The 116,657-nt window shown below is 44.5% G+C and overlaps 4 protein-coding genes and 1 long non-coding RNA gene across 11 annotated transcripts; 1 reads left to right on the top strand and 4 right to left on the bottom strand.

Moving 5' to 3' along the window:
• Positions 1–9,675: 9,675 nt before the first annotated feature.
• On the bottom strand, positions 9,676–15,617 carry LOC120027737. The gene is made up of 3 exons (XR_005473338.1): positions 15,205–15,617; positions 14,662–14,705; positions 9,676–9,780 (listed from the first exon to the last, which is right to left on the bottom strand). It is a non-coding gene; the product is annotated as an uncharacterized LOC120027737 (long non-coding RNA).
• On the top strand, positions 15,217–28,076 carry LOC120027736 (cullin-1-like). Of its 5 annotated transcripts, none has more exons than XM_038972737.1 (22): positions 15,217–15,382; positions 19,373–19,700; positions 20,017–20,191; positions 20,403–20,570; positions 20,711–20,761; positions 20,969–21,059; positions 21,209–21,372; positions 21,478–21,640; positions 21,810–21,940; positions 22,026–22,133; positions 22,244–22,350; positions 22,430–22,478; positions 22,596–22,727; positions 22,868–22,985; positions 23,090–23,166; positions 25,337–25,455; positions 25,537–25,642; positions 25,780–25,827; positions 26,371–26,453; positions 26,560–26,665; positions 26,757–27,050; positions 27,096–28,076. In XM_038972737.1, the coding sequence occupies exons 2-22, from the start codon at positions 19,561–19,563 to the stop codon at positions 27,234–27,236; spliced, it is 2,571 nt and encodes an 856-aa protein (XP_038828665.1). In that variant the 5' UTR covers positions 15,217–15,382; positions 19,373–19,560; the 3' UTR covers positions 27,237–28,076. The 5 variants fall into 5 exon arrangements, with proteins under 5 accessions (XP_038828665.1, XP_038828668.1, XP_038828666.1 ...); XM_038972740.1 differs by having other exon boundaries at positions 26,757–26,960; XM_038972738.1 differs by having other exon boundaries at positions 26,757–26,870; positions 26,916–28,076.
• A 1,061-nt stretch (positions 28,077–29,137) lies between these two features.
• Positions 29,138–39,445, bottom strand: ezh2 (enhancer of zeste 2 polycomb repressive complex 2 subunit). 2 transcript variants are annotated; one of them, XM_038972775.1, is made up of 20 exons: positions 39,071–39,445; positions 36,132–36,255; positions 35,896–36,024; positions 35,622–35,741; positions 34,877–34,997; positions 34,582–34,767; positions 34,255–34,360; positions 33,537–33,700; positions 33,321–33,418; positions 33,010–33,241; positions 32,757–32,923; positions 32,538–32,632; positions 32,373–32,413; positions 32,111–32,236; positions 31,837–32,015; positions 31,667–31,762; positions 31,461–31,542; positions 31,290–31,370; positions 30,962–31,046; positions 29,138–30,782 (listed from the first exon to the last, which is right to left on the bottom strand). In XM_038972775.1, exons 2-20 carry the CDS (start codon positions 36,246–36,248, stop codon positions 30,722–30,724), a joined length of 2,286 nt encoding a protein of 761 aa, XP_038828703.1. In that variant the 5' UTR covers positions 36,249–36,255; positions 39,071–39,445; the 3' UTR covers positions 29,138–30,721. The 2 variants fall into 2 exon arrangements, with proteins under 2 accessions (XP_038828703.1, XP_038828702.1); XM_038972774.1 differs by having other exon boundaries at positions 33,531–33,700.
• Positions 39,446–56,026: 16,581 nt separating this feature from the next.
• On the bottom strand, positions 56,027–65,439 carry pdia4 (protein disulfide isomerase family A, member 4). 2 transcript variants are annotated; one of them, XM_038973234.1, is made up of 10 exons: positions 65,172–65,439; positions 63,472–63,631; positions 63,053–63,258; positions 62,630–62,768; positions 62,190–62,395; positions 61,896–62,054; positions 57,804–57,955; positions 57,492–57,648; positions 57,046–57,279; positions 56,027–56,836 (listed from the first exon to the last, which is right to left on the bottom strand). In XM_038973234.1, the coding sequence occupies exons 1-10, from the start codon at positions 65,248–65,250 to the stop codon at positions 56,421–56,423; spliced, it is 1,908 nt and encodes a 635-aa protein (XP_038829162.1). In that variant the 5' UTR covers positions 65,251–65,439; the 3' UTR covers positions 56,027–56,420. The 2 variants fall into 2 exon arrangements, with proteins under 2 accessions (XP_038829162.1, XP_038829161.1); XM_038973233.1 differs by having other exon boundaries at positions 63,472–63,634.
• Positions 65,440–65,681: 242 nt separating this feature from the next.
• Positions 65,682–110,044, bottom strand: LOC120027686 (polycystic kidney disease 1 like 1). The gene is made up of 62 exons (XM_038972678.1): positions 109,935–110,044; positions 107,639–107,776; positions 107,231–107,412; positions 106,920–107,081; positions 106,492–106,829; positions 104,916–106,143; positions 100,910–101,102; positions 100,358–100,713; positions 99,990–100,214; positions 99,519–99,638; positions 99,237–99,405; positions 98,843–99,082; positions 98,546–98,678; positions 98,228–98,431; positions 97,898–98,079; positions 97,519–97,722; positions 92,683–92,846; positions 91,917–92,441; positions 91,609–91,812; positions 91,466–91,528; positions 91,262–91,345; positions 89,985–90,050; positions 89,690–89,875; positions 89,445–89,522; positions 89,126–89,268; positions 88,920–89,040; positions 88,336–88,459; positions 87,937–88,129; positions 87,795–87,851; positions 87,317–87,595; positions 86,946–87,206; positions 86,744–86,857; positions 86,491–86,642; positions 86,291–86,391; positions 85,969–86,029; positions 83,946–84,083; positions 83,193–83,279; positions 82,804–83,011; positions 80,220–80,326; positions 79,789–80,008; positions 79,119–79,292; positions 78,857–79,043; positions 78,544–78,638; positions 78,028–78,401; positions 77,790–77,874; positions 77,426–77,614; positions 77,205–77,323; positions 76,892–77,002; positions 74,071–74,250; positions 73,474–73,708; positions 71,881–71,985; positions 69,874–70,178; positions 69,670–69,684; positions 69,548–69,562; positions 69,380–69,394; positions 69,010–69,169; positions 68,792–68,926; positions 68,294–68,548; positions 67,463–67,624; positions 67,167–67,307; positions 66,838–66,956; positions 65,682–66,633 (listed from the first exon to the last, which is right to left on the bottom strand). Exons 1-62 carry the CDS (start codon positions 110,042–110,044, stop codon positions 66,075–66,077), a joined length of 11,655 nt encoding a protein of 3,884 aa, XP_038828606.1. The 3' UTR covers positions 65,682–66,074.
• Between the last annotated feature and the right edge of the window lie 6,613 nt (positions 110,045–116,657).

Raw genomic sequence — 116,657 nt, forward strand, 5'->3', positions numbered from 1 at the left:
CAAAGTTGTATAGCGGCAGAATAAGATACAGGGTAGGGAGTGGGCTATTTAATTAAGTTTTTCACTTCGAAAAATGTCTGTCCTCACTCTGGTAGACAAACATTAAGAATAAGCTACGTGATGAGTTGATGCCTATTCGGCAGCTAGTTAGCTAGGTGTATTGATCATCCTACTTTGTATGCGTTGTTTGTTGATGACCTTGTACTTTACAAAGTTTTTGGAACAGATTCCTGTTGGAACGTTCCACAAATTATAGCCACCCCTGTAGCAGCTTTGCACAGATCCATACAATGTGTGTGCCTCCACTTAACAAACTACAGTCAGCTTACACACAGGTGTTCGACGCAAGCTAGACAGCTAATTAGCACAGGTGGCGGCTATGTCTTCCTTAAACAAGCGTTGTAACATCGAGATATGTCCGTGTGGAAACACTAACCGTAACGCTATAAAGGTGTGTAGTAATTTACCCTTTTTTATTATTATTTTTCACTGATATGAAAGACACGTTCCTTATGTTTCCAATGCAATACAGCAAGCGATGCGTGCTGATGTTTAGGGGTGTCACGTCTCCCGCTCCTCCCCTCTAACCATAATCCTCTCCTTTCCCAGATCAAGCTATAAAGGCACAAGGCATGACCCAGATGTAGACACGGGAGGCAGATGGTTTGAGTCTTAATATTTATTAAACAATCCAAAAGGGTTAGGCAAGAGAATGGTCGTGGACAGGCAAAAGGTCAAAATCAGTTCAGAGTCCAGGAGGTACAGAGTGGAAGCAGGCTCGAGGTCAGGGCAGGCAGAATGGTCAGGCAGGCGGGTACGGAGTCCAGAAAACAGGCAAGGGTCAAAAACCGGGAGGACTAGTAAAAGAGAATAGAAGCAGGAGTACGGGGAAAACACTGGTTGACTTGAAAAGCATACAAGACGAACTGGCACAGAGAGACAGGAAACACAGGAATATATATACACCAGGGATAATAAGCGACACCTAGAGGGGGTGGAGACAATCACAAGACAGGTGAAACAGATCAGGGTGTGACACAAGCCCTTGATAGTTGGCCATTAGGATACGGAACCATCACCCACATCACCCAACCACTCACCCTCACAGTGAAGTCCATTCATCAGGAGAACGTCCGCTTCTTCATTACCAATGCACCAGTTCACAAGATTATCCTCGGCCTCCCGTGGCTTCACCGCCATAACCCTACCATCTCATGGTTGAGGATGAGAATCACAGACTGGTCACCCGAATGCCGGAAGACCTGCTTCCCCGTCCCCTGTGGCTCCACATCGGTTGAGAGTCCTGTGGTTGCCCTTCAGCCCAACATCCTGGAGGTATACCAGGACCTGCAGGAGGTATTCTCCAAGACTCACGCCACCTGTCTTCCTCCTCACCGCCCCTGGGACTGTGTCATCGACCTGCTTGCAGGTTCAACACCTCCACGCAAATGCATCTACCCTCTGTCGGTGGCTGAGACCCAGGCCATGGAGGATTACATCCAAGAGGCGCTCCAACAAGGGTTCATCCGCACGTCCACTTCTCCTGCATCGGCTGGTTTCTTCTTCGTGGCCAAGAAGGATGGAGGGTTACGTCCATGCGTTGACTACAGAGGACTCAATGAGATTACCACAAAGTATCGGTACCGTCTCCCGTTTTGTGCCGGCAGCCATCGAACAGCTCCGCGGGGCCCGGTTCTTTACCAAATTGAACCTGTGGAGTGCTTACAATCTCATCTGCATCCGGGAGGGGGATGAGTGGAAGACTGAGTTTAGCACGATGTCTGGTCACTACGAGTACTTGGTGATGCCATTTGGCTTAGCCAATGCTTCGTCAGTGTTCCAGTGTTCCAGGCATTCGTTGCTCGGATGCCAGGTGGTCGTGTATATCGATGACATCTTGATCTACTCGGCTATCCTGGAGGATCACATCACTCACATTCGAGCAGTCCTGGAACGCCTCCTGGCTAACCACCTGTTCGTCAAGGCTGAGAAGGGCCAATTTTATCAGAGGGCAGTCTCCTTCTTAGGCTACTAAAATCAGCCCGCAGGGAGTGAAAATGGACAACAAGAAGGTAGATGCGGTCAGGTCATGGCCAGTCCCAACCACCATAAAGGGGTTACAATGGTATTTGGGTTTTGCCAATTTCTACCGCCGTTTCATCAGGAACTTCCGCTCCTCTCACCTCTCTCCTTAAGGGAGGGCCCCGTAGGTTGTTTTGGAGCCCAACAGCCGACTGGGCCTTCTGTCCACTCAAGGGACATTTCACCTCCGCCCCATTGCTCAGACACCCAGATAGCACGATATCCTTTGTGGTGGAGGTGGACGCTTCAGAGGTAGGCGTGGGGGCAATTCTGTCTCAACGACAGGGTAATCCACGGAAGTTGTACCCATGTGTGTTTTACTATAAGAAACTGTCCCCTGCAGAGAGGAATTATGACATTGGTGATTGTGAGCTCCTGACGGTTAAGTTGGCATTAGAGGAGTGGAGACACTGGCTGGAGGGCACCAAGGAACCATTCGTCATTCTCACCAACCATCAGAACCTGGAGTACATACGGACAGCGAGGAGGCTGAATCCACGCCAAGCAAGGTGGGCCCTTCACAAGGTTTGACTTCACACTGTCGCCCAGGTTCTAAGAACAGTAAGGCCGATGCCCTGACACGTCTCTACGATTCGAGAGAGGGTCCATTCCAGAATGTGCCTATAATCCCATCCTCCCGAGTCATAGATCCTGTGGTCTGGGATGTAGATTTGGACATCTGCCAAGCTCTGGAGAGGGAGCCCACACTCACTAACTTTCCTCCCGAGCGCATCTATGTTCCTACAGGGAAAAGGCCCGACTGTTTACCTGGGCACACACAGCTATCGTCGTTGGACATCCAGGTATTTCTCGTACTACTCAATCCATATCTGATAAATACTGGTGGCCCACCTTGGCGCAGGATGTCCCTCACTATGTCAAGTCCTGTTCCGTATGTGCACAAACCAAATCCCCCCGGAATGCTCCAGCAGGGAAGCTCCTTCCCGGGCCTCAGTGTCCCTGGTCCCATCTATCCATTGACTTTGTTACTGATCTCCCCTCCTTTGACGGTTTCACCACCATTTTGGTGGTTGTGGATAGATTTTCAAAATCCTGTCATTGAATCCCCCTTTCTGGTCCCCCATAATGCTCTCCAGGTCGCTGAGGCACTCTTCCAGCAGGTCTTCATTAGGTTAGGTGTTACGGATACAAGTATTCTGTGTGTATCCTGTGTGTATTTCTTTTCTCTCCTTCTCCCCTACTCACAGGTGACAATCATCATTCCCCAATCAGTCATCAATCAGTCGCTAATCAGAAGACACCTGCTCCTTTTCTCCTACCCAATCACATTCCCTTTCCCTTGGTTTAAAAACCCTGTCAGTTGTTTTCTCTGGAGCTCGATCTCTTTGTCTAGAGCAATCTCTCTGTACATGCCATATGTTTGTAGACCTCTTGTGTGGTTTATGATACATGTCACTTTGTCCCCACGGTAAATTTAAGTTGTCGTGGTTATTTCGTTCTCACCGTTACTTTGTATTACACTTTGCATGAGTTATGTTACGGGTCCCATTACCATCCCCCCTAGACTGTCGGGCCAAAGGGATTCGTAACATAAGGCATTATGGCCTTCTGGAAGACATCGTCTCCGACCGTGGCCCCCAATTCACATCACGAGTATGGAAAGCCTTTATGGAGAAGCTCGGGGTCACGGTCAGCCTCACTTCCGGGTACCGGCCTCAGTCCAACAGGCAGGTGGAGAGAATGAACCAGGAGCTGGGGAGGTTCCTGAGGAGTCAGGACCGGCAGGGAGAAGGGGCTCATTTCCTTACATGGGCAGAGTACACCCAGAACTCGCTACGTCATTCCTCCACTGGGCTGATCCCCTTCCAGTGTGTTCTGGGTTTTCAGCCGGCCATGGTTCCGTGGACCCCGGGCCAGATCGAAGCTCCTGCGGATGATGAGTGGTTCCGGCGCACAGAAGTGTGGAGCGATGCTCACATGAGACTCCAACGTGCCGTCCACCGAGTTGGCGACGAGTTGGCGTATAGGTTACAGTTTCCCAGTCACTACCATATCTCACCTTCTTTTCATGTCTCAAGGCCGGTGGTTCCTGGTCCCCTATCTGATGCTGTCCCCCACGACACTCCTCCACCTCCCCTGGACATCAAGGGGAGTCCGGCATATGCTGTCAGATCCCTACTGGACTCCCTACGTTGTGGGGGTCGGCTCCAGTACCTGGTGGACTGGGCGGGGTATGGCCCAGAGGAGCGGTGTTGGGTTTCGGTGGAGGACATTCTGGATCCCAACATCATCCGTGATTTCCACCTTCGCCACCCGGACCGGCCTGCTCCTCGGGGTCGTCCCTCTGGCTGGTGTCGTCCTGCGGCGGGAGCTGCGCGTCAGAGCGGGGGAACTGTCACGTCTACTCTCAATCCTCCCCCCGGCGTTCGACGTCGCCGGTATACTAACCACCGGTCCTGGGATCCATCATTACAAATACATGGCTTCCATCATTAAGTGCAGCTGCAGATCATCATTATACCCACCTGGTTTCTCCTGCACCTGCTTCTCGACTCACAGTGTCATCGTTACAAGGGGCTCTTAACAAAACCCCCCGGTATGAAGATACCTTCATCAATAGGCGCTAAAGTAGTTAGCGTCTATGAATGAAGTAACGCTCCCTATACTTTCAATGCATTTTTCTGCAAAAGGTGGTTAAACTGTTGGGCAAAAAAAGTGTAAACTCCACTGAGAAAAGTACTTGAAAAATATCACTCCTGTAAAACAGATCTATCCGGATCTAACCACACACACGTGACACACCTACTGTACACTCACATAACCTGACTTAAACACAGAGGAGAGCAGTCTATTCACCTTTCTTCCATGTAGATAAACTCTAATGAAAAAAGGAAGGAACATTTCTCTTCAATAAAACATCCTCTCATTCCAGGAGGACCTACAGACTTTCCTGAAGCCCTTACAGGAAAAACTTTAATAAAGTTAAACAAACCTGTGACCAAACATTCAAGCACATTAACGTGAGGATGACTAGTAATAAGAGAACAGAGAATTGTATGTATTTGGATCACAGTATTTTGTGGGTAAACTGTGACAATTCAATTAACATAATTTAGTGTAAAGCAGTGTCAATGACAGTTGTACACAACTATTATTAACTTGACATGTTCTTCTTGGCTTCCAAATACATCACCAACTACAAATCACCCACAGTTCTAATCTACACTGAACAAAAATATAAATGGAACGTGCAACAATTTCAAAGATTTTACTGAGTTACAGTTCAAATAAGGAAATCCGTCAATTGAAATACAAATAAGCATTTGCTGGTCACAGATACTGTACCTTTAAAAAAAAGGTAGGGGTGTGGATCAGAAAACCAGTCAGTATCTGGTTTGACCATTTGCCTCATGCAGCGCGACACATTTCCTTCACATAGAGTTGATCAGGCTGTTGATTGTGGCCTGTGGAATGTTGTCACACTCCTCTTCAAATGGCTGTGCGAAGTTGCTGGATATTGGCGGGAAATGGAACACGCTGTCATACACATCGATCCAGAGCATCCCAAACATGCTCAATGGGTGACATGTCTGGTGAGTATGCAGGCCATGGAAGAACTGGGACATTTTCAGCTTCCAGGAATTGTGTACAGATCCATGCAACATGGGGCTGTGCATTGTCATGCTGAAACATGAGTTGATGGTGGCGGATGAATGCTACGACAATGGGCCTCAGGATCTCATCACAGTATCTCTATGCAATCAAATTGCAATCAATAAAATGCAATTATGTGTCTTGTCCGTAGCTTATGCCTGCCCATACCATAACCCCACGCCACCATGGGGCATTCTGTTCACAATGTTGACATCAACAAACCACTCGCCCACACAACGCCACACACTCTGTCTGCCATCTATCTGCCCGGTACAGTTAAAACTGGGATTTGTATTTGTAGAGTACACTTCTCCAGCGTGCCAGTGGCCATCGAAGGTGAACATTTTCCCACAGAAGTCAGTTACGACGCCAAACTGCAGTCAGGTCAAGACCCTGGTAAGGACGTATGCACGCAGATGAGCTTTCCTAAGACGGTTTCTGACAGTTTGTGCAGAAATTCTTTGGTTGTGCAAACCCACAGTTTCATCAATTGTCCAGGTGGCTGGTCTCCAACTATCCCGCAGGTGAAGAAGCCAGATGTGGAGGTCCTGGGCTGGTGTGGTTACACATGGTCTTGGGTTGTGAGGCTGGTTGGACGTACGGTCAAATTGTCTAAAACGAAGTTGGAGGTGGCTTATGAAAGAGAAATGTACATTTAATTATCTGGCAACCGCTCTGGTGGAAATTCCTGCAGTCAGCATGCCAATTACACGCTCTCTCAAAACTTGAGACATCTGTGGCATTGTGTTGTGTGAAAGAACTGCACATTTTAGAGTGGCCTTTTATTGTCCCCAGCTCAAGGTGCACCTGTGTAATGATCATGTTGTTTAATCAGCTTGTTGATATGCCACACCTGTCAGGTGAATGGATTATCTTGGCAAAGGAGAAATGCTCACTAACAGGGATGTAAACAAATTTGTGCACAAAATTTGAGAGAAATAAGGTTTTTGTCCATATGGAAAATTTGTAGGATATTTTATTTCAGCTCATGAAACATGGGACCGACACTCAGCTCCTGTCACTCTGGACCCAAACACTGCCTACCCAGATCTCTGGATGTCTGAGGATCTGACCAGTGTGAAACGCAGGAATGAGACACTGTAGCTTCCTGATAACCCAGAGAGGTTTGATGACTATGTATGGATCTGGATCTTGTGTTCTGAGGGCTTTAACTCAGGAACACAGCTGGGACGTTGAGGTTGGGAACAATACATTCTGGCCACTGGGTGTGATAGAAAAGTCTGTTGAGAGGAAGGCAGCAGTTAAAGTGGACACTGGCGATTCTGGCACTTCAAACATAAATACAGTGTATTTTCCCCACCAGAATCAACCAGTGTACTCCCAGTGGCAAAGAAACCCCAGACGATCAGAGTGCAGCTGGACTGGGACAAAGGAAAGCTGTCATTCTCTGACCCTGATAAGAACACATGTTTACACACTATTACACACACCTTCACTGAGAAAGTCTTTCCATATTCTTGGTAGTTATTGCAAGCTCTCCCCTCTGAGAATCTTTCCAGGGATGGTCTCTGTAAAAGGACAAAATAGTTAGTCTGGCTGTAGTGGGACAGCCCTGGTGGTGATGTTGTGATTATGGTACAGTATGTCAAGGCTTTATCTCGGGAACAAGATGGTACTGTTGAGTGTGTTAGTGGATTTTAGGGGAAAACCAATTGTCTTAATAAAAAATAAAAAAGACATCTTTGAAATCAACTCAATTATACTTAGTAATAAAACGTAAATAAATTGTTGTTGTTTTTTACAGTGATATATTTTGTATTGCATGTTTAAGGTAATTGTGCTGTATGAGTGTGAAACTCTTTTTCTTGATCAACCTTGTCACAGTGTACTACCATTTCCCTACCCCAACATGTTTCTGAAAATTAATTGTACAATTATTTGGGAAGCTGAGTCATTGGAGGCTTCTAATTAGGCAGACTGGGGTCATGTTTGGTCCAGGGCACCCTCAGCGGCGCCAAATGCAACCAGTGTTCAGGGGAAATGGAAAGGGAGCCTGTGACGCAACTTCCAATTTTGGACATTGAGACAACTCCTCCACATATACTGAATTGGTTCAACACTGCAGAAGAGAACCTCCTCTGACAGGTAGATTGTTTTCACATTAGGGCCACTCAGGCTATGTTAAATTATTGGTGCTTTCAAGACAACTGGGAACTCTGGAAAAAAACAAGGTCAAATATTGAAATTAGTGATCTTCGGGTTGGAAAGTCGGAGCTCTAGAAAGATACCGGAGTAATTCCGAGTTGGATGACCATTTAAAACTATTTTACCCAGTTGGAGCTAGTTTTTTTCCCCGAGTTCCCAGTTGTCTTGAATGCACTGAAGTCTGAGATTTCCGAATTCCTAGTTGTTTTGAACACGTCATTAGTACAGGGTAATCTGGGACAAAGAACCATAAAGAATAGAATAGCGCCATTTAGAGGTGAGAGGTGTCTGATTTACAACAACTGACCCAGGTCCTAGGTTCTGTCGATCTATTGGTCGGTGGGATGGGTTACAGAGTGTTGATGAGGGAGTAGGGTGAAGTTGCCCCTTGAGATGCTGATTTTGAGTCAGTTTAGCATTTTCCAACCTAATGGTTAAGGTTAGGATTGGGGAAGGGGAAGTTGATCCTAGATCTATACCTAGGGCAAACTTCAACCCAGAGCGTTGATGGGCGAGTGAGGTAACCCCAATGCCTGGTCAGTAAGGACTGGCCATGTATAAAGTGTCCTGGAACCCCTTTGGCTGCCACGGCTCCTGGTGGTCTGACCTGTTCGGAGACTAGGGAAGACCAATCCCCTTGTAGGGTTTGAACCTCAGCAGAGCAGGCTGAGGGGGAGTTGTTATACTTAACAAGAGGTATTCTATCCATCCTCAGTATTGTAAATTAATTGTAAAATTGTTTAAATGCCTGTTGTACGTATTTTTTATTACCAGTAGTTCTATATAATAAAGTCTGACAAAAACATGGTGTTCTTAGTATGAGCGTTTAGAATAGCCTGAGTGCCAGTCTGTTTGCGCTATCATGCCAAGTCCTGTCACTCATTGCCATGCCAATGGCTTGAAAATGAGCAATGGGGTTGGCAAGAGCATGAGCACAGATCTGGGTCCAGGCTAGGTTTAGAACACTAAGGAGAGCAATAACAGTATGTGCAGAGTTCCAGTTGACTCAAATATCCACCCCTCATCAATCTATCAATCAAATGTATTTATAAAGCCCTTTTTACATCAGCCGATGTCACAAAGTGCTACAGAGAAACCCAGCCTAAAACAACAACCAGCAAGCAATGCAGATGTAGAAGTACGGTGGCTTGGAAAAATTCCCTAGAAAGGCAGGAACCTAGGAATAAACCTGGAGAGGAACCAGGCTCTGAGGGGTGGCCAGTCCTCTTCTGGCTATGCCGGGTTGAGATTATAACAGTTCATGGCCAAGATGTTCAAACGTTCGTAGATGACCAGCAGGGCCAAATAATAATAATAATCACAGTGGTTGTAGAGGGTGTAACAGGTCAGCACTTCATGAGTAAATGTCAGTTGGCTTTTCATTGCCGAGCATTCAGAGTTAGAGACAGCAGGTGCGGTAGAGAGAGAAAGTCGTAAACAGCAGGTCCGGGACAAGGTAGCACGTCTGGTGAACAGGTCAGGGTTCCATAGCCGCATCCATCAGCCCCTCACCTGACATTAACCTGCTCGTGGTAATATACTGTACAATCCCATAAAACTTAAAGATCCACCCCTCACACACCAAGTCCATGATACTCACCTGCTCACGGTAATGTACAACCCTCTCAGCTCTCTTAGGACATAAAACAGGACTTCTGCAAAAAGCAAGTTCAAACTGAACCATTGAATATTCCACCTAAAGTGTAACTTTCATGCCCTGCTAACCAAACAAGGGTGAGTCTTGGAAGTGAACTGTTGCCTCCAGAAGCCATTCCAGAGAAAGGAATGTGACTATGAGAGAAAATGGCTTACAAATTGTTGCGCATATCTCCTGTCCATTGTGGCATGACATCTTCAAGAATCCAATCCTACTTTATTGTGTAGCCACAGCTTCTGTAAATCCTGTCTGCAGGAACACTGGGGAGAGAAGGAAGAAAAGAAATGTCCTGAATGCAAGAGAAAATCTTCAACAGAGATTTTCCTTAACATGGCTCTGAAGGACATATGTGAGGCCTTCTTACAGGAGAGAGCTTCAACAAACTCCAAAAGTGCTATGCAGTCTGCACAGGGAGAAATTCAAGCTCTTCTGTCAGGAGGATAAACAGCCAATCTCTGTGAAATACCAGACCTCAATAAAACATGAACACTGGATCAGATCCATAGATGAGGCTTCACAGGTTTATAAGGTATAGGAAAACATTGATTAAATTCAATCAAATCAAATCAAGTTTATTTTATATAGCCCTTCGTACATCAGCTAATATCTCGAAGTGCTGTACAGAAACCCAGCCTAAAACCCCAAACAGCAAGCAATGCAGGTGTAGAAGCACGGTGGCTAGGAAAAACTCCCTAGAAAGGCCAAAACCTAGGAAGAAACCTAGAGAGGAACCAGGCTATGAGGGGTGGCCAGTCCTCTTCTGGCTGTGCCGGGTGGAGATTATAACAGAACATGGCCAAGATGTTCAAATGTTCATAAATGACAAGCATGGTCAAATAATAATCAGGAATAAATGTCAGTTGGCTTTTCATAGCCGATCATTAAGAGTTGAAAACAATAAACAATAAAGATTATTTGTATTTACTATTCATAAAACAAGCAAAACATGGATAGACGCTTTAAACAGTTTTTTCCTGATGGTTGTCAGTCTGTAGGGCAACGAAATGTTTAAATTGTGCAAGGGGGTGTATATTTTCTATAGTCACTTTACAGACATTTACCAAGTTTCCCTGTCTGATGTCATACATATTTTAGTTTAGCCACACCGATCACTTATAATTTGAATACAGTGCTCTGTTCTCTCTGTTAAGCTCCTGTGATTCTAGATACTGCCCACCCAGATCTCATCCTGTCTAAGTCAGTGAGACACAGCAGCTTCCTGACAACCCAGAGAGGTTTGATAGCTACAAATGGCTCCTGGGCTCTGAGGGCTTTCACTCAGGCACACACAGCTGGGACATTGAGGTTGGGCCAGTTATTGTCAATGGGTGTGATACAGGAGGGTGTCTGAACGAAGGGTGTAGTTAAGAGTGGGTACTGGTCATTGAAGCAGTTTGATGCAAAATACACAGCACAGTTGCCACCAGGACCATCCATTGACCGTAGCACAGAAACCCCAGAGGATCAGAGTACTCCTGGACTGGGACAAAGGAATGCTGTCCTTCTCTGACCCTGTTAACAACACACACATACACACATTCACACACACTTTCACTGAGAGAGTCTTTCCATTAATTGGTGATTACGGCAAACACCAGTGTCTAAGCATCTTGGCAGAGGAGGCCTTTTTAACAGTGGAATAGCCCTGCAATGATATTTACTCACAGCCAAATACAGCTGAGGTTAAACACTCCACAATGCTTCGGTATTTTTATTTTGAATTAGTCAGCAATGTTCAATAATAAAAAATAAAAAACTGCTCCTTGCACCACCATGTATTATTAGGCCTGTTCTTTGAGTGGTGGGTGACCAGTGGGGATCAGCCAGGATGGGGATGATGTGTGATGACTTTTTTAGTTTTTGTTAAAATCCTTGTGGAACTGTTTTGGATGAGCTGTAATCTGTTGTTTGCAAGTACAAGTAGGCCTACAACCACTGTGTTTACATAATCAATTCTGAAGAGAATATAACCAATTAAATTATTGTTTTATATGATTGTTGTAGAGAATATTGTTTTGTATAGACCAACAGATTGTTTTGTACTACAAACAATTGTTTTGTATAAGCCTACAGATAATTGTTTTGTATAAGCCTACAGATAATTGTTTTGTATAAGCCTACAGATAATTGTTTTGTATAGGCATACAGATAATACTGATTTTAGTTTTGTTGCCTCTTACTTGAGGAATAATCTCAGAAACTCTCTAAAATGTGATGTTTTGGTGCCTCTAGGCTAGGGAAATTCAGATGGCTGATTGTTGGCCTTTTACTGACTGTTGTTTTTTATGATTGTGTTATGTATCACTCTGGTTTTCATAGTGTATTGATGTGTATATTTTTGTAATTTTTGAAATTACAGGGCTCTTGTGAAAAACCTTGTTCTCAGCATGATCAAAATAAAGGTTAAATAAAAGACTGTGGCTAAACAGCATTGAAACACAAGTTTCAACAATACAGAATGGGAAAGGAGGAAATAGGCTCTCTTCATATAATGAATTAAAATGGCTTTATTTGTATGGCATGTTCAACGGAAACAAAGTTTAAAAACTACGATGTGTTTCGGCTGCATGGACGTCAGGGAGTACAAAGATATGATAATAGTCCTCTTTTGAACATATTTTTCCAATCAACCCTGATTTGAAGAGGGAGTGGTTACAGAATTCATTGGACAACACCTAGTAAGCAATACTATACATATTCAAAAGTGAAATACTGTAGATATGTTATCAAAAATGCAACTCAAGGCTAGAAGCATCAGGACCCATAGAAAGGTAGTTCTAACCTTGAATATGACTGGGCAAAGTGCTAAGAATAGGAGAGACATCTATTTTATAGTACACTAGAACACAGCAAACATGGACCACAGCAGTCTAAACATAGCTGAGGACAATAGAGCAAAATGTCCACTAGATGACAGCAAATGGCCCTATCACGACCCTACAGGAAAGGTGAGAAATCCATATTTTCATTTAAACCAGGGTACTTAGTGGCCTGTAGTTTGTAAATCCATATCTTCATTTAAACCAGGGTACTTAGCGGCCTGTAGTTTGTAAATCCATATCTTCATTTAAACCAGGCTTGGGCAAGTTGCTGTGGGGTGTGCAGGGCTGTTGACCAGGGTAGGGGTAGCCAGGTGGAAAGCATGGCCAGCTGTAGAAAAATGCTTATTGAAATTCTCAATTATCGTGGATTTATCGGTAGTGACAGTGTTTCCTAGCCTCAGTGCAGTGGGCAGCTGGGAGGAGGTGCTCTTATTCTCCATGGACTTTAGTGTCCCAGAACTTTTTGGAGATTGTGCTACAAGATGCAAATTTCTGTTTGAAAAAGCTAGCCTTTGCTTTCCTAACTGCCTGTGTATATTGGTTCCTAACTTCCCTGAAAAGTTGCATATCGCGGGAGCTATTCGATGCTAATGCAGTACGCCACAGGATGTTTTTGTGCTGATCAAGGGCAGTCAGGTCTGGAGTGAAACAAGGGCTATAGCTGTTCCTGGTTCTACATTTTTTGAATGGGGCATGCTTATTTAAGATGGTGAGGAAAGCATTTTTAAAGAATAACCAGGCATCCTCTACTGACGGAATGAGGTCAATATCCTTCCAGGATACCCGGGCCAGGTCGATTAGAAAGGCCTGCTCGCTGAAGTGTTTGAGGCAGTGCCACTGCCAATGAGGCAGTGATCACTGAGATCCTGGTTAAAGACAACAGAGGGGTATTTGGAGGGCAGGTTGATTAGGATATCTATGAGGGTGCCCGTGTTTACGGATTTGGGGTTGTATCTGGTAGGTTCATTGATAATTTGTGTGAGATTGAGGGCATCAAGCTTAGATTGTAGGATGGCCGGGGTGTTAAGCATGTCACAGTTTAGGTCACCTAACAGCACAAGCTCTGAAGATAGATGGGGGGCAATCAATTCACATATGGTGTCCAGGGCACAGCTGGGGGCAGAGGGTGGTCTATAGAAAGCGGCAACGGTGAGAGACTTGTTTCTGGAAAGGTGGATTTTTAAAAGGAGAAGCTCAAATTGTTTGGGCACAGACCTGGATAGTAAGACAGAATTCTGCAGGCTAACTCCGCCCCCTTTGGCAGTTCTATCTTGTCGGAAAATGTTGTAGTTAGGGATGGAAATTTCAGGGTTTTTGGTGGTCTTCCTAAGCCAGGATTCAGACACGGCTAGGACATCCGGGTTGGCAGAGTGTGCTAAAGCAGTGAATAAAACAAACTTAGGGAGGAGGCTTCTAATGTTAACATGCATGAAACCAAGGCTTTTACGGTTACAGAAGTCAACAAATGAGAGCGCCTGGGGAATGGGAGTGGAGCTAGGCACTGCAGGGCCTGGATTAACCTCTACATCACCAGAGGAACAGAGAAGGAGTAGGATAAGGGTACGACTAAAGGCTAGAAGAACTGGTCGTCTAGTACGTTCGGAACAGAGAGTAAAAGGAGCACGTTTCTGGGCACGGTAGAATAGATTCAAGGCATAATGCACAGACAAAGGTATGGTAGGATGTGAATACAGTGGAGATAAACCTATGCATTGAGTGACGATGAGAGAGATATTGTTTCTGGAAACATCAGAGGAAGGAAATAATTGAGTAGATATATTTTATTGTCAGAAGAGGAGCTTACATTTACATTTTAGTAATTTAGCAGACACTCTTACCCAGAGCAACTTACAGTAGTGAGTGCATATATTTTCATACTGTTTTCGTACTGGTCCTCGGCGGGAATCCTACCCACAACCCTGGCATTGAAAGCGCCATGCTCTACCAACTGAGCTACACGAGACGGGCTCATTGTAATGGCTGGAATGGAATTAATGGAAGGGGGTCAAACATGTGGCTTCCATTAGTTTGATGTGTTGGATACTGTTCCATTTAAGCCATTACAACGAGCCCGTCCTCCTACAGCCCCTCCCACTAGCCTCCTCTGATTATTGTATATCAGTCTGAAGATAAACATGTAGCACAGTCCCCACTGGGGTCGTCCCCTGACCTCACAGTGGCACAGAAATCCCAGAGGATCAGGTGCAGTCATTCTCTGACCATGGCCTGTTAACAACAACACATCTTCAAACCGACTTTCATTGAGAGTCTTTACACATCTAAACAATGGAAGAATAAACACCCTAATGAGAATCTTACCAATGAAGACCTCTGTAGTGGAACAGCACAGTTGGAGCCTCTTTCTGTGACAGTGAAAAAGCACAGCTGGTTAAGTGGAGTGTTTAAAATTGTTAAATGCTGTATGTTTGGGGTGTTGAGTGGCTCTACAGTATTTACCATAATTGAGTTATGGTATATAAAGCATATTTGTTTACCATTTGATTTCTTGGCTTAGTTTATAAACTAACGTAATTGTAATAAATCCGGTTGTGTCAATTAAATAAAAGTAATGTCAAGTGAATCATTGGTTGGTTGTGTTTCTTCTTCAAACAAATATCCACAATTTAATTTATTTTATATTTGTCTGATACGCATGTGTTTGGATTTGCCATTTTAGTTGTCACCAGTTACCACAGCCACAATGTAATAAACCCCCCCTATTTCTACCAATTTAAACCTAACTACATTACTAACCTTATGCCTAACTCGAACATTACATTTAGACCAAAAATCGTATTTTTGTTTTTATACATTTTTACGATATAGACCATTTTGACGTTGACGCTGTGGTAACCCACTCACCGTGTCATCATCATCATTTCATTTCACTAGGAGATCTTAGCGCTGCTACATCATCTTGAGACAACTGCGAAACGAAGGAAATCCATCTCAGTCAAGAACCGAGTAAAGGAGGCGCCGATAGCTAGATTCCTGAACCTGTATTTCTCTATTGCTGGGGCAAATAAACGGTTCAGAAATGGTAAGAATAGCTTATTATTCTATTGTCTAAGTGCCATGAAGCTTTTATTTGAGCTAGTTAGTTAGCTATCCTCTAGCTAGCGAGGCAGCAGCTCGTTGTGGTTAGCCGCGCAAGCAGGAGATGTTTTGGCGAATAATCCTGACTCATTGAACAGGGTGCCATTTTAATTTTCATCGGAAATTATGGTTTTAACCTCATATTTAGTTAAGAAAATATTGTCTGGCTCGTCATAACCTTATCAAAATACTCAAACATGAATTAGACCGACGCCCGGCGACGGCTAGCTATCGGGTCCAACAATGGCAGCTACGCTGTTTAGAAAACTAACCTAGCTAGCTAACGGCTGTCGTTCTTTCGGCTAACTTAGCTGCGTCAGCTAACGTTAGATACGTTGGCTGCCTTGTTATCCAATCTAGAAATTGTGATGTTGCTTTAGCTAGCCCATGAATGTGTTGGCTTCTATGTTGATTTAGCGAACAAGTAACTTATACCAACAATAACTAGCAAGTTTGAAAAAGTCACCGTGTTACCTTATGTGCTCAAATGTTTTGCCATTAAATAACGTTGGCGAGTTAACGATAACGTTAAGTTAGTTGGCTGGCCAACAACACTCACTAGTCTGGCTAAATGCTGTTGGCAAACCAGTCTGTAATTTGGTCTGTATTTAGTTATGACAATACAGATGAACTCGAAGGCAAGCTGCTTTTGGGCCTCTAACATTGAATGTACATTGAGCAAATTAAAACTAACGTTATTTATTTAGCCATAAATACTCTGTCCAACCAAAGTACCCTCTTCGGACTCTGTCACTAAACTACACTCATTTGGTCTGAGTATCACAACAAACAATTACTTCTGCTCTGTGAAGGCAGAGTGGTAAGCTGGGTGTAATGTAAGTGAGGGAAAGACCGTGTCAATGGAACAGTCGTCTTTCAGGTCATGTAGGCCTAGTTAGTGTTTGGTTTCAGTGGGACAGAAATCTGACCCTGCCTCACACTCACCACCCCAGTAATGGCTTCTCCCACCAATCACTAACTACCCCATGATGGTTAGTAGGAGGCAACCTCTTCCTACAGGCTCTGTGCTTCCCTGACTTCCTCTGAGGCAGGACTGCTCTACTCTTGTAGGAAATAGAGCAGCTTGACATCTCACTTTTTTTACCTTTATTTAACTAGGCAAGTCAGTTAAGAACACATTCTTATTTACAGGGGCAGAACGACAGATGTTTGTCAGCTCTAGGATTCGATCCAGCAACCTTTCGGTTACTGGCCCAACGCTCTAACCACTAGGCTACCTGCCGCCCCGTTCTGTTCCTCTGAGTCAGTCAGCAAAGCGCCTGTTTGATACAGCCTGAGGAAACCTGGACGCTAGATGTGTGTGTGCAAGGCTGAACACCCCCTCCCCGCCTTTACCTTAGATGACCTGTGTCTGTTTAACATGTGAGAGGCATGCTGAGAGCTGTGACTATAAAATCAATCCTGGTGTGCGTGCGCACTAGCCTTTCAAATGCTGAGCTGAGTGAGAATCAAAAGCTGCATACACTAATGAAATAGCCTGCCTTATTGCCCCAAAACACACCCTGCACTCCAAGCTAGAAAGCAATTAAATGGTTCCCAATACACTGTGATTTGACTACAGGATTGCATGTTCCCGAGGCATAGCTTTTGCGTTATCTGATACACAGTATCTCTGTTCTGTGAATGAATCACTCTTTCACGGTTAGAGCATTGGGCCAGTAACCAAAAGGTTGCTGCTTCGAATACCCAAGCCGACAAGGTGAAAATGTGCCCATGAGCAAGGCACTTGGCCCTAATTTGCTTCAGGGGTGCTGTACTATTATGGCTGAACCTATAAAACAACTAATTTCACTGCACCTATCTGGTGTATGTGGCAATGAAACATTTATTCATAAAATTTTTTTGCTTGTGGCAGACTACACCTGAGCTTTACCCTTTTACATTTATTTTATTTTAAATGTGTCATTTAGCAGACGCTCTTGTCAAGAGCGATTTACAGTAGTGAGTGCATACATTTTCATACTGGTCCCCCTGCGGGAGTCAAACCCACAACCCTGGCGTTGCAAGCGCCATGGTCTACCAACTCAGCCACACGGGACCTCTAGGCATTGGGTTTGTTAAATCTGTAGTCAATAAGGAAGTAGGTTAATCTTCTCTCGTTGAGAAGACCTGATTGGGTCGAAGGCTAGCGAGGTGGTTTAGCTCTGTGTTTCTGTTTATTACATTGTTGGTGTGTGTTAATGTATATGTAGGCTATTAGGTAGGGCCAGGAAGATATCGGTATCACAATCTTTTTTTCCATGGCAAAAATGAAAACATGAAGCAGACCAAACTCTTTTGGTTCTTTAAAAACCTGCTGTATGTAAAATATTGTGTGCTATAATGCATGTGACTCTGGATGAAAACATAATGATGTTTGTTACCAACATTAGGGCTGTTTCCTATAGAAGTTAAATCTGCTTTGTTTTGTTTCCTTGCCATGATACTAACTAGTATCGCGATACTGGTATCATCCCGGGCCCTAGTAAGGTTCAGTGACTCTGGCCAGGACACAATGACTGCGGTAGCCTAATGAGATTTACCGGCTGCTTTCCCACGACCACAGCTCTCTCTCTCTTCCCTGATTCATTGTGCCATTATGGTTTCTCACGGTTGTATTGTGTTGTTAATGTATAATTTCCTGCAGAAAGACCCAATTGGATTAGCTAGATATTAATACATTAGCCTTACTGTTAGTGTAAGCAGTTGTAGGGTTGGTGAACCTTATTCGGATCACCATTAGCTGACGCCATTAGAAAGGTTACGTTACTGTTCTTGTCATGTGTTGACACGCTAGTCTAGCACAGATGTTAGTTACTATTAGCAATCAGCCCTGAGGGGTATACTACAATAACGGTTCAAGAGTTAGCCAGCTAACTTGTCTAAATGTTCTGAAACAACTTAGTATTTTTTTTTTTTATAGATACACTTAAAATGGTAATGGTCGCTGACTCAACAACCAAAAACACATATCTGAGTTTAGCTTTCTTAATAAACCAAAAAAGCAATAGGTATTTTGGTTGTTTATCAAAGTTAGCTGGCTAACTCATTGAACCTCCTTTGTAGTATACCCCTCTGGGGTCTTTCTTAGAAACAACACATGATGGGGTCATGAAATTTGCACTAGAGGAACATGATGATGTTGATGTGCCAGAGTTTCAGGTTTCACAACTAACTGTGAGGAAATCACTGTCATGGCCTCCATGTTCACAGCATGGACATCCTGTAAGTTACTCACTCACCCCCTTCTGTCTTTATTGAAGTTTTTAAAGGACTCCTGCCATCATGCGTACACACACAGATACTTACACACACACACCGTAAACAAGTGATCACTGCTACTGGTGTGTCTAAATATAACATGGGAGAACTAGGCCTATCCACCAATCTAGTGCTGGTCATAAGCACAAACGCACACAAACTGCTTGTGAACGGTGTCAGGAAGTAAATAGTGTTCAGGTTGCAACACAAACAAACATCCTCAGCCTTGGGCCTAAATGACAGTAAATGACCAGAGATGGAGACAAGGTTGGCTGTCCTCTGCTATATATAGACCCTCTGCCTGGCTGTCAACAACAATGAGCCTCGCTTCCCTTCTCTCTCTTCATATCTTTGTAAATTGGGGAGGGACCTTGTTGATGTTGCCATTTCCTGGTCTCCTTTCCAATCAGGGTTTATATTACATAGCGATGTATCTGACTGTAATCAATGTCTTTGGACTGTGGAGAGCTCCTCTCATGTTGAATATACTGCGGTTTCTGTCACAGTATTTGAGGCCAGTCTGCCTGCCAGAGGACTGGGAAGGAAGTAGCCTGGCCCTAAAGTGGACTAATCTGTCATTAGCTAGCTGTAATCACGTAGTTCATAGTTCAGCTGCTAGAAAGAACAGCAACCACTGTTAGTAACCACTGTTTTCTCTCTCTTATTCCTCCAGGTCTTGTGGTGAGGTGTTGCTGCATAAGGCTGTGAGGAGGAGCAACTGACGACAGAGCCAAACTTACTGACACGCACTCACCAGCCTCCCATGGACGGCACACTCTGAGACAGCACTTGAGAGGAGAGAAACAACAGGAGTGGGAGCAGAGGAGAGAAGGAGCTGAAGAGAGCAGGAGGGACGTGACGATGTCGTCCAACAGGGGCCAGAACCCACATGGGCTGAAGCAGATCGGGCTGGACCAGATCTGGGACGACCTGAGGGCTGGCATCCACCAGGTGTACACACGGCAGAGCATGGCGAAGTCACGCTACATGGAGCTCTACACGTATCCCACACGCTAAGGGGGGGTGAAGGCCAGGGGAGGTGGTGGAATTTAAGGGGTTATTAAGTTGGTACGGCTGCTGTGATTTCCCTTTTGAAGGGTGTTTAAGGTTTATATGGCCTACTTCCCAAAGTGGAAGCTCACAGCAGTATGCAGTGTATATTGCAGTGTCATTATGGTGTTGTGTTCATGGGTGTGTCCTAGTGGTGCAATACTTACTGATGGGCTAGGTCACATCACATGTAGAGAGGTCAGAGTCCTGCTGCAATAGACCTGATACCCACCATAGTGTTTCTGTCTTAACTCCCCTGCCTGTCAGCCATGTGTATAACTACTGTACCAGCGTGCACCAGTCCAGTCAAGGCCGGGGGTCTGCCGTCCCCAACAAGCCCTCCAAGAAGAGCAGTACTCCTGGGGGGGCCCAGTTCGTAGGCCTGGAACTCTACAAGAGACTCAAGGAGTTCCTCAAGAACTACCTGACCAGTCTGCTCATGGTGAGTGGTACAGTGACATGGGGATTCCATCCTCTCCTGACCCGCTGGCACTTTGATGACCTTTCACAGATCTAATGTGTGGTTGGATACAAGGAAAATATGGTGCCAATTCCACCTATCATTGTTTACTCTTTCTCTTGAACTGTACCTTATTTTGTTTGGTGACCAATGCATCTTCCATCTCCCCCTCTACTCTCTCTCTCTCTCCCAGGATGGTGAGGACCTGATGGATGAGTGTGTGTTGAAGTTCTACACACAGCAGTGGGAGGACTACCGGTTCTCCAGTAAGGTGCTGAATGGGATCTGTGCTTACCTCAACAGGCACTGGGTCAGACGTGAATGTGACGAGGGACGCAAGGGCATCTACGAGATCTACTCGGTGAGAGGAGGGAAGGGAGGGAGGGAGGGAGGGAGGGGGTGTCTTTGTGTGTGTCAATTTTCAACTGTAAAAGATGAGTGAATTATGACATTAGTTTATCCTCTCTCCTCCATTTATCCCTCATGCCCTCTCTTCTGTAGTTGGCGTTGGTAACGTGGAGGGAGTGTCTATTCAGACCCCTAAACAAACAGGTGGGTATGATGATGATGTCACATCTGACTGACACAACACACGCACGGTAAATAGAATCACCAACCACGTCAGTTCAGTGTGTTTCACTGTGTCGTTCTATGTGTAACTGGTGTAGCGATGGATAGAGCTGCCATCTTATTCTAAGACGGCGAACAACGTAATTCATACATTCATTGACTTTACACCACTCGCTCTCTCTCTCTCAGGTAACGAATGCAGTCCTGAAGCTGATCGAGAAGGAGAGGAATGGAGAGACCATCAACACCAGACTCATCAGTGGTGTGGTGCAGTCCTACGGTACAACACACCTCAAACCAATCCACTTCAAGTTTTCACTTAGACACGCGTTTATAAAATATCATCACATTCCAGCACATCACAGAATTTTCTCTTATAGAAGAATTCAGAAGTCTCAGACTTGACTGTATGTGTGTTGTCTCCTATAGTGGAGCTGGGGCTGAATGAGGAGGATGCGTTTGCTAAGGGTCCTACGCTGTCAGTGTATAAAGAATACTTTGAGTGCCAGTTCCTCACGGACACCGAACGCTTCTACACACGAGAGAGCACCGAGTTCCTCCAACAGAACCCTGTTACTGAGTATATGAAGAAGGTGAGGATGGAGGGGAAAAATAGGGTGGGGGTAGCAGCAGTGACGGGTGTAGGTGTAGCTCCATGAAAGCACCAGGAAGTTAACCTTGTGTTTCTGTGTGTGTAGGCCGAGGCCCGTCTGCTAGAGGAACAGCGGCGTGTGCAGGTGTACCTCCATGAGTCCACTCAGGATGAGCTGGCCAGGCGGTGTGAACAGGTGCTCATAGAGAAACACCTGGAGATCTTCCACACAGAGTTCCAGAATCTACTGGATGCTGACAAGAACCAAGGTAGGGAATGGTGTAGGGGTTTTTTCAGCTGCTCAACCCAGGAAATGGAAAATACAATAGAGAATAAGTATAAGGAGTTATATATGCCTTGCTGTTATGAGTGCCTGTGTTTTTAGACAAAAGTTCTGTGTATTCAGTCTCTCTTTCTTTCTCTTTTCCTCCCTCTCAGATCTAGGTCGGATGTATAACTTGGTGTCTCGTATAACGGATGGCCTGGGAGAGCTAAAGAAACTCCTAGAAACACACATCCACAACCAGGGCCTGGCCGCTATAGAGAAATGTGGGGAGGCCGCTCTCAACGTATGTGTACACACACACACACACACATATATACATACAAATATACACACAAATATATATATGTGTGTGTGTTTGTCCCTCCTAGGACCCTAAGGTGTATGTCCAGACCACACTGAACGTCCATAAGAAGTACAACGCTCTGGTTATGTCTGCCTTCAACAACGACGCTGGCTTCGTAGCTGCTCTAGACAAGGTACACTCTAGCTTTTTAATAAAAAACTTTTTCTCCTTGAAAAAAATCAATGTAGTAAGGATTCCTATATAAATACCCAGAACTGACGTTGTAGCGCGTTCTCTCTCCAGGCGTGTGGACGTTTCATCAACAACAACACGGTCACTAAGATGGCCCAGTCCTCCAGCAAATCACCTGAACTACTGGCTAGATACTGTGACTCTCTGCTCAAGAAGAGGTGGGTAATCTACTGTATGGCGCTGGGGCTATTGTCTGTCTCTGACGTAACTAAACATTCACTGTATTCTGTTCTCCAGTTCTAAGAACCCAGAAGAGGCAGAGTTGGAGGACACACTCAACCAAGTGGTGAGGACCTACTCTTTGTTCATAAACCTTTTGACTTTCTCTTCAGAACTAATTTGAGTTACCAACTGTCTCAACGTCCTATCTCAATAAACCTTTCATATGTTGCTCATCCCTCAGATGGTGGTGTTTAAGTACATAGAGGACAAGGATGTGTTCCAGAAGTTCTATGCTAAGATGCTGGCTAAACGCCTCGTCCACCAGAACAGTGCTAGCGACGACGCAGAAGCTAGCATGATCTCCAAACTCAAGGTCTGTACCTTATATATATATATATATACACATACACACACACGCACGCATTTATCCAATCTCACACAGACCGATCACCCCAAGGAATGTAAAAGAAAATATGTAATTTTGAAAGTATTGTGACTTTCTCTCTCCCTTAGCAAGCGTGTGGCTTTGAGTACACATCTAAACTACAGAGGATGTTCCAGGACATCGGAGTCAGCAAAGACCTCAACGAACAGTTCAAGAAACACCTGACCAACTCTGAACCTCTCGACTGTAAGCACCTGTTGGTTTGTCTAATAAACCTAATACTTCTGTTTACTGGTATCTGTATTTGTTGTAAATGTGGTTCCAATGCTAAATAATGAGGTGTGTTACAGTGGACTTCAGTATCCAGGTGTTGAGTTCCGGGTCCTGGCCGTTCCAGCAATCATGCACCTTCGCTCTGCCCTCCGAGGTGAGACTCAACTCAATACCAATTCAACTTTGTAACGATACACACATCACTCCTAACTCCAACACAACTTAATACAACAAAAAATACACTCCCCAACACATTTATTTGTTTTTATTTGTTTTATGAGGCGATAGTACAGAATGTCGCCTTTTATTCTGAGGGTATTTCCATACATATCTGTTTTAGAAATGAAAGGACGTCATGTATCTAGTCCCACCATTTGAAGGTGACAAGTAAATTCAGCAAAAAAAGAAACGTCCTCTCACTGTCAACTGTTTATTTTCAGCTTAACATGTGTAAATATTTGTATGAACATAACAAGATTCAACAACTGAGACATGAACTGAACAAGTTACACAGACATGTGACTAACATAAATGGAATAATGTGTCCCTGAACAAAGGGGGGGTGTCAAAATCAAAAGTAACAGTCTGTATCTGGTGTGGCCACCAGCTGCATTAAGTACTGCAGTGCATCTCCTCCTCATGGACTGCACCAGATTTGCCAGTTCTTGCTGTGAGATGTTACCCCACTCTTCCACCAAGGCACCTGCAAGTTCCCGTACATTTCTGGGGAGAATGGCCCTAGTCCTCACCCTTTGATCCAACAGGTCCCAGACGTGCTCAATGGGATTGAGATCCGGGCTCTTTGCTGGCCATGGCAGAACACTGATTCCTGTCTAGCAGGAAATCACGCACAGAACAAGCAGTATGGCTGGTGTCATTGTCATGTCAGGATGAGCCTGCAGGAAGGGTACCACATGAGGGAGGAGGATGTCTTCCCTGTAATGCACAGCATTGAGATTGCCTGCAATGACAACAAGCTCAGTCCGATGATGCTGTGACACACCGCCCCAGACCGTTACGGACCCTCCACCTCCAAATTGATCCTGCTCCAGAGTACAGGCCTCGGTGTAACGCTCATTCCTTCGACGATAGATGCGAATCCGAACATCAACCCTGGTGAGACAAAACTGCGACTTGTCAGTGAAGAGCACTTTTTGCCAGTCCTGTCTTGTCCAGCGACGGTGGGTTTGTGGCCATAGGCAACGTTGTTGCCGGTGATGTTTGGTGAGGACCTGCCTTTACAACAGGCCAACAAACAGTTGTTGCCATCCTGTACCTGTCCCGCAGGTGTTATATTCGGATGTACCGATGTGCAGGTGTTGTTACACGTGGTCTGCCACTGCGAGGATGATCAGCTGTCCGTCCTGTCTCCCTGTAGCGCTGTCTTAGGTGTCTCACAGTACAGACATTGCAACTTATTGCCCTGGCCACATCTGCCGTCCTCATGCCTCCTTGCAGTATGCCTAAGGCATGTTCACGCAGATGAGCAGGGACCCTGGGCATCTTTCTTTTGGTGTTTTTCAGAGTCAGTAGAAAGGCCTCTTTAGTGTCCTAAGTTTTCATAACCGTGACCTTAATTGGCTACCGTCTGTAAGCTGTTAGTGTCTTAATGATGGTTCCACAGGTGCATGTTTATTAATTGTTTATGGTTCATTGAACAAGCATGGGAAACGGTGTTTACAATGAAGATCTGTGAAGTTATTTGGATTTTTACGAATTATCTTTGAAAGTCAGGGTTCTGAAAAAGGGACGTTTCTTTTTTTGCTGAGTTTATTTGGACAAATTCACTTGTGTATTACATTTAGTCTAAAGTTTGGTATTTGCTCCCATATTCCTAGCACACAATCACTTTTATTGTAAATAGAATAGAATGTTTCTGAACACTTCTAAATTAATATGGACGCTACCATGGTTACGGATAATCATGAATTACTCGTGAATAATGATGAGTGAGAAAGTTACAGATGCACAAAGATCATGTCCTCAAAACATGCTAACCTCTCACCATAACCAATAACAGGGGAGGTAAATGTTTTTGGGGGGTATGATATTTATGCCTCTAGCTTTCTCACTCCAAATGCTTATGACCCCTTCAAATGGATGAACTAGATGCATAAAGTGCTTTCATTTCAAAACGGTAAAACATATGTATAAAACAAAAATGTCCATAAATAAAATGTGACATTCTGTACCGGCACCTCATATAAAACACTTGATCTCATATCCAATTGATAGAGTATATAGAAACCAATCAAAAGTTTTAGCTTCACTGACCAAATACGTAGGGGAGAGTAGACCTAATGCATCAACCTCTCGTCCTCCAGTTGGAGCGTAGCTACCAGCGGTTCACAGCATTCTACGGCAGCAGACACAGCGGTCGGAAACTCACCTGGCTCTACCACCTGTCTAAAGGAGAGCTGGTCACCAACTGCTTTAAAAACAGGTACAGAGTTGGTACATGGTCACTTCTCACTAGAATCTGGAGATGTACGTCATCACAGATGTAATTCAATGTATGTTCCAGGTACACTCTGCAGGCCTCTACCTTCCAGATGGCAATCCTGCTGCAGTACAACACAGAGGACCTGTACTCCGTACAACAACTCACTGACAGCACACAGATCAAAACCGTGAGTTATGCTGATACTGTGCTCTAAATAGAGATGTATTAAATGTAAATAAATGCTTTTAAATGACCCCTGATGAGATTAGCACATTTGTATTTCACTGGCTGTAAATATTGTTTTTACCATTTTGTTGTTTTTAGGACATTCTGGTTCAAGTGTTGCAGATCTTGTTGAAATCCAAATTGCTGGTAAGTGCAAGTCAAGTAGAATGTGTTGTATAATGATAGTCCGTTCACTAGAGGGCTCTGGACTCTGCAGTATAAAAGCCTACACACTGATGGAAAGTAGTGACTCAAATCAAATTTTATTGGTCACATACACATGGTTAGCAGATGTTAATGTGAGTGTACCGAAATGCTTGTGCTTCTAGTTCCGACAGTGCAGTAATATCTAACAAAATCACAACGACTACCTTATACACAAATGTAAGGGGATGGAATAAGAATATGTACATAAAAATATATGGATGCGCGATGGCTGTGCGGCATAGGCAAGATGGTATAAAATACAGTATATACATACGAGATGAGTAATGTAGGATATGTAAACATTATTAAAGTGGCATAATTTAAAGTGACTAGTGATACCATTATTAAAGTGGCCAGTGATTTGAGTCTGTATGTTGGCAGCAGCCTCTCTGTTAGTGATGGCTGTTTAACAGTCTTGAGATGGAAGCTGTTTTTCAGTCTCGGTCCCAGCTTTGATGCACTGTAATGCGGTCTGTGTGTCAGGTCCTGGAGGATGAGAATGCTAACATAGACGAAGTGGAGTTCAAACCAGAAACCCTGATCAAACTCTTCCTGGGATACAAGAAGTAAGTCCGCTCTCTGTTTCTCCTTTTGTGTTGTCTGGTTCTTGTGCGTTTTCTGTCTAAGCATAGATTTAATCCTTAAAATAATGTTTGTTGTTCATGTCTCCAGTAAGAAGCTGCGTGTGAACATTAACGTTCCTATGAAGACTGAACAGAAACAGGAGCAGGAGACCACACACAAGAACATAGAGGAGGACCGCAAGCTCCTCATACAGGTGTGTTCCCGACTGCATATACATGTTTGTTGAAACTACTGTACTGAATTTCTCTTTCAGCGTGGATCACTAAGTTTTATGAACTGTGTAGGCTGCCATAGTGAGGATAATGAAGATGAGGAAGGTTCTGAAACACCAGCAGCTCCTGGCTGAAGTCCTAAACCAGCTCTCGTCCCGCTTCAAACCCAGAGTCCCTGTCATTAAGGTAACACACACTCTTACCTGTCCCAGAGTCCCTGTCATTAATAAGGTAACACACACTCTTACCTGTCCCAGAGTCCCTGTCATTAATAAGGTAACACACACTCTTACCTGTCCCAGAGTTCCTGTCATTAATAAGGTAACACACACTCTTACCTGTCCCAGAGTCCCTGTCATTAATAAGGTAACACACACTCTTACCTGTCCCAGAGTCCCTGTCATTAATAAGGTAACACACACTGTCGCAATACATTCTCAAAGGACTCCCACACATTGCACCAACTGTAATATTTTTGTCTTAAAGTACATCTTTTTCACCCCCTTTCCCTCTGCCCCCTTTTTCTCTGCTACCCTTGTCTCTCCTCTGTAGAAGTGTATAGACATCCTGATAGAGAAGGAGTATCTGGAGAGAGTGGATGGAGAGAAAGACACGTACAGCTACCTGGCTTAACCCGCCCCCTTCCCTCTCATTTTTGTCTTTTTTTTTTATGTCCGAGTAATAAAGTGTGGTTCTTCTGACTGGCAGACGTGTGTGCTCAGTGGGACATATACACATGGACACACTATCTTGTTTTGATATGCAAATATGATCAGACCCACCCCAAACCCTCACCCCATGGCATAGTGCGAAGTCCAACCAGAGAGCTGTGTCCATAGTTACTGCATGCAACTGCCTCCCTGCTAGCCTGGTCTCAGATTGATATCCTACGAAGCAAGTTTGAGGAGTTAGCGAGCTAACTTTGGTCAACTGAGTTCAACTCAGGATAAGCGGTCATACGAAAGTGGCTCACGTTTTTAGCCAGGTACATTTATATGGCAATGAATCCTTCAGAACTATCCTGCTCTGATGCAGGCTAACTCCACTTACCTTGAATGAAATGACTGGGCCTTGAGGACCAATGAAATCAGATTCCCTCATCAACCCCTTCATTTCAGGAAGATGACTGATTTTTGATGAATCAAATGTGTTATGTTAAAATCACATTACATATTTTAGTAATGTCAGAATGCATTTTAAACTTAACGCAATGTAACTTTTGTATGACTTAATACAAAAAAAGTGTGTATATAAGAGGGGGGGGGTGCTTGTGCATTGATAAGCACACCAAAGCAGGCATTAATAAAATAAAGACAGCCCTTCTAAAAGCATTTCACACAGCAGTCTGCAAGATGCATTTTGATTTCGGCACAAATTAAAATGTTAAACTGAGTTGCCCATGGATTGATTTTTGTCTCATGAGTTTGCCGTGCGACATGCACGCGCAGTTACAATCCTGCTAGAGTTAGCTCCAGACAAGACATTTTGACCGTTGTAGTGTACGGATGAAGCCTGAGCTGGTTTGTGAAGCTGGTTAGTTTTAGAAAACCCAGAGTAGATCTAGCTTGCTTCGTAGGATACTCAGGTGTTGTAGCAGCTAACTATCGTTATCATCCCAGACAAACATAACACACACTAGGAGGAGTTGGCTGAAGCAGTACGCTACCTCCATGTAGCCAGAGGACTGGTTTTACCACCGGTCCAGGTGAAGGAAATAAATTGTCTGGATTAAATGGAGACGCCCCTGCAATTTAAATCTGAGTCGGAGGGCTCTATTCAATCTGTATCGCTGAAGTTCAGCGGAGACTGCATTCACGGTAAACGCTACATATTGCCTCAGAAACTACCTTTTAATTCCTATCGCGTAGAGCACTGAATCAGCACTGCTGAAGTGTTGGATCCACTGAACTGGTGCCCCATCCCTAGCCTCTTCCCCCACTGGGTCTTGTAAAATCCCTGGTATGGGGTTAGGGTTTCATAGGGGATTGGACCTGTAACCCCTGTATCATTACTGCAATGAGGAAACCATTTGTATAGTGTGGTTTATTTTACAAATGTGTGCTAAATAAAGTCAAGGTTTCTCTAGTGGTCTTGTCACTGGCTGGGTTGTTACTTGCACCAAGATGTGGTGTGAATTTTCATTATAAACTGGGTGGTTTGAGCTCTGAATGCTGATTGGCTGGCAGCAGTATACCACGGGTAGGACAATACATGTATTTTTACTCGAATTACGTTGGTAACCAGTTTATAATAGTAATGAGGCATGTCGGGAGTTTGTGGTATATGGCCAATATAACACAGCTAAGGGCTGTGTCGTGCTTAACTGCCCTTAGCAATATACCACACCCCCTCGTGGCTTATTGCTTAATTATACTGCTCGTTTACCACGACTGAAAAAGAATTGTTTGTGCAAAATTACTCATTACTGAAGTGGTTCAAAAAAAACAATTGGACACCATTTTCCTCTTATTTTATTCTGGATCACTTTGAACAATACTCCCTGTAAAGACAGTAAAAATCAGCACCTTGGAAATCAGACAGTAGTGGTCCCGGCTAGACAACTGGAGGAAACGTTACACAACATTCAATATATAATTTGTATAGAGCAGTTTCCCTATTCCATATGACAGAAGCACCGCTGTTCTATGAACATTCTGTAATGTCCAATCCCACTGGACGCCAGCTGGCTCTACAACTCAGGAAGTATACATCCTAGCAGATGGGTGAGATACTAGTCCTCGGGAGCTGCTGTATCTGCTGGTTTTCCAGTCAGACCGATTTAGACCTGGTGTAAGCTGTGACATTGAATCAATGGATCTCCCAAGAACCAGAGTTCCCCACCCCTGTACTAACATGACCAACAAACTACTTAAAACAAAGAAGATAGGCTCCTGACTTCCATCTAAACACAACTGTCAGTCATCTAGATCTGTCTGTAGGTCTTTACAGAGCCCTCTCAGTTGCTGCTAAAAGTTGACAAAGTTACAGTTGTAAAAACAGGAGATAAATCGGAGCAGTTCGTCCCACTGCAGGTGAAGACGTGAACATTACTTAACATTATTCAAGGCTGGTTGTATTGGTTCAAGTCTACAGTATTCACAAGCACCAGGCATCACTAGATTATAGTAGCAGTGAGGTCTTCCCGGGACTACAAACATGGAAGCTTTCGTCATCATGCATTAACCAGATTGAGGATACATCTATCAATAAATCAACACTTAAGGGCTCTAATCAAGTGACTATTCAGTGTTCTAACGACGAGATTCAAGGCACAGCAGAAGTGGATACCTGGGGGCGTTTACAAAACATCAAGTTTTAAAATGTGAGAACATCACACCGTCTTAGTTAGCACCATCTAGAATAGAGATTGTATCAAAGCATGCCTCAGGTGGTCAATGGTCAAATGTTCAAAACTTGAAGAAATGAAAGACAGAATATAGTTTTAGGAATAAACCAGAAGTCAAAGAAAAAAACAAAAACAGGTAGTGCTGCTGGTCAACATGCATCGTACACTGTCACCTCAGATATCAGGCTATAGTCTCAAAACAATGTTCCGGCATTCAAGAGTGCGTCTGTGGGGTCTGAGACTAAGGTTTGGACACTGGCTAGGGGAAGGGGAAAAGTCAGTCACAGAGGTTTTTAACCTGCATTTAGTCTAGCTGGTGGTCAGGGACTAAGTAAAATGTTCAACAACCACTTGTTATGGTTGAGTCACTGTGTACATGGATTTGGATCAAGTATAAAAAGCATAACAGAGCTAAAGAGATCCCCGCAGTGGATTTATTAAGACCTGTTTATGTGTTTATTAGCTGTAAATTAAGGAAAGACTGTTCTAGTGACCATAGCAATGAGTCCTACATAACTCTGAACAGGAAGATTTGTTGGTAGAAAAACTATTCAAAGTGGGGGAAAAAAGGTCAAAACTTCCCAGAATTCTTGAAGCATCCCAGGATTCCGACAATGAGCCGTTTGCGTTTCCTGAAGAGAAGAGTGTGCGTGCGTGTGTAAGGCCTTTGATCTAGAGGTAGAAGAGGGGATCATGGCATCTCTGATTCCCGCTCGATGCCGACGTACTTCAGAGCATCAGCTTGACTGTACCTGAGAGAGATAAGACAAGTTAGCTACAGACGTCAAATCAACCACAAAGTGTGTGAGTATGCGTACGTATAAGTGTGTCAATGAGACCAAACAAGGAACAAGTTTTAGACACCCTCCTCACGGGGTATTCAGATTGAAATGGCTGCAGACAGGCTGGTTAGTAACCCGTATATACTGACCGGTAGTCAAAGAAGAGCTCTTCTCCAGTCTGGATGGTTCTCTTAGCGAAGATCCCTATCCTGTGGTCCCCATTCACCATCATCACTGCAGAGATAGGAGAAAGACTGTTAGCACAACAGAGGTCTTATCAGTGAAACTCTACATCAGAGTGTAACGTCTGTTGGTCCCATCTGCCGGTGTATTAGGTTATACACAACAGACTGGCTGGATCAGCTGACATACTATACATCTGGTGGTTTAAACAGTACCGTAGCACACCTAGTCTGATCCTCTCTGGAAACAGTCACCCAAAATTAACTAATGAAAGGGATTATGGCATTGTCTGACCTTTTGCATAGCAGTTGGGGTGGACGGAATGGTTGGCGAAACGAATCTTGTTTCCTTTCCTAGTAGCATCCACTACAAAGTCTGGGGTGGGGAGAGAGAAAGAATTAGCTTTCCCTCCCACTTAGTTTATCAAAAAGAGTATTTCAATACTTTTGTATGCGTGTGTGTTACCGTTGTTGAGGTTGAAGAGGAAGCTACACATGTATTTGTCGTAGACCTTCCCTCTGCGATCCGCCTCATCTTGGGATATTATCTACAAGGAGGGGAGAGAAACACAATCAACACGGGAGAACAAAACAATTATTTTCCACAGGCTTGTACATTACACATAAGTCAAACAAAACCATCACCCTGACAGACACAGGGCCGAGCCTCACCTCCCCACAGTACTCAGAGATGAACTCATTCTTCTGAACTGGCTCTTTGATGAAGATGCCCCAGCCTGCTACATCAGACGGAGCTAGGAGCAGGTGCTGAGAGGGGGGGGAAATCACAAGAGTGAGCTACTGATATCAAGTGTGTGTGTGTGTGTGTGTGTATGTGTTACCTTCTTGGCTCCCCTCTGTATGGAGCAGTTTTTACAGGAGACGTTCTTGCTGTCCCAGTGTTCAGCAGCTCCGCAGGTCAGACACAGGTCAGGGTCACACTCTCTGACCGCCAGGTAACACGGACACTGTTTAGTGTTACACTGGGCCTTACACCTGCAGCCTGGGAAACGGTTCTGACCTACACACACAGAGAGAGAGAGAGACAGTTCGAGAGTGTGGACTGGTTTGCAATGTAATTATGGATCAAAATAAAGTATTAAAACATTTCCTCACACTCTGAGCTGCACTGGCAGAACTTCTCACAGAAGTTCTGAGCAGTGACACAGGGACAGGAGGAGTCACAGGGCTGGCGGGGGTGGTCACATGGCTGGTAGTTATACACGTGGTTGGATGAACCATCTACAGGGGGAGGGGTCAAGCACAGGTCAGCGCTGTCACACAACAAAGATAAAAACTGATAAATGAACCACAATGATCAAAAGAACAAGATTGAGTGAGGCTGTAATGTCAGGAGAGTTCTAGAGACAATCGTCACCTTTCTTCAGTTGGATCTTCCTGCAGTGAGTGGCCCACAACCTAAAAAAGGAGATTGTGAGTAGTCTTTTCCATGGAAGTTGACAACCAGAGCTTCTGACTATGTCCTGCAGTCAGCCCATTACTGCACCCTGAAGTAGTCTGTCCATATTTGGGCATGGCGTACCTGTGTTTCCTCTTCTTCTTGCGAGGGGGCGTGTCTTCGTCCTCGGCCGGAGCGCGAGCGATGATACTAGACTCCTTCACTCTGAACTCATATACCTAGAGACACACCCATTACCAGACAATATACAAAAGGTCTTTCCATAAAACCTGCCAAGTAAAGAGGAAGTCATGGGAGAGAAAGCTAGAGAAATGCATAGGTGCTGTGGTGATAAAAACAGACCTGTCTGCAGGTCTTGGTTCCTATGAGCCGTGCTATAGCGCAGTAGTTGTCGTAGTAGGTTCCGATGAGAACCCTAAAGAGTGAAGCCTCGGCTCCGCTCCAATCAACAACCTGAGGGTCACACGTCAGCTTCAACTTCACTGGAGTCTGGCACCGTGAGTTACCCTCTGGATTACACAAAAGGCAATGGTTAGTGTGTGGGTGTGTGCACACGACTGGGTATGGTGTTTGGCTGGCACACGTGTGTATGTACCTGAACTGCTGGTGGTCTCGTCCTTCTTGTCATCATCATCATCATCATCGTCGTTATCGTCGTCTTTCCCCTCTCGCTCGCTGTCCGTGTCTTTGGTATCCGTGGAGACGGTTGGTGTACTGGGCCGGCTGTTGCCGCTGGGTCGTCCCCGGCGACGGCTCACTGGGCGTTTGGAAGGGGTCTTGGACCTCTCGGTTGCCATGCCGTCAGGATACTCCCTCACCAATCCATCCTAGACAACCACCATAGAACAACAGTCAGAACTGAAGGTGTCTGAGTGTGTGTCTGAGTGTGTGTCTGAGTGTACTTGCCTGCACCAGGTACATGTAGCACTCGTCACCACAGGGTTTACTGTCCACCAGATTCTCCATGTTCTTACGCTTATAGGTGTTAGGAGTCGCATGGAAGGCTGGAGAGAGAGATACAAAGACGAGAGAGATGAGTGGTCATAGTGAAGTCAGAGTGTTGGTGCAGAACAGTCCAAATGTGGTGAGAGAGAGTGGGTGTGTCTGTGTCCGTACACTCACGGTGCAGGAAGCAGTCGTATTTGAAGCAGCGTCGGCAGAAGAGTGTGTGGAAGGAGTGTAGACTCTGTTCCCTCTGAACGGAGCGAGCGTTGGGACCGTCCATGTTAGGAGTACACTCTGGAGGCAACGCACCGGGCAACTGGGGCTCTGTCAGCTCCTTGTACCTGATCACTCACACACACACACACCATTAGATCTGAGGCAGGACAGGAATATGCACTACTGACACACACGGGCTGGCACAATAATCGTATTATCGTGTAACCAACAATTATGGACAATAACTGAGCTAAAAGAATGATCGTCATAACAATTTTCATAGATTCATTTTAGTAATAGGGGAAATTCAACAGATATAGTAGATATAGATATAGTATTCAATAGATATAGTTTACCCAATAGCAGTTTTTCTTTTTTACATCAAGAGGGTAAAGTTGGTAATGGTTTTACGACCAGAACGGCACAGTTGAGAGAAGGTTCATTTCCAAAAGCTCCAAACATTAGTTTGAGAGACAGGGTGCCATCAAAGCTGTGTTGTATTCATTAGGTATGACAAACCTCATTTGCAAATATGCATTATGTACAGTACAAGCTCAGAAATAAAATACAATAACCGTGTCCATTTGCATGACAATGAATTGTTACTCCAAACTCCATCATCACAGCCCTAATACACACACACTTTATATGAAACACACACAAAGAGAGGGGTAGTTACTTTTCTCGAAGTTCCTCTGTTGAGCCCTTATCAGGGAACATTGAGGAGATGGCTTCAAAGATCTTATCAGACGGAAACTTCTTAGAGCTGTCACTACTGCCTTGGCCTGCAAGCAGAGGACAAAGGGGTTACACACACAATTTCTACCAACAGTCACTGCGTCAGCCCACACAGGAGAGCGTAAGTAGAGATAAAGATCTGAAAGGACAAGGACCTAGGGAAGGGAACTAGGGGAGAGATCTGTGCGATAAAGGTTTAAGGGAATGGTTTTGGGATAGGGCCCATATCTATTCTCGGTTGGATGATGGAAGTGGCCGTCTGTCTTACTGTCAGTGTTGATCAGGGGTTCCTTTCGGGGGTCCTCGGCCAGGTGGTCCTTCGCCTCACAGAGCTCCACCTTCTCAAGCTTAAACTCCTGCTCTTCTTCATCATCATCCTCATCATCGTTGTCACTGTACTGGGTCAGGGCACCCACCAGCTCCACAAAGATCTCATCATTGATGAAGCCGCACTCTGGAAACACACACAGTCATTTAACATGAATACACACCACACATCCAAAAACACAAGATTTGATAATATCAAATATTTGTGTGTGTGCGCACGCACGTGCATGTCTTACCCCTGTCTCCGTGAACTTTGCCATCGTAGTTCTTGATGAGTTCTTCTATGAAGGTTCCGTCTTGGTCCAGAATCTCGTCTCCCATGTAGGGGATGTTGTGGAGAACCGTTTCGTCTTCTACCTACAAGGCAGACCAGGTGTGTCAGGACAACTCCATTATAGTCTGTGACGTCATTATCATCAAGTCAGAACTAGACTACGGCATCGGGTTGGATAACTGCGGTTCTAGTGCACGTGTCAGAACAAGCTTAGTATTGCGCAGTGTGTGTGTTTACCATGGAGTTCTGCTGTAGCAGTGTGTGTGTGTTTACCATGAAGTTCTGCTGTAGCAGTGTGTGTGTGTGTGTTTACCATGGAGTTCTGCTGTAGCAGTGTGTGTGTGTTTACCATGAAGTTCTGCTGTAGCAGTGTGTGTGTGTGTGTTTACCATGGAGTTCTGCTGTAGCAGTGTGTGTGTGTTTACCATGGAGTTCTGCTGTAGCAGTGTGTGTGTGTTTACCATGAAGTTCTGCTGTAGCAGTGTGTGTGTGTGTTTACCATGAAGTTCTGCTGTAGCAGTGTGTGTGTGTGTTTACCATGAAGTTCTGCTGTAGCAGTGTGTGTGTGTGTTTACCATGAAGTTCTGCTGTAGCAGTGTGTGTTTACCATGGAGTTCTGCTGTAGCAGTGTGTGTTTACCATGGAGTTCTGCTGTAGCAGTGTGTGTTTACCATGGAGTTCTGCTGTAGCAGTGTGTGTGTGTTTACCATGAAGTTCTGCTGTAGCGGGGACCAGGAGTACATGACAGGGACAGAGGCTACAGCGTTGAGCGTCTTCAGAGGTATCACCTGTTTGGAGAACTCAGAGAAACCACTGTCCACCGTACACTGTAGGAGACAAGACCACACACACTAGAGGACTCAGATAAGCCTTCACTGGAAAGAAGTGTAAAAAGTCCTAAATGGTAAAAAACAGTAAACTGGTAACGTAGATTTCAATATCTCTGGATAGGTGTGTGTTGTGTGTGAAACATGCGCTGACCTCTCTGGTCCCTCGTAAGGAGCTAACAGATGTCATGATGTGAACGGGCTGGATCCTTCTTGTCTTCCACTCAGCGTTCAGGATGTCTGTCCGCTCCAAGATCCTCTGACGGTTAGAGTTAAACATACTCTGGGGGGGAGAGACACTGTCAGAAACCTGTGTGTGTGTGTGTGTGTGTGTGTGTGTGAGAGAGAGAGTGATATATATATATATAATGTTTGTTTGCATATAGGTACCTTGACCTCATCAGCCCGTCTGAAACGTTTGAGTTGGCGTAGCCTCATGTACTCAGACTTCACCCTTCTCCTCCAACACACTGGTCCCTTCTCAGACCGCTTCCCTGTCAGCACCATGGTCAACCTGGAACACACACACACACACACAGCTTTAGAACCATGCACAGTACAAGAGTAAAGGCAAAGAGTTGACATGAAAACACACAACTGAGCTTTGGACCCCATAGCTGGTCATTGAACATGTTGATAAGGGCGCACGCACAGTCTCTTCAGAGTCAACGGCTGTTTCAGTTTCCATTCCCACCTCTACTCCCTTTCTACAGCTGCACTGAGACAGTCATGCCAGGCCAGTTCATAGTCATGCAAATAAGGGGAAACAGCCCCAAACTAATTTCTGGTTGCATGTTTCAAATTCATTGTCCATTTACTTGGGGTAAAACATAAATCACAAATCAGTCTTTGCTGGCTTCCATTACACATGCTCAGTTCCAACTAAACACCGTATTGAAGTCTCCATAATAACATCCGCGTCTCTCTGCTCAATAAGGCCTGGAGAAACAGATGCTGGAGAGGGCCCTAGTTCCAAGTCATTGGCAACAGAAATCAAATTAGAGTTGTGCGTCTGCTACGTGACTGCTGTCTAGAATAGGATGAACTTTAATGTCCCCAAGGGGAAATTGTCTTACCAACACAGTACTGCTGTATACAAAATAGACACTGTACATTACACTCAGGTTTTTTTCCTGCATAGTGTTTTTTCCAGCCTCCTATGTCCAAACAGTACAATTATATATTTCTTTTATAATTTGGGGGATGGAACATTTTTTCAGTGTAAAATTAAAATGACTAAAACCAGATATAAAGTACGTAGAAAAGATAATGGACCTGTATCTTTTTTATAAGATAATCTTAGAACTAACAATCACCAAAATAAACACTAGCCAGTCAAATTCCCAAAATGATGCATTCAGGAGTATTTTTGCATGGCATGGGGCACCCATTGATTTGTTATAATGTTTGAGTCACTCCGATAGCATAAGCCATGGTGAAATGTGTATAATTGAAGGAAATCAACTTTAAAACGGCAACATGTTATCTCAGCCCCACGGCACGAAATTAGCTTTAAAACGGCACCTTTTTCTCTTAGCCTCATGGCAAAATGTGTAGAATTGCAGGACATGATCTTTAAAACAGCTACATTAGTCACTGCGGCCAACAGGAGGGCCTCTAACATTTTAGGTCAGTGACTGCACCATTGGCCAAGCCCCACCCCCACTACCATTTTTACCCAGAAAAACCCTGCAGACTAAACATAATAAATACATTGCATTGTCTGTGATTGGCCAAAACAACTTACTGATCACATACTGCTAGAAAGAACACTGCCTATAGCTCTGTCTAGAGGATGCATGACTAGAATGTATCCTTTTCTTAATCTGCACTGATATTGTGCATCTGTCCTGCCTGGGTGGGTCTAACCCAATGGATCCCCTCCCTTGAGGAAATACAGTATCCGGTGCTGCCATGAAAATCTGTTACCTTATTACACCAGTCACCACACTGGATGCTCATGTTTAGGGCTTCGCCACGCATAGAGGAAAGGAGTATGACTTACTGTAGAATTACACATCACAGAAAATTATTTGTCAAATCTTTGTGTTCAACACAAACATGTTCATATGTTAGATTGAAGGGCTCAATACTCAAAGATGGAGGGGACAATTAACAATCTTATAATTAAAAGGTAATAGAGAGCAATAGTAATGGCGTCTTTTTTTGTAGGCACTAACTCCTCCATGGTTCGTTGAACAAAGTTTTTTTTTTTTACGCACGGTTTTTGGATAAAAGCCCAAAATAAGGCCTGTGTCTGTGGTAAACACAGGTTAGGAGATCTTATACGTTTTGTTCTATGAGACAATCTTCATCATCTAACATCACTTTGTGAATTTTGAAGCATTTATGTAATACTTTAAAAAATATAACGCAAATAAAGACTTCATAAAGGTAATGTTAACTGATTGATATTACCATTATAGAACAAAACGTATAAGATCTCATAAGCCTGTGTTAACGTCAGACCTTATTATCGGCGTTTATTCAAAAACCCTATTCCTTCCCCATAGAAATGTCTAAACGAACCAGAGGTAAATCATTTCCGGTTTTTAGGACTACAAGCTGGCGAGTTCTATTCTGTACTAGACTAGTGCCATATTACTGGTATGTAGTGGCAAGTGGCTGAATAGCGCCCCTACTGGAAATGTGAAGAACAACAAGTATATCAGAGTCGGGAAGGCTTTCACCTTTCGCTCTCAACTGCCTCGAGTGACACATTAGAACCTAATTCTGATCACTCCGCATTGATTTTATTGCTGTCGCCAAATCAATTGCTGTCATGTCAAATGTGACATTTTTTGATAGAATTGTAGCGAACACTAGCTAGCTAGTATCATGCACATTTCCCAATTCAGATGTTAGCTAGCTAAATGTCAATTTCAAACCATCCTGCCAAATAATTCGATTTAGCTAGCTAACTAATGCTAAAAAGATGAATGACACCGCTACACAGTTCAATAAAGTTCAATGTTGGGAATCAACGTGTAAACCTGGTACGATTTGAAGTGAAATAAGTTAAACCCTTCCGCGCCTCCACCGCAGACAAACACTCCAGTTAATTTGCAAAGTGAAGTAACGTTACACAACTGTCATCTTGCCACATTAATTGGCTGGCTAACTTATTGGCATAATTTACAAAGATAACAGCCAGATCAAACAAGTGAATAAATGTGTCAACTCTAACATGAACCTTCCATACCTAACTAACCGGTTAGCTAGCAAGCTAACTAGCGACCAAGACAGAGATAGCTAGCTAACGTTACATATGTGGCTATTATTATTTTTTTTCAGAGGAAATAATTGTATATTTTGACAGTATTTCCTACCTGCAGAGGGGGGTCAGTCCTCATTCAATGAAGTGACTCGGGATCTATCCGACACGCACCAAGCGAGAATCTTTCGTTGATCGGGATTGGATTACTAACGTTACTATGTTTTGTTGGCTAGCTCGTTAGCAGCGAGAGAAAGGGGGAGTCAATTCACCTCGCGCGTCCTCTAGCTAGCTAGCGAACAACACCGGCTCGCTACGCTTCTTTCTGGTATGTACTTCCCAATGGAAATAACACGGATAGTTTGATGCGGAATTAACGTCTTGTAAAATATACTGTTTTACTGAACAGTTTCTCAATTTCTATATTTCCGCCTCAGCAACTATTCAAACGTCTCTCTCCGTCTCTTTCACTCACATTCGCCGCCCACTCGGGCCACTGCAGCTTCAACGAGCGCCAAACATATGGGCCAATCACCGCGGCCGATATTCAAGATTCTCACTACGGTGCATTGCGATGGGTCGGATTGTATCAGGGAGCTGGCCAATGATAGGCCGCGCTACAACGGGGCCCTGGAATGGGGGACATGTGGAGAAGTTTCCTTTGTTCTCTTGGTTATCAACGATACAAATGCCTAGCAAAGATGTAGATGCGAAGTGTTTACTCTATTACCTGGTGCCACATGTATGTGCAACTATTTACAATTACGACTCATCATGGTAATACCATATTTAATAATCCATGAGAAAATGTGTCATGTACAATTTCAGTAGATATGAGTAAATATTGGTAGCAAAACCGTTATATACAAATCACAAAGCAATGTACTAAATGGTGGATGTGTTTTATATTGTAGAAAACAGTGTATAAAGTAAATATCTGCTTTATTTTTATTCTGGTCATGGCATGGAAACCTTGTTATGGTCGGATATAGTCTCAAGAGTCTAAAGTCGCTTCCTCTCATCACCTTTTCTCTATATGCACTGATAGCAAAGAGCTAGGGAGAATAATTGCTTACTCATTGCGTTAGCTTCCTTCTCAAAACTCATTGAAGGAGAAGTGGCTCTCATCTAATGGGTTTTGGGAAAGAGAGAGGAGAGAGAACGCGAGGAGTAAGCAATTATTCTCCCTAGCTCTTTGCTGAGTATTCAATTGACATCTTACCCATGACAGTAAAAACTAATTCTTGTTCATCCTCTTGTACATACTTTACAGCTACGCTGAGTTTACTGACTTGTAATCATGTAGGGAGGTCGACAAGGAGAGGGAGCCACTTTAGATTATTGAGAAGGAGCCCTCTTCGCTAGGGTTATCCAGTTTACTAAGTCCCGCCCCTCTCATACGCTCATTGGTAGATGGCACGGGAGACGAATCGGCCTCGTTCAGTTAGTTCAGTTTGCTCATACAGTAATAGCAAAGATTTTTATAACTAAACCAAGATTGACCAAAACCCGTCGTTTCAAATGGGAACGAATAAGTCATAGTGGGCATAACTATCAAGGAGGTGGGTAGAGCCAAGCACGAGCTAGCGAGATCCTATTGGCGCATATTCCCGTTAGGGCACGCCTAGTTTAAAGTGCGCGTGTGCATTTTTTATTTATTTAACCTTTATTTAACTGTGAAATGCGCGTGTGCATGAACTAAATTCGCCTTTGCACTCCTAAACAATGCACCTTTTTTTTTTTTACTTTAGCAAAGGGTAAAGTCTATACAATTTTGTACACTCTGTTCATAGCATATTTTAGTTTTGGGAACAGAACTGTATTGAGATCAATTGTTTCATCGATAATAGAAAATAAGCAGAAAATCGGCCAAAATCCATCTCATAATGGATTCTCCCACTGCCAGCCATGTAACGTACTTAAGTAAAAAATAGTTTAAAGTACCACTTAAGTAGTTTTTTGGGGTGTCTGTACTTTACTATTTATATTTTTCTCTGCTTTTACTTCACTACATTCCTAAAGAAAATGATGGACTTTTTACTCCATACATTTTCCCTGACACTAGTTACAATTTGAATGCTTAGCAGTGCAGGAAAAATATCAATTCACACACTTATCAAGAGACTCACTAAACATAAATGCTTCCTTTGTAAATTATGTCTAAATGTTGGAGTTGCCACTAGCTGTCAAAAAAGTTATAAAAAAGGAAATTGTGCCATCTGGTTTGCTAAATATAAGGAATTTGATGTATAGCGTTTACTTTTACTTTGTACTTTTACTCAAGAATGACAATTGAGTAATTTTTCCACCACTGTACTTAAGTACATTTAAATCTTATACTTTTAGACTTTTACTCAAGTAGTATTTTACTGGGTTACTTTTACTTGAGTCATTTTATATTAAGGTATCTTTACTTTTACTCAAGTATGACACCTCTTCCCACTGCCAGACACTTGGCTTTGGAAACGCCAAGCGGATGCTTCACATTTATACATCCAGTGAAATATTTTCAATGAACAGAAATATCTGTCTCTTTGTTCTATCTGTGGTATTAGTGTCTACAGTATGCACAAAACATTCAATATTTTCATTTTACAAACCACATCTCATGTGTTCTATAGCCCTCAAATTCAATTCTGAACCTCAAAGCCAGTTCCACTGCTTTTTTTCATTGTTCCCCTCAAGGTTATCATAGTAAACTAGAACTGAAACTAAAACCAATGATGAATTATTAGCATGAGGTTGTAAGTAACAAGAACATTTTCCAGAACATAGACATATCTGATATGGGCAGAAAGCTTATATTCCTGTTAATCTAACTGCACTGTCCAATTAACAGTAGCTATTACAGTGAAAGAATACCATGCTATTGTTTGAGGAGAGTGCACAGTTTTGAACTTGAAAAGTTTTTAATAAACAAATTAGGCACATTTGGGCAGTCTTGATACAAACATTTTAACAGAGATGCAATGGTTCATCGGATCAGTCTAAAACTTTGCGCATACACTGCTGCCATCTAGTGGCCAAAATCTAAATTGCACCTGGGTTGGAATAATACATTATGGCCTTTCTCTTGCATTTCAAAGATGATGGTACAAAAAAAAGTTTTTTTTCTTTCTTTGTATTATCTTTCACCAGATCTAATGTGTTATACACTGCTCAAAAAAATAAAGGGAACACTAAAATAACACATCCTAGATCTGAATGAATGAAATATTCTTATTAAATACTTTTTTCTTTACATAGTTGAATGTGCTGACAACAAAATCACACAAAAATGATCAATGGAAATCAAATTTATCAACCCATGGAGGTCTGGATTTGGAGTCACACTCAAAATTAAAGTGGAAAACCACACGACAGGCTGATCCAACTTTGATGTAATGTCCTTAAAACAAGTCAAAATGAGGCTCAGTAGTGTGTGTGGCCTCCACGTGCCTGTATGACCTCCCTACAACGCCTGGGCATGCTCCTGATGAGGTGGCGGATGGTCTCCTGAGGGATCTCCTCCCAGACCTGGACTAAAGCATCCGCCAACTCCTGGACAGTCTGTGGTGCAACGTGGCGTTGGTGGATGGAGCGAGACATGATGTCCCAGATGTGCTCAATTGGATTCAGGTCTGGGGAACGGGCGGGCCAGTCCATAGCATCAATGCCTTCCTCTTGCGGGAACTGCTGACACACTCCAGCCACATGAGGTCTAGCATTGTCTTGCATTAGGAGGAACCCAGGGCCAACTGCACCAGCATATGGTCTCACAAGGGGTCTGAGGATCTCATCTCGGTACCTAATGGCAGTCAGGCTACCTCTGGCGAGCACATGGAGGGCTGTGCGGCCCCCCAAAGAAATGCCACCCCACACCATGACTGACCCACCGCCAAACCGGTCATGCTGGAGGATGTTGCAGGCAGCAGAACGTTCTCCACGGCGTCTCCAGACTCTGTCACGTCTGTCACATGTGCTCATGTGCTCAGTGTGAACCTGCTTTCATCTGTGAAGAGCACAGGGCGCCAGTGGCGAATTTGCCAATCTTGGTGTTCTCTGGCAAATGCCAAACGTCCTGCATGGTGTTGGGCTGTAAGCACAACCCCCACCTGTGGACGTCGGGCCCTCATACCACCCTCATGGAGTCTGTTTCTGACCGTTTGAGCAGACACATGCACATTTGTGGCCTGCGGGAGGTCATTTTGCAGGGCTCTGGCAGTGCTCCACCTGCTCCTCCTTGCACAAAGGCGGAGGTAGCGGTCCTGCTGCTGGGTTGTTGCCCTCCTACGGCCTCCTCCACGTCTCCTGATGTACTGGCCTGTCTCCTGGTAGCGCCTCCATGCTCTGGACACTACGCTGACAGACACAGCAAACCTTCTTGCCACAGCTCGCATTGATGTGCCATCCTGGATGAGCTGCACTACCTGAGCCACTTGTGTGGGTTGTAGACTCCGTCTCATGCTACCACTAGAGTGAAAGCACCGCCAGCATTCAAAAGTGACCAAAACATCAGCCAGGAAGCATAGGAACTGAGAAGTGGTCTGTGGTCACCACCTGCAGAACCACTCCTTTATTGGGGGTGTCTTGCTAATTGCCTATAATTTCCACCTGTTGTCTATTCCATTTGCATAACAGCATGTGAAATGTATTGTCAATCAGTGTTGCTTCCTAAGTGGACAGTTTGATTTCACAGAAGTGTGATTGACTTGGAGTTACATTGTGTTGTTTAAGTGTTCCCTTTATTTTTTTTAGCGGTGTATTTTCCTACATTCTTCACATTTCCACAAGTGTTTCCTTTCAAATGGTATCAAGAATATGCATATCCTTGCTTCAGGGCCTGAGCTACAGGCAGTTAGATTTGGGTACGTCATTTTAGGCGAATATTAAAAAAAGGTTCCGATCCTTAAGAGGTTTTTTAAGATAGACTTTAAAATTGAAAGGTAGACTCAGCTAGATGATGTTGCCACAAGCAGCACCCAGATACTGGGATCGTTTGAGTAGTAAGGCTAAAGCAACTGACTGTAGACGATCGTCGGGGAGTGGTTTTCCAAAAGCAAGGCTCAGATCAACATGGCATTAGGCAGGTTTCCATTGACACAGGTTTATTCTACCAAAGCAATTTCGCAAAAAAAACATTGCGACTTGTGTAATGGAAACGACATATAGGAGACATTTTCTAAAGACAGACAACATTTTTATGAGTTCGACAGGTAGATTTTTTTTATTTCTTTATTGCAACAAATGATGATGGAGACTGTGTTTTTCAGATAAATTATGATTGCCGAATATGTAACTATAAGCTCCACTCCACATTTAATTCAAAATGCCTACTGCTTGCAAAATAGAAAAAAATTCTATAAAAATAATGTTTCTTTGCAGGTCAAGGATTATCCTGACTTTCAAGAATGCCTGAATTGCTTTTCTGGTTGGCTATTAAGTTTCACCATCCAATTATTTCAAATCTACAGGAATGCAAGTTTCACCATGGCACTGCCTGTGGAAATTTAAGTTACAGCCTTATTCTAAAATGTATTAAATTGTTTTTTCGCCTCATACAATACCCCATAATGACAAAGCAAAACAGGCATTTTTGCAAATGTATAAAAAAAAATGGAAATATGACATTTAAATAACTATTCAGACCCTTTACTCAGGACTTTGTTGAATCACCTTTTGCAGCGATTACTGCCTCGAGTCTTCTTGGGTATGACACTACAAGCTTGGCACACCTGTATTTGGGGAGTTTCTCCCATTCTTCTCTGCAGATCCTCTCAAGCTCTGTCAGGTTGGATGGGGAGCGTCGCTGCACAGCTATTTTCAGATCTCTCCAGAGATGTTAGATTGGGTTCAAGTCCGGGCTCTGGCTGGGCCACTCGTGGACATTTAGAGACTTGTCCCGAAGCAACTCCTGCATTGTCTTGGCAGTGTGCTTAGGGTCGTTGTCCTGTTGGAAGATGAACCTTCGCCCCAGTCTGAGGTCCTGAGTTTTCTGGAGCAGGTTTTCATCAAGAATCTCTGTACTTTGCTCCATTCATCTTTCCCTCGATCCTGACTAATCTCCCAGTCCTTGCTGCTAAAAAACATCCCCACAACATGATGCTGCCACCACCATACTTCACTGTAGGGATGGTGCCAGGTTTCCTCAAGATGTGACGCATGGCATTCAGGCCAAAGAGTTCAATCTTGGTTTCATCAGTCCAGAGAATCTAGTTTCTCATGGGCTGAGAATTCTTTAGGTGCCACTTGGCAAACTCCAAGCGGGCCGTCATGTGCCTTTTACAGAGGAGTGGCTTCCATCTGGCCACTCTACCATAAAGGCCTGATTGGTGGAGTGCTGCAGAGATGGTTGTCCTTCTTGAAGGTTCTCCCATCTCCACAGAGGAACTCTAGAGCTCTGTCAGATTGACCATCGGGTTCTTGGTCACCTCCCTGAGAAAGGTCCTTCTCCCCCGATTGCTCAGTTTGGCCAGGCAGCCAGCTGTAGGAAGAGTCTTGGTAGTTCTGAACTTCTTCCTTTTAAGGAAAATGGAGTCCACTGTATTCTTGGGGACCTTCAATCACGCAGAATTTTTTTGGTACCATTCCCCAGATCTGTGCCTCTACACAATCCTGTCTTGGAGCTCTATGGACAATTCCTTCCACCTAATGGCTTGGTTATGGCTCTGACTTGCACTGTCAACCGTGTGACCTTATATAGACAGGTGTGTGCCTTTTACCACAGGTGGACTCCAATCAAGTTGTAGAAACATCTCAAGGATGATCAATGGAAACAGGATGCACCTGAGCTCAAGTTCGAGTCTCATAGCAAAGGGTATGAATACTTGTGTAAATAAGGTATTTCTGGTTTTTATTCATGTGCAAAAATGTCTAAAAACCTGTTTTCACTTTGTCATTATGGGGTATTGTGTGTAGATTGATGAGGAAAACATTTTATTTAATCCGAATGCACTGTATATTAGTCAATTACTGCGTTCTATCCATGCTGGCTTTCGCGGGCTACCTCAGATATGAAACAGCTAGGTAGGAGGGCATACAGGCTGTCGCCAATTTATTAATTTGCCTAAATGGTAATGGAAACATTTTGGTGTGACTTCATTATGTCCACCAGTATTTATCAACACAAGATAGTTAAATGGAAATGCACCCTTGCAGGCAATTGTCGCATCTATTTTCAATGCAAACTTTTTAAATGTCGACAATAAATCATTGTACATTATTTATAATGAGGCATACCTGGAGAAAATTGGACCTCTCTGAAATGAAAATGGATGGCCCTCCCTTCAGTAACATATATATATTTTACCCTCCCTTAACACTCGAAAAATAATTTGTGACCCTCCCCTATACCCAAAATATTAACTAAAACATAAAGTGGATAGCAGAGAACATGCATACTGTTTACCCTCACTCCCAGGACAGATCAGAGCCTTAGATAGGCCTACTGTATGCCGTTTTAGAAACGGATCTTCGTAATGTAAGCATTACATGGTAAAGTAGCTAGAAGGTTGTGGTTTCGCAGACCACGCCGACAATGATAGGGATGAAAAATCTTTATTATAATAAAATCACTGCATTAATCTATCATCTTATTTGCGGTTTGAGAAAAAAATAGCCTTTTATAAACGCATTTCATGCAATTCTACATCATTTTACATAACTAGCAGAATCTGTTATAATACCACAACAGAGCATGACAACTAATGAGCAGCACCAGAGATGTTTTGATTTCTATACAAGCTATTGTTAAAAAAATAGGATAGTCTAAGTTTGGGACCGTGCTAAAGTTGTCAACTGTAAAAATTGAGCACAACAGAACCAGTTACAACTGAAGTATCTGATCATCAATGAATTGAAGAAAAAGCATTATATATAATTTTCAAATGTCTTATTTTATTCCATGATATTGTTGTTACAAAATAGATTTGTGTTGACTGTGATTAGGGCATGGGAATGTAAGAGTATCTTCTAGGCTAAATTAGAATGCATATCTCATCACATGATCCTAAATGCGAAATGTATAGGAATGTTGCTGAAATGCTGAGCACTGCTGCCAGGCTCTAGCGCAGGGGTATTCAACTCTTACTTTACGAAGTCCGGAGCCTGCTGGTTTTCTGTTCTACCTGATATTTAATTGCAAGCACCTGGTGTCCCAGGTCTAAGTCAGTCCCTGGTTAGAGGGGAACAATGAAAAAGGTCCAGAGTTGAGTTTGAGGGCTCTAGCGTGTAACAAAAGCTTCACAATTTATTTAATAAATGGTAGTCTATAGCCTTGAAATAATTATAATATAGCCTAAATAATTCATTTTTGTGCCTTGGTAGGCTACGTGGCTTGATCCTGACTGATTTAGAGTTAGTATGTTGTTTAATAGCCTGCTGAAATATTGATTGTCAATTAATAGTGACAGAATCACATTTATCTCCTTGACTATAGGTTGTAACGCAGCCTCTGCATGTCATAGAGACAAACCAAATATATTCTATATGCAACAGAGTCACGTCTTTCCCCGACATTTTACAGCTTGTTTCTAGCATGAAGAATTGCGGACAAAAGCATTGTTATACACTAAGTGTACAAAATATTAGGAACACCTTCCTAATATTGAGTTGCACCCCCTTTTGCCCTCAGAAAGTGTTCCACAGGGATGCTGGCCCATGTTGACCCGAATGCTTCCCACAGTTGTGTCAAATTGGTTGGAAGTCCTTTGGCTGGTGGACCATTCTTGATACACACAGGAAACTGTTAAGCGTGAAAAACCCAGCAGCGTTGCAGTTCTTGACACACTCAAAACTACGCATGGAACCTACTACCATATGCCGTTCAAAGGCACTTCAATATTTTGTCTTGCCCATTCACCCTCTGAATGGCACACATACACAATCCATGTCTAAACGGTCTCCTCCCCTTCATCTACACTGATTGAAGTGGATTTAACATTAATAAGGGATCATATACTCATTCCAAAATCATGGGCATTAATATGAAGATGGTTCCCCCTTTGCTGCTACAACAGCCTCCACTCTTCTGGGAAGGTGTTCCACTAGATGTTGGAACATTGCTGCAGGAACTTGCTTCCATTCAACCACAAGAGCATTAGTGAGGTCGGCCACTGATGTTGGGTGATTAGGCCTGGCTCACAGTTGGAGTTCCAATTCATCCCAAAGGTGTTCGATGGGGTTGAGGTCAGGGCTCTGTGCAGGCCAGTCCAGTTATTTCACACCGATCTCGACACACCATTTCTGTATGGACCTCGTTGTGCATGGGGGCATTGTCATGCTGAAACAGGAAAGGGCTTTTCCCAAACTGTTGCCACAAAGTTGGAATCACAGAATCGTCTAGAATGTCATTGTATGCTGTAGCATTAAGATTTCCCTTCACTGGAACTAAGGGGCCTAGCCCGAACCATGAAAAACAGCCCCAGACTATTTTTCATCCTCCACCTAGCTTTACAGTTGGCAGTATGCATTCGGGCAGGTAGCGTTCTCCTGGCATCTGCCAAACCCAGATTTGCCTGTCAGACTGACAGATGTTGAAACGTGATTCACCACTTCAGGGAATGCGTTTCCACTGCTCCAGAGTCCAATGGCGGCGAGCTTTACACCATATATCGTTGTGCATGGGCGACGGCGCTTGGCATTGCGCATGGTGATCTTAGGCTTGTGCGCGGCTGCTCGGCCATGGAAACCCATTTCATGAAGCTCCTGACGAACGGAGAGCTTGATTCCAGAGGTAGTTTGGAACTCGGTCGTGAGTGTTGCAACTGAGGACAGATGATATTTACACGCTACCCACTTCAGCACTCGGCGGTCCCATTCTGTGAGCTTGTGTGTCCTACCACTTCGCGGCTGAGCCATTTCCACTTCATAATAACATCACTTACAGTTGACTGGGGCAGCTCTAGCTGGGCATACATTTGAAGAAGTTACTTGTTGGAAAGGTGGCATCCTATGATGGTGCCATGTTGAAAGTCACTGAGCTCTTCAGTAAGGCCATTCTACTGCCAATGTTTGGCTATGGAGATTTTATGGCGGTGTACTCAATTTTATTCACCTGTCAGCAACAGATGTTGCTGAAACAGCCGAATCCACACATTTTTAGGGTTGTCCACATACTTTTGTATATATAGTGTAACCATTTTCTTTAACAAAAGCCACAATACCTTCACACACCCCCTCAATTCGAGTCCTGGTTTTAACTTAACACACCAAGCCCTTCACTGACACCAAGATATTTAAGGAGTGCATGGTGACTGAAGGAATTGGCTGACAAAATCTATAGATTTCAGACTATAATTTTGTCTGTCAAACAGGTTGGCCGACCTCTTATTTCTTGAATAGGAAGAAATTGGCTCCAACAGAAAGCCCTCTTGATGTTAGTAGCCTAAAGTCAAATTAAAAATTAAGATAGTAATGTAAGTTATGTCAATTACTAGAATATGGCTTATTGTGAGGTCAATAACTCTGATAAATAGCTTCATTATGGTCAACGAAACACTGGTTTTATTAAAATCAATTACAGCAGTAGCAAGCTTATCTCCAGTCCTCCTCATCTTCACGCTCTCCGTCTGACACAGATATAGCATTTTTTGGACAAATAAAATATTTTTGGAAGAAGCCTTTTATTGCCTCCTGAAGTGCCACCATACACAGCACAGCCATTGGTTAGGCAGCACTAAAGGGTTCACATCAGCAAGAGCAGGGAAGGGCTCGTGATTGTGATAGCCTATCCATTGGCGTGTGTAATGCGGTGTAACCTAGTTTTATATACACCATCCCAGCAGCGCAAAAACTTGGGAAGGAAGTACTTTAAAAATATATAACTTTGCCCTGTGCTTCTCCGAGCATACTCTTTGTATAGTCTAGGCCTATATATAGGCTATGGATCATTTAATTGAGCACTTGATATTGCGCGCTCAGCAGAGAATCGGGGATGAGGTGCAGCATCGGGCACACAGAGATATAATATGCAACTAATTCTTAAACACTGAGCAATATGACATTTAATTGATTAACAACAGGGTTGGGTCGGTTTCTTTCTAAATGTAATCCGTTACAGTTTTGTAACTTTTGGATTAGTAACTTTTGGATTACCCAAACTCAGTAACGTAATCTGATTACATTCAGGGCTCCAGAGTGGTGCAGTGGTCTAAGGCACTGCATCTCAGTGCTAGAGGTGTCACTACAGACCCTGGTTCGATCCCAGGCTGAATCACAATCGGCCGTGATTGGGAGTCCCATAGGGCGGCGCACAATTGGCCCAGCTTCGTCCGGGTTAGGGTTTGGCCGTCATTGTAAATAAGAATTTGTTCTTAACTGACTTGCTTAGTTAAATAAAAATCTAAAATACTTTTAGATTACTTTCCCCTTAAGAAGCATTAGAAAAATACCAACATTTATGTTACCAATTGAACGACATCTATTGCAGGATAAATCTATGTTAAAGTTTACATAGCTGGCCATATATGGATGTTACATTTTAAGATGGCTTCTTCTAACCCATCGCTTTCTACTACATATAATAATACAATCAAATTATATCTTTATATTAAAAACCAAAGTCTATCAGAATTACAGTCATTCCAATAAATGTTATACCCCTTGATCTTCAAGAATAGGACTTGTAGATATGGTCGTATAGATTAGCCAAATAGTTTTACCTGAGCATAACTCCAAAAACGAAGGACTTATTAGCCAGCCCTACTGTGTTGTTTATGATTTTCTTGTCATGGAGGACAGATTGGGCTCATTGATTTGAGTTTAAAAATAAATGCTGCGCTCATGGAATGGCATGCTTTCAGCACTACTGAAAAGTACTTTTGTCGTGTGAAAAATGAATGTCGTATGCTGCATTTGCTATAGGCTTATTGTTTAACTTTTTGTTGGTGACACTTTCATATCTTGATAATATGCAGCTGTTTAAAGGGCAAATCCACAGATGAAACAATAACAAAACGGACGCCCCGACTCTGTTTTGGTTAAAAGCTGAGGGATGGGCCTGGAGAAATGTAACCACTCTCAGATTAATAGACAGAGCAATGGATATATATACAGTTGAAGTCAGAAGTTTACATACACATTATCCAAATACATTTAAACTCAGTTTTTCACAATTCCTGACTTTAATCATTATAAAAATTCCCTGTCTTAGGTCAGTTAGGATCACCACTTTATTTTTAAAATGTGAAATGTCAGAATAATAGTAGAGAGAATTATTTATTTCAGCTTTTATTTCTTTCATCACATTCCTAGTGGGTCAGAAGTTTACATACACTCAATTAGTATTTGGTAGCATTGCCTTTAAATTGTTTAACTTGAGTCAAACGTTTCGGGTAGCCTTTCACAAGCTTCCCACAATAAGTTGGGTGAATTTTGGCCCATTTCTCCTGACAGAGCTGGTGTAACTGAGTCAGGTTTGTAGGCCTCCTTCCTCGCACACACTTCTTCAGTTCTGCCCACAGATTTTCTATAGGATTAAGGTCAGGGCTTTGTGATGGCCACTCCAATACCTTGACTTTGTTGTCCTTAAGCCATTTTGCCACAACTTTGGAAGTATGCTTGGGGTCATTGTCCACTTGGAAGACCCATTTGCAACCAAGCTTTAACTTCCTGACTGATGTCTTGAGATGTTGCTTCAATATATCCACATAATTTTCCTGCCACATGATGCCATCTATTTTCTGAAGTGCACCAGTCCCTCCTGCAGCAAAGCACCCCCACAACATGATGCTGCAACCCCCGTGCTTCACGGTTGGGATGGTGTTCTTCGGCTTGCAAGCGTCCCCCTTTTTCCTCCAAACATAACGATGGTCATTATGGTCAAACAGCTCAATTTAAAAAAAATCAGACCAGAGAACATTTCTCCAAAAAGTATTATATTTTTCCCCATGTGCAGTTGCAAACCGTAATCTGGCTTTTTTATGGTGGTTTTGGAGCAGTGGCTTCTTCCTTGCTGAGCGCCCTTTCAGGTTGTGTCAATATAGGACTCGTTTAACTGTGGATATAGTTAGTTTTGTACCTGTTTCCTCCAGCATCTTCACAAGGTCCTTTGCTGTTGTTCTGGGATTGATTTGCACTTTTCGCACAAAAGTACGTTCATCTCTAGGAGACAGAACGCGTCTCCTTCCTGAGTGGTATGACGGCTGCGTGGTCCCATTGTGTTTATACTTGCATACTATTGTTTTTACAGATGAACGTGGTACCTTCAGTCATTTGGAAACTGCTCCCAAGGATGAACGAGACTTGTGGAGGTCTACAATTTTTTTTCTGAGGTCTTGGCTGATTTATTTAGATTTTCCCATGATGTCAAGCAAAGAGGCAATGTGTTTGAAGGTAGGCCTTGAAATACATCCACAGGTACACCTCCAATTGACTCAAATGATCAATTAGCCTATCAGAAGCTTCTAAAGCCATGACATCATTTTCTGGAATTTTACAAGCTGTTTAAAAGCTTAGTCAACTTATTGTATGTAAACTTCTGACTCACTGGAATTGCGATACAATGAGTTATAAGTGAAATAATCTGTCTGTAAACAATTGTTGGAAAAATTACTTGTGTCATGCACAAAGTAGATGTCCTAACCGACTTGCCAAAGCTGTAGGTTGTTAACAAAAAATTTGTGGAGTGGTTGAAAAACGAGTTTTAATGACTCCAACCTCAGTGTATGTAAACTTCCGACTTCAACTGTATATATATATAATTTACAAGTCCAAAAATGGATGTAGCAACTACAGATCGCCCCTTTAAGTAAATCAATAGTGTGTGAGTTTGAGCGTGTCCATTAGGCATGTTTTTTTTTATCAGCATGAATTATATTGAGCAATAAAAGCCTCACTTTTATTCCATAGGCTGGGATCCACACATTTCGATTTGTGAACAGCCATCCACAACAACCACAATCCATAAGGCGCAAATAGCTAAATGAGAGAGCAGCAATGTGATTCACATCAATGCGCTATGCAGTGGCGATTTTAGCAAAAAAATAGGTGGGATGCTTGCCAGCAAAGCCACGACACTAAACAATACATTAATTGCACTATAACCTTGACAAACGGTATCCACAAACTGTTAAAGCTGTCCCAACATCTTACCACTGCTACACCTGGCTATCAGCGGAGCCTTGTCTGGCAGCGAAACAGTTCATTCTGCCTCATTTAAAGAAATGTGATTTCTAATGACAATTGAGATTTGTACAAACTATGGCATAAGGGGACGACAAGCGGATAAGAGTTTAATTAATGAGCGATTAATGATTAATGAGCGAGCTAGGACTGACGTAGTCAATATAACTATTTGTTCAACACTTTTGAAATGTACTGAGACAGAATTCAGAACATGGGCCGTTCTTACAGTGTACTCCCTGTACAACAAGTCAGAACCGTAGGATAACTAAAGGGGGCATATAAGCAGACAATGAAAGCTCTTACCATATTCAATTATTACATTTATCTTAAACAGGTTATAGGCTACATGTGCACCACCAAGTTAGAACAGTAGGAAAAATTAAGAGGTTAAAATAGACCAAATTATTAGGGTGAGGCACATTGAAATACCTTTGGGTGTTTGTCAAAAAAGATACACATCATATAACACTATTTGACACGTTAAATAAGCTTTTAAATTGACACCTCAAATAACACAATTCTATTACAGAATGTTGTGTGTGCTGAATTTGCACGTGCAAGCCAAGCGCCACCACTACTATCAGTAGCACTGTCAAAGCTGTACAACAAAAGTTAGTAAACAAGCATACACCGGCCAAATTATTAGGGTGAGGCACATGGGCTACTAACAGTTTACTACACAACATACACTTAGTATTACTTTCTTAGCTACAGGATACATATCTCCCTGGCATCCTACATAATTTATGTAGCAGCATTTTTGGACTCACGTTGTTGTGATGTGCTTGAACAGGAAAGTGGGGCAGCGGTCCTTCGTGGGCAAATTTTGTCATCAAAGAGAAAGATGCCGGATTTACAAATCCGAGTTGAATGACCATTCAAAATGTTTTGAGCTGTTTATTTCCGACTTCCCAGTTGCAATGCTTGCAGTTAGCCACTGTCACCTATCCTTACAAACGACTCATTGTTGAATTTACGATTTCCAACTTGTTGTGTAATGTTTATGTCCAATGGCCGATGAGCACTGATACGTTTTATCTATATTTTTTCTTCATTATTTCTCTTCATATGACAAGGATTAAAAAGGATTTGCCAGTAGACTTGATTCATGATGATGACTGCTAGCTAAGATTGTGAAAGTAAGATGTTGACATGGACATCAGTCCAATCAAAGCTACTGTACATATGTGATTTTACATAATTTCTGTGGCCAATGACCCTGAGCCTTCTTGGAAGGGCACTTGTAATATAACTCTAATATAACTCTATGGCAGGACCCAAAGGGCTGAAATGTTGGATGTCTACCCTTTCTAAGCACTTAAGCTTGGCGATTGCGTAAGGTCCCCATGAGTGACAGAACACTGAGCCAATCACGGTGCAATGCTCCTATTTTCTGCTGGCCCGCCCCACCACCACAGAAAGCACTGAGCTAGGCTGAAACACCTGCATTTCGGAGCTTCCTTACTCAAGAAAACAAAAAGAGACCATGTTTGTATGCGGCGTTATTAACTCAATATACTTTTTTACATTGTTCGCAAACATTTCCGATATGTGACACGTATTAATGCCAAAATACATGCAAAACAGGCAAGCCCCCCCCAAATATATATTTATATGTTTTTGCAAAAAATGTGGGTCTCAAAACAGGTGGGGCTCTGCCTCTCTCAATGTCATTGAGAAAACAAGTGTCAAAGATTTCTTTCCTCAAACATGCTTTCTGAATTTAAAAGTAATCCTCGAAGTAATCTAGTTCTTCAAAAGTATCTGTAATCTGATTACAATAGTTTTGCTGGTAACGTAACAGATTAGTTCATTTTTTTGTAATCCCTTACATGTAACAGATTACATGTAATTTATGGTCGGGGAGTAACGGATTACATGACCCTCCCCCTGATTGAAATGTAAAAACATGACCATCCCCCATTTTCCATCAGGTAACAATTGTGTAAATTTCATCCACTCCCTAAAGGAAACAATGAGTGTTGCCATTCTATATCACACATACTAACAATCTGAAACCATGTGTGGACATTGTACAATTAGTGAGAACCTCAGATCACATTTGTATATATCTACTGTACACCGTGCAAATTGGTTGTTTCAGTCATGTCTTTGGTCACATTCGTGTGGGTCAAATAAAAACACCTTAATGATTGGTTGACAATAGAGCCTCACGCAATGCAGGCGTTCCCTGCAGGATGAATTTGAATAGCAACTGCAGACGACTACAGTCAAAATGTCATCTTTGATCACATAATTTTTGTAAAGTTAATGAAGTTGACATGTTGGTCCAAGTTGGACAATTTTTTTATCCCCAAAATAGATGGTCACCACCTTTCAAATTGATCCACTCGAAAACAGCCATTGAGATGAGAACATGCAAGACTGCACTCTGTCAGACGGAGTATCTGCGCATGTGCAAGTTTCACAGCAGCTATGATACCAAAACAGCGGAGAAGTTTAGCGTTGCTCTTCAACCCTCCTGGTTGTTGCAGATATTGACTCACTAGTTTATGTCGTGCATCTAGGTATTCTTAAAGTCTACCGTTAAACCTAACCCATCACCTTATGCATTAATGCCCCAGTTGCAGGAATGGACATCCCCAAAAATGATACAACACATACATGGAGCCTAGCCTCCCACACATCTGTCCAACACTAAAGCTAAATATAAAACCAAATGTTTTTATAAAACAAAGTAGTAAAGTGGATCTAAAAACTGAAACTAAAAACAATTAATCTTAATAGAATATAATAACCTCTATTCAGGGAATGATTTAGACGGGGTGCAATTAATTCAGGTAGAACAGAAAACCAGCAGGCTCTGGACCTTGTATGGTAAGAGTTGAATACTCCCATCCTATATAATAGGACAGACAACATTCCTTAATTTTGCTTTCACCTATCCTGTCCTCAGTACAGCTGACAAGGATAAGAATTATGCACCCCACCACTCAGTACACACAACTACCACATCAGTTCATGCTTTATTTAAAAAGGCTTAGAACTCGCAGTGCTTACATGCTTTTAGACATGGAAAACAAAAGCAGAATCTCTTGATTTGATCAGATTTCTTTAGATTTTTTTATTTTTTACATCTGGTAAATCAGAGAAACTCAGTAACAGCCCTCTGTGGGGACACAAATCAACTCCGACCCCCTAAACACTAGGCCCTAGTGGAGATCTGAGAGGGTTGGATACATATGGTGGTAGCTCCATCTTGCACATAGGTGGCTAGGGTGTAGGGGCTAGGAAGGGTTGATTTGGAATTGACAGTCTTCCCTCGGCTCCTCCAGGGCACCTAGAACCTGTAGTCTCTACACTGGCATGGTTAAAGTTCTTGCCTACTCAGAAAGAGATTTTTAAAGTTCATCTTTGCTCTGTGACAACTTTGTGGCGTGCTGTTCCAAGAACTTACTAAATCCTTCTATGGTTCTATCTCCACCCTCAAATTTGATTGGGCTCTGCTTGCTGTTGCTAGGCGCAAAGTAGATGGTAGGGAAGCCCTCTGTTTTGTAGCTGTCGTGAGGCACGTCGTTAGCCGTGGCATCCATTTTGGCAATGACCAGGTTCTTCTCGTTCTTGTATTTCTTGCCCAGGGCGGTGTAGTCAGGGTCCAGCTTCTTGCAGTGACCACACCACGGGGCGTAGAACTCGATCAGGACGTCTTTCTTGGTATCCATGACAATGTCGTCGAAGGTCTTTCCAACCACTACCTTCACAGGGCCTTTGTTGTTCTTGGGCACCGGCTGGGATTTGATGACAGGCTTCAGTTTGCCTACAGAGAGGGAGACAAGAATGGACAGATATGGTGACCAATGGACAATAATGTATAGTCCATTACACGATATTGGCAATGACGACCTGTCACATACTGATTATATTTGGCTGGCTGCAGACAAGGTACTCAACTCAGGTTAATATGTAACTCAATACAACATGTTGTGGTTTAAAGACCTGACATTTTATAATTGCTGTAAAGCTCACCTTTCTTGAAGGCCATGATGAATTCCCTCAGCACCTCAGAGTCAAACTCCTCAGGCTCCATGGCAAACTTCTTGCCACCATCTCCCAGAATCCCCACATTGACTTCCTCCCCGCTGTCGCTGAGCCCCAGGCTCTTCAGCTCATCTGAGTAGTCCTCCTCATCAGCGATGGCAAAGGTGTATTCTGGGAAATCCTTGGCCACCTCCAGAACCTTGCTCCTCCAGAATTGGGTGGCTAGAACAGAAATAGAAGGGGTTATCAGACATGAGGCATGAGATGAGCTCCAATTAACACCGCCAAGGTTCTCCAACCGCCGGTCCTGGAGGAGAGCTACTGGTAGTGCAGGCTTTTGTTCCAGCTCTTCAGCATGACAAGGTATTATGGAAGCTACGCAGCTTTAGACAATATTCACACAACCTAGGAAATAAGGGGTTGAGGACACTTGCCTTTCCTGAAGTCGAAGCTAAAGTCCACACCGTAGTAGACAACGACCAGCGGCCTCTTGGTGTAGCGTTTAGCGTCGTTGCTCTGTTTCCTGTGACCCACCAGTGGCAGGATGTGTTTCTTAAAAAAGTCCTGCACCTCAGACACCTCTGTGGAGTCCTGAAAAGGAGAGATAGGCCAGGCCAGGTTATGAGAACATCTTACAACATTAAACATGCACAAATCATTTCAGCATTTTCTTAGGTCAGGAGAGCATGCTTCATTGAAGTCTACCTGAGGTTAGACAAACGCACACACCTTGTGGACAGACTTACTTTGATGGTGAGTGTGTGTGAAGCTTTCTCGTACTTGGACCTGAACTTCTCAGGCTGCACCATGACGACCTGGCCGGGGGAGGCCTTGAGGAGCTTGGCCAAGTCTGAACTGAAGGTATGGAGGAACTTGAAGTCCTCTCTAAGAACATGACCTGGGAGGACAGATAGGAGGGGAACACGGAGTACAATACAATCACTATTGATTCCTTTTAGAAAGCCTCACCAGGAGAGAAGGAATTTCCTATACACCCTCAATACTAAACATATAGCATGCTATGTATAGTCATACTCAGGGTTCGTACAGACCGTGGTAAGTCAAATTCAAGGACTTAAGTATTTTTTCAAGCACTAATATTTATTTTCAAGGACCATCAATTTGTAAAAGTTCATCGCCACAACCTCATGGGGAACCTTACAAGTTCTACTCAATAATACACTGCTCAAAAAAATAAAGGGAACACTTAAACAACACAATGTAACTCCAAGTCAATCACACTTCTGTGAAATCAAACTGTCCACTTAGGAAGCAACACTGATTGACAATAAATTTCACATGCTGTTGTGCAAATGGAATAGACAAAAGGTGGAAATTATAGGCAATTAGCAAGACACCCCCAATAAAGGAGTGATTCTGCAGGTGGTGACCACAGACCACTTCTCAGTTCCTATGCTTCCTGGCTGATGTTTTGGTCACTTTTGAATGCTGGCGGTGCTCTCACTCTAGTGGTAGCATGAGACGGAGTCTACAACCCACACAAGTGGCTCAGGTAGTGCAGCTCATCCAGGATGGCACATCAATGCGAGCTGTGGCAAGAAGGTTTGCTGTGTCTGTCAGCGTAGTGTCCAGAGCATGGAGGCGCTACCAGGAGACAGGCCAGTACATCTGGAAACGTGGAGGAGGCCGTAGGAGGGCAACAACCCAGCAGCAGGACCGCTACCTCCGCCTTTGTGCAAGGAGGAGCACTGCCAGAGCCCTGCAAAATGACCTCCAGCAGGCCACAAATGTGCATGTGTCTGCTCAAACGGTCAGAAACAGACTCCATGAGGGTGGTATGAGGGCCCGACGTCCACAGGTGGGGGTTGTGCTTACAGCCCAACACCGTGCAGGACTTTTGGCATTTTCCAGAGAACACCAAGATTGGCAAATTCGCCATTGGCGCCCTGTGCTCTCTACAGATGAAAGCAGGTTCACACTGAGCACATGACAGACGTGACAGGGTCTGGAGACGCCGTGGAGAACGTTCTGCTGCCTGCAACATCCTCCAGCATGACCGGTTGGCGGTGGGTCAGTCATGGTGTGGGGTGGCATTTCTTTGTGGGGCCGCACAGCCCTCCATGTGCTCGCCAGAGGTAGCCTGACTGCCATTAGGTACCGAGATGAGATCCTCAGACCCCTTGTGTGACCATATGCTGACATGCACATTTGTGGCCTGCTGGAGGTCATTTTGCAGGGCTCTGGCAGTGCTCCTCCTTGCACAAAGGCGGAGGTAGCGGTCCTGCTGCTGGGTTGTTGCCCTCCTACGGCCTCCTCCACGTCTCCTGATGTACTGGCCTGTCTCCTGGTAGCGCCTCCATGCTCTGGACACTACGCTGACAGACACAGCAAACCTTCTTGCCACAGCTCGCATTGATGTGCCATCCTGGATGAGCTGCACTACCTGAGCCACTTGTGTGGGTTGTAGACTCCGTCTCATGCTACCATTAGAGTGAAAGCACCGCCAGCATTCAAAAGTGACCAAAACATCAGCCAGGAAGCATAGGAACTGAGAAGTGGTCTGTGGTCACCACCTGCAGAACCACTCCTTTATTGGGGGTGTCTTGCTAATTGCCTATAATTTCCACCTTTTGTCTATTCCATTTGCACAACAGCATGTGAAATGTATTGTCAATCAGTGTTGCTTCCTAAGTGGACAGTTTGATTTCACAGAAGTGTGATTGACTTGGAGTGACATTGTGTTTAAGTGTTCCCTTTATTTTTTTGAGCAGTGTATGTTGTTTATAGGGCTGTCCCAGACAAAAAAAAAACATTTTTAAAAACGTGGAGTTTCCTATAGACACACCCTATATGTTTGAAGAAAATCAACTATACTGTAGGTAGGCTACTGAGCTCGTCTTATGCTTTAAGCACACTGATTAAATAATCAAGACACACAAATGACAAGGAGCAAGATCAAGATAGCCTAACCAGAAGAATATATATATATATTTTTTTTAACTGTTCCCGATTCTCTTCCAGCTGGCCTTGGCAGAGTCTGCCAGTAAGCTTCTGAAGTTACCAGTAGGTAATGTCTACAACAAGAGTCATCAACCTTTCCCATTTAGAATGCCAATTTATCTTACCATTTCTACCAAACTGCGTGCCAGTTATGATTGTCATATGCACATTTCCGTGGAACAGTTCAATTTAATTTATAATAAAGTCTTCGTATCTGAAAATCATCAAGTGGTTAATCGAAATTCTAAAAGTAACTTCTATTGCCAACAATGTAAAAATAGCCTCCATAAAGCCAACAAATAGAAACAGTGTAGCTTGCAGGTAGAAAATACTCTGATAAAAAGAAATATCCTATGAATCACATTGGCTACGCATGGCCTGTCTACAAGGAACTTTAAACATTGTATCAACTATTAACTTGGTCCAGCCTGAAGCTGGTGCTAGCAAACTGGCAATATTGTATAGAATATTCTAGGCCCTCAGTTTCCTGTGCCAGTGAGCTCTGGACTGACAAAGCTGTAGGCTATTTGTGCAAGGGATAAGTAAATCAGGTGGGCCTATTTTATTATGTTGCCACCGGATCAGAGCATGACACCCTCCCCCCCTTCCCATCGTGCTGAGTGGTTATCAAAAGAGCTGGAAAGATTTTACAAATTGACAAGTTCCTCAACGTAGTCTTAATGGATGTAAAAACAGATTGATTACGTGCCGTTTGAGGTGAAGAAAAACATTATTTGAGAATTCACCATCACTGTGGAGCTTAAGACAATCAGAAATACTATCAGATGTGCAAATTTATAGGCCTACATTTTACGCGCAGGCCAGGTAGCCTAGGCCTACTTCTATGGGTAAACTGGTGCGCATCCTTACGCAACATTGACAAGAGCGCTGTCGTAGCTGAATCAGAATTAGTTAGGGAACATAAATAAATAAGACGTTTTATTTACTTTCATAATATGCTTATGTGAGATACTTGTCATTAGAATGTCTCTTTTTGGACTATACTGTCGGCAGTTGCATTTTCCTTTCTTCTCTAGGGAAAAGTCACTTGGGGCCCAGAGAGGGGAGAGGTCAGGCCTGTCTTTTACATGTCTGGTAATATGCAGAATATCAGAATGGAACATTGTCTTCATATGTGAATGCATCTGTTAAACCATGTGAAGGGCTCCACAATGTCTGTATGCCAGTCACCCTCCTTTTCCCATTGGGGGGAGTAGTATGGCAGTGTCTGGAACCATTGTATTACCCCTCTGATGTTGCATGAATCTTGAGATAGGAGAGTGACTTCTAGGTCATATACTCAGTTAGCTTGTCCAGGGAGGGAGTGTATTTGAGATGGGAGTATCTAGAATTGACATATGCCATTGGATGAGGTAATGTTTTGGTACTATGAAGTACCAAGAACGAGATGTAAATGGAATGAAAACTTGTTCCTCACAAGTGTAGCCTAGGTTGTGCAGTCCGCAAACGAAGTGTCCACTCAGACAATGAGAACGGTAAAAAACGAATAATTGAATACATTAACAAATTACTGTAACCAAACAAACATTGTAGATTAGAAATGGGAATTAATGGTAAACGTACTACTGGTGAGCCATCCTCGCAGCCTCTGCAATGTATTAGTCCACTGAGACAGGCATGAATCACAGGTGTCTCGTTAATTTATACATACGGAAAATATTCAGACCCCTTGACTTTTTCCACATTTTGTTACATTAAAGCCTTATTCTAAAATGGATTAAATAAAAGTACCAACTTGAGAAAATGTCAGATTTTCAAGGTATGCCAGTACCAAATTCAAGTACTTGAAGCACCTTGTGTGAACCCTGCACTGTGTACACCAAAGCATTGTTAATTAAAAATGATTGAATACTTACAGGCCTCTAGGTAGAGGTCGTAGGTCGTAACCTGGTCCGAGGAAAACACACCCACTATGACAGCGTCATCACCATCTTTGATAAACTCTGACACCTGTTTCACCATCTGCACCTGCTTGGAGGGAGGCCCTGCCTGCTCGCTCATATAGTCAACGATTCCTACACAGAGAGAACACACAGAATAGTTAGAACACTTGGCTATATCATTACAATGGGACATGTCCTAAAATCCATAATGTTAGCAGATATATTTAGTTATTGGGTAGTGTCTGAAACAGTCTGAAGTGGACATACCACTCTTCTCTCTGGGGCCGTTGTAGTCGAAGGCCTTCCCCTTCCTGAAGATCTTGAGGGTGGGGTACCCCGACACCCCGAAACGGATGGCGATGTCCTTCTCCTGGGTGGCGTCTACCTTGGCCAGGGGGATGGGAGGAGAGCGCTGGCTCAGGTCCTTGGCTGCCTTCTCATACTCTGGAGCCAGCTGCTTACAGTGGCCACACCTGGAGGGACAGTTAAAATAGCACCATAACGCTTCGTTAGGCAGGAACAACAGTCATGAAGCTTCATATAAAGCTATTTTAATCACCTCCACTCCTTTACTAGATAGAAACCACAAAGGAAGTGATAGATTTCATGCATCAGACCAGTGCAGATGAAGAAGAGGAGACAAGGACATGAAGTGACTAGATCATTGAGAAGCATCCTAAACGTTGTCTGGAGGTGGACTGACTGACCATGGGGCGTAGAACTCCACCAGGATGATGTCAGCGTTGTTGACCACATCGTCAAAGCTGTCCTTGGTCAGCACCAGGGTTGCCTCAGGAGGGGGCTTCCAGTCTGGCTGGGCCACCTCCTTCACTTGAGCCACAATGGCTGAAACACAACCACAGTTCCCACATTAATAGTGTTACTAAACTGAAACTGGAAGGGGGTTGCAATCCAGTCCGGCTGGGTTACCTCTTTCACTCGAGCCACAATGTGATTGTGTTTCAGTCAGTTATAACATTACCAATGCTACTGAAGTGAAACTAAGATAGTAGCCTGTGTACCAGTCCGTTTCCGCTTTAGTCAAACAAGGCCAAGATGTACTAGCGTAGTCAAATACAGAAACAGAGACAGCCAGGCTACCAGCTCAGTCTTGTTAGTGGTTGTCCTACCCTGCTCATTCTTGGCTCCATCATACTCCACAGGCTCCCCCTTCTTCATGATCTTGAAGGTGGGATATCCCGACACCTCAAATCTACTTGCTAAGGAACTGGACTTGGTCGCATCCACCTTGGCCACAGGGATTGGGGGGTCATTCTCTTTCAGACTCTGGGCGATCTTCTCATACTCAGAAGCAAACTGCTTACAGTGGCCACACCTGCGAGAGGGGAGAACAGATTAGAGAAGTGTCAATCAAGGGGAAAATTATTTCAATGGTGCATATATCCCATGCATTTGAGATGAAGGCCTTCCGGTTTTCACACTGCATTATCAGCTACCAAGAGCTGCACAATAGATGTGGATGGACACGTCGCCAATGACTGACAAATATTGACTTCTTATTGTCAACTCTCCCTTTACGCAAACTTACCATGGGGCATAGAACTCAACCAGCACAGTGTCCTTGCCCTCCATGAACGTGTCAAAGTTGTTGTCGGTCAGGACCAACACTCCGTTCTCATCCTTCACCTCTGTTCCATCATCTTCATCATCCTGCTCTTCATCATCACTGTCATCAACCTCATCGACTTCTGCTACATCAGCAAACATAGATAACACTGAAATCCACAGAACGTCTAGCAACAAGTCAAGACAGCACAGTTGGGTTTGCGTTGCAACAAAACCTAGCTCTCAAACCCTGGGGAGCTTACAGCAGGCCCACCTTTTGGGTTCTCAGCTGAAAGCATGGAACATACAATGAACTAAAATAAATGCAACATGCAACAATTTCTAAGATTTTACTGAGTTAGAGTTCCTTCAACTGTATGAACTGTAAATTGAAATAAATTCATTAGGCCCTAATCTATGGATTTCACATGACTGGGAATATAGACATGCGTTTGTTGGTCACAGATCCCTTAAAAAAATGGTAGGGTGGATCATAAAACCAGTTAGTATCTGGTGTGACCATTTCAGGATCTCATCACAGTATCTGTGCATTCAAATTGCCATTGATAAAATGCAATTGTGTTTGTTGTCCATTGCTTATTCCTGCCCATACCATAACCCCACCGTGGGACACTCTGTTCACAACATCGACATCAGCAAACTTCTCACCCAAACACACGCTGTCTGCATTCTGCCCGTTACAGTTGAAACTGATTCATCTGTGAAAAGCACCCTTCTCCAGCGTGCCAGTGGCCATCGAAGGTGAGCATTTGCCCACTGAAGTCAGTTACAACACCGAACTGCAGTCAGGTCAAGAACCTGGTGAGGACGATGAGCACATAGATGAGCTTCCCTGAGAAGGTTTGACAGTTTGTGCAGAAATTCTTTGGTTGTGCAAACCCACAGTTGTATCAGCTGTCCGGGTTGCTTGCCAGACCATCCCACACATGAAGCCAGCTGTGGTCCTGGGCTGGCATGGTTACACGTGTTCTGCAGTTGTTTGGACGTACTGCCAAATTCTCTAAAACCTTGGAGGCGGCTTATTGAAGAGAAATTAAATTTAAATTATCTGGCAACAGCTCCCGTGACATTCCTGCAGTCAGCATGCCAATCTCACACTCCCTCAACTTGAGACATCTGTGGCATTGTGTTGTGTGACAAAACTGCACATTTTAGAGTGGCCTTTTATTTTCCCCAGCACAAGTTGCACCTGTGTATTGGTCTTGATATGCCACACCTGTCCCGTGGATGGATTACACTGAGTACAGTAATTGTATCTTTAGTATTAGAAATGTTCGTCATTCCTATGAGAGTTAAGTTCCAAATCTTTCCAAAACTGTATCGCGTGCAAGGTGTATTTGCGTTTATACTGAGCATTTGTGCAGCGTCGGGGCACTTTCCTCACAAGGTTAAATAAATGGGATGTCCAATGACCCAATGTTATGCAATGGAATTAGTCATAAGAGCTAAACAAAACCACGCTGTAACATTACAGAGTGCGCGTGCACGCACAACATTCTATAAAATCTAGCCATCAGTTAATAATTAGCTAGCTAGTTACCCAACTAGTTCGCGAATACGAGCTGACTGGCTAATTATAACGACAGAAGAAGCCAGCTAGCTTGCGTGTACACGACCTGGCTAACTTAATGCATTACTAGTTAACGTTAGCTAGCTACTTACCATCTTCTTCACATTGGATAACAGTGGCAAATTGGGCAACGCCAAGCAAGACAATTAGCAGCAGCGCTATCTTTCTCATTGTCAGGTTTTCCAATGGGATGCTATCCGTGTAACGAGTGAGACTTCTTCCTTTAAGCTAGTAACTGATGAATATAATCAAATGTGTCTATTATTAGCAATCTCTGTAGCGCTTGATCATTCCTGAAGTGGCGTTAAACTGATCTTTGTCTTATGGTTTCATACAAACTAGAAAGACTTCAGAAACCACGCTCCCCACCTCCCGAAATTGAATTTGTCTGACTTGCCACGTTCTAATTGGCTGTCATCGTCGGTTTTCCTCCAATTGCGTACCGCCACTTAATTCCTGGATCCTGTACGTTCGAGGGTGTCATTGGATAGTTTACCAATTGTTGTAATGTCATTGGACTGAATGGACTACTGTTTTTCAACAGTGAGTGAACATAAAACAAGAAAAAAGTTGTACTAGTACTTTTGATATCAACAGGATCATGAAGAGGTTTATTTATTTATTGTGCAAGGACGTCTCTGGATTGCTGCAACAATGCAACTGTCCTGTAAGCATATTAGTTGGTTAGTCAGTGAGCCATGTTGTAATGTTCATTCTTTCAAGAAACAGTGTGCGCTCCCCTCACCCTATCCTGCACACCATTTATTTGAGAATGTATTTTACACACCATTTATTTATTTGTTTTACAACCAGGGCAGATTGTTTATTTAATGTTTTTGAAAATAGACATGGTGACACAAGCAGTCGCCTACTGAATACTTGTAATTAAGCCTGATTCCCTCCACACAGAGTATTTAAACATGTTTTTTTCAAAATATCCCTCTTGAATAGCATATTGATGAAGATAATTAATTCATTAGACTCGCCATACAGTGTTAACCCCAGCACTGTCTGACTGTCCCTAGGAATCCCTCCTCCTCTGGCTCAGTCTCCGGGCGCCCATGGACCATAACCTCCACCACAGCCCTGTGTGGCCCTCCATGGCCCTCCACCACCCCAGAAGCAGTGGTATATCTGGAGCTGGGCCCCTCTACTGTAGCCCATTGGGTGTTTCTGGGACTTCTGTGGCTCTTCTTACCAGACCGACCGACAGTGGTCCACTGGCTGATCTGATTCTCCAGAATCACAGTCTTAACCAGCTGATTATCTATCCAGCCTGTTAGGCTCTGGATCTGAGGCATGTTGTCCCATGTCCGAGCCTCAGCTAGGTGCACCGAATCTGGGGAGGAGAGGTAGCTTGGCCCCCCTATGGAGGTGGAGCTCTGGAGGTTTCTGTCTGATGGGTGCTCTCGGGAGTTCCTCCCTGGTGCTCCACTATGCAGGGGACTGCCGGATGTCCCTACCCTACTTGAGAGTCCCCCAGCTGGGGCTGGGGTCTGCCTCCTCTGGCCTGACTGCTGCAGATGGTGGAGGGTCTCCAACTCAAGCTGAGACCTGGGATGGAAATAAAAACAACTGGTTAACAACCCAGGCCATCTGAGTGACTTAGGGCTATGCTAGCTAACTGAGCTAAAGCCTAAACATAAACTCAAATAATCAAGTAGTCACTGGGAGAACATAGTTCAGTGAATCACCTCTGCCATTCTATGGCAGGCTTATGCTGTTTTTGATGTGAATTATATTTAGTTGTGGTTTTACCTGTAGTGGTGTGCGTCAGGTGAGTGTTCCCTGGAGGTCAGTGGGAGATTGGTGATGTCAGGGGGATCATTGAGAAGTGTCTCTTCAGTCATGTGTGCTGTTTCACTGGCAGCAGAGCGCTACAAAAGAAACACACACCCTTAAAACTGTGCTGGAGTCAGAGACAGCTCATGAGATGGTGGCCAGTTCAAATTGAAAGTGGGACATGTCTAAGTAACTCCACCTAGATTGCTTCACAGAGGCTTACATATTCAAAGGTTATGCCTAAATCATATATACACTGGCGGGTTGTTTCAGACAATGTGGGTGAGACACCCAGGTGTGCCCACCTGTGAAGCCAGGCTGGACGGGCTCTGGGTGGGGAAGAAGATATCTTTAGGAGGTAGGGTGTGGTGCAGACTGTTAGAGAAGGCATTTAGTCTAAACTGCAGCTCATCCACCAGGCTCTCAAATTCCTCCAGGTAAAAACTCTGAGGAGAAAAAATATATATCAGCCAGTTAACCCCTTCCATACCTCAATCTAAACCACAAGGTTATTCTCTGCTTTCATTGACAGTCAAAGCAAAGCAGTCCTATCTTCAAAACTATCTTTCAGACATTAGCATGGACGTCAAAGGTCACTCACTCTCCTGTGGGCATGGCTATCTGTCCATCTCTGTCTGCGTTGGCCAATGAGCACAGCCGCCCGGTCCCTGACGTAGCCAACCACGTCACAGAGAGTCAGTAGGCTCCTCCTCCTACCAGCTAGTTTAGCAGCTCTCACTAACGAGGAGACGATTCCAATCAACTAGAGACAGACAAACAGACAGGAGCAGAGGGTTTACAGCAGACTGATGTAGCTTGCTAGGGCTGGATAAAGCAACAACAAAGTACAGGGTGATGTATACACACAGTACTGTAGGGTAGACTACGTGTATGTTTGTTGTCTCTGGATCACCTGGGAAACGAGTTGATTTATGTCAAGGATTTTATCAAACACAAATGTTTAAAAACAGTATTATAAAAAGTGTTTCAAAACTGTCACGACCTCCGCCGAAGTCGGCTCCTCTCCTTGTTCGGGCGGCGTTCGGCGGTCGACGTCACCGGCTTTCTAGCCATCGCCGCTCCATTTTTCATGTATCAATTTGTTTTGTCTTGTCCCTGCACACCTGGTTTTCATTCCCCAATCAATCTACATGTATTTGTTCCTCTGTTCCCCATGTCTTTGTGTAAGATTGTTTGTGTTACGTGTTTGTTGTTGACGCGCCAGACTGGTTTGTTTTTCCCGTGGTATTTCACAAAGATGTTTATTGTTAAACATAATTATTGTGACTGTTTTTGCGCGTTTTGCACTTTTGCCTCAAAGTGTGCGCCTGTTCACAAATCTCTGCTCTCCTGCACCTGACTTCGCTACCAGTACGCACACACCTGACAAAAACAGTATTATAAAAAGTGTTTCAAAAGGTTTAATGAGTACCACTGCTGTCCAGGCCACAGTGAGGGTGAGACAGAGAGCTCCATGGTAGAAAGACAAAGACAGGCTGTTGGGGCTGTGGAGCTGGTGGGGCTGAGAGGCCATGGGCAGGGATGGGGCCCTGGAGCCCAGTTGGCCCCTGGAGAGAGACAGGAGTGTGAAGACGGAGTGGGGCAGGGAGCTGGACCCCCAGGACCTTCTCAGGAGCAGCAGGTTTCCCACAGAGGACAGAGCCACCAACAGGACAACTCCTGACAGCTGGGGACAGAATAGAAACGGTACAAACATAAGCACACACTCTAGAAACATAATGACCTCTTGAATTTTAACCAATTAACTTTTACCTGAAGTACTGAACTGTACTACTGAACTGTTACTTGAAACTTCTTCTTTTTTTTTTTTACATTTAAATTAGGATTATTATATTTTAAATAGTTTCCATGCGGACTGTTTGTAGTTAAGGTAGAAGGTGAAAGGTTGCTGTGTCTGTGGGTTGTTTACCATTGGCCAGAGGAGTCTGGAGAAGGCGAGTCTGAGTAGAGTCACTGAGGCGGCCATGGTTCTGTTAACCCCCGACAAACACATACACCGCACCACCAGGAGGAAGAGCAGTATGCCACGCAGTGTATGGGTGTGCTGGAGATACAGAGGACTCATCATCAACATCATCATCATCATCATCATACACACACACACACCTCACTCTCTCCCATTCTCACCTGTTCCCAGGTAGACAGTAAGCTGACATCCACATGCGTCCTGAAGTCGTGTCGCTGCAGCAGGTCAACGACCTCCAGAGTCAGAATGGACTGATAGATGTAGTAGATGTAGTACACCAGGGTTACCAGGAGTATACTGACCTGGAGGGAGATAGAGAGGTGTTACCAGGAGTATACTGACCTGGAGGGAGACAGAGAGAAGGGTTACCAGGAGTATAATGGCCTGGAGGGAGACGGAGAGAAGGGTTACCAGGAGTATACTGACCTGGAGGGAGACAGAGAGGTGTTACCAGGAGTATACTGACCTGGAGGGAGAATGAGAGGTGTTACCAGGAGTATACTGACCTGGAGGGAGAATGAGAGGTGTTACCAGGAGTATACTGACCTGGAGGGAGACAGAGAGAAGAGTTACCAGGAGTATACTGGCCTGGAGGGAGACAGAGAGAAGGGTTACCAGGAGTATACTGACCTGGAGGGAGACAGAGAGAAGGGTTACCAGGAGTATACTGACCTGGAGGGAGACAGAGAGAAGGGTTACCAGGAGTATACTGACCTGGAGGGAGACAGAGAGAAGGGTTACCAGGAGTATACTGACCTGGAGGGAGACAGAGAGGTGTTACCAGGAGTATACTGACCTGGAGGGAGACAGAGAGGTGTTACCAGGAGTATACTGACCTGGAGGGAGAATGAGAGGTGTTACCAGGAGTATACTGACCTCGAGGGAGACAGAGAGAAGGGTTACCAGGAGTATAATGGCCTGGAGGGAGACAGAGAGAAGGGTTACCAGGAGTATACTGACCTGGAGGGAGACAGAGAGGTGTTACCAGGAGTATACTGACCTGGAGGGAGAATGAGAGGTGTTACCAGGAGTATACTGACCTGGAGGGAGAATGAGAGGTGTTACCAGGTGTATACTGACCTGGAGGGAGACAGAGAGAAGTGTTACCAGGAGTATACTGACCTGGAGGGAGACAGAGAGAAGGGTTACCAGGAGTATACTGACCTGGAGGGAGAATGAGAGGTGTTACCAGGAGTATACTGACCTGGAGGGAGACAGAGAGAAGGGTTACCAGGAGTATACTGACCTGGAGGGAGACAGAGAGAAGTGTTACCAGGAGTATACTGACCTGGAGGGAGACAGAGAGAAGGGTTACCAGGAGTATACTGACCTGGAGGGAGAATGAGAGGTGTTACCAGGAGTATACTGACCTGGAGGGAGACAGAGAGAAGTGTTACCAGGAGTATACTGACCTGGAGGGAGACAGAGAGAAGGGTTACCAGGAGTATACTGACCTGGAGGGAGACAGAGAGAAGGGTTACCAGGAGTATACTGACCTGGAGGGAGACAGAGAGAAGGGTTACCAGGAGTATACTGACCTGGAGGGAGACAGAGAGGTGTTACCAGGAGTATACTGACCTGGAGGGAGACAGAGAGGTGTTACCAAGAGTATACTGGCCTGGAGGGAGACAGAGAGAAGGGTTACCAGGAGTATACTGGCCTGGAGGGAGACAGAGAGAAGGGTTACCAGGAGTATACTGACCTGGAGGGAGACAGAGAGAAGGGTTACCAGGAGTATACTGACCTGGAGGGAGACAGAGGGAAGGATTACCAGGAGTATACTGACCTGGAGGGAGACAGAGAGAAGGGTTACCAGGAGTATACTGACCTGGAGGGAGACAGAGGGAAGGATTACCAGGAGTATACTGACCTGGAGGGAGACAGAGAGGTGTTACCAGGAGTGTACTGGCCTGGAGGGAGACAGAGAGAAGGGTTACCAGGAGTATACTGACCTGGAGGGAGACAGAGAGAAGGGTTACCAGGAGTATACTGACCTGGAGGGAGACAGAGAGGTGTTACCAGGAGTATACTGGCCTGGAGGGAGACAGAGAGGTGTTACCAGGAGTATACTGACCTGGAGGGAGAATGAGAGGTGTTACCAGGAGTATACTGACCTGGGGGGAGACAGAGAGAAGGGTTACCAGGAGTATACTGACCTGGAGGGAGACAGAGAGAAGGGTTACCAGGAGTATACTGACCTGGAGGGAGACAGAGAGAAGGGTTACCAGGAGTATACTGACCTGGAGGGAGACAGAGAGGTGTTACCAGGAGTATACTGACCTGGAGGGAGAATGAGAGGTGTTACCAGGAGTATACTGACCTGGAGGGAGACAGAGAGAAGGGTTACCAGGAGTATACTGGCCTGGAGGGAGACAGAGAGGTGTTACCAGGAGTATACTGACCTGGAGGGAGAATGAGAGGTGTTACCAGGAGTATACTGACCTGGAGGGAGACAGAGAGAAGGGTTACCAGGAGTATACTGACCTGGAGGGAGACAGAGAGAAGGGTTACCAGGAGTATACTGACCTGGAGGGAGACAGAGAGAAGGGTTACCAGGAGTATACTGACCTGGAGGGAGACAGAGAGAAGGGTTACCAGGAGTATACTGACCTGGAGGGAGACAGAGAGAAGGGTTACCAGGAGTATACTGACCTGGAGGGAGACAGAGAGAAGGGTTACCAGGAGTATACTGACCTGGATGGAGACAGAGAGAAGGGTTACCAGGAGTATACTGACCTGGAGGGAGACAGAGAGAAGGGTTACCAGGAGTATACTGGCCTGGAGGGAGACAGAGAGAAGGGCAAACTGACCTATTATTGCTAAACAAACAGAAAGAACATTCCTACTGAGAGAAATGTTTGTAGGGTATAAAGTTCAGTGTAGTTTGCTTAGGACTGAGTATGAAGAGGCTAGCTTGATCACAATCAAACGATAGAAAGAGAACTCAGACAACTACAGTGAGCAAACCCAGATTTACAGAGAATGTATTGCTGTATATACTGTATGAGAGAAGGGAGGGGGTTCTCTCTCACCTGGAGCCAACTCTGGGGGTCTCTCAAGTATCCCAGCATGCCTTTCTCTCTAGCAGAACAGATCTGGAGGACGAGCTGGACCAGAGAGACGAGGAGGAAAAGGAGCTGGAGAGGAGAGATGAAGGCAAACAAAGCTACAGCTCATATTCACCTTCAGATATCATTGGCCTTCATGTCTGAGATAAGACTAATAGAATGGGCCTTTGTTCTAGCTCAGCTCACAATTCACTGCTCACAGTTCACTTCTCACTGCTTATTGCTAGTAGTCCTGTGTGACAGTGGATGGAAGACCAGACCCTATCTGACTGAATGTGGGGGGTTGTCGTGGAGGGAAGAGATCAGGGGTGGGAAAACTCCTGCCCGTGAGCCCATTCAATTCGGGCCGCAGGAGGTTTGAGTAAACACATAATATACAGTACCAGTCAAAAGTTTGGACAACCCTACTCATCCAAGGATTTTTCTTTATTTTTAGTATTTTCTACATTATAGAATAATAGTGAAGACATCAAAACGATGAAATAACACATATGGAATCATGTAGTAACCAAAAAAGTGTTAAACAAATCAAAATATATTTAATATTTGAGATTATTCAAAGTAGCCACCCTTTGCCTTCATGAGGTGTTGGAATGCATTTCAATTAACAGGTGTGCCTTGTTAAAAGTTAATATGCAGACTTTCTTTCCTTCTTAATGCGTTTGAGCCAATCAGTTGTGTTGTGACAAGGTAGGGGTGGTATACAGAAGATAGCCCTATTTAGTAAAAGACAAAGTCCATATTATGGCAAGAAAAGCTCAAATAAGCAAAGAGAAACAACAGTTCATCTTTACTTTAAGACATGAAAGTCAGTCAATGCGGAAAATGTCAAGAAATTTTTTAAGTTTCTTCAAGTGCAGTCGCAAAAACCATCAAGCGCTATGATGAAACTGGCTCTCATGAGGACCGCCACAGGAAAGGAAAACCCAGAGTTACCTCTGCTGCAGAGGATACATTAATTAGAGTTAACTGCACCTTAGATTGCACCCCAAATAAATGCCTCACAGAGTTCAAGTAACAGACACATCTCAACATCAACTGTTCAGAGGAGACTGCAGGAATCAGGCCTTCATGGTTGAATGGCTGCAAAGAAACCACTACTGAAGGACAGCAATAAGAAGAAGAAACTTGCTTGGGGTAAGAAACACGAGCAATGGATATTAGGCCGGTGGAAATCTATTCTTCGGTCTGATTAGTCCAAATTTGAGATTTTTGGTTCCAACCGCCGTCTCTTTGTGAGATGCAGGGTAGGTGAACGGACGATCTCTGCATGTGTGGTTCCCACCGTGAAGCATGGGGGAGGAGGTGTGATGGTGTAGGGGTGCACATTTTAGATTGAAGAATCTAAAATCCCAAATATATATTGATTTGTTTAACACTTTTTTGGTTAGTACATGATTCCATGTGTGTTATTTTATTGTTTTGATATCTTCACTATTAAAAATCCCTATGTGGCCCTCAAGCCAAATGCTTTCCCACCACTGGGTTAGATGTTAGGGGATATGGTAGAGGTTAGTTAGAGGATGGGGCTAGGGACTAGGAGTGTTATGGTGTTACCTGACATGCCATACTGAAGTAGTCCCACACAGTAGGGGAATGGTAGACCCTAGCTGACTGGACATGGGCGGAGGTGTGCAAAGCTCCACCAGGTAATCTCTCGGCCATCAGGTTCACACTGTTGAACAGGTTGGTGGGGGGGCTGTAGAGGGTGAACTGGGTTGCCATGGCTACCGTTAGTCTGTCCAGCCAGCCAGCGGACCTCAGGGATTCTAGCCTGGACACAAACTCTGACCTGGGCGTTAATTAGAGCAGAGAGGACATGATGACATCAGCAACATGGTTTCTGTTATCATAGACTAAGCTCAGGTCTGTGTTGTAGAACAGGGGAACAGACATTAAAAAAAAAATAAGAACCTTTATTTAACTAGGCAAGTCAGTTAAGAACAAGTTCTTATTTACAATGACGGCCTACACCGGCCAAACCCGGACGACGCTGGGCCAATTGTGCGCCGTCCTATTGGACTCCCAATCACGGCCGGTTATGATACAGCCTGGTGATACATACATGATGTGAAAAAAGTTCAAGTCTGTTTACTCATGTACATGGTAGTTTCTTTGAGATAATGGTGCTGAGTGGTTGTGTTGTGTTCTGACCGTGTTAGACCCAGTCGTACTGTGGTCCCAGTTCCTGTGTAACACTGGAGTTGACCGCAGAGACGAAGTCTGACCCCCATGGGTAACGCCATCCCAGAGACTCTTTCACGTGGGGGATATGCCGTGAGGCATTCTGGGAACAAGGTCGCCATTATAGGAGGCACCTGAGGGGAGGTCAGAGGTTAGTTATGGGTTCACCCAGCAGGATACATTTAGCTATCAAACACACAGACAATAACTTAATTTTCTAGTTTCTAAAGAAAGTAGACCACTCACAGCAAAATTAAATGTGGAATACATAGACATTGTGATAGTTTGCACAGACAGTAAAATCTGAGCTGTACTGCAATACTGTGTATGTAAAACCTACATGTTTCAAGCAGACCATCATAGTCCCTGTGCCCAAGAACGCCAAGTTAACCTGTCTAAATGCAACAAGCTCTCACAGTCTCACATCAGAATTTGACATTCATCCACGTTTCTGAAATGCCAAATTTCGAAGTTGTTCCAAACGTAAAATATCGAAGTGTTTAAAGTTAAGTTTAGGCATTAACTCCAAAATATTAAGGTTAGGTATTAACTCTGAATGGTGAAGGTAAGGGTTAAGGTTTGGGATAGGCCAAAAACAACTTTCTATCGCTGTATTCGAACATGCAACCTTTGGCAAAACCGAAACCTACTTGAAGGTAAGAGTGCTCACTGTTGCCCCTAGTGGCCGGTTACCATGTCATCTCCCGACGTCCTCAGACATGGATGGTCGTCGAATACTGACTTGTATCATGGGTGACCTAGCTGCTAAATGACTATCGCCCCATAGCACTCACATCTGTAGCCATGAAATGCTTTGAAAGACTAGTCATGGCTCACATCAACACCATCATCCCAGAAACCCTGGACCCACTCCAATTCACATACCACCCCAACAGATCCACAGATGACGCAATCTATACTGCACTCCAAACTGCCCTTTGCCACCTGGACAAGAGGAACACCTACGTGAGAATGCTGTTCATTGACTACAGCTCAGCGTTCAACACCATAGTGTCCTCCAAGCTCATCACTAATCTAAGGACCCTGGGACTGAACGCCTCCCTCTGCAACTGGATCCTGGACTTCCTGACGGGCCCCAGGTGGTGAGGGTAGGCAACAACACATCCGCCATGCTGACCCTCAACACGGGGGCCCCTCAGGGCTGCAGATTTAGTCATGTACTCCCTGTTCACCCACGACTGCATGGCCGCACAAGACTCCAACATCATTAAGTTTGCCGACGACACAACGGTGGTAGGCCTGATCACCGACAACGATGAGACAGACTATATGAAGGAGGTCAGAGACCTGGCAGTGTGCTGCCAGGACAACAACCTCTCCCTCAACGTCAGCAAGACAAAGGAGCTGATCGTGAACTACAGGAAACGGAGGGCAGAGCACGCCCCCATTCACATCGAAGGGGCTATAGTGGAGCGGGTCGAGAGATTCCTCGGTGTCCACATCACTTAGGACCTATCATGGTCCGAACACACCAACGCAGTTGTGAAGAGGGCATGACAACGCCTCTTCCCCCTCAGGAGGCTGAAAAGATTTGACATGGGCCCTCAAATCCTCAAAAAGTTCTACAGCTGCACCATTGAGAGCATCTTGACTGGCTACAACACCGCTTGTATGGAAACTGCTTGGCATCTGAATGCATGGCGCTACAGACTGTAGTGACTATTTATATTGACCAACTTTTTATTTGCACTGGCTCTATGCACACTCAGTGGACTCTACCCACAGACTCACACATACTACACTGACACTCCAACACACACACATACATAGACTACGACTACATACGCTCACACACACAAAACACACACTCACACATAGACACACTTTCACACTCTTTGCATACACTGCTGCTACTATGTTTATTGTATATCCTGATTGCTTAGTCACGTTCTACCTCTACCTACATGTATATATTACCTCAACTACCTCTAACCCCTGCTAAATGACTCGGTACCAGTACTCCTTGTATATAGTCTCGTTATTGTTATTTTATTGTGCTACTATTTCCTTTTGTATTTTTTGAAAATGTTCTTACTTTTTAACTATGCATTGTTGCGAATGGGCTCATATACGCATTTCACGGTAAAGTCTACACCAGTTGTATTTGGCACATGTGAAAATGTAATTTCCTTTGATTTGAATTCCTCAAATACACTCCATGTTGACTACACTAGCCTCTGCTGGTGGACAAGTGAACCTGCAGTTTTACAGAGGATTAAAAAAACTGAGTAATTCCTAGCCATTTAAACGTCAACATTTAACAGTCCCCAGTGTTTTTCCAGTCAGTTAAATGAGATGTGTCCATTCCCCCTGGTTTACCTGGCATTGGGATGCGTTGGAAACATCAATCTTCCTCAAGATGGGCTCTCCTATCAGAATACATGTTCCCTGGACAGCACCTGCCTGTCATGAGGGGAGATAAAGAGGGTGTAAAACACATGTGCGCACTTACACAGGCAAACGCACACAGACACACACACTCTCACACAGACACAGGCAGGCACGCACGCACACACACACACACACACCTTCCCAGTTGCTGATATGTTGTTATACCAGGTGTCCCAGTCCAGACCATCCAGTACACTGGTTAAGGTCCAGTTCCACCACTCCTCATGCGTTTGGATGGACAGGAAGGGGTTATGTGGGCTCCTAAATTTTGTTGAAAATAATTGTTTCATACTGATCGTGAAAATGTATACATATGAATATGCTAACAACAAGCAACAAACTGCGGATACAAGGGATAATATTCCTGTTCCCCTCCTACCTGGTGAACTGTGTTCGGACAGCATGGTTGAGGTGATACTGGTCTCTAAAGGAGCTGCCATAGGTTACACACAGTAGGAGGAACAGCATGGAGACACACACTGTCATCTCCCTATGGAGGGAACAGACTGGGTCAGAAACACACTGCCATCTCCCTATGGAGGGAACAGACTGGGTCAGAAACACACTGCCATCTCCCTATGGAGGGAACAGACTGGGTCAGAAACACACTGCCATCTCCCTATGGAGGGAACAGACTGGGTCAGAAACACACACACATATATACGCAGGCACACACACACACATACACACACCTGAGTGTTTTGCGGATGAGTGTTTCTCTCCTCTTCCTCCCCCCTGTCCTCCTCAGCTCCCCAGAAGTGGGTGGGCGTACCAGACGCAGATACCGAGCCCTCTGACGGGCCGCCAGCACCTGTCAATAACACAGCAAAGACTTTTCTTAATATATTCTTAAATAATATAGAGTAAAATCCAGAGCAGTTGATTGTCTGTTAGAGAAGGATGATGTTGTTACCCTGTCAAAGTGTGAGTATCTCTCCTGGGGCGGATGAGGAGGGCTGAGCAGGAAGAGCTCTGGGACACAGGAGCCATCTTGGGTCCACAGTTTCAGAGTTTCTGCCTGAAACCCAGGAACTCCTGAGAAACTGGAGAAGTCCGGACGCTTCCTGCGCCAGAAGGAGACCACCACAGCCACGGCAAGGATCTAGAAAAGAAAATCAAACAGACCAATTCCATCAATGTTTTTCTGAGTAAATTATTGACGGCAACCACTTTTGGTTTGCAAAGGTTAGCTTTATATTTGTGTTTGGCTGGGTTTGGGTTAAGTTGGGGTTCATGCTAGGTTGGGTTTGTGTTTTGTTCGTTGGGGTTTGGTTTACCATGGCTGGCTGGATGAGGAAGACACAGGAGAGCAGGGAGAAGAAGACGGAATGGATCCACAGTAAAGTCTTACTGCTGCTGAACCTAACATACGCACACACACATACACACGCATCCACACGCACGCACACAAAAACAATAACGCCCTGGTAAATAACTTGTACCATGTGTATCACTTGTAATCATTTGTATCACTCTTTAATACAGTATGATAGCTACCTTGTCTTATGTACTAACCCGATCCCCAAGACGATAGTGACCACTAGAGAGGAGAGGCCCAGGGCCAAACACAGTACCCAGGCTAGGAGGTGACTCCAGCGGGGTAGAGGGCTGAGCCTGCCCCCTAAGCATCTGCTGGTACTGTTGCCCACCTGGTTGTTGCCTAGCAGTTTGGGGCTATCGTTGAGGTTACGATCCCTCTCCTTGCAAACGCTGTTGTTGTCTGGGACACTGTTGCCTAGCAACCTGCCAAGCAAGCTGTTGTCAAAACCACTGGAGTTGCAATCTGAGGAGACGCTCTCCTGGGTCAGCAGATCCCTTACCAGATCCTGACTGCCCCGTATTACCAGATCTCCTCTTTGAGTTACCAGATCCCTATTCGGCACTGAGCCCTGAGACATGAGAGATAGAGAGAGGAACATGATACCTAATATTAAGTAAACAAATATAATATCTAAGAGGTAAAATGGAAATCTAATAGAAGCCAAACACATATTTTCCCAAATGTGTGTAAGAACAGGAAGAGTGTGTCACCTCATATTTCTTCCTCCAGGCCTCCTGTGCCCACTGCTGCAGATTGTTCCAGGAGAGAGAGTCAAACACACAGTCACTCACGATCAGCGCATCAGCTTGGTGGAAAGAGAGAGACAGAGATATAGAGATAGAGAGAGCAGAGATTTATCACTTGACTCCCTCACTTTCACCTGTTCTCAACCACCCACAAGAAAGAACCATAGCAGGCCATAGTGAGTGCTTGCATGTGTGTGTGTGTGTGTGTGTGTGTGTGTGTGTGTGTGTGTGTGTGTGTGTGTGTGTGTGTGTGTGTGTGTGTGTGTGTGTGTTCTACCTTCTATAGAGTAGATGTCTGGCAGTCTGACCATGTCCTGTTTGATCTCTGACCTCTTTACTCTAACCTCAGGCTGACGGAACAGGAAGGACAGCGCGGTCGCTACGGGCAACACAGCCAGCGCGCTGAGCAACCCCGTCGTTAGGGAAACGGCAGACACGTCGATGATGCCCAGCTCTAAGGTGTACTGGAACAACACACAGCATTATGGGCAGTGTAGTTGCCCATAATGACAGATTGATTGATTGATTGATTGACTCACTTGGTCGTCGAGGCCAGATATGAGTAACGTGTTGACACACATGTACCCCAGCAGCAGCAGCAGACACACACTGAGGCGCTGTGTGTGAGTGAACACACTAGGGGAGGGACCACTGTACACAGACAACCACAGGTGGAAGTCTGACAGGTACTCTGACAGCTTCAGATACAGCAGCTACACAAACACATGACATAACAACACATGACAAAATAACATATTAAGAGCAGATTACATAACAACACATGACAAAATAACATATTAAGAGCAGATGACATAACAACACATGACATAAGAACATCATTAGACAATGAGTTTGTGTGTGTGTGTGTGTTCATGTTTTACTATACTTGTGAGTACCAGAAGTCCTCACAAGAATAGTAAACCAACTAAAATTAAGAGAAGTGAGGACATTCTGCCTGCCGGTCCTCATTTGTAAAAAATCTATTTCAGTCTTAGTTTAGAATTAGGGTTAGAATTAGGGTTAGGGGTTGTTAGGTTTAGGGTTAGAAGTAAGGGTTAGGTTTAGGGTAGAGGGAAAATAGAATTTTGAATGGGAATCACCTGTTGGTGTGAGAGTGTGTGTGTGGTGTGTGTACGTGCGCACACGCGTGTGTGTGTGCGTATGCTTGCGTGTGGCATGTGTGTACATGTGTGCATCCAGGTGTGTTACCTTGGTGAATCCTGGCCCCTGATCACAGACCCTGAGTCTCCTCTCCACCTGTCTGTCACCCTCGTCAACAGCCAACCAGCACTGGCCTAGGAACAGCCAGCTCCGCCCCTTGCCCTTCACCTCACACACCTCCACCTGTCTGAGGTACCAGGTGGGGGAGGGGCCAGTGTTATCATGCCACAGGTGCAGCCCCCACAGAGGGCCCAGACTGTCTACAGTACTACAGAGAGACACACACAAACAGTGACATGGTATTAGTACGGGGGTGTCTCTGTCTCTGTGGCTACAGCTGCTAGGGAGGGAGGGTTTCACATGCTGGCTGGCCTGGCTGGGCTGACTGATGACACAACAGTTCTCATAGTAAACAAAAACAGAGATGTATAGTAGTGCATTGTAAAGGCGGATACTGTAGCTGTAATGTTGTTTCGTACCTCAGTATAAAGGTGTTCCTGGAGTTCCTTCTGAACAGAAGGCATTCTGGGTCATGTAGTTGTCTGGTCTGTGACGCCCCATCCTCCCCATACAGCACGATATGGACCTGACACACACACAAACACACACATCAGACAATTCTGCTAGGTTTGCTCAGAAAAATGTATGTAATGAGGTGAACATGTTGTAATAGTAACTTGATAAATACAGGTTGTGTGTGTATTTGCAATGTGTATTTGCAGTGTGTGTATTTGCAGTGTGTGTGTGTCTGTCTGTGCCTGTGTCTGAATGAGATATGAGGGTAAAAGACAGTATTACACATTCAGATGGCACATACACACAGAGACTGACACACCAAAACATAAGGATGAAAGGACAGGTCTTATTACTAAACAAAAACATGTAACTATGGACTTTATGGAGTTAACCCCCCTACTGTTAGTGTGCCATGGGATCTTTAGTGATCACAGAGAGTCAGGACACCCGTTTAACGTCCCAGGACACCCGTTTAACGTCCCAGGACACCCATTTAACATCCCAGGACACCCGTTTAACGAAGCACTGATCTAGCTAAGATAAGCAAAAATACAGATGGGCAATCCCATGCTATTTATTTATAGCCACTATGCTGCATCGTTTGGGCTTCAGGTGATAATACTTATTGCTAAATAACACACCAGCCTGATAATATGGACCAATATGTTGTTAGGCTCATTTTTGGAGGGGAAAATTATATCTGAATGGTGTCACCATCATTTTATTTTCATACATTTTGGAGAAGAAAAGTCCCCAGAGCTGCGTTCAGTGCAAAAAACCTAATGCAACGTTCAATTAAACGGAAACAGTGCTTTTCAGAACGACCAGTTGAAACACGGCGAGGGGTTAGGTTGTGGGTTCACAATGCACCGCTGCCCTTCAAATACGTCAGATTGCTTCAAGCCATAACCCGTCACACCCACCAAACGGAGCAAATGTAGACTACCTCAAAGTCTGTTCAAGAACGTTGAAGAACATTTTGGGGAAACGTGCCGGAGCTGGTGGTGGAACAGAGCATGGAGCTGAACAGCATGGAACGTAAGAATGCAGGTAGGAGCAGACATGTAAAAGCTAATGTTGTTCATTATGATGTGAAATAATTTACTTGTTCCATTAATTCCCTTAATTCCAACTCTAGCAGCTGAACTGTCAGCCATGAGGGCCAGAGTGCCAGCCAGTGAGAAGGAGGTGACGGCTCTTAGAGAGGAGCTGAGCATCACCACTACTGAACTGCAGCTCCAGAAGAACAAGGTGGAGGAGCTGGAGAAAGACAATACAGGTAAAGCACCACTATCTATGAATATGAAGATGTATTTGGTTCATCCAACAGAAGTACCAGCAACAACTCTACAAACAAAACAAATGTACTTGATAGAAAATGATGAGTGCGTTGACTCTCCTGTGTTCACAGACAGACCAAAGGTGGCCTTCTCTGCTGGTTTGACAGATTCAAATGGTGTAGGACCCTTCAATACTGACAGCCCACTGGTCTAGAGGTTTTTTTTCAGGGTTTTTTACCCTTATTTTAACACATTCTCATTTACAGCAATGACCTGGGGAAAAGTTACATGGGAGAGAAGGGGGGATGAATGAGCCAATTGGAAGCTGGGGATGATTAGGTGGCCATGATGGTATGAGGGCCAGATGTGGAATTTAGCCAGGACACCGGGATTAACCCCCCTACTCTTAGTGTGCCATGGGATCTTTAGTGATCACAGAGAGTCAGGACATCCGTTTAACGTCCCATCCGAAAGACGGCACCCTATACAGGGCAATGTCCCCAATCACTGCACTGGGGCATTGGGATGTTTTTTTTAGACCAGAGGAAAGAGTGCCTCCTACTGGCCCCCCAGTAAAGTCTTCACCAAGATCAGCAAGGCCAACAACCCAACTACAGGTACTGACCACCAGACCTGTGTTAGCTGCATACATTAGCTGCACTTGATTGAGCTTGCTTTGTACAATGGAACCCATGGGATAGTCCCAAAAGTGTAAACCTCACCTGTTTGGCACTCCAGACAGGCTCAATTATACAAACTGAATCCAGCAACAGGGTAGTATTACTAACAGTGCCTTGCTGATGTCTCCCTGCTTCTCCTCTGATGCAGGTATCTTCACAGCACCAGTGAGAGGAGTCTACTACATCACATTCACTGCCATCGAGCTCCACAATGACCAATAGATGGCTGTTTACTTTTACCACAACTTTTACCACAAGAGAATGATGTATAATAATGACTCGGACGAGGGGTATAATGAGTACAGGAAATGTTGAACTTGTAGTGCATTTGAGGTGTAAAAGGCATCTGAAGTTTGTCATTTCCACTTTGAAATTTCAGACTTCATTTTCCCTTACGAAAAATGTATTAACCCCTACAAAAATGTCCAATGGGGTGAGAGAAGGATAGGGGAGGACAACGATAGAAGGACAGAGAAGATAATGGGACAGGAGAGAGGGAGGGAGAGAGGGAAGGAAGGAGAGAGTATGGGGAGAGGGAGAGAGGAAGAAGGGAGAGTTCTGGAAAATGGGGGGAAAGCGTACTATACCTTGGCGGTCATGCTGGGTGAGGAGCGGAGGCCGGTGTGTATAGTAACAGAGTAGAGGTGTGTGTCTGAAGGAGCGTTATCAGATAGGTAGTAGACTCCCTGGTTCCTCTCTGAGATGAGGTCAGCTCTCTTACACACCACCATGCCCAAAGCATACAGACACACACACACCACACACACACACACCACCGTCACATCACTGGGGAGACTGAGGGAAGAGAGATGGGGAGGGAGAGGGAGAAATAGAGAGAGAGTGAAAGGGGGAGGGGTTGATGAGGGGAAACGAGAGAGACATATTATGGCAAAATACCATAATTAAGTTGAACACTCATACTTCCCTCTTTATGAACATTGAAATGACAAATCCGCCATCCTGTGGTCTGACTGACCTGATGAACTGGGCCAGGTCTGCTGAGTCATCATGGCTGCTCTGGATCTGCTGCTGGACCACGGTCAATGGGCTCAAGTGCCTACAGCTAGAACACACACACGTGTTTGTGTCCGTGTATACAGAATGTGTGTGTGTGTGGGGGGGGGGGGGGGGGGGGGTTGGTTCTTCTGTCCTGGTGGGGACCTAAAATCCCCAAAAGTCCCCACAAGGACAGTAAAACAAGAAATATTCCATCGTGGGTTATAATTAGGTTTAGGGTTATGATTAGGGTGAGGGTGAGGGTAAGGGCTAGGGTTAGGGTGAGAGTTAGGTTTAGGTTTAGGGAAAATAGGATTTTGAATGCAAATTAATTTAGGGTCCCCACGAGAATAGAAGAACAAAACGTGTGTGTGTGTTGGTTCTTCTATCCCTGTGGATACATTTCCCACATCCCTATGAGGACAAAGGCTATTTTATGGTTAGGGGTTAGGTTTAGTGTTAGGGTTACAATTAGTGTTAGGGTAAGGGGTTAGGGGTTATGAATAGGGTTAGGAGTTAGGTTTAGGGTTTGGATTCGGGTTATGGGTTAAGGTTAGGTTTATGGTAATGTTAAGGATTAGGCTTGGGGTTAGGGAAAATAGGATTTTGAATGGAAATTAATTTGAGGTCCCCACTAGGATAGAAGAACATAACATGTGTGTGTGTGTGTGTGTGTGTGTGTGTATATGTGTGTGTGTGTGCGAGTGTGCGAGTGTGTGTGACTGAGTGTTACCTGCAGTTGACCCTGGTGTGTGAGGTCAGTCCTTGTTGAGGTGTGCAGCTGGTGTGTGTCCAGCCCTCCTGGTGGTCCCAGGACAGACACTGGCTGGTCTCCAGTCTCAATGTGTAGTTCACTTGTCTGCTCATGTACCTACATACAGTGGGGAGAACAAGTATTTGATACACTGCCGATTTTGCAGGTTTTCCTACTTACAAAGCATGTAGAGGTCTGTAATTTTTATCATAGGTACACTTCAACTGGGAGAGAAAATCCAGAAAATCACATTGTATGATTTTTAAGTAATTCATTTGCATTTTATTGCATGACATAAGTATTTGATCACCTACCAACCAGTAAGAATTCCGGCTCTCACAGACCTGTTAGTTTTTCTTTAAGAAGCCCTCCTGTTCTCCACTCATTACCTGTATTAACTGCACCTGTTTGAACTCGTTACCTGTATAAAAGACACCTGTCCACACACTCAATCAAACAGACTCCAACCTCTCCACAATGGCCAAGACCAGAGAGCTGTGTAAGGACATCAGGGATAAAATTGTAGACCTGCACAAGGCTGGGATGGGCTACAGGACAATAGGCAAGCAGCTTGGTGAGAAGGCAACAACTGTTGGCGCAATTATTCGAAAATGGAAGAAGTTCAAGATGACGGTCAATCACCCTCGGTCTGGGGCTCCATGCAAGATCTCACCTCGTGGGGCATCAATGATCATGAGGAAGGTGAGGGATAAACCCAGGACTACACGGCAGGACCTGGTCAATGACCTGAAGAGAGCTGGGACCACAGTCTCAAAGAAAACCATTAGTAACACACTACGCCGTCATGGATTAAAATCCTGCAGCGCACGCAAGGTCCCCCTTCTCAAGCCAGCGCATGTCCAGGCCCGTCTGAAGTTTGCCAATGATCATCTGGATGATCCAGAGGAGGAATGGGAGAAGGTCATGTGGTCTGATGAGACAAAACTAAACTCTAAACTCCACTCGCCGTGTTTGGAGGAAGAAGAAGGATGAGTACAACCCCAAGAAAGCCATCCCAACCGTGAAGCATGGAGGTGGAAACATCATTCTTTGGGGATGGTTTTCTGCAAAGGGGACAGGACGACTGCACCGTATTGAGGGGAGGATGGGGCCATGTATCGTGAGATCTTGGCCAACAACCTCCTTCCCTCAATAAGAGCATTGAAGATGGGTCATGGCTGGGTCTTCCAGCATGACAACGACCCGAAACACACAGCCAGGGCAACTAAGGAGTGGCTCCATAAGAAGCATCTCAAGGTCCTGGAGTGGCCTAGCCAGTCTCCAGACCTGAACCCAATAGAAAATCTTTGGAGGGAGCTGAAAGTCCGTATTGCCCAGCGACAGCCCCGAAACCTGAAGGATCTGGAGAAGGTCTGTATGGAGGAGTGGGCCAAAATCCCTGCTGCAGTGTGTGCAAACCTGGTCAAGAACTACAGGAAATGTATGATCTCTGTAATTGCAAACAAAGGTTTCTGGACCAAATATTAAGTTCTGCTTTTCTGATGTATCAAATACTTATGTCATGCAATAAAATGTAAATTAATTACTTAAAAATCATACAATGTGATTTTCTGGATTTTTGTTTTAGATTCCGTCTATCACAGTTGAAGTGTACCTATGATAAAAATTACAGACCTCTACATGCTTTGTAAGTAGGAAAACCTGCAACATCGGCAGTGTATCAAATACTTGTTCTCCCCACTGTATGTAAGAATACTATTCATTGACTACGGCTCAACATTCAGCTCAGCATTCAACCTCATAGTACCCTCCAAGCTCATCATCAAGCTGGAGGCCCTGGGTCTGGGTCCTGGACTTTCTGACGGGCCGCCCCCAGGTGATGAAGGTAGGAAACAACATCTCCACTTCGCTGACCCTCAACACTGGGGCCCCACAAGGGTGTGTGCTCAGCCCTCTCCTGTACTCCCTGTTCACCCACGACTGCGTGGCCATGCACGACTCCATAAAATAATAATAATATGATGATGATGTTGTTACTTACTTGTGTCTGGGGGTCTTTTTGTAGTCAGCATTGAGTAGAGCCAGGTAGCCTGTCCCTGCAGCTGGACAGAACGTATGAAACACTTTATCATCCTCATGTTACAGGGAGCATTAGCATTAGCATTAGCATGCAATCACAGTGACTAAACAAAAGGGAATATCATTTCAATTATAAACAACAAAAGACAGATGATGTGATATGGCAAATGAGACAAGGGAGCGAGGGAAACAGAGGGTTTGGGGGGGGCGAGAGAGAGAAATAGACAGAGATAGAGACAGGGAGAGAAAAAGTGGGGAGAGTGAAAGAGAGATATGAGACTAACCAGTGAGGTATGATGGAGGCAGGGTGATGTAAGTGGTGTTTCTGTCCCAGTGATAGATGCTGTGGATGTGATACAAGCTGGGGGTCGGCCTCTCAAACATCCTGAGAACACACACAATTAACTGACATAATATGGGAATTGAGGAAATTGTCTATTCTAAAACTGAAGGTTTGAAGCTGTACTCAAAGGCTTGTACACACCTGAAGAGGAGCATGATGGGAAAGGTCTTGTTGGGGGGCCGCGTGAATTCCACACTGACCAGTATGGCCTCCTGCAAGGCCTGCTGGGTAATGTTGAAACCGTGGTAGTTCACCTGGCTACGCAGGAGAGTGAACTCCGATAAAGAACTTACCTGTGGGGGAGATGAAAGGTTACACACACGCACGCACACACACATACACACGCACACACAGGCAATCTGTCCATCATCACAAACAGAAAGTGAATGCTTACATTTCTAGGTGTTTTGGGGAACTCGATGTTGATTGGTTGGGAGAGCGAGCGTACTGGAATCTCTCTCCTTGTGCTGCAGTTGTACAGAGTCAGGTCAATCACTGGCCCACTCAGCTGAAAGACACACACACATCATCATCATCATCATCATCATCATCACCATCATCATCATCTCGATGTCAAGTGTGTGTGTGTATCTCACCAGTACAGGTGTCTTGGTCCAGAAGTAGAGGTTGTGTGTGAACGTGGTCAGCTGGCTGAGGACACAGAGACTCTGTGGTCCATCTGCGGTTTCTCTCCTCCTACGGCCGTACAGGACCAGGTCCAGGGAGTCAGGCAGGTAGAAGGTGGCCGAGCCAGAGCTGATGACTGTGGTTAGACCACGGTCGTGGTGAGTGGTCTGTAGGTCCATGACACTGGTGGTCACGTTGTGCTGCTCGACCTTATTGAACAGGAGGTATTTCTAAAACACAGAGAGGAGGGTCAGAGAGAGAGAGAGAGAGAAAGAGAGAAATGAGAGAGAGAAATGAGAGAAAGAGAGAGAGAGAGAGAGAGAGAGAGTATGTATCTCACCAGTAGTAATTGATCAGTAGTCTGCAGACTGTCAGTCGTGAGTTGTATGGCCTGTTCTTTGAGGGTAGGCGTGGCCTGTATGACATCAGCAGCAGTGGCCTGGTCTTGTCTGACATCATTAGTAGTGGGGGTGGCCTGCAGGCTGTATGACAGCAGTGTGACCAGAGTGTTGAGGGTCCAGCTGTCCAATAGGTAGGGAACAGGAACACTGGGCTGGTGGAACAGGTCTGAGATGGACTGGACATGACCCACCACCAAACTGGCACTGGCTAACGATACCTGGGACAACAGCACACTGTTAATACATATTATATACATCTATCATCTTATAGCCTATACGTGACCCGCCACCACCACACTGATACTGGAAAACAATACCTGGGACAACTGTTAATACATAATGTATTATACGTCTATCCTGCATACATCTCTATGCAGAGCCATATAAAGCTCTGACCCAATGTAAAGGGTCTCTTACCTGGTGGGTGAGGTGCATCAGGTCTTTGAGCATGTAGATGTTATCTGTCATGGACCGCTAGGGACACACACAAGAACTGATCGTTACTAGACACTCTACTTTGAGTGTGCGTCTGTGTGTGCGTGCGTGCGAGTGTGTATACCTGGTCATTGATGTCGAGGTGACAAACAGCATTGATGAGTGCGGTGCGTGTGTGTGTCTGAGTGTGTGTGTTGGCTGTGGGGTCCTGGCTGAGTCTGTTGAGGACGCTGGACAGGAGGATGATGTAGTTACGGATCTCTACACTGTTCCCCAACTGGACCAGACCAGACAGGTTCCTCAAACCTGACTCAAAACTACACAGAGAGAGAGAAAGACAGAGAGGCCTCAAATCAATCAATCAAACCAATGACCAATCAACCAATAAATCAGTTAGTCAGTCAACTAGTCAGTCAGTCAGTCAGGCAGTCAACTAGTCAGTCAGTTAATCAGTTAGTCAATCAACTAGTCAGTCAGGCTGTCAGTCAGTCAGTCAGTCAACCAGTCAGTCAGTCAGTCTTACAGTTCCATATCAGGGTTGTAGTTAGAGGAGGTGTTCCTGATGAAGCTGGGGTGGACTGTGACGGTTACAGGACAGGGTGCAGTTGCTGTTCCAAACCTGTTCCGGACCTCTGTATAGATAGTGACTGGATCAACAGGGACACAGTGTCAATAAAGATATGAAATTCAAAACAATGTGAGTGTCTGCTATATTCCTCTCTGGACAATATAATAAAATAAGAGTTAACCTTTTACTGCAGTGGACTAAATCAGGGTCACACAGTGTTTCTTGGTAGTCTTAAACAAATCTACTTTGAAACAAAAGTATATACCTCACACACATGGTTATGGGCTTAAAAAAAAGATCTGTACCAAGTGAGGTATGAAATCGAAATGTGTTACATTTTGAGTTTTTATCCCAATATTACACTTTATATGCATCACAGAAGACTTAAATACAACAAAACCATCTGACATATAAACACTGGATTTTCGGCACGTTTTTAAAAATAATGTTTATTAATTATGAAATTATGAAAAATATGAATAAAATTCCACCTATGAGACCACTAGGTCATTTGACTGCAGAAAATAGTTGTAATATACCTTTATAGTCATCCTGAGGGTCTCCAGATGGCAGGTTGAAGAAGTACTGAAAGTCTCTTCCTTGGTACAGGATCTTAGGAGGGCTGTTTCCTATACTGAAACTGTACTCATACAGCAGGTCCTAAACCACACACAATAAACACATGAGTAAGATGGTGATGGAGATAAATACAGTACTACTGCTGTTGGTTAGACTGTATGTGTACCTCTTTCCCAGAGGTGCAGAAGAAGCTGAAGTGTGTGTGTATCTCGAAGCCACTGCTAGGCTGCACCTGACAGGTTATCCCTCGGGGGCTGGGGCTAGTGGACAGGAACAGCTGAGTCCGCCCCAGTACTGCATCGTGGGAGTCTGAGTTCAGTAACAGGAAACAAGGACACACACTTTGATTAACAGATAAAGGGAGTGAGACATTTATTAAAAAGCAATCAGTTAATCAATACATTAGTGAATTGATCCATCCATCTCTCATCATCGTACAGCATCTGAGATTCAGAGGGCAGACTCGACATCTGGACCTTACTCACTAGCTGTGACCTCCAACATGTATCTGCTCCCTGCTCTCAGAGTGAAAGGTCTGAACGTGATGAGATTAGAGGAGATTCCTAGAGGCAAAAACAACAGGTGATCAGGTACAACAACGTACAGTCAATCTATCAAAACAATTCAATTTATATTTGAATTAGTTGAATTGAGACTGGACAACTGCTGTGCACGTACACACTTTGCACAATGCAGTAGTTAAGTGGATTGCGTGCTGATGGATGTTTACCTGTGTATGTGTAGGACTCAAACAGCTCCTGCTCTAACAGTTCTCTGGGCAAGTCTAGTAGTGTGGGTTCAAGGACCACCAGGGAGGGGCTGGAGTCCATCAGGTTACTCCCCTCATCCTCACCTGATCCTGGGACAGCAGGAGCAGAGTCACCCTCTGAGCTCTCGGAGCTCCCACCACTAAAACCTGACGATAGACATACAAAAACACACACAGGCATACACAGTATAAACACAAGCACTAAACACACACACACAAACACACACAGACACACACAAACACAGGTGAGCCCTACCTGTTGGTCTGCCCACTGACACTCCCGGGTCTCCCTCCTCTATCCCCAGGAAGGGAACATTATAATCTGTAGGACAGACATTCACAACTAAATCTCTGTAAAAGTATGAGTCTATAGAAAATACTTATGTTATTCAATCCAATATGTACATCGACTGAAATAAATCTGCGTGGCATTACCCCTCCTGTCTCAGCCTCCAGTATTTATGCTGCAGTAGTTTGTGTCGGGGGGCTAGGGTCAGTCTGTTATATCTGGAGTATTTCTCCTGTCTTATCCGGTGTCCTGTGTGAATTTAAGTATGCTCTCTCTAATTCTCTCACTCTTTCTTTCTTTCTTTCTTTCTCTCTCTCTCTCGGAGGACCTGAACCCTAGGACCATGCCTCAGGACTACCTGGCCTGATGACTCCTTGCTGTCCCCAGTCCACCTGGCCATGCTGCTGCTCCAGTTTCAACTGTTCTGCCTGCGGCTATGGAACCCTGACCTATTCACCGGACGTGCTACCTGTCCCAGTGACACGACTTCCGCCGAAGTCGGTCCCTCTCCTTGTTCGGGCAGCGTTCGGCGGTCGACGTCACCGGCCTTCTAGCCATCGCCGATCCACTTGTCATTTTCCATTTGTTTTGTCTTTGTTTTACACACCTGGTTTCAATTCCCCAATTACATGTTCATTATTTAACCCTCTGTTTTCCCCTTGGTTTTTGTGCGTGTTTGTTTATTGTAAATTCGGTCTGATGTTTGTGGGCCTCGTGTTACTTCATGTATTTTGATATTTTGAGTAAAGTTCCTTGTGTTACTCATCTCTGCTGTCCTGCGCCTGACTCCTCTGCACCAGCTACACCCAGATCCTTACACCCAGACCTGCTGTTTTCAACTCTCTAGAGACAGCAGGAGCGGTAGAGATACTCTGAATGATCGGCTATGAAAAGGCAACTGACATTTACTCCTGAGTTGCTGAGCTGTTGCGCCCTCGACAACCACTGTGATTATTATTATTTGACCCTGCTGGTCATCTATGAACATTTGAACATCTTGGCCATGTTCTGTTATAATCTCCACCCGGCACAGCCAGAAGAGGACTGGCCACCCCTCACAGCCTGGTTCCTCTCTAGGTTTCTTCCTAGGTTCTGGCCATTCTAGGGAGTTTTTCCTAGCCACCGTGCTTCTACACCTGCATTGCTTGCCTTTTGGGGTTTTAGGCTGGGTTTCTGTACAGCACTTTGAGATATCAGCTGATGTAAGAAGGGCTTTATAAATACATTTGATTTGATTTGATTACCAGTGAAGTTATAGCTGCCTGTCTGATTGCCTGATGGTTCTAGTGTTCCATTGGGGTCCCAGCTTGTCTCTGCTGTGGAGGGATCTGAAACAAAACAGCAACATGTGTCATCTAGGACTTTTCAATGTTCCTTAGTTGTGGATCTAAAATGATTTGCTACTTTAATTTACTGTATGTCAATAATACCAGTAACTCTTAACTGACCTGATCCAGGGAAGGGTCCTAACACTCCACCACTGACTGACTGTCCAGGAAAGGAGCCCTCAACTGCAACACAAAGAGGACTGAACTAAGAGAACTGTAAAGACGTAAATATATCCATCCATCTATTCATTTATCTTCCTTACCAGGACGTCCGCTCACATCTCCACTCTCCAGGACGGGGAAAGGGAAGTCGTAGTCAGTGGTAAAATCGGGATCGATGGGGAATTCCTCGATGATGTCACTCTGGCCGAGGGGGGCAGAGTAAAGGATGCTGCCGTCGTCAAAGGTAACTACAGGGTACTCTGAGATGAGGTAAGGGGGCCCACCGGGGTCAAACCCTCCCAAGTCTGAAATAAAATATACACCAACATATTTCAGAGCTACGAAACCTATCAAAGAAAAGCAGTCGGCAGAAGATAATATGTTTTATTGTGTGACTCTTAACCCTTACCTGGCTCAGGTGTATCAGGAGTGAAGCTGATTGGAGCAGAGATAGGCTCGGGGGAGGAGTTTGGTGAAGGGTTGGCCAAAACAGCGTGGTTTGGTAAAGAGAGAAATGGAGGGCTGTAGTTTGGTGTTTGGTTGTTCCCAGCTGCGCTATTGATTCTCTGAAGTTCTACTGACCCCTGTGACCTCTGTTTCTGGGGGCGACCACCAGGTGATGGAGAAGGGAGGGGGAAGGGGGGCAACGGGGAGAAGGGAGGCAGGGGGACTGGGTCGGGAGTTGTGGGGGTCGTAGTTTGTATCTCAGTATGGCTGGTCACGTTTGATGGCATCAGACCGGTCACCAAGCTGGCTGAGATTGATGTCATATTTGAGGATATCTCTGTGGATGAGGACATCATGCTGGCTGTGGTTGAGGGTGTGTGTGGGGGTGATGATGGAGGGGTGAGAGTCAGGGCTGGAGGCAGGGGGAAGGTAGGGCTACCAATGATGTTGGAGGGAATACTCAGATCCACACTGTGGCAGAAGGGGACTTGAAAGAGAGGACACACAGGTTAACATACCCACACTATAACACCCCACTCATCCCGCTAAACACATTATTACACACAGATACACTCTACTGTATAGGAGTAGTGTAGGGCCTGTGTCACTCCCATTCATTTGGAATTCAGGCCTTTAGAGATCTTATTATACACTTAGCTACACATCAGAAGGACTGGTCTACGGACCTATCCTGCTGTAGTCTGTATGGTGAGGGATCTATGTATTACCGTCTGTGTCCACCTTACTGGAGGAGTCGACCAGGTAGAGAGTCCAGGTGTAGCTGATGGTTCTGGGGGAGGTGCCACAGCTATCACACACTGCTCTGACTGAGAACGACTGGTCCCAGTTCACTGCGTCCCCCTGGCACTGGTAACAATACACTGACACTCTCCTAGAGAGAGAGAGAGAGAGAGAAAAAAAAATAGAGAGCGAGACAGAGAGAGACAGAGAGATAGATAGCGAGAAATAGAGAGAGAGAGAGAGAAAGAAAAAGAGAGAGAGAGAGAGAGAGACAGAGATAGATAGAGATAGAGAGAGATACAGGGAGATAGATAGCGAGAAATAGAGATAGAGAAAAAAAGAGAGAGAGAGAGACAGAGAGAGAGAGAGAGAAAGACAGAGAGAGAGAGAGGTTAATGTATTTATTACACACACACACACACACTTTTATTGATTTATTTAGTTTAGTTTTCATTATTCACACCCACACGTTTGAATTGTCCTGTTCTATATTTGTCTGTGTATTCATTTCCTATGTACTTTAGTCTCACCAAATTATATATAGATATATACTTATATGAAATTAGATAATTAACTATTAGCTCTTGGAATATCCGGGGCTTGTACTCCTCTACCTTAGGTCTTAAGACTACAAACCCATATTTTCAACACCAAAGGTCAAGACATAATAATACTTCGAGAAACATGGTGTCGTGGTGATATAGATACCCAATGTCCTTCAGGCTATCATTAAAACATAACAACCCAATAGTAGTAATAGAAATAGCCCTGATCAGGTAGTGAACAAAAATGGAAAGGAGTGCATCTCTGTCGAGCCTTAGGCCTGTATTTTCTTAATGGCAGGATTAGAGGGGATTATTTGGTTCACCTACTGCTCAGCTCTTGGTACCAGTGATGTTGACTACACACTCTCAGACTTGGACCCTTCCTCCATTAGTGCATTCACTGTCAGACCAAAAACACCATTGTCTGACCACTGCCAGATTAATGTATTTAAAAAAAAACTTCTCTACCCAAAGACCACACAAAATCTAAATAAACAACACAGCATTGCACAGCCCAGAAATTACAACCTGTATCAATGACTTCCTTTCAAGTACATTCAGCCCAAACATCCCTGACATACGGAAAATATACAGACCACTTTCATTTTTTCACATTTCGATACGTTACACCCTTATTCTAAAATTGATTAAATAAAAAATCCTCAGCCATCTACACACAATACCCCATAATGACAAAGCGAAAATAGGTTTTTAGAAATGTTTTCAAATGTATTAAAAATGAAAATACCTTATTTACATAAGTATTCAGACCCTTTGCTATAAGACTCGAAATTGAGCTCAGGTGCATCATGTTTCCATTGATCATCCTTGAGATGTTTCTACATCTTGATTGGAGTCCACCTGTTGTATATTCTATTGATTGGACATGATTTGGAAAGGCACACACCTGTCTATTTAAGGTCCTACAGTTGACAGTGCATGTCAGAGCAAAAACTAAGCCATGACATCGAAGGAATTGTCCGTGGAGCTCCGAGACAGGATTGTGTCGAGGCACAGATCTGGGGAAGGGTACCAAAAAATGTCTGCAGCATTGAAGGTCCCCAAGAACACAGTGGCCTCCATCATTCTTGAATAGAAGAAGTTTGAAACCACCAAGACTCTTCCTAGAGCCGGCCGCCCGGAAAAACTGAGCAATCGGGGGAGAAGGGCCTTTCTCAGGGAGGTGACCAAGAACCCGATGGTCACTCTGACAGAGCTCTAGAGTTCCTCAGTGGAGATGGGAGAACCTTCCAGAAGGAGAACCATCTCTGCAGCAATCCACCAATCAGGCCTTTATGGTAGAGTGGCCAGACGGAAGCCACTCCTCAGTAAAAGGCACATGACAGCCCGCTTGGAGTTTGTCAAAAGGCACCTAAAGGACTCTCAAACCATGAGAAACTGGCAACATGTGGAAAGATCATTTTGAAAGTCTCTATGGAATGATACCATCAGAAGACCTTACTTTAAAGCCAAAAAATAGTCAAGAAAAACTCAGGACCCTATATCACACAATTATAAACAACCAGAACCCAATTAACTAACAAATGACACAAGCTGAACTTTGGAAGAAAATACAAATCCTTAAACCTGGAAATGCATGTGGCCCTGACAGCATCAGGAATGAAATGCTTAAGCACAGTACTTCTGAGTCGCAGGATGCCTTATTAAAACTGTTCAACCTGGTTTTGGAGAGTGGCTGCTTCCCTGATATTTGGAACCAGGGGCTCATAACCCCCATATATAAAAAAGGTAACAAATTAGACCCTAATAGCTATAGGGGAATGTGTGTCACTAGTAACATGGGGAAACTGTTCTGCTGTATTGTCAATGACAGAATACAAACCTTCCTTAGACAATATAGCGCTCTCAGCAAAAAACGAATTAGCATTTCTATTCAAACACAGAATAACAGACCAAATACACACAAAACACACAGTAATACACCAGCATGTTCATCAGAAAAGTAGAGGAAAAGTATTTGCAAGTTTTGTTGATTTTAAGAATGCTTTTGATTCTTTATGGCATGATGGATTATATTACAAAAGCCTCCAAAGCGGCGTTGGGGATAAATTATACGACATCATCAAATCTATTTACTTGAACAACACACGTAGTATTAAACGGAACAATAAAATAACATCGTTTTTTGCACTAGGGGGAGGGGTGAGACAAGGGTGTAGTTTAAGTCCAACCATGTTCAACGTCTACATCAACAAACTAGCAATGTTGTTGGACCGATCTGCAGCCCCTGGACAGACACCGTCAAAGATGAAGAGGTCAGATTCCTGCTCAACGCAGATGATTTTGTCCTACTGTCACCAACAGATCAAGGTCTACAGGAACAACGTAACATTCTTTAGGAATACAGCATCAACTGGGCAATCAACATTCAGAAAACCAGTCATGATTTTCCAGAAAAAGACCAGGGATCAGAGCAGCAGACACTCCTCCAAATTAATAAATACCATGGTTGAACATGCCCAACGGTACAACTACCTGAGACAAAAAATCAGTGCCTCCAGTGGATTTGGTGAAAATTCCTGCAAAGAATTTTACTGGGAGAAAAACCCAATAGAAAATCTACATACGGAATTCTGCAGGATTATCCTAAATATCCAAAAGAAAGTACCAAATAATGCATGCAGAGCGGAACTTTGAAGATTCCCTTTAATTGTAAATCTGTAGAAAGGACACTAACATTTTGGCACCATTTGAAATTAAGCCACAAAACATCCTTACAATTCAAAGCACTTGAAACCCAAGAGCTGAACACTGAATAAAGTCCCCTATGTCATCTGTTATAAGCACTAAACAACCCTATTATCCAAACACAGAGGGAAATCAATCAAGTTGCTACAGAAATGAAAACCTCCTATTTGAAAAATTGGTACAGACTATACTAAATTGCTATTTGGCTCTCAAAACAGAATACAAATTGGCAGAATATCTGTACTCTGTCAGAGATCCAAAACAGTGACAGATCCTGACCAAATACAGGCCCAGCGACCACCAATTGGCTATAGAAAAAGGGAAACACAAAAAGACATGGCTACCTAAAGGGGAGTGTCTATGTGGTCACTGCACGACAGGGGAGGTAGAGACAGAGATGCACTTTTTCCTCTACTGTGAGAAATACTCCCAAATAAGATCATATTTTTTAAGAAAATATCTCAATCAATTCCCATCTTCTATGCATTTACTAATGACATAAAGCTGGGAATGATTCTGGGTGAGGGAGAAACCACAAATATTACTGCCAGATATGTATATGATTGCCATAGAGAGACCTTTTTTTTTACTAGACAAGTCAGTTAAGAACAAATTGTTATTTACAATGACGGCCTACCCCGGCCAAACCCTAACGACACTGGGCCAATTGTGCACCACCCTATGGGACCCCCAATCACAGCTGGTTGTGATACAGCTTGGAATCGAATCAGGGTCTGTAGTGACGCCTCTAGCACTGAGATGCAGTGTGCCTTAGACCTCTACGCCACACGCTGAAGTATTTACATTGTATATAACTTACTGGTAATACATAGTGGAACCATCATCATGTACATGTTGTTGTTTATTTATTAGACATTCTTTCTTTTTCTTTTTCTTTTTATAATCGTATTTTTATTTAATTACATTGATCGATCGAAGATTACACAATACAACAGCAGTAGTGTTGTACCTGAATACATGATTATATGTACTAGTATTATTATCACTACTGAAATGAATTGTATTTCATTATCCTTATTGCATTGTACTGTATTTACTGAAATGCTGTACCACTATACTGCTTTGGTAATATCTACAAATTGTATTTCATGCCGAGCGAGAGAGAGAGAGAGAGAGAGAGAGAGAGAGAGAGAGAGAGAGAGAGAGAGAGAGAAAGAGAGAGAGAGAGAGAGAGAGAATGGGAGAGAGGGAGAGAGAGAGAGAGAGAGCGAGAGAGAGAGAGAGAGAGAGAGAGAGTGGGAGAGAGGGAGAGAGAGAGAGAGAGAGAGAGAGAGTGGGAGAGAGGGAGAGAGAGAGAGAGAGAGAGAGAGAGAGAGAGAGAGAGAGAGAGAGAGAGAGAGAGAGAGAGAGATACATGAAGTTCTTTCATTGCTAAACAGTAAAACAGATATGTATGAAAACACTCTCAAATAAAAGCTGACATTCTGTACCGCCATCTCATGAAAAACATTATATCTCAAATCTAAAATGCTAGCTAAGCACTTCACTGTCCAAATACATATGGAGGGGAGTGTACAAAAAGTAAAGTAACATCAAAGTGTTCCCCACCTGATCCGGCTGGGTGTGACCGTGATGAAGGTGTCAGTTGTAGATGAGCGTTCTCCACTCTGGACCGTGAGCATGAACCTGAACTGGTCAAAGTCCCGTTTCAGGAACCCCACTGGAAACACGATCACAGAGAAGGAGGTGGGCACATATTGGTCGAAACAGGAGCTGTCGATGGTACTGATTGGCTTACAGGTCCAGTTATAGCTGTAAGGGGGAGGGATTTAGTAACAGTAGAAAGGGTCCATTTCATTAAATGGCCAATCCCAAAACAACTCTAAGAGCAGTTGGGCTGGCCAACCTTTCTCCTGGAGAACTGGTGTGTATGTAGGCTTTTGTAGGCTACTGACAGACTGACAGCCAGTGTTACTGCTGTAGTTACCTGAGGTGGTTCATGGGGTAGTCGGGGTCATAGGAGAGTTGTCCGTTTAGGGAGATAATGCTGCTGTTTCTGCTGCTGAGGAACACATTGGTGCCTCCATGGATGAAGGAGACCAGAGGACTGGGCACCACCTCCACACATACACTGTAGTTACTGTACACCACACTGCCCACGATCTGGACCTACACACAACCACAGGACAACGTTATGATAACATAATTATAAAAACTATACTATTTTGCCAGGTTTTCAATGAAAAGGGCTAGCAACATACATATTGACAACATATAGTATTACAGAATGCGTGAATTCTGTTTTGATTCCACTCACCTTGGCTATAGCGGTGTAGATACCATAGTGTAGGAAGTGGCTGGGTAGGGTGATGCTCTGTCTGTCTGTGTGAACAGGAGGTAGAGGTACAGGCAGGCCTGTAGAGTTATACAGAGACCAGTTGTACTCCAGACCCTGGAACACATCACACTGGACCTCTGCCTCATACGTCACCCCCAGACCCACTGGCTCATACCTCCGTACCTGGAGAGGAGAGGAGAGGGAATTTGGGGTCAGTCTGAATATGACCCTGTGTCTGTCAGTCCAAATCCTTATGCCAACAGGTCCAAACCTTCAGTCTCTCAGTAACACTCTTACCTGTATCTTGAGCGGTCCCATGTTTTTAACAGCTGGAGGTTTACAGGGGCGGTCGACCACAAACATCTGTGCGGTCAGGGAGGCAGAGCTGACCAGGTTAGACACGGTCACCTCAACCGTGAACTCTCCTGTCCTGCATGGGGAACAGTCACACACTATGCCATGTTATGTCACCATCTGTCACATTCACCAAGACTGCAATCAGTTCACAATCAAGTGCAGGAGCAACACCATTGATTGGGTAGGACAATTATAGATTGCACCTTTAATAGAAGTTTCTAGAAGGTTCAGTCTGACCTGTGGAACACATGCTGTTCTGTGTTCCCTCCCGTCCTGGAGGTTCCGTCTCCAAAGCTCCAGGAGTAGGAAAGGTTGGTTCCAGAGTTGACCCTACAGGTGAAGCTGGCGGTGTGGTTCAGAACCACAGACGGCTGGAGGAGCAATCTGTTAGGACGCACAGCTCTCTGGACCAGGACAGGATGCACCTCGGAGGTGAAGGAGCTCAGCCCGTTGGAGGCTACCACCACCACACTGTACCTGGGAGGACAGGAAGGAGTAGACTAGATTTGTAAATCTGACAACTTTATAGGGTGTATTTGTTCTGGAAATATCAAACATGTGTGTGACCATGTGCCTACTGATTATGACTAATCACTGATTAATTGTGTTCATCAAAGAGATGAGTGAGAACCTGTCAGGTGTGTGGTATGTCTTTTTTAAGGAGCGTGACGTGGTTCGAAGTGGTCGGGAATCTCCAAAGTGCCAGAGGAATTCCACAGGGTCCGGTTCTTCTGTCCGGGCCCGGAATGTTATATCAGTGTTTGTGGCATACGCCTGCTTCTCTGTGTGGATACTCACAGCTGGGAAAGACAAATGACGTACAGGAAATAAATATTACATTTCATGAATGAATGATTTCAGAACTTACAGTACCTGTTTCTGACATAGATAGGACGTCATATGTCATACGCACATTGCATCCGGTGCAGCACAGAGACGGGGACACAGTGGCTCACACTCCCCACTTTGTTCTCAGCCAACACACACACCTCAAACGCACCCACAGACAGGAACACGTGGGACACTACAGCACCTGGAGACACACACACACAGATAAAGCACACATAATTATATTCACACACACAGATAAAGCACACAGAATTATATTCACACACACAGATAAAGCACACAGAATTATATTCACACACACAGATAAAGCATACATAATTATATTCACACACACAGATAAAGCACACAGAATTATATTCACACACACAGATAAAGCATACAGATTTATATTCACACAAAAGACTATAGATTCCAAAATGATTTGAGACAAATTTGGAAATTAATGAATTGTGATGTAATTCAGTATATTCCATAATCCATTTTGTCTGGTCTGTAAGTATGAGAACCTGTTATCACATCCAGTCCTGGTTAATACCTGCATTGACATAGGTGGTCTGGTCTCCCATACTCCAGGTGTAGGAGACGTTAGTTCCCTGTTCTAACAGAGCCTCAAAGAGAACCACCTGGTTCTTATGGACCACACTTGAGTTGGCAGAGAGTTCTAGACCCGCTGGAACCTTCTCTACATAGAACACACGTTCCGTAGCCATACTTCTGTAGAACTCATTATAGGCCCACACTCTGATCTGGAACACTCCCTCTGGGGATGCAATAAAGATTCAACAGTTTGACAAATATCAACTATTACAGTGTGTCCAAAATGTCTTCATGCCTGAATTTCAGGAGAATGTAAGGTATTGTTTTTATTTTTATTTCAATTTGCAAACATAATTACTTGTTTACCTTTAGTGAACTGGTGATAGGTAGATGCAGTCTTTCCCAGCGAATGAGAGACACCGTTCACATATGAAGTTGGCAACCCGTCTCCGAAGTCAAAAACAAAATGGGCGCTGTGGGAGAAGGAGTGTCCTCTGAACAGGAGGAGGGACGTGGCGTAGGTCCCAACAGCCTGCAGGTGGAGCGCTGCCCGATCCGACCCAAATGGGTACTGGACCTGAACGTGACCCACGGGGCCATGAACCCTGACCTCTAGGTGTCGGCTGACTGAGGTGTGGCCCAGGGGACAGTAGGTTGTCACGGTAATGTTATACATCCCTGGAACAACTGCCTGGAGATGAAGGGAGCTCACACTGGTGTTCCTGGGACAGAGGGAGAGATGGAGGGATGATGAATAGATTGAGGGAGTGGTGTGGAGCGAGAGAGAGAGAGAGAAAGACAAACAGAAAAGGAAAAACATAAAACAAAAGAAGAGAAGGAGAGAAACAGTAGGGAGAAAACAAGGTAAAAAAAAAAGTACTTTCTGTGACAGTAAATATCTTCAGGGGATAGACTTACCTGTCTGTGTGACTGTGAGTGGTGAGTTCTGGGAGAGACACCTGCCACTCAAACACCAAGGCCCCGCCTCTGACCACTATCGCTGTTGCTTTGATGAAGTCAGCTAATCGGATCACGGCAGGTGTGGCCAACACTAAGAGGACGTCACCAATTGGCTCCTCCGTGGTTACCTCATGTGCTAATATCAAAGCTGCTGATTTAGAGGAAGAAAAAGTCAGCTAGAGGGTAGTTACTATATTACCATGCAAGAGAGGACAGGGTAGTTACTAGATTACCATGCAAGAGAGGACAGGGTAGTTACTAGATTACCATGCAAGAGAGGACAGGGTAGTTACTAGATGACCATGTTAGAGAGGACAGGGTAGTTACTAGATGACCATGTTAGAGAGGACAGGGTAGTTACTAGATGACCATGTTAGAGAGGACAGGGTAGTTACTAGATGACCATGTTAGAGAGGACAGGGTAGTTACTAGATGACCATGTTAGAGAGGACAGGGTAGTTACTAGATGGCCATGTTAGAGAGGACAGGGTAGTTACTAGATGGCCATGTTAGAGAGGACAGGGTAGTTACTAGATGACCATGATAGAGAGGACAGGGTAGTTACTAGATGACCATGATAGAGAGGACAGGGTAGTTACTAGATGACCATGTTAGAGAGGACAAGGTAGTTACTAGATGACCATGATAGAGAGGACAGGGTAGTTACTAGATGACCATGTTAGAGAGGACAGGGTAGTTACTAGATGACCATGTTAGAGAGGACAGGGTAGTTACTAGATGACCATGATAGAGAGGACAGGGTAGTTACTAGATGACCATGTTAGAGAGGACAGGGTAGTTACTAGATGACCATGTTAGAGAGGACAGGGTAGTTACTAGATGACCATGTTAGAGAGGACAGGGTAGTTACTAGATGACCATGTTAGAGAGGACAGGGTAGTTACTAGATGACCATGTTAGAGAGGACAGGGTAGTTACTAGATGACCATGATAGAGAGGACAGGATAGTTACTAGATGACCATGATAGAGAGGACAGGGTAGTTACTAGATGACCATGATAGAGAGGACAGGGTAGTTACTAGATGACCATGTTAGAGAGGACAGGGTAGTTACTAGATGACCATGTTAGAGAGGACAGGGTAGTTACTAGATGACCATGTTAGAGAGGACAGGGTAGTTACTAGATGACCATGTTAGAGAGGACAGGGTAGTTACTAGATGACCATGTTAGAGAGGACAGGGTAGTTACTAGATGACCATGATAGAGAGGACAGGATAGTTACTAGATGACCATGTTAGAGAGGACAGGGTAGTTACTAGATGACCATGTTAGAGAGGACAGGGTAGTTACTAGATGACCATGTTAGAGAGGACAGGGTAGTTACTAGATGACCATGTTAGAGAGGACAGGGTAGTTACTAGATGACCATGTTAGAGAGGACAGGGTAGTTACTAGATGACCATGATAGAGAGGACAGGGTAGTTACTAGATGACCATGTTAGAGAGGACAGGGTAGTTACTAGATGACCATGTTAGAGAGGACAGGGTAGTTACTAGATGACCATGTTAGAGAGGACAGGGTAGTTACTAGATGACCATGTTAGAGAGGACAGGGTAGTTACTAGATGACCATGTTAGAGAGGACAGGGTAGTTACTAGATGACCATGATAGAGAGGACAGGATAGTTACTAGATGACCATGTTAGAGAGGACAGGGTAGTTACTAGATGACCATGTTAGAGAGGACAGGGTAGTTACTAGATGACCATGTTAGAGAGGACAGGGTAGTTACTAGATGACCATGTTAGAGAGGACAGGGTAGTTACTAGATGGCCATGTTAGAGAGGACAGGGTAGTTACTAGATGACCATGTTAGAGAGGACAAGGTAGTTACTAGATGACCATGTTAGAGAGGACAAGGTAGTTACTAGATGACCATGTTAGAGAGGACAGGGTAGTTACTAGATGACCATGTTAGAGAGGACAGGGTAGTTACTAGATGACCATGTTAGAGAGGACAAGGTAGTTACTAGATGACCATGTTAGAGAGGACAGGGTAGTTATTAGATGACCATGTTAGAGAGGACAGGGTAGTTACTAGATTACCATGTTAGAGAGGACAGGGTAGTTACTAGATGACCATGTTAGAGAGGACAGGGTAGTTACTAGATGACCATGTTAGAGAGGACAGGGTAGTTACTAGATGACCATGTTAGAGAGGACAAGGTAGTTACTAGATGACCATGTTAGAGAGGACAGGGTAGTTATTAGATGACCATGTTAGAGAGGACAGGGTAGTTACTAGATGACCATGTTAGAGAGGACAGGGTAGTTACTAGATGACCATGTTAGAGAGGACAGGGTAGTTACTAGATGACCATGTTAGAGAGGACAGGGTAGTTACTAGATGACCATGTTAGAGAGGACAGGGTAGTTACTAGATGGCCATGTTAGAGAGGACAGGGTAGTTACTAGATGACCATGTTAGAGAGGACAGGGTAGTTACTAGATGACCATGTTAGAGAGGACAGGGTAGTTACTAGATGGCCATGTTAGAGAGGACAGGGTAGTTACTAGATGACCATGTTAGAGAGGACAGGGTAGTTACTAGATGACCATGTTAGAGAGGATATGGTAGTAAAAAGCCCCTGGCTTCCGTCCCTTCTAGTTTCTCCATGTAGTGAGAAGGCGCGAGGATCAGATTATCAGATGTGCTTGAGAGGAATTCCACTAAAGCCTTATACAATTCTGATGTTGAAATACAGGTTTAGTTGGACAGCAATCAAGAATGCAGGAATTATTGAAGGGGGAAAGCCAGGTAAGGAACTTTTCAATGTTACTCTGCCCCAGTCTTGGCAGTTTCTAATGTTACTCTGCCCCAGTCTTAGCAGTTTCTAATGTTACTCTGCCCCAGTCTTAGCAGTTTCTAATGTTACTCTGCCCCAGCCTTAGCAGTTTCTAATGTTACTCTGCCTCAGTCTTGGCAGTTTCTAATGTTACTCTGCCCTAGTTTTAGCCATTTCTAATGTTACTCTGCCCCAGTCTTGGCAGTTTCTAATGTTACTCTGCCCCAGTCTTAGCAGTTTCTAATGTTACTCTGCCTCAGTCTTGGCAGTTTCTAATGTTACTCTGCCCCAGTCTTGGCAGTTTCTAATGTTACTCTGCCTCAGTCTTGGCAGTTTCTAATGTTACTCTGCCTCAGCCTTGGCAGTTTCTAATGTTACTCTGCCCCAGTCTTGGCAGTTTCTAATGTTACTCTGCCGCAGTCTTGGCAGTTTCTAATGTTACTCTGCCTCAGTCTTGGCAGTTTCTAATGTTAATCTGCCCCAGTCTTGGCAGTTCCTAATGTTACTCTGCCCCAGTCTTGGCAGTTTCTAATGTTACTCTGCCTCAGTCTTGGCAGTTCCTAATGTTACTCTGCCTCATTCTTGGCCGTTTCTAATGTTACTCTGCCTCAGTCTTGGCAGTTTCTAATGTTAATCTGCCCCAGTCTTGGCAGTTCCTAATGTTACTCTGCCCCAGTCTTGGCAGTTTCTAATGTTACTCTGCCTCAGTCTTGGCAGTTTCTAATGTTACTCTGCCTCATTCTTGGCAGTTTCTAATGTTACTCTGCCTCAGTCTTGGCAGTTTCTAATGTTACTCTGCCCCAGTCTTGGCAGTTTCTAATGTTACTCTGCCCCAGTCTTGGCAGTTCCTAATGTTACTCTGCCCCAGTCTTGGCAGTGTCTAATGTTACTCTGCCTCAGTCTTGGCAGTTTCTAATGTTACTCTGCCCCAGTCTTGGCAGTTTCTAATGTTACTCTGCCCTAGCCTTAGCAGTTTCTAATGTTTCTCTGCCCCAGTCTTGGCAGTTTCTAATGTTACTCTGCCCAAGTCTTGGCAGTGTCCTTCTGTTCAGGCACACCATCTTAAAACAGTTGAAAAGCTTTAAACATTCACACAAACATAGACATATTATGGTGAATCAGAGTAAAGTACTTGAGAATGACATTTTTCCTTACCATTTACCTTGGTACTGAGGGCTAGGCTCGGCCCAATGACCGGTGGTAGAGTTATATCCATGGTGACCGTGTGTAACCACTTTCTGACCAGCTGAACACACACGTTCACAGACCTGTTCTCAGAGGAGACTAGGTTCTCAGCTCTGACCTCAACCTCAGTGGTCCCAGTACAGTCAAACAACAAACCCACGGTCACCTCCTCCCATGCTGTGTAGCTGTTGTTCTGGTACAGCACGGATGTGTTCGTTAACACCACCACAGACATGTTCGACCCTGTTGTGATGGTGAACAACGCTGCGGTCGGACAGTCGACCGTGACCACTCTTGGAACATTCAACAAAAATTCTCCGACTGGATCTTGGACCAGGAAGTGTGTGTGGAAGCCAACCCAGCTGATTGGGTTGAAGGCTTTGACCGTGACCAGATAGGTCCCTGCGATCGAGAATGTCATGGTCACGGTCCAGGCCTCCGTGATCCTGTTGAACACAGTGGTGTTGCCCCTAGCAACTGTCCAAAGCATCTTAGAACCCATGCGGTCAGCCTGGCTGGTGACCGTGAGGTTGACTTCTGACCGTGACTGAACCACAGCGCTCCACGTTCCAGCCGGCCAGAGCCGGCGTATGCGGTCGTACACCACCAGGGGGCAAGGGAGACAGGCGGAGAGTAGCGGCACAGCAGGATCAGAGAGGGAGAAGACTGTGGCTGAGAGGGTATACTGTCCCACGGTGGAGGGGAGGGGGTAGTGCAGGCGGAACTGGAGGTGGCAGCTGGTCTGGCCATAGGAAGAGCGGAGGTGCAGGGGGCTGGAGGGCTGTGGGTAAGAGGACAGGGAGAGGGTGTGGGTGAATTGGAGGGACACGGTGTGATCGTCATTGTCATGACCCTGGGTTTGGTTGTGGTTGAGTTCAAGCGCTAGGGTAAAGTTGTAGAAGTGGTCAGGTTCATGACTGTAGGTTTGGTTTTGATTGAGGTTGTGATCCTCTGTTTGGTCATGGTTTTGATTGTTTTCATGGTCAGCATCGTCATGATTGAAGGTTTGGTTGAGGTTGTGGACATGGTCTTGGTTGACGCTGTGTTTTCCCTGGTAGGTCAGTGTGAGGTTGAGCAGTAGGCTCTGTCTCTGCGTGGTGTAGAGCTGCAGGTCCACAGAAATGTTCTGACCAGCAGCCAGATGGTACCCAGACCGACTCTCCAGAATCAAATCACACACAACACGCCTCACCACCGCCTGTACACAGAGAAAGAGCACCCCTATTACAAGTGAAGTCTGAAGAAATCAGGTAGAGCTATCAAACTGAATGTGTTACTCAATCCACCTGTAAAATGTTAACAGACTGTTTATAAATTAGTGCTTGACTGAAAGTAACATAGTGGCAGACTACTCACAATATGGATGGTTTTCTCAGTCCAGCCATATTTATTGGAAGCATTGACCTTGACAGTGTGAATCCCCTCAGTTTTAAACAGTTGGCTCTGAAAATATGGAATAGAGTCCAATTGTCATGATATCATAACAGTGAACGAAAAGTTTTGACCCCTAGAAAAGCCCAAGTCAGATGTGGTGTAAACCTCTCACCACAGTGCTGCTCAGACAATCAGAATCAGGAAGGCAGTCTATCTTTACATCCCTCCTCTTTCCCTCCTCTTCCTCTTCCTTTTCATCATCACTGATGAATCTCCAGTGGAACTGCACCCTGATTCCAGCTCCTACATATGCCTGGAGGGTGAGGGTATCACCCAGGTAGGCCTTCTCCAGAGCCCGGGATAGGGTGTCCTGGGCTGGGTAGGGCAGGCAGGAGGGAGTACCCCCTTGCCCCTGGACCAGGCTGACCTCCAACCCCTCTGGAGAGGGATGCAAGACGGAGAGATAGAGGGAGGAGAAGAGCTGGGAGAGGAGGTTGGAGACTGAGATCTCTAGAGAGAGAGGGAGAGGGGAGAATGTGAGATGTAACATTTCTTATTCCCATTAATAAAACATAAAACATCTATTTGTTTTTGACATACTAATTTGGTATGTTCCAGGGTTTTCCAGCATCCAATCAGAGGAGAAGGTGAAGAAGCCATCGTCCTGGATGATGACGCTGTGTGAACTTTGACCTTTGTGGCCCTTCCCACTGAATTGAACATCCACAGACGATAGGTTCTCTCCTTCCAGGCCATATATCCCTGACAACCACACAACGGTCCAATCATAACCAACAAACAACACATCAACTAATCAGTCAATGATGAGGTTATTCATATGTAATTACCATTTTACACTGTAACTTCTATAAAACCAGGTAAATAGTGGATTGATAAAAAGTTTAACTAACCTGTTGGCTGAGTGGGAGGAGCCGCCAGGTATCCAGAAACCTCCAAGAGGAAAGGCATCCCAGAATGCACTGTGTCAGTCAGTACTGCCAGGCTGACATTCCGGATGTAAGGCCCCAGTGTTCTGTATACAGCCAACATGTCCTTCCCATCTCCACACGGCAGACAGACAGAGTCACAACACCTGCAGACAGATAGGGTATACATACAGTAGGTATCAGAGATGTTTGAATTAACATACAGTACCCAGCGGTCTAGTCAATAGTTTTGTATGTAAAAATAGGAGACAATGAATCTAAACTTCTCCTGGGTATATTCAAGTTTCAAATTTCAAGTTTAATTGACATCATGTAATATAAATCTTACTCACTAGGGCTCTCACAATCAAAACTGCATAAAATATATCTCACCACCCTGTAGAGTTGTTTTGTGGGACAGTGTCTGACTCCCCTTTAGTAGAGATGTCTGGACACTCCCTGGCCACCAGCCCCTCCATCCCATAATGACCACAGTAACACGTCTCCCCCGACAACGCTGCCACATCGTACCTGCAGCATACAGGAAAAAATCGAATCATCTTCATTACAGATTTAGTTGTCTGATTACTTTTAAATCTATCTAGCTCTCTCACTCTCCCTCGTTCTCTTTCTCTCTCTCTCCCTCTCTCTGTCTCCCTCTCTCTATCTGAAGAAAGTCTGTGGTTTAGGAATGTGTAGACATGCCTTACAGATTATTTGTCTTCCCTTCATACAGGACACCATGCCTGCTTAGTGAAAATGTAACTCAAAAACATCTTCCACGGCATTGGCAGAAAGGGGCTGATTCTATGTCTCCACATCAAGGATGCATGTCAAGTGCATCACAACAGGTGTTTTTCATTTGTTATGTTTCTATCAAACATTATACAGTTTGTGAATATTTTTTTTTTTTAAGTAAGCTTTCTTTTCTGTGGTGATATAAAAGTACAATAACTCCCTCTCTTACCCGCCATCCAGACAGCCCTGTGAGCAGGTGATGGGGTGGAGTCCTCGACAATCCGGGGCTTTAGACAGACCACTGGCTGGTCCAGCAGAACTGTTGTTATAACACCCCACAAACCACTGCAACACTGTGTTACAGAATAACAGGCAAGACACAAAAGGTAAGATTGTTTATTTGATCAAATTGGTTTACTTTAAGTGGTTGTGTAGGCTAGTCAATTATATGAAAATGACTTACATAAATGAATGCAATTTAAAACACTTAGGCCTGTAACAACTACACAAATGGTCATTCTTTGACAAAAATTGTTTAGAAAAACACCAGGCGTTTTATTGCAAAATATTCTAGGTGAATGAATCACTTGTTTTCCGTGTAGTGGCCTGTCGTTTGCATTAATTGTATAGACGACAGTTGGGTTGTTTGTATTGCCTTAGGCCTGATTGTAAAAGCGTTTAAAAATGCCTACCTTTTCCTGAAATGGTTTCAGTAGCTCCGTTGACAACAAACGCGTAAATGCAAACGATAAACGTCTGTGTGCATAAGAAATGCATTTTCCATTTGTCTGCGTTCGTTGGTGGATCTGCGTCAGATCGGGCGGACTGGCTGCAGTAAAAGAGATGCAGCGAGATGGAGATGAAGGACTGAAGAGGCTGTAGATAAAAGTTATAGGTGGGCGTGTTTTCACGTTAATAAGAAATGAGAACAGGTAACAGCTGCAACCCTGAACCCACTGTATGCGGTGTGAGAAACAGAATACACACTGGTGTGAGAAAATGTATGAAAGACTGAAACAAAACGATTTCACTAAGGAAGAGAGAAAGCATCCCTTTGTACGATCATTTACAATTCTCTTAACCGGGAACAGATTGCAGAAATTGCGCACGTGCACACACGCACGCACACACACGCACAAACACTTTTATAATTAGCATTCCTGCCACTGTCAGTCAACCTTCACACAATCATCTGTAGTCATAATTAGACTACATTGCCCTGCAGTCATTGCAAGTCAATACCTGCCACAACACAGCCTTAAAGACAGGCCTTCATGTGCTTGCCACATCTGGTCAGCAGGGTTGTTAGCGTCATTATGGTATTAATAAACCTATGAACGATATTGGCTTACTAAGTTACAGGATATGTGTTCACTGTCAAAAATAGGTCCCTTCATGCACCATGCAAAACACTGTGTAATAGGATTGAAAAGCCAGTAGTTGTCCTCATGTACTCTAGCTATGTTGCATGGTGGAGTGTGCTTGTTGAGTTACAGTAATTTTACAGTAACATGGTGCATCCTTATGCACAGGCCAGAATCTGTATTGCCTTCAGAAAGTATTCACATTCTTTGACCTTTTACATATTTTGTTGTGTAACAAAGTGGGATTCAAATGTATTTAATTGTCGCTTTTGGTCAATGATCTACACAAATACTTGTAAGAATGTAAGAAAGATAAAACTCTAATATATCTTGATTAGATCAGTATTCACCCTCCTGGCCTCCCGAGTGGCGCAGTGGTCTAAGGCACTGCATTGCAATGCTTGAGGTGACACTACAGACCTGGGTATGATCCCAGGCTGTCGACCGGGAGACCCATGAGGCAGCGCACAATAGGCCCAGTGTTGCCCGGGTTAGGGAAGGGTTTGGCCGGCAGGGATTTCCTTATCTCATCGCGCTCTAACGAGTCCTTGTGGCGGGGCGGGCGCCTGCAAGCTGACTTCGGTCACCAGCTGGACGTTGTTTCCTCCGACGCATTGGTGTGGCTGGCTTCCGAGTTAAGCGAGCAGTATGTCAAGAAGCAGTGCGGCTTGATAGGGTCGTGTTTCAGGGGATGCATGGTTCTCAACCTTCACCTCTCCTGAGTCCGTAGGGGAGTTGCAGGGATGGGACAAGACTATAACTACCAATTGGGGAGAAAAAGTGGTAAAATTACAAAACAATAATGTATTCACTCTCCTGAGACAATACATGTTAGAAACAGATTTGGCAGAATTACAGCTGTGAGTCTTTTTGAGTAAGTCTCTAAGAGCTTTGCACACCTGGATTGTACAATATTTGCCCACTATTCTTAAAAAAATTCTTCAAGCTCTAGCAAGTTGGTTGTTGTTTATTGCTAGAAAGACATGTTCAAGTCTTGCCTGAATCTTGTCCACTCAGAAACATTCAATGTTGTCTTGGTAAGCAACTCCAGTGTAGATTTGGCCTTGTGTTTTAGGTTATTGTCCTGCTGAAAGGTGAATTCATCTCCTAGTGCCTGTTTTTTTCACCTTTATTTAACCAGGAAGGCCAGTTGAGAACAAGTTCTCATTTACAACTGCATCTGTTGGAAAGAAGACTGAACCAGGTTTTCCTCTGGGATTTTGCCTGTGCTTAGCGCTATTCCTTTTCTTTCTATCCTAAAAAACTCCCTAGTCCTTGCCGATGACACGCATACCCATAACATGATGCAGCCACTACCGTGCTTGAAAATATGAAGAGTTGTCACGTTCCTGACCTGTTTTCTGTTGTTTGGTATGTGTTTATTGGTCAGGGCGTGAGTTTTGGGTGGGCAGTCTATGTTTTCTGTTTCTATGTTGGTTTTGGGTTGCCTGGTATGGCTCTCAATTAGAGGCAGGTGTTTGACGTTTCCTCTGATTGAGAGTCATATTAAGGTAGGTTGTTCTCACTGTTTGTTTGTGGGTGATTGTCTTCCGTGTCAGTGTATGTTCGCACCACACGGGACTGTTTCGTTGTCGTTAGTATATGTAGTCTGTTCCTGTTCGTGCGTTCTTCATGTTTTATGTAAGTTCTCTCGTTCAGGTCTGTCTACTTCGTTTTGTTGTTTTGTAAAATTATCAAGTGTTCTTCGTGTGTTTAGTTTCGTCTTGTTAATAAAGTTCATTATGTATTCACAACCCGCTGCACGTTGGTCCAATCCTTGCTACTCCTCTTCGGATGAAGAGAAGGAGGAGGCTCGTTACAGAATCACCCACCAAACCCGGATCAAGCAGCGGGTTAACGGACAGCGCACGAAGCAGGATTTCTGGTCTTGGGAGGAGATCATGGAAGGAAAAGGACCATGGGCTAAAGTTGGAGTTAATCACCGCCCATGGGAACAGCTGGAGGCAGCTCGGAGAGCGGAGGAAACCGGAGAGAGGAACCGGCGTTATGAGGGGACGCGTCTAGCACGGAAGCCCGAAAAGCCCGCAAGTACAACCCAAAAATTTCTTGGGGGGGGGCTAAGAGGTAGTGGGTCTAGGGCAGGTAGGAGACCTGCGCCCACTTCCCAGGCTAACCGTGGAGAGCGGGAGTACGGGCAGACACCGTGTTACGCAGTAGAGCGCACGGTGTCTCCTGTACGTGTGCATAGCCCGGTGCGGGTTATTCCACCTCCCCGCACTGGTAGGGCTAGATTGAGCATCGAGCCAAGTGCCATGAAGCCGGCTCTACATATCTGGCCACCAGTACGTCTCCTTGGGCCGGCTTACATGGCACCAGCCTTACGCATGGTGTCCCCGGTTCGCCTACATAGCCCGGTGCGGGTTATTCCACCTCCCCGCACTGGTCAGGCGACGGGGAGCATACAACCAGGTAAGGTTGGGCAGGTTCAGTGTTCAAGGGAGCCAGTACGCCTACACGGTCCGGTATATCCGGCGCCACCTTCCCGCCCCAGCTCAGTACTACCAGTGCCTACACCACGCACCAGGCTTCCAGTGCGTCTCCAGAGTCCTGTTCCTCCTCCACGCACTCTTCCTGTGGTGCGTGTCTCAAGCTCAGTGCCTCCAGTTTCGGCACCACGCAGCCAGCCTCCTGTGCGTCTCCAGAGCCCTGTACGCACTGTTCCTTCTCCCCGCACTCGCCCTGAGGTGCGTGCCCTCAGCCCGGTACCTCCAGTTCCGGTACCACGCACCAGGCCTATAGTGCGCATCGAGAGTCCAGTGTGCCCTGTTCCTGCTCCCCGCACTAGCCTTGAGGTGCGTGTCTCCAGTCCGGTACCACCAGTTCCGGCACCACGCACCAGGCCTACTGTGCGCCTCAGCGGGTCAGAGTCGGCCGTCTGCCCAACGCCTTCTGCACTGCCTGTCTGCCCAGCTCCGTCTGAACCATCCGTCTGCCCAGTGCCGTCTGAGCCATCCGTCTGCCCAGCGCCTTCTGAGCCATCCGTCTGCCCAGCGCCTTCTGAGCCATCCGTCTGCCCAGCGCCTTCTGAGCCATCCGTCTGCCCAGCGCCTTCTGAGCCGTCCGTCTGCCCAGCGCCTTCTGAGCCATCCGTCTGCCACGAGCCATTAGAGCCGCCCGTCTGTCCCGAGCCATTAGAGCCGTCCGTCAGTCAGGAGCCGCTAGAGCCGTCCGTCAGTCAGGAGCTGCCAGAGCCGCCAGCCAGTCAGGAGCTGCCAGAGCCGCCAGCCAGTCAGGAGCTGCCAGAGCCGCCAGCCAGTCAGGAGCTGCCAGATCCGCCAGCCAGTCAGGAGCTGCCAGATCCGCCAGCCAGTCAGGAGCTGCCAGAACCGCCAGCCAGTCAGGAGCTGCCAGAGCTGCCCTACAGTCATGAGCTGCCCTACAGTCATGAGCTGCCCTACAGTCATGAGCTGCCCTACAGTCATGAGCTGCCCTACAGTCATGAGCTGCCCTCCAGTCATGAGCTGCCCTCCAGTCATGAGCTGCCCTCCAGTCATGAGCTGCCCTCCAGTCATGAGCTGCCCTCCAGTCATGAGCTGCCCTACAGTCATGAGCTGCCCTACAGTCATGAGCTGCCACCCAGTCCGGAGCTGCCACCCAGTCCGGAGCTGCCACCCAGTCCGGAGCTGCCATTAGTACAGAGTTGTCCCTCTGTCCTAAGCTACCTCTCTGTCCGGAGCTACCTCTCTGTCCGGAGCTACCTCTCTGTCCTGAGCTACCTCTCTGTCCTGAGCTACCTCTCTGTCCTGAGCTACCTCTCTGTCCTGAGCTACCTCTCTGTCCTGAGCTGTCTCCTCTATGTAGGAGGGGCCTTAGTGAAGGTTCCTGGACCATGGTCGGGGGCGAGGGTCGCCACTCAAAGGACGCTAAGGAGGGGGACAAAGACAGTGGTGGAGTGGTGTCCTCGTCCACCGCCGGAGCCGCCACCGCGGACAGATGCCCACCCAGACCCTCCCCTTGAGTTGTAGGGGTGCGCCCGGAGTTCGCACCTTGAGGGGGGGGTTCTGTCACGTTCCTGACCTGTTTTCTGTTGTTTGGTATGTGTTTATTGGTCAGGGCGTGAGTTTTGGGTGGGCAGTCTATGTTTTCTGTTTCTATGTTGGTTTTGGGTTGCCTGGTATGGCTCTCAATTAGAGGCAGGTGTTTGACGTTTCCTCTGATTGAGAGTCATATTAAGGTAGGTTGTTCTCACTGTTTGTTTGTGGGTGATTGTCTTCCGTGTCAGTGTATGTTCGCACCACACGGGACTGTTTCGTTGTCGTTAGTATATGTAGTCTGTTCCTGTTCGTGCGTTCTTCATGTTTTATGTAAGTTCTCTCGTTCAGGTCTGTCTACTTCGTTTTGTTGTTTTGTAAAATTATCAAGTGTTCTTCGTGTGTTTAGTTTCGTCTTGTTAATAAAGTTCATTATGTATTCACAACCCGCTGCACGTTGGTCCAATCCTTGCTACTCCTCTTCGGATGAAGAGAAGGAGGAGGCTCGTTACAAGAGTGGTACTCAGTGATTGGATTTGCCCCAAACATAACTCTTTGTATTCAGGACAAAAAGTAAATTTCTTTGCAATATTGTTTTGCAGTATTTCTTAAGTGCCTTGTTGCAAACAGGATGCATGTTTTGGAATATTTATATTCTGTACAGGCGTCCTTCTTTTCACTCTGTCATTTAGGTTAGTATTGTGGGGTAACTACAATGTTGTTGATCCATCCTCAGTTTTCTCATATTGCATCCATTAAACTCTGTAACTGTTTTAAAATCCCTGTTGGCCTCATGGTGAAATCCCTGAGCAGTTTCCTTCCTCTAAGGCACATATGTCAGAGTCAAGGCCCGCGGGCCACATCCGGCCCGCGAGAAGGTTTTTTACGGCCCCTGGGATGATCTTGATTTATTATTAGAACCGGCCCGCAGACCGCAGCAAGCCGGCAGCCCGCAGATCTTTTACACGCACCAATACTACATTTCCCACAATGCAACGGTGACGCACCGAGCAGTAGGCTGCTTCATTTCAATATTTATTGGCACAGCAGTCGTCAGCATCACAGTAAAATTAACTTTCAGATACCCATCAAAAATGGCAAAACGGAAGGTGGACACTGAGAACCGGGGGTTTCAAACAAGGTGGGAGTCGGAGTATATGTTCACGGAGGTAGCTGGAAAACCTGTGTGTCTTCTGTGTGGAGAAAGTGTGGCGGTACTGAAAGAGTATAATCTGAGACGACATTATGAAACGAAACACGCGGACAAAAACAAGAATATGGACATGGAACAAAGGCTACAAAAGGCTAGATTTTTGCACTTTATTTTATTGTATTTCAATCCAATTATATTTTAAAAATATTTCAGTTGAGTGGATGATAGAAAATTGCTATTATTGTTTTTTTCTTTGAAGTAAATTTAGCCCACTTTTGCTAAAATAGAAAATATAGGCTACTGATGGTGCCTTGAATACCGGTTTCTTTCATTTAATGTTCATGTTATGGGGATTTTTATATAAAGGAAATTTGTCTTTTGTGTCTGTTGAAAATTAAAGATTACTGACAGAGCCATAAGAAAATATTGCTTTATTTATCTGATCATATTGGAATATATTTGTTAGGTTTTCAGTAGGTTCAATTAGGTTCACTAGACTATATGCGTCATTTAAAAAATTTTCAATGAACATTCGAACAGTCCGGCCCTCGGCTTGTAGCTAAATTTTTTATTTGGCCCTCCGTCCATTTGACTTTGACACCCCTGCTCTAAGGCAACTGAGTTAGGAAGGATGCCTGTATCTTTGTAGTGACTGGGTGTATTGATACACCATCCAAAGCCTAATTAATAATGTCACCATGCTCAAAGGGATTTTTTTTTAATATATATATATTTTTAAGATTCTACCAATTTTTGGGGGTGAGGCATTGAAAAACCTCCCTGGTCCTTTTGGTTAAATCTGTACTTGAATCTGTGCTCAATTGAGGGATCTTACAGATAATTGTATGTGTGAGGTACAGAGATGAGGTAGTCATTCAAAAATTATGTTAAACACTATTATTGAACACAGAATGATTCCATGCAAATTATTATGTGACTTGTTAAGCACATTTCTTACTCCTGAACTTATATAGACTTGCCATAACAAAGGGGTTGAATACTTATTGACTCAAGACATTTCAGATTTTCATTTTTATTAATTTCAAAAATGTTATACAGACAAAATTCCACTTTGACATTATGGGGTATTGTGTGTAGATCAGTGACACAAAATCTAAATGTAATAATTTTAAATTCAGGCTGCAACAAAACAAAATGTGGATAAAGTTATAGGGTGTGAATATTTTCTGAAGACACTTTACAGCCTTAAGCATATCTTCTTGCAGCCTTTAACCCTGGTGAGGCTAATAGGCCTGAATAATATAGGCCTTCCTGATTTTGTTAAGAATAATGACAAAGTGAGGGTGATTATCACACACACTGTGGGGATTCACGCCTGTCCAGGTGCTGTGTGTGTGTGTGTGTGTGTGTGTGTGTGTGTGTGTGTGTGTGTGTGTGTGTGTGTGTGTGTGTGTGTGTGTGTGTGTGTGTGTGTGTGTGTGTGTGTGTGTGTGTGTGTGTGTGTGTGTGTGTGCGCGCGTGCTTGCTTGCTTGCTTGCTTGAAATTAAAAGTGCTTCTCGTGTGAACATTAAATCCTTCTTTGTTTATCTGAAATGTTAATTAAGATGACCGGAAATTAATAGATTACCCAATAAAATAAATATATTACTCACACGCCCTATCGAATGTTGCAAGAAATGTATAAACAAATTGTCCGTCCATATGGATGAACGTTCCAACCCCCCTTGAAAATCATAAAACGAAAACATGTTTTTGTATCTTAAATTAAAGTTAGATTTCTAAAGTAGCAGACAACCTAGGTCTGAATTAGCAGACCGCATTTCAGTCTAAAAAAGAAGATCAATTACATGAGAGCATTGTAGCGTCAGAAGATTTGTAGTCTAACGTAGTTTAAATGATTTATTCAGAGTGTGTGAGGGCTTTGGTTCTTTTTGCTTAACTTTTTTCTCTCCCGTTTATGGGCTTTAAAAATGCAACCATTATGTTAAGGAAAATGTTCCTATTTATCCTAACAATTAGCCGGTATAAGAAGTCTATTATTAATTCATTAAACGATTTACTGAGACAAAAAAGCAATAACACATTTAAATGTACATTTCGACAGACTTTATTCATTCTGAATTGTGCTCCAGAGAACTCGCATTGAGTTTTCTCCTCTCTCTAGTCTGAGAGGCTGCAGTGAACCTTGGATTCTAAACCATTG

Source organism: Salvelinus namaycush, chromosome 33, assembly GCF_016432855.1.
Source record: "Salvelinus namaycush isolate Seneca chromosome 33, SaNama_1.0, whole genome shotgun sequence".
NCBI lineage: Eukaryota > Metazoa > Chordata > Actinopteri > Salmoniformes > Salmonidae > Salvelinus > Salvelinus namaycush.

What these genes read in the sequence shown, in the direction of transcription:
- LOC120027736 (XM_038972736.1), top strand. Translation starts at nt 19,561, where the DNA reads ATGTCGTCCAACAGGGGCCAGAACCCACATGGGCTGAAGCAGATCGGG. An exon ending in CCTTCGCTCTGCCCTCCGAG is followed by an intron (nt 23,167 to 25,336) that starts GTGAGACTCAAC and finishes CTCGTCCTCCAG; the next exon opens with TTGGAGCGTAGCTACCAGCG. An exon ending in CTCTTCCTGGGATACAAGAA is followed by an intron (nt 26,454 to 26,559) that starts GTAAGTCCGCTC and finishes TCATGTCTCCAG; the next exon opens with TAAGAAGCTGCGTGTGAACA.
- pdia4 (XM_038973233.1), bottom strand. Translation starts at nt 65,250, where the DNA reads ATGAGAAAGATAGCGCTGCTGCTAATTGTCTTGCTTGGCGTTGCCCAA. An exon ending in CGGCCCCAGAGAGAAGAGTG is followed by an intron (nt 62,055 to 62,189) that starts GTATGTCCACTT and finishes CTCTCTGTGTAG; the next exon opens with GAATCGTTGACTATATGAGC. An exon ending in TAGCTTCGACTTCAGGAAAG is followed by an intron (nt 57,280 to 57,491) that starts GCAAGTGTCCTC and finishes TTTCTGTTCTAG; the next exon opens with CCACCCAATTCTGGAGGAGC.
- ezh2 (XM_038972774.1), bottom strand. Translation starts at nt 36,248, where the DNA reads ATGGTGCTGACAGGGAAGCGGTCTGAGAAGGGACCAGTGTGTTGGAGG. An exon ending in CCCCAACTGCTATGCAAAAG is followed by an intron (nt 31,047 to 31,289) that starts GTCAGACAATGC and finishes CTATCTCTGCAG; the next exon opens with TGATGATGGTGAATGGGGAC. An exon ending in GAGCTCTTCTTTGACTACCG is followed by an intron (nt 30,783 to 30,961) that starts GTCAGTATATAC and finishes TATCTCTCTCAG; the next exon opens with GTACAGTCAAGCTGATGCTC.
- LOC120027686 (XM_038972678.1), bottom strand. Translation starts at nt 110,044, where the DNA reads ATGCATCCCCTGAAACACGACCCTATCAAGCCGCACTGCTTCTTGACA. An exon ending in TGATGCACCTCACCCACCAG is followed by an intron (nt 87,596 to 87,794) that starts GTAAGAGACCCT and finishes CTGTTGTCCCAG; the next exon opens with GTATCGTTAGCCAGTGCCAG. An exon ending in TATCTGGCCTCGACGACCAA is followed by an intron (nt 79,044 to 79,118) that starts GTGAGTCAATCA and finishes GTGTTGTTCCAG; the next exon opens with TACACCTTAGAGCTGGGCAT.